The 139,546-nt window shown below is 52.0% G+C and overlaps 7 protein-coding genes and 1 long non-coding RNA gene across 12 annotated transcripts in view; 4 read left to right on the forward strand and 4 right to left on the reverse strand.

Moving 5' to 3' along the window:
- Window positions 1-13,554: 13,554 nt before the first annotated feature.
- Window positions 13,555-19,655, reverse strand: LOC121060628. Its single transcript, XR_005814901.1, has 2 exons — window positions 18,776-19,655; window positions 13,555-15,126 (listed from the first exon to the last, which is right to left on the reverse strand). It is a non-coding gene; the product is annotated as an uncharacterized LOC121060628 (long non-coding RNA).
- A 284-nt stretch (window positions 19,656-19,939) lies between these two features.
- GOLGA7 (golgin A7) lies at window positions 19,940-25,071 on the forward strand. 2 transcript variants are annotated; one of them, XM_040538574.1, is made up of 5 exons: window positions 19,940-20,165; window positions 21,273-21,425; window positions 21,775-21,876; window positions 22,959-23,022; window positions 23,803-25,071. In XM_040538574.1, exons 1-4 carry the CDS (start codon window positions 20,055-20,057, stop codon window positions 23,004-23,006), a joined length of 414 nt encoding a protein of 137 aa, XP_040394508.1. In that variant the 5' UTR covers window positions 19,940-20,054; the 3' UTR covers window positions 23,007-23,022; window positions 23,803-25,071. The 2 variants fall into 2 exon arrangements, with proteins under 2 accessions (XP_040394508.1, XP_040394509.1); XM_040538575.1 differs by having other exon boundaries at window positions 23,806-25,071.
- A 200-nt stretch (window positions 25,072-25,271) lies between these two features.
- On the forward strand, window positions 25,272-33,736 carry GINS4 (GINS complex subunit 4). 4 transcript variants are annotated; one of them, XR_005814900.1, is made up of 9 exons: window positions 25,272-25,405; window positions 25,589-25,675; window positions 25,987-26,100; window positions 26,573-26,670; window positions 27,008-27,096; window positions 27,492-27,582; window positions 27,680-27,782; window positions 28,387-28,505; window positions 28,964-29,632. XR_005814900.1 is itself a non-coding variant. In XM_040538573.1 (8 exons), exons 1-7 carry the CDS (start codon window positions 25,295-25,297, stop codon window positions 27,774-27,776), a joined length of 687 nt encoding a protein of 228 aa, XP_040394507.1. In that variant the 5' UTR covers window positions 25,272-25,294; the 3' UTR covers window positions 27,777-27,782; window positions 33,624-33,736. The 4 variants fall into 4 exon arrangements, 2 of the variants coding, with proteins under 2 accessions (XP_040394507.1, XP_040394506.1); XR_005814899.1 differs by having other exon boundaries at window positions 27,680-28,505; XM_040538573.1 differs by lacking the exons at window positions 28,387-28,505; window positions 28,964-29,632 and adding an exon at window positions 33,624-33,736.
- LOC121060624 (protein phosphatase 1 regulatory subunit 3C-B-like) lies at window positions 33,476-34,849 on the forward strand. The gene is made up of 2 exons (XM_040538570.1): window positions 33,476-33,510; window positions 33,624-34,849. The coding sequence occupies exons 1-2, from the start codon at window positions 33,497-33,499 to the stop codon at window positions 34,531-34,533; spliced, it is 924 nt and encodes a 307-aa protein (XP_040394504.1). The 5' UTR covers window positions 33,476-33,496; the 3' UTR covers window positions 34,534-34,849.
- A 952-nt stretch (window positions 34,850-35,801) lies between these two features.
- GPAT4 (glycerol-3-phosphate acyltransferase 4) lies at window positions 35,802-44,749 on the forward strand. Its single transcript, XM_040538569.1, is given in 14 exon segments — window positions 35,802-36,290; window positions 36,624-37,527; window positions 40,331-40,400; window positions 40,702-40,999; window positions 41,180-41,254; window positions 41,687-41,776; window positions 41,895-41,988; window positions 42,427-42,542; window positions 42,771-42,826; window positions 43,155-43,240; window positions 43,479-43,589; window positions 43,591-43,608; window positions 43,690-43,769; window positions 44,371-44,749. Coding segments are annotated over 13 exon segments (1,368 nt in total). The 5' UTR covers window positions 35,802-36,290; window positions 36,624-37,362; the 3' UTR covers window positions 44,480-44,749.
- Window positions 44,750-49,587: 4,838 nt separating this feature from the next.
- NKX6-3 (NK6 homeobox 3) lies at window positions 49,588-52,190 on the reverse strand. The gene is given in 4 exon segments (XM_040538537.1): window positions 49,588-50,447; window positions 50,530-50,699; window positions 51,674-52,018; window positions 52,021-52,190. Coding segments are annotated over 4 exon segments (780 nt in total). The 5' UTR covers window positions 52,055-52,190; the 3' UTR covers window positions 49,588-50,216.
- A 1,095-nt stretch (window positions 52,191-53,285) lies between these two features.
- On the reverse strand, window positions 53,286-118,114 carry LOC121060445 (ankyrin-1-like). The gene is given in 47 exon segments (XM_040538243.1): window positions 53,286-55,572; window positions 56,880-57,002; window positions 57,294-57,461; window positions 57,744-57,827; window positions 59,109-59,306; window positions 59,308-59,368; window positions 60,011-60,347; window positions 60,350-60,460; window positions 60,463-60,558; window positions 62,131-62,277; window positions 62,475-62,606; window positions 63,180-63,254; window positions 63,506-63,590; window positions 63,724-63,843; window positions 63,931-64,056; window positions 64,233-64,461; window positions 64,815-64,911; window positions 65,085-65,289; window positions 65,416-65,627; window positions 65,834-65,988; window positions 66,407-66,631; window positions 66,719-66,816; window positions 67,038-67,185; window positions 67,477-67,579; window positions 68,390-68,413; window positions 68,791-68,863; window positions 69,104-69,196; window positions 69,301-69,399; window positions 69,721-69,819; window positions 70,207-70,305; window positions 70,518-70,715; window positions 71,794-71,892; window positions 71,978-72,076; window positions 72,255-72,452; window positions 72,643-72,741; window positions 73,020-73,118; window positions 73,491-73,589; window positions 73,708-73,905; window positions 74,337-74,435; window positions 74,775-74,873; window positions 75,400-75,498; window positions 75,637-75,822; window positions 75,936-76,034; window positions 76,716-76,814; window positions 77,849-77,947; window positions 83,048-83,149; window positions 117,203-118,114. Coding segments are annotated over 46 exon segments (5,895 nt in total). The 5' UTR covers window positions 117,329-118,114; the 3' UTR covers window positions 53,286-55,572; window positions 56,880-56,903.
- A 7,456-nt stretch (window positions 118,115-125,570) lies between these two features.
- Window positions 125,571-139,546, reverse strand: part of KAT6A (lysine acetyltransferase 6A) — a 44,783-nt gene continuing 30,807 nt past the window's right edge. The window contains exons 14-18 of the mRNA XM_040538342.1: window positions 139,448-139,546; window positions 138,148-138,358; window positions 136,420-137,109; window positions 135,304-135,622; window positions 125,571-130,735 (exon numbers count right to left, since the gene is read on the reverse strand). The exon at window positions 139,448-139,546 is cut by the window's right edge and continues 133 nt beyond it. Coding sequence (XP_040394276.1) covers window positions 128,148-130,735; window positions 135,304-135,622; window positions 136,420-137,109; window positions 138,148-138,358; window positions 139,448-139,546 — 3,907 coding nt within the window. The 3' untranslated portion in view covers window positions 125,571-128,147. The remainder of the gene's footprint in view (window positions 130,736-135,303; window positions 135,623-136,419; window positions 137,110-138,147; window positions 138,359-139,447) is intronic.

The raw sequence follows: 139,546 nt of genomic DNA on the forward strand, positions 1-139,546 counted from the left end.
ATTGTGCAAGTAACTCTCAATTTTTAACTGTAAAATCACCGTTTCCAGAGATACAATAGGCATGTTTTGCTTGACAGTGCTATAATCTTGCTATTTTAGATCGAGTAGTGTGATAGACACATCATAGCAAGGCAGACAAGATGGGGGCTTTGGAAGGCTGTTGTTCAAAAATTGGGGAGTTCTTCAAAGGCCACAGCAATAACACTGCAATAAAACTATAGTCAGGATTCTGGTTATCCCCAGCGCAACAAATACCACAGGGAGAAAGGTAAAAGTCTTTCCAGAGATGTGTTGCACCACATACCTAGAGCATCCCACACTGGTTCCTGGGCTGGCTGCATCCCCGACGCACAGCACAGCAGCTGCTGAGCTCAAAGGACTGCCTGCCACAGCTCAGCTCTCCTCATCCAAGCAGAAGAGCTCCAAGATGGTGTGCCTTTGTTGCTAAAGCCATCCACGCTGAAAGCCTGGACAATTCTCGTCCTCAGCCCAGCAGAAGTCTTTGCTGGCTGCCTTCTCTTCTGTATTTGATAATGCGCATTCACAGCAGCTACACCTGTATGGGAATTCAAGAGTGAATTGATGACTGAAATAGAATTGCCCCACAAACCACTTTTTGCTCAATAAAAATAAATAATAATAATAATAAAAAAAACTATCAGCTCTGGTCTAGACCATTAAATTGCATAATACACAGTATAAGACCTCTTAAATAGCAGTTGCTCAAGAAGGGCTGCTATTCTGACAAACCCCTTCCAAACTGGGCATTAACTTTCCTGAGTGAAGCCTGTGCAGTCATTTCCATTCATAATTACTTAGCCCGGTTCTTCTTAAGACTCTGCATAGTTTGCGATGTCATCATTTAACTTTGCTTTATAGCCATTTATCACTGCCCCTCCCACAGCGGCTAACATATTCTTGTTGAAAAATGAGATGCTTTGCAACATGCACGCTTTTGGTTATCCTGAGTCCTCTCTGCCCTTTGAAAAGCCCAGTCCAATTAGCCATGCTTATTTCTGGCTCCATTGTTTGTCCTGCAGCCGGCGGGACCCCGCTCTCTGCCACCCCCACCACTTCCTCTGCCGGTGAGGCTGCTCCTGCTCACGTCCCCCACCGTGGCCACCAGACCTCGAGGGCGCTGCGTGGCCGCATGCCCTGTGCCCCTGGCCCCACTGTGGCTGATGGGAGCTGCACCCGCTGTCCCTCCCAGCCTTGCTGCCGCTGCCCGGGACTGGAGGGCACACTCACCCGGCCGGCCGCCGCTGGGACTGGAATGCGCCTTTCCCTCCACGTCCTCAGGGAACAGGCAGGCATGGGATAATAGAATATATTAGCCCTGAGCCCATTCAGCCCCAGGCTCTTTACGAACAATGGCTGCTAACTGAGCTGATTTTTGCCAAATGACTGGCTTTCGTGCATGAGCAGCAAAGTGGAGCCCCCAAATAGAGTCCCATGCAACAATCCAGCAAGCACTATTGCCCAGGGCCCATTGTTTCACTGCTGTGTTTGAGGGCATGGAGGAGTCACGGCCTTGTCTGCCCTGGCATTTCTTCCCCAGTTTCCCACCGCTGCAGTAGCCCCATCCCAGCCCCAACAGAGGCAGCAGTGATGGGAGAGCTGACAGCAGCCGGCCACAGGCATCCACTGCCCCTGCCCCGAGCACGGGTGACACAAAAGCCACCGTAAGCCACCACGCCAGGTCCTGCATGGCCCCATGGCACTCAGCCCCTGTCACCCCACCGCATCCCCGCACTGGGACCCCGCCGTGCGGCCCCTGCAGCAGCACATGGCTCCTGCTCCACCTCCTGCAGCGGGTCAGCTCCTGGAACCCCCCAGGGAGTATTTGTTTTAGATTTGACACCCGCCCCCCACCAGCTGGGAGTGATAGCCCTTGCTGGGATCAAGCTGCCGAGGAGGATGTTAGCTTTGTTGTGTTTGTTTCCTGGTTCGGCACAGCAGATATCTCTGAGCTTTCAATAACACCAATGCAGCCGGGGATGTTACCTCGCCCCCGCACATGGGAGGCTGTGCGCAAAGGTTTTGCAGCTGGGATGACCCCACGCCATCACTCAGCTGGAGGGAGCACCCCCACCATGTACCAGGCCACGCTAGGACAGGGTCAAGGCATGCAGCAGTTCCAACTGATGTCTCCTGTTAGTGTGAAATCAGCACCATTAAATTCTATAACTAAACACAATCAACAAAGGGTTTACTAGCTGAGATAATGCATAAAGAACTACAACAGCTAATGCCTTCAGCACTGCTGAAAACTCTGACTGTCCGCCCCAAAGCCCAGGAGGGAACCAATGGCAAATATTTACAGGGGCTTATAAATATTTATCCTGTAATAACTTGCTGCATTACAGCACATTCTTCTCTATGAGGCTCAGCTTCAGTCTGGACCAGGTGCAGGCTGCTGAGAGGGTCTGTAGCATATATAAAGTTTGTCTCAATAACATACAGCGTGTGCTGGCATTCAATAAAATAGCCAGCAGCTGAGCTGCTTGCGTGAAATGCGCTGCAAGTCATTTCTTACCCAACAAAAGAAAAATGTGGCTTGGCAGCACAGGTGTGCAGACACCTCGGTGGGGGTGCAAGCCTCTGCTGCACTGCCAGTGACCCAAGGAAGTCACTGGGGAGTGGAAGTCACACTGCCGGGCTGACGAGATGGGGTTCAGCCCAGCTTGCAGTGCCCCAGGGCAGCCCCATGGGGATGGAGCACACAGGGACCCTTGGCCTCACTGGTGAAGAGCCCAAGAAAGGTGAAGGCTCCAGCCCAGACGTTTCAGGCATGGAGCTGGAGACCTGCCCACCACAAGAAGATGTCTGTCCTCACACTTCTCTCTCTGAGGATCCAGCCTGCAGTGCCCCGACATCACCAGATGCGGCTGAGATCTGCTCTGCCCACAGCAGGTGGGCAGCAGCTCCCTGCAGGGCATTCCACACAGTGGGCTGAACCCTGGTACATTGACAGGAGCCACAGAGGGACCAGCACATCACGGCTCTTCCTTCGCTCCTGCAGATGTGGTAAATCAAACGCTGAGGGGACCACAGGCTCCTGAACAGGTACGTGAGGTACCTGCATCGTGCACCAGGCGAGCACGTGAATTATCCTGGGGGCCCAAGAGCTCACCAGGTCTCTCAGCCTCCTATGAAAGCCAGGCTGTCAGCTTGTGTTTCGGGAATTCTTCATTGGACCCTCTGTAACCAAAAACCAAACCAAAACAAACAAAAATAAATAAATAAATGCATTTGCAGTTTTCCCCCAGCTTTCCTCAAATGAAAGTTTCTTTCCGCTCCCTCCCAGCCCTCCTCTGTGGTGCGTAACCAGGCGAGGTGGTACCGGTGTGGGTGCCCAGCGGACAGGCTTGGAGCCAGGCACTGCCTGAATGGCACCGTACAGCGTCACCTCCCTCCCTGTGGCGAGGGCTCCTCACCCTGCCATGAGCAGCGTGCTTTCTTCATCTGCTGCTTGGTGCAGACTTGACTTGCTCAGCAGCAATGAGAGCCCGGACCCAGTGTTTTGTTGTGGTGGTGTTTCAATTGTTTGGAAACCAGATACTTATCTCCCTTCTAATAATTTATTGAGCTGTCTGTCCATTTATTTATTTATCTTTCTCATGCTTGATGATTTACAAGAGCATCAGCAGCCTGTGGTTTGGAAACCATGCTCCAGTCTCTGACCAGCTCTAGAGATGGAGCCCTGAACTACTTTCTAACATGGATAAACAAACAGTGTGGAAAGGCTCCATTGTGTATATTCTAGGTTGCTATTTTCTTAACCCTGTCTCATTAAGATGGATGGAGTTTCTGCTTATTAGTAATTTGGCAAGTTCCTCTTTGTGTACACTCTGCACTTCTCACTAATGATGCTCTGCTTCAATGATTAACAAAAGAGACTTCCAACCTAGTCAGTGAAAACACAGCCACGCACTCAGACGGAAACCCAGTGTTCTGGAGATGCAGTTTGTGGAAGACAAGAAACGGCAGGGAACCTAGAAAAGGAAAAGCTGCTGGTCATAAAACCATTCCTGACATTCAAATAATTTTGACCTAAGGACATTGGCTCTTTGATTTACATGCACAATTGCAGAGCTGACAGAGCCTATAACAAAGTGATTCAGAGCCCTTGCACTGCTGTTCCTAAAACGTGTCCGATGGAGATGAAGTTGGCACTGCTACTGCCTGGATTTACAGCAGGCCATTAAAGTATGTTTACAAGCCTTTAGTACAGTGTACACATCTGGTAAATCATTGATTGAACAAATAGCTCCTGGTGTCATGCTCCCTCTGTCAACTTTTTCCACTACCACGTTACCCAGCGCAGATCCATCTGCTCCAGCCCCGGGTAGGCACCGACGTGTCCCCCAGCGAGCAGCAACGCTCGTGCCTGGATGCCACTCGTGAGCAGGGCTCTCACTGTGCTCTCCACATCAGTGGACACAACCCTACCAAACACACACCTGCACAGGTCTGTGGCACTGGCATACCCAGCCGGTACACACCTTACCTAGGGAACAGGGACAGCGGCACCGCCAGCACCGGACAGGGCCCCAGTTGGCCTCACTGGGCAGGAACGGAGAGGGGCTGCTTCCACCTGCAGAGGGAGATGGGAGAGGAGAAAGCAATCATGAGATGAGTCCTACAACAGCATGCAGAGCAAGCCCAGGAGTCGCATCACAGGCAAGATACAGTCCTAGATGAAGCTGAAGCTGTGAGGACAGAGGAACAGCAGCCGGCTCCCCTGCCACCGGTGCAGGACCCGCACTGAAATCTTCCTCACAGTGACAGAAAAATGTTGCGTCTGGCATTTTTGCAAGCATGCCAGAGAGCAGAAGGAGTGGCGAGCCCTTGCTGGGGGCAGAGCTGCCACAGCTCATTGTGCTCCTGAGAGAGCATCTGGCCAGCTGTGCAGTCATCTATGGCCAAACCCTGGCTCCCCTGGCCACAGAGCTGGGCAAAGGCCAAAGGGTAAAGGGCAAAGCAGGGGAGCAGAAACAAAGCTATGTCAGCTCATTCACACAAGCCTTTTCAAGAGCTTTTGGGTAGCTGGACAGACAGACATGGGAGAGAAGGACATGGATGAATCGCAGTGGCAATTCACGTGGCACCCGCACTGCCTCCACCATGCAGCCACTTCCACCAGGCAGAAGCGCCCATCATCCATCCTGGTCCATGGCCATGGAAACTGGGTGATGTACAGACAGGAAAAGCCAGCACAAAAACACTCCAAACTGAGGCAGATTCTGTCCTGGGCTTGGTGACGTCGCACACGGGGCAAGCACAGCTGCCACAATCTTAAAACGACAACAAAAAATGCAGCCCAATGTAATTGTTAGCAATAGCCTAATAACATAGCAGCTCATTAGCCACAGTGCCAAGAGCTTAAAAGTGTTGGTATGACTTGTGGCTTCCAGAGATTCTGGAATTTTGGAGGGTTGCTGTAAAACTAATGCAAAAAAAGAAACCTACGTCCTGAAGAGCCAATGTGTATTTCGCTTCACACCAGCACATGAAAGAGCAGCTCTGATATAAGGTAGGCTACCATTTTATTGCAAATCCAGACCCTCAAAGGCTGCAAGGATGGCAGCGCAGAAGCACCAGATACCACAAAAACAGGCTGGAGGCTTTGTGCTGTTCAAGGCTGGTAGGGAGGATGCTGCTGAGCCAGGCCTGTGCACAGAGCACCGGCCCCAGGAGGGCACATGCTTTCTGCTGCTTTCAGCACCCCATTCCATCCACAGCATCCCCAGAGCCACAGGGCCCCTCTCCCAGACACTGCAGCCTTTCAGCCCCCACTCACTCCCTCCAGATCCGGACAGCAACCCGGTGCCACATCCACCAAGGCCTGAATCCTACCACACCAAGGGACCTCCAGAGCATCCTGGAAGTCCAGGTCTTGCTTTAGTGCTTTTCTGAATAAAAGCTTTTTAATTTACAAGGAAAGTCCCTGCAGGCCAGGAGCACCCCTGCTCCCATGTCCTCTCCAACAAGGGGTGGGAAAACATGGTGGCTTTGCCCTGAGGCAGCTGTGTGTTGGGGCAGAGAGGAAGGGGTCCGGCACTCCTCCCCATCCCGGCTGCACCCAGCTGGTGCCAGTCTCAGAAGAAGACTGGGAGATGTTGGCTCGAGGTGGATTTTCTGGGGACAGAAAGCTGAAAGTTTCAGTTTTTGAATGGGCTGGCAGTGCATCCAGGAGGGAGGAGAGGGAAATAGATTTTCCTTCCTCCATAAATAGTTTTATGGAAGATTTTAAGAGAGAAGTAAAGAAGAGCCTCTTCCCTCCCTCCCCCCCTTCTCAACTATACTGTGCATTTTAAACTGTTTGCGGAAGGGAATTAATTAACGCAGGCAGCAGAGCCCAGAGCTCTGCAGCAGCCCGTCCTCTGCACAATGGAGATCCTACTTTTTCTCCCCTGCCTGAGAAACACATGCCCAAAATCCAAGTACATAAATTTTTTCTAACCTAATTCATTTTGTAGATTGATGGAGAAAATCCATAACAAATATTTATGACTTTGCAATAAATAACCCTCACAGAAGTCACAAAGAGCTCTGGCGAGTCTCAAGGTAACTTTCAGCGAGTGCCAGGGGTCAGGGCAGATCAGGATACTAAGTCTATAGTGTTCGAGCCTTTGGCTCATCTGTTTTGAATTATTGGTATTACTCAGTTGAGCAGCGCTCTCAATGGAGTAGCTGTGCCGTGATTCCATACCGTATTTTATTTCTATGGTGGGAGAGAGGCTTCAATAATTATTAGCTGCACTGTGCCGCAGCCAGCAAAACCCCGGCCTCGGGAGCACGGGCTGGCCCCGCTGCCACTCGGCGTCCCCGCACCAGCGCGAGCTGCGGGGCTCAGGCACCAGGACATCAGCTGCAGGTCTGAAACTCGGAGCTGCCGGGATGGCGGCACGAACCGGGGCGGCACAGCAGGCACAGGGGCAGCCCCCGCATTCCCAGCGGGTACCGGCGAGGTGCAGCAGGCCTCGCGGGAGAGCTCGGCCTTGCGGCACCGCGCGCCAGCACGCGGCGCTGACCCACCGGAGCCGGGATGGGGCGAGCAGGGGGCAAGCCCGGACCCTCTCCGTCTTCGTTAGCTCTTAATCACCACAACGGGAAGAGAAACCGCCGGCAGCGCCGTGCTGCTCTCCCGAGAGCGGGCTCCTTTCAGGGCTTTCAGAAAACAGGGTCAGACGTGTCTTCTGACCTGTGACCTGCCGCTTCCCTCCTCGCCATAATTATCTAATACAGCGCTCTCCCTGCCAAGTACAATGAAACAATTTGTCACTTCAATTGTCTGTCAGTCAACATTGGGGCCTTTTCAACAGGCCAACACATGTTTTTGAGAGCTTGTCAGCAAGAGCTGTCTGGCCAGGCACATAACCATGGAAAATGGAACCTTTGTTAATTCTGGTTCTTAGAAAAGTAAATCTATTCACTTGCTTTTTTTCAGGCCTTCAGCTTGGAATTTGCACAAGAAGCTGAATTGCCCCTGATCCCTAAATGATTAGTCAGAGGATTTGCATGAGGAAGCAGAAATTAATTATTCTTTTCTTTTCTTTTTATTTTCTGTAATTGTGTGTTTAGAAATGAGATTACATTCTACAGCAGCACGAGGGGCTGGGGGCCAGGGCGGGGGGAGATTGCTTTGCATTTGTTTAGCTCCTTAGAGTTAAGATCACCTAATCTTTTCAAGCATTTCCTAAGATTCCCTCTCTCTTTTTCTGCTTTAATGACTAAACAAAGATTGTGCTACTTCCCGGGGAACTTTTCTGGCAGCCAAGCATCTCAGTGGGAGCCAGGGGCTTATCCCTCTGCCGAAACAGTTGCCTTGCTCCCTGGGGCTCGCAGGGTGCAAAAGTATCCCGGAGCTGGCAGGCCTGGGAGCCTCCTCGTGCTGGAGGACGGTACTCAGCTGGGTTCCCACCCGTGCCAGAGGAAGGTGCCGGGGGCTGGGGCACCGGCGGCAGGGGGACGGGTGCCCGGGGGCAGCAGGGTGGGCTCAGCCTGCACCGCGACCACCGCCACCAGGGAACGGTCCTGCTCACCCGGCCAGAGGAGGGAACAGAACCAACAGTCACAGCGCATTGCCCAGCCGCTTCTTATTTCTGTGCTAGGAGAGGGACTGGTTCTCAGACATCGTCTGCTCTGCACAGAGACAGCAGCAGCCAAAACAGCCCCTTGGAAGCTTCCTCGCAGAGCACCTGAGCCTGTCGGCCGTGGGAGCATCTCCACCAGCAGACCCTGTGGCAGCCTGTTAAAGCTTCCTTGTTGCTGAGGTCTCACACAGCAGTTCCCTATAGCTTTTGTGTTTTGCACAGTCGTGGACAACAAAACTGATAAATGTATTAACAGCACAGATACAAACTGGCAGGATTTAAAAAAAAAAAAAAAGGCAAAAAAAAAGCACCCTTTGAAATTCTCACTTTCTCTGTTGATAGATGTTTTGAACCTTAATCCAAAATATCTAATACGAGAGATACTTCCATTTTCAAATATTCATTATTTTCTTAACCAGGTGGAAGCTTCATTTTGGGGCAGACATGGGATTATTTTGTTTAAAAGCATTGCAAAAGCGCTAGATGGCCCCTATTCAACTACAAATGTACTGCACAAAAACCTCTCCAAACCTAGCTTTCCAGAACACCACTATCCAAACCTAATTCAAACCATACAGGGAGCCCCAACTTAGAATCTTTCAGGCCTATAAAATGAAACAAATTGGCTTTGCAAGCATATCTCCCAATCTAAGCTATGCCTGTAAATTCGATTTGTCCTCTTGGATCTACACTGCGTTAGGTGGCCTGAAAGACTCTTTGTTTCTGAGTTCTTCTGTCTCCTCCACCAGCCCCAGGTTTCCACGTTCGGTCATGTCAGGCTGGAGAACGCCCTGCAGATTCACAGAATCGGCTCGGTGCCTCTCCAGCACCTCAGCCTCGCTGGTAGGTCCCGGCAGGAGAGGAGCCAGGACCTGGGCCCTGCAGCGTGCAGGAGCTCCGTTGCCAGCACCCGATGCATCGGAGCTCCTGCAGGGAGCACCCAGAGACGGCCAAACCACGCCAGTGGTCCTTCCCAGGGCCACGTGCGATGCCAAGCCAGCCAGGCTCACCGGAGCCTCAGGCTCGCACCCATCTGTGAACCAGCCCCATCCAGCCCCAGCGCAGGCAGCAGCCCCTTGGCTGTGCCCCTGCCGCATCCCGCAGGGGAGAACAGCCAGACCCCACGAGGCAAGGGCAGCAGCGGCCGCAAGCAGCAGCAATGGTTGGTATTTCTCAGAGGCAGGATCTGCAGCTTTTCGATCACAGCTGGTTTGACTTACAAAAAACAAATACAATCCTGTTCTTTGTGCTTGCTTTTTCTGTGTAAACACTGAGCGAGATACCCACTGATGCAGGTTCAAATTACCTTCCCAGGCAGCACCGGGGCACGGGAGCCTCCTGCCCGCATGGCCCCTGTCCCATGGGAATCTGCCAGCAGCTCAGGACCCGCTGCAGGGCCAGTGTTGCTGCCTGCTGCAGGCAGGGACAGTGCTTCCTCTGCCAGGTCCCTGACCTCTTGCAGCATGGGACAAGCTGCTGCCCTCTTTCAGTGGCCCCGAAGCAACCCTGGAGCCATTTGGAAGCTGAGGTTTGACAGCTGCTGGAAAGCACCACCACAAGACTGGGGATCGGCAGGGCAGCTTTCCAGAATCCCTGGCTTTTATGTATCGCTGTTTTCACTAGAGGTGCGTGAGCTTCCATAAAACAGAGTAATTGCATTAAGCTGACACGGCCGTTCGAGTTCCCCAACTTGCATCTGCCCCGCTGCGTGACGTCCACAGGGCTCCCTGTGCAGGACGAGGCCGGGGTTTCCCTGCCTCTGCACAGCGGTGCAGGCACAGACGCAGTCCCCAGGGTGCAGCCCTCCAAAGCACTACGCTCTTGTCTGACGGGGCCGAGCAACTCTGGGGCTCGCGGTGTGCAGCTGGGAGACAGAGACTGCTTCTGCCTCTTTAACAGGGTAATTTACTACCTTTATTTATGATTTCATGCACACTTGCTATATAATTTTAACAGTCTTATTCCTATTCAAAAACGGTGAATTAGAAGTCACCTGTTAAAATTATGAACTGCTTACACATGGTGTCATAAATATTGAAACAATAAATGCATCTTTCAGAAATGGACAGATCACATGATTACCATTTCCAGGCTTAGCCTTCACGATAACACAGCAAACTTAGAAGATTCCCACCGATCACACAGTTTGCCATCTTTTCTACTCCAAAAGCATGACAGTGGATGTCTTTAAATGAACATCCATTAAACTCCATTTGTCTCCTTCCTTAATTCAGCCTTGCAGCTAAGCCAGGGAAAAATATCTTCTCACTTAAATCTCTGGGAAACCTGCCCATAAGAGGCTGCAGTCACCATGTAGGATAAGGGAGATCTATTCTTGCACTTGCTGGGAGATAAGCTAAGCAACTCATCCCACTGAATAGTTGTCCTGAGCTCTTAAGTTGTATTTTTAGTGTCTTTCAAATCCATTGACGTCTGCAGGAGCCAAGCCTTTAGCCCCAACAGAAATCAGAAGAATTTGGTGCAGAGACGGAACATATTTGTTTTTAAGTGACCCTATATTATCCATCTGCAGAGGAGACCAAGTACAGGACTGAAGAATTAGCACATTTACCTGACCATAAATATTCCACTGACCATCTCCTATGTAGTAGCAATTATATTCCACTGCAAGGGCTTCAGAGTTTACTACAAAGGCCAGCAGGATCTCAGACACCCTGAAAACATATTTTTTATGTTTCTATAAACTCTAGTAAAATTGTAATTGGATCAAACTCTGCATTCAAAAGCACATTCTTTCAGAATATTTTATACACACATAAAACATCTGAGAAAATGTTAACATCATGATCTTAACTGTTTGCACATTGGAACCAGCTAAAGGTTAGGAAGATGCAGTCCATCTGGTACAGTATTTACAGCAGATTATTTCTGAGTGTGCTTCTTTCAGAACTTGGGCTCATAATCCTGAACAAACCCATCCACAGAAGCCCACCAGCACACCGCGATGCATAGGCTGAGATGCTGATCACCTCACTCACAGCAAGAATCGCCCCAATTTGCCATCACCAGGCTGTGACCTGGGTCCCCAAGGAGGGCACAGCACCTGCCTGCATCGGGGGATTTCCACCAGCCCCTGCCCAGGGCAGCTCACCCACAGTGTGCCGCAGCTGCTCTAAGGCAGGCCTCGTGGCAGAAGTGGGGCCCCACAGCCCAGCGGAGCTCATCCCCTGGTAAGGACAGCGCGGGGAAGGTCTGCACAGCTAGGAGCTGCACCCAGCAAGGGAGCGAGGGTCCCAGGGGACGCTCAGCACCGCGCCGGAGGTGAGCAAGGCAAACTGACCAGGTGAGGCTGGAGAGGGGCAAGCACAGGTCCACAGAGCTGGCAGCACTCTCAGCTCGCACACCAGGAGCTCTCTCTTAGAGCAGGAAGATCCCAGCCAGTGGGGGAAGCCAGGCTGCAGGCAGCCAAAGGGCAGCAAGACCAGGCTGCAGGAGCTGGGGGCTCGGGTACGCGGAGAGACCCAGCACCGCACTCCCTGCTCTTCCCCAGCCTCCTCCAAGTGACTTGGAGTTTCCTAGAGCCCGTGAGAAGATTGTTTGTTCAAGCAACCCCATTAGGTGTTTATTAGCCTTTATTATGGAGTGCTAGAGGGTTAATTAGTTCAGGCTGTTCCTATGGGAGAGGGAGAGGGGGGGGCTGGAGGGTGAGGTGAGATCAGCAGCAGCTGATACCCAGGTTCCTGGGGCAGCTCACCACTTTGCCGGATTTCTTTCCTTTTCTTTTTTTTTCCCGCTTTTTAACTCTTCCCTAAGCAAATCGGAAGCATTTACACATTTACAAACTGTTTAGCACAAGAAAGAGTGCCCGGGCCCCAGAAAAGGCTGGGGTGCCCAGCTCCTCCTCAAGCCTGCAGCAGGGATGCAGTGGCTGGGGGCAGCTCAGCAACCTGTGCTGGTCCCCGTCCCCAGTTGGCCGTGAAGCTCGATCGCTGCCAGCCCCAACTGGGGAGAACTTCCAGATGTGTCCCCGGAGCTGTGTGTCTGCAGACAGTTATGGTGCTGTTCACTGTATTTTATCGTTGCAAAATTTCTGGTCTTGTCTGGAGCATGGCATGGAGGCTGCTTATTATGTTCTGTGAAAAAATAAATAAATAAATCATTTTTGTGTTTATTTCTTCCATGTTGAATTATGGTGCAGTTGGCAGGGGACAACAAATGATTCACAATCTCAGCGGCGGATGGGGTGTAAGGATGCTGAACCCTTGCAGATCAGAAAGACCACACGGGACTGCTGCACCAGCCCACCACTTAGGGCCTCTCAGCCTGGAAATCAGGAGACAATGGGTGATGGAGAATACTCCCTGACCACCAGCAAGCTGTTTCAACAGTTAATTGCCCTTCCATCAAAGCCTGAGTTCATCTGGCTTCAGCTTCCAGCTGACCTCAGTATATATACATTTTTGTCTGCTTTTATCAGAAACCTGCTCCCTCTGTAAATACCTACTGACTGTGGGAGAGGGGTAATTTGCAGCCTCACAGATCCAAATTACCCATGCTGTCCCGACACTTGCAAGACCTTGTGCCAAGCTTTAAGCCAGGCATAACAGGATCCATCCCACCTCCCTGTGGAAGGCCAAAATCACCTTGTGACAGCCAAGAGAAATCCAAATCCAGAATTGCTTTGCTAGAAAAGCAAACCCATATTCCGCCTTGTTTACGAAGCGGGGGCCATCTGTTGCCAGCTGTGCCTTGCTTCTCCCCAGGGCCACCTGCGCCCTGAGGCTGCAGATGCTGGAGGCTGGCAGCAGTGCCAGCTGAGAGTCCACCACCAGGCAGGGGTCCTATAACGGCCCGGTGCCCCCTAACCGAGGACGAGGACATGAATGAAGCAGCCCAGCCTGGCCAATGTGGAAAGGGAAAATTGCAAATGCTAGCAGTGTTGGATTTGTGGAAGCCTTGAACCTCCCAGGACGGGCCCCCAGCTCTCTCAAGCCATGCCCAGCACACGGCCGGGAGGCCTGGCTGTATCCACCCTCACTGGGCACATCCCCTTCCCGTAGCCTTCCCAGCTTCCCAGACAAATTCCACTTCAAGAGCTAAAACACAAAGGCAAAATGCAAACAAAAAAGGGTATCTTTAAAATTGTGTTGTGCTGCTTCCTGTCCCCGCGCACTCAGACACCTGCGGGCCCTGTCTGCCACCCTGCTGTGTATTCCTGGTAAGCCCAGCAGCCGTTCCTGCCATTTATTTGCCACAGACTCACAGATCTGTTTGTGGTGGGAGAGCTGCTCCTCTGAAAACAGATTTCTGTACCCCCTGTGGTAGGAGGAGCACACATTTCCATTTTTTCCTGCTAAAAAGCTGATAAATTAGCAGAAGAGCACAATGAATTCCTGCCAGACTGAACTCCGGCCGTCAGGTACCAGGAAACAATCGCTGTGACCCTGCTTAATTATTTCTGCTCTGAAGGGAAAGGAGACACGGACTCCAAGAAAGTCGAGAAATGGAGACCCTTTATTGTTCCAATGCAAGGTATTCTATAGCTTCTGAGCCAGCTACACGCGGCTAGCATGCATAGGTACAGACTTGCGATTGGTGCATTCCTTTTGATCATGCGTAGGTCTTGCCCCTCTCTATAGGCTCGTCCGAGCCTAGCAACTTCCTCTTATCTGTTCCCACTTCCTCTAATTCTAACTGGTTACCACTCTATGCCCTTGAGTAACCTTCTTCTTGACCTTTAGTGCACCGCCGTATCAATCAGCTCTAGTTTATCACCGAACGGGTCACCCATAATTCCCTCTTTTTTTGTTTCTACAACCCACATCGTGCATATTGAGCGATTAATCATTTTTTGCAAACATTGCAACAGGCACGGTACAACTACTATAATTGCAACAAATGCAATAAGCAAAATAAGCACCCCTTTTATCAACTCCATCAACCACCCAGTTATTCCTAATCCTTTTAGCCATGCCTGCAATCCCAGTGAGCTTGTCGTTAGCTTATCAGACAACTCATTCATTTTTTTAAGAAATACCATCTGAGAATTGTTGCTCAGATTCATAAAGCACATGCCTTCAAATTCTTCACACCCATGACCTTGGGCTAATAGCAGAAAATCAATAGCTGCTCTATTTTGCAGAGTGGCGTGCATAATGGAATCCGTATCTGCCAGCAAAGCACTTAATGCAGCAGACGTGGCATTGTTTTGTTTGGCAAGCCAACACCCTAATTTATTAAGCGTTGTCAAGGCATGGGAGACAGCGACACCAGGTGCAAGGATGGAGGCTGCGATAACTTTATCTGCCTCCCAAAAATCCAAATTATTCCTACAGTCTTCCTGGAAATGATTAACTGATCATTTTGGTCGTCCATGGATCTTGGTGATATTCAAGATCATAGACGTGTTGGGTGTCAATAAGGTTAAGCGTCCCAAGGTGCAAGGTCCTCCTACAATATGAGAGGGAATACCTTGCCAAGCTCGGTCCCCGCAAATAAGGCACACTCCGGTTGGCAAGGCCAAGGGTGCATTTGAGGACCTCGATATATTAGGGGTGGTGTAATTGCACCATTCAGATTCATTCTGGTATACAGATAGATTAGCCGTTATATTGACCGCGGTGATATTTTTCCCAGTATAATTGAATTTTAGGCAGGCAAGTGCATTAACCCTCCCTAAGATGTCTAGCTCCTGAGGCTCTAACGGGGCTATCGGTAAGTTGGCAGCCCAGCCATCCCAGTTGTTCATTGCCTCCCTAGAGGCATTTCCTGTATCAGAGGCGTTCCACCCTGCCGTAAGGATTGCCCCTATTCCCATACTGTTGACCGAAGCTGTAAGTTCGTTATCTGATAGCGGAATCCCGACCAAGCAGGTCGTGAATGGATTGCCCGCGCTGGCCATAGAGAGACACACATGGTCCTGTTCCGTCATGTTGGCGAGGGTGACCCAAATGTTTCATCTGGGCTGGATTGAGACCCATGCGGCACCAAAACTGCAGAGGTGGAGGAGGGCGGTTGTCCCAACCAAGGTCGCATGCCACAGGCTGCACCCATCGTGGTCCTTGTCCTGTGGAGACACAAGCATGCCCTCGCCCCCAGGTTATCAGCTGGTATGGTCCTTCCCACGCCCCGGTATCCAAGTTTCGCATCATAACCATCGCTTTTCCTGTTTTAACTGACGTTAGTCCTGATTCCATTGTTTTAAAATGCTTAATAATGGGTGGTATATCTTCCTGTTGAAAGGGTAGTGTTAAATGATTCATAACATAGATTACTTTAGCTAACCTATTCTGTGGTGTCTCTTGAGTCTCCCCCTATTTTTGTTTTGCTAGCAGGTTTTTTATTGTGCGGTGGACTCATTCTACTACGGCTTGTCCTGTGGGTGAGTGTGGGATGCCTGTCTTGTGCGTGATATCCCAAATGTGTAAAAACGCCGTTGTAGAGTGGCTGACATATGCAGGGCCATTATCTGTTTTTATTTCTTTGGGGATACCAAGGGCGACAAAGGCTGCATGAAAATGTGCTTGGACATGGCGGCTAGTCTCGCCTGCCATTGCTGTGGCCCAGATTGCGTGTGAAAAGGTGTCTATGGATACATGAACATATTTTAACCTTCCGAATTCGGGAATGTGAGCAACGTCGGTTTGCCAAATCTGGTGGGAGGAGAGGCCCCTAGGATTGATGGTAGTCAGTGGGCCTGACTGCTGTTGACAATCTGGGCAGGTTTGGACTATAAGTTTTGCCTCTCCGATAGGGATGGCAAATTGTCTGGACAATACTTTCGCTGCCTGGTGAAAGAATTGGTGTGACAAACGAGCCTGAGATAGCGTATTTGGTACCGGGACTTGCAATGCTACGTTAGCTAGCTGGTCGGCTAGGGCATTCCCCTCTGTAAAGAAACCCGGTAAGGTAGTGTGACTCCTAATATGAATTATGCAGTACGGATGGGTACGTTGCTCGACGAGGAATAGCAATTTCTTGAATTTTGCAAATAGTGCTTCATTCTGAATGTGCCTGATTTGAGATCGTTCAATTCGTTGTACTACTCCCACTGCATACTGTGAATCTGACACAATATTCACTGGGACCTGATGCCATTGTTTAAATGCCATTATTATTGCATGTAATTCCACTATTTGGGGGGAGCCTTGAATGCTCTCTATTATATGGTGCCACTGGCCTCCTTGTTCCCATGTAACTACAGCTTTTCCCATTTGCCCTGACCCATCAGTGAATACAGTTTGTCCTTGGACAGAGTGCCATCTATATAGGGGCTTAACCTCAAGTTGCACATTATTATAAAAGGTGAACATTTTATGAGATGGGAGATGTATATCTAGTTGACCATCAAAGCCCGCAAGGGCTGCTTGCAGCTCAATGCTATTCTGGAGGCACCAGTCGAGGTAGTCCTTAACTATCGGAATAACAATGCTTTTTGGTTCCTCTCCGGCTATCTCTACGATACGTTCTCTGCCCTTCTTAATTAAGGCTGCAAACATTTCAATGCGGGTCGCGAATGTCTTAGTAGGTTGATGAGGTAAGAACACCCATTCTAGTAACAATAGTGGATTGGCTGCGGCGGGATCCCATTGTGCGATGGTCGCTAAAGGTTTTGGGTCCTGGTTGCATATATAGAGTTGAATGTGTAAGTCTTCCGCACATCGTTGGCATTGTTGGGCTGAAATTTTTTCCTCAATGTTGTTTAAAGCTATTCTGGCCCCTGTCACATCGCTTGCACTGTTCTGCTTGGGGAACCGTTGCTTTAAATAATATCAACTGGGCAATTCTGGTACCCTTTGGCGCAAGCACCGGTGGCGAGGGAGTCCATGCCATGGCTTGTATGACCCCTTCATAATCAGCATCAATAACTCCAGGCAGTACAAAAAGTCCTGTTAAGGTGGTGCTTGACCGTCCCAACAGGAGCGCGCTATATCCTTTACCTATTGGTCCGTTAATGTTCAGCATTATTTTGCGCACCTGAGCGTCCCAAAGGGTGCAGTCCTCTACTGTGGAGACATCCAATCCGGCGCTTCCTCGGGTTTTGGCGGTGAGGGAGTCCACGGTGACGTAGTCGGTGGAGTCACTGGAGCAGTGGTCTGCTGTGGTTGCAGTCCAGCGGTCATCATCACTGGGGTGGTGAATTCCGCAAGGACAGCCCGCCCACAAGGGAGGGCCGGAGCACTTGTGTTGTCGCACGGCCTCGCCCCGCGCTCTGCTTCCCATTTCCCTTCCGCAGTTGTAAAGGTTGTCCCTCTGCGTTATACTTCGAACGGCACTGGCTGGCCCAGTGCCATCCCTTGCTGCACCATGGGCAAGCAGCGGGAGGAGCAGGGTTACCACGTCCCCCTCCCGCGCCCCGCTGTGGGCATTCAGCAGCAAAATGTCCCGGGGCTTGGCAGCGGAAACACCGTTTACCTCCGATTTGAAGTGCCGCAGCAAAGCTCTGGCCAAAGCGGCAGTGTGGTGTTCTATGGACCCAACTCGATTACATGCCTCTATTATTTGTACTAATGTGGTATTGACAAGTAGAGCTTGAAGCACCTTTTTACAGTCTGTATTCGCATTTTCCACAGCCAGTTTAAGCATAAGGGCCTCCTTCTCCTCGCGATTGTCAATTTGTTTGTCCAAAGCACCTCGCAATCGATCAATGAATTGCATATAAGGCTCGCTAACTTGTTGCCTGATGCTATTAAATGAGGGTTCGACCTTTCCAACTTCAGGCAACTTCAGCATAGCCTGGAGGGCCAAAGACGCGGACTGCCGCAGGATGGCATCGTTGAGCCTAGCCTGCAAACTCGGATCTAGTAACGGCTCAGTCCGCATTAACTGTGGGATCCCCGCTCCCCAGAGGGGGTCGCCAGGCTGTCGTTCCATGTTACCCAGGGCGGCTGATTTGCACCCTTCTTTCCATTTTTGCTCCCAGAGTAATTTTTGTGTTGGCGTTAAGATCATCGCGGCTATCTGGTGGCAATCGTACGGCACCAACAGTTGACCAGTCATAACATTTTCTAACAATGATTAAGTGGTGCGTGTAGCCCATATGTGGTCACAGTCTTTCTTAATTCTTTAATCAGGTCCCACTGGAAAGCGTTATACTCATTTGGGCCGTTGGGTTGCACTTGTACCGGTAAAGCCACTCCTACTGGGTCGCCATCCTTTAGCGCCTCCCGGCGCACCTGCTCCCATCATTCCCGTGGATCAAAAACTCGAGCTCCCAAGGAGGCATTGTTAAGGGGAGGCAATGTGGGAGCCGAGGGGGTTCGCAGAGTAGGGTTTAGCAGCGTGGGTCCGCGACCCTCTTCCTGGTCATCCCCCAGATCTATTAAATTGTACTGTTCTGGTGGCTTATCGGACTCTGATCCCGGAGCTGCTGTCAGGATCGCCTGGGTGGCGGCGTTCTGTACCTTCTTTTCCGCCTGCCACGCCCTTAAAATCTCAGTTACCAGGCGCCACGTAGTCATAACCTCAGCGGCGTTAGTATCCCCACTGGACGCTGCTTCCCATATTTTTTCCCCCGCTTGGTCTCAAGTTTTTACATCAAATACTGCGGAGACTGTCGAGGGGACCCCTTGCTTTTGCAAAAATTTCAATAGCAGCTTTATCTTAAATGGATCATATTTTACTCCCCTTTTTATTAATAGTTGCGTTAGCAATTTTACTATGGCCTCTTCCTCCGCAGAGAGGTTAGCTCCCATGATTAATGCCCAGCCGCTCACCTGCCTTCCAGGTGATGTCCCGGGGTTGAAGCTGCAGTCCGGCTGCGAGCTTGCCTCGTTCGGCTGGGTTCCCTTCGGACGCTCCTTGCAGCGCTGCTCCTCCGCAAATCACGTCGCGGTCACCATTTGAAGGGAAAGGAGACACGGACTCCAAGAAAGTCGAGAAATGGAGACCCTTTATTGTTCCGATGCAAGATATTCTATAGCTTCTGAGCCAGCTACACGCGGCTAGCATGCATAGGTACAGACTTGCGATTGGTGCATTCCTTTTGATCATGCGTAGGTCTTGCCCCTCTCTATAGGCTCGTCCGAGCCTAGCAACTTCCTCTTATCTGTTCCCACTTCCTCTAATTCTAACTGGTTACCACTCTATGCCCTTGAGCAACCTTCTTCTTGACCTTCAGTGCACCGCCGTATCAACCAGCTCTAGTTTATCACCGAACGGGTCACCCATCCCGCTCCACCTAACCGTGAGAAAACCGTCATTACCACTTAAAAGATGCAACGTGTGAACTTCAGGACCGTGAATCCTCAGCGGAGCCGCAGCCTCCCCCAGGAGTCGCTGCCCCATGGGGCTTTAAGGAGGGTCCCCGGGCGTGGGCACTGCCCTTAGGGAGTTCCCCTTCCTCCGCAGAGGAGCCCCCGCAGCCGGGGGCTGCAGCCACCGGTACAAACACCAGCCGCAAACGAACAGTTCGTTACCGCACGGCAAAGTGCCACCGGCTTCTTCTGAAGGACGGAAACGATTCACAGGCAGAAGCAGAGCGCTGTGGACAAGGCGCTGCGCACGGCAAGGGGCACGGGCCGCCTCCTCCGCAGCGCTGGGGGCGCCCGGCTCAGCGCAGCCGGCGGGCGGCGGGACCCTGCGCGGGGCGGGCCCAGGGGGCGGGGCGACGGCCTCAGGGGGCGAGGAGACGGTCGGGGGCGGGGCGACTGCTCGGGGGCGGGGCTACGGGCGGGGGGGGCGGGGCGACGGGCCGGGGGGCGGGGGTACAGCCCGGGGGCGGGGCGACGGCCCGGGTGAGGCGACGGGGGGGCAGTGATCGCCACGCAGCCAATGGGACGCGGGCTACGTGCGCGCATGCGCAGAGGCCCGGCGAGGCGGCTGGCGCTTGCGCACTGCCGCTCCCTGGGGCCGGGGAAGGGGCGGCGCGTGCGCGGCACGGCACTTCCGCCCTCGTCCCGCCCGCAGCAGGGCCTGCGCCTTTGCAGCAGCCGTCAGGCGGCGGCGGCGCGGCGGGGCGGAGCGGGGCGGGGGGGGCTCGCTGCGGGCGGCGCGATGAGGCCGCAGCAGGCGCCGGTGTCGGGCAAGGTGTTCATCCAGCGCGACTACAGCGGCGGGACGCGCTGCCAGTTCCAGAGCAAGTTCCCGGCCGAGCTGGAGAACCGGGTGAGGGAACCGGCGGGGGCGGTGTCCCCGGGCCCCGGCCCGCGCCGGGCGCTGCCGAGGCCCCCGGGGCGGTGCCTGGGTCTCGAGGTGCCGGCGCTTCCCGAGCCTCGCTTTTCGCTCCTGCCCCGCGCGCAGCGGGAGGGGGGCGCGGCTGCGAAGCGCGTCCTGCTTCGGGGGCGTAGAAAGGTTGTGCTGCCTGAGCGCCGCTCCTGGCCGGGGGGTAGGGAAGTGTTTGTAATTTACGGTCAAAACGTGCGTGAAAGGTAGCTAGTGCTTCTTTTCGACGTTCCTCAAACGATGGTGTTTGTGCGTTCTGCAGCGCTGCAGAGGACAGATGTCTCTTGTGGCAGTGAAGTAGAATGAGCTTGTTATTTCCTTGGGAATAAAGCGTGCGTTGTTGCACCACGGTGCAGTAACACTGCCCTCTCTTGTGGAGACCAGACAGCTCTGCTGGTCCTGTGCAGCAGACACCGTCTGAGTGCCATCTCAAGTGCCTTCATTTGGCTTAATGTAGTCGGATGGGGTATCTTCAAGAGTAACAAAACAGCCGCTCCTTGCTGATGTCTTTTCTTCCTGTCATTGTGCTTTTCTTCTACTTTCCCCCTTTTTGTGTGTGTGTTTTTGTTCGTTTGTTTTTGTTCGTTGCTTTTTGTGTGTTCTGTAGAGAGCTTGTTTGACCAACACTTCAGGACCAGCAAGGAGTTATTGATATCTAGAGTTAGCTCAATCAGTTCACTTCTTAAATGCTCTTCTTAATCTACCAGATCTCTGTATGTCTGTTAATTAACCCATTTTTCCCCCCCTCGTCTGAATTGCACTTTGATTTAGTTATTTTACTCTTAATGGCTTTACATTCAGATTGTGTTGGAATTCAGACTGGGTCTAATCGCTTGGTGGATATTTAACAAAGAATTACTGGCCTGTAACTCAGCGTCCTCCAGGCTTTGGCTCTAAACACAGTGTCTGTTTAAAATGTTAGTAGGTGACACTTCTAAAAAAGCACGGAAGCACAAACAGCAATAAATGAAGGCAGGTATCTGAAGGCATCGGTGAGTTCTGAAATGTGGAGGGTGCAGTGCGATGGCTAAATTTGACTTTCTCTTGCAGATTGATAGGCAGCAGTTTGAAGAGACTGTACGAACACTGAATAACCTTTATGCGGAAGCTGAAAAACTTGGGGGCCAATCTTATCTTGAAGGGTGTCTGGCCTGTCTGACTGCCTATACTATCTTCTTGTGCATGGAAACACATTATGAAAAGGTGCATTTCTTCTGTTTATTGTGTTGCTTAGAAGGCAGGATGTCCATAGACATCAGTTAAATATTTACTTCCTGGTAGGTTTTCTGTGACTTGTGCCGTTGCTGTGCAAATTCCATTTAGAGTCTGGATCTTACTGCAGGGTTGTTTCATGTATACATCAGACAGACTTTAGTCAGACTGAGCAGTGTAATGATCGTTTATACATCAGGGAATCTTGCAAGTTCTGTCTCTGGTGGGTATTGGCACTGTGATGCTGGGCTGTCCTGATGTTGTGTTTGTGATTCTGCTGGGCTGTTACTCTAGGGAAACGTGATTTAAGAAACTGACCTTTGGGCTGTTCTATTACCAGGTTCTAAAGAAAATTGCCAAGTTCATTCAGGAACAGAATGAGAAGATCTATGCTCCTCAGGGCCTACTTCTGACAGATCCCATTGAAAGAGGACTAAGAGTTGTATCCTTCTGTGGTTTCTAAGATTCTCCTGACTCGTCCATCTGTGATATGCTACCTGTTTCTCTCTGTTACTATGGCACCCTCTAGTCATCCTTGATTTGTAATACTACAGAATACATGATTAATCTCTTTACTCCAGTTGTGTGCTGTTCTCTGGTCAGACTTTAATACACTAAGATTTGTCACATCAGAAGACTTTTTAATAAAATACAACAAAAATGCAGTATTAGAATCTCTCCTTCGAGACTTTCTTGAAAACACAGTACGTATAAACAGAGAACGTCAAACATATGAGATGCTTTCTCTACTTCGGTGACCTCTGAAAATGAAGTTTGGCTGTTTGGGGAAAAAAGTGACCAACTTGGTAGGATTGAAATTGACGTCATGAAAGCAAGAGATTGCTGTGGCTTCATTTGCAATGCTCAGCCGATGTTCTAGTGAAAACTTCGCCATAGCACATCGCTGTAAGTTGATCATACCAAACTAGTGCTTGCTCTTAGATGTAGCGTGGCTTATTGGAATCTTTTTACTTCAGTGCTTGAACCACAGTGCAGGCATTTTGTCTAGGTGTTACCTTACTAGTTGCAAAGTTATATCAAATCTAGGGATAGAATGAGTTACCTGCATTATGTTTTGTCAATATCGACACTGAAGCAAACTGAAACAGAGTGCCAATTAAATGCATGCTAAGCCTAATCCCTTGCAGTTGCAAAAACATTCAATTTGAGTAAAAGCATTCTTAGTTTGGCTATTGAATTAGTACCTGAACCACAGAAGCATTAACTTTTGTCCAGTGCATAGCCTTTCCTGAGTTTTAAGAGAAGATGGCAAGGCTCACAAGTTCTCCATATACAGCATCTTTTGTTCTTGTTCTCAGAACAGGCCTGGGCTGTATCAACAGACTGATTTTATGAGACACCTCTTAGGTGTACAGTTCCATTTGTTTTGTAGCTGTGAAACTAGCCTTGAAGCAGCAGGTGTGAAGCACAAGGACTAAAGTTCTACTATCATAATGTTTTTCCACTTTTTTTTATTTTCATAATCTTTCCATAGTATGTTTCCCTAACAACCTTTCTGTGCAGATTGAAATTACCATTTATGAAGACAGAGGTATGAGCAGTGGAAGATAAAACTGTGGAGTCTCAGGTACACATTAACATTATATTAGATGCCAATCTCAACTTCTTTTTTTGTGTGCTCAAAGATGTAGACTCTCTTACTGAGACAAAATATTTATCCAACTGCTGCATGTAATCAAAGGCTCTTCACATAAATCTTGTGTGGCTTCACTTTTCTGAATATGTAGAAATATCCATACTTGGCATTGTGTCACTTAATGTTAATACAGTTCAGATGGTATAAAACTTAACAAAATTAACAAATTCAGGTCTTGTTTGTGCAAATACATATAAACCTAACTTGTGCTGTATTATTGTAGACAAACTTAAGGCTTACCCTTAAATCTAGACTTTAAAATAGAACAATATTTAAGCTCTTATTTGGATCACTGAATAATTTTCAGACTAATGGAATAAGAGATTAAGAAATATTCAAGAGAAATCATTGATGGTGCTATAATTGTGACTGCTCTTCCTTTAATGCTGTGAAGGATAGAACTTTTTCCTGTTTTTAGAGATGCCTCGTAGCAAGCTCTACTTTAAAAGCTGCTGTGTTTCCAGCACTTGTGAAATCGAGGTGTTTTGCCTAGGAGTTATTATTATTATTAGCCCTAGAATCCTGAACAAATCAATATGAGTAATTGCATTTTACCTTATTGGTTCCAAGCAGATAGAAGATGAGCTTCTATATTCTGTTGCATAGCCTAGTTTTCTTGCTGTGTGCCTTCTAAGAAAACACAATATATCTATGTAAAGGCTTGTACACTCTTTTCTAAAAGTTTCTAATAATATGAAACTTCTTTTCTAGCAGATAGCTCAACAGTGGACTTGCTGTATCAAAGTTCCCCTACCTCCTACTTTAGAGCATCATTCTTCTCTCTGCTGCCAGATCCACAGTGCCATCTACTACAAGGACTAACTTCCTAAAACTCTGTTCCACATGGGGTGACCCAGCTGATCAGCATCCATTTTGTGGCAAATTTTTAAGCAATGAGATTATTTCTTAGTTTTTTCAAGAAAAAGAAGTGATAAAGCTGCGTTCTCTTCTGAAAGAAACCAGGCGCTTGGCCCAACAGAAGTCTAGTTTTAGTCACGTAAGTGCAGTGCTGTTCCTCCCTAGTTATTAAACCTTTATGTACATCAGTCGGGCTTTGGAAAGCTACAAGTCAGAGTTGGGAATTTGCCGGAAACAAGGCCTTCCCTCCTGTTCAGTATTGCAGTGAGGGGATATGCAGTGCCTCTGCCTGGAGAGAAGTGACTCAAGGCAACAAGCATTTTAAGCTTCCCATGCTGATTCTTGTGGAAAACTAGAAGGCAAAGTGTTTCTTGTTTTAATGTTTTGGCTGTTCCTAGAAGGGGGAGGAATAGCTGGACTTTAATACTAATGTTTTTTCTACTACTGTGTATATGTTGCTATTGCATCTGTCAATGCTCATCAGAAGAGGGGGGGTCTATTCATGCATAAAACAGTAAGTACAGTAAAATGGATGCTGAACCAATAAACAATTCCTACCCTACTCCGATTAATATGTGAAGTGTAAAACTGTTTCTTTATGGATTTATTATATATAATTTATAGGAAAACACTGATTTGACAAACTTAGATGTTGTATAAGATGGTGTCTTAACTCTGTCTGCTGACACACTATTGAAGAGTAGAGCTGTGCATTATTTAGCATCTCCCATGCATCGACATTCCTCAGCAATACCTGCTAAAGTTAAGTTCTTACAAACTGGGTTGGCTTGATACTTTTCTCTTGTATCCTTTTCCATTATCAAAGCAAGGATGTCCTGGTGCTGAGCACCACTGTCCAATCGTGGAAGGAATTCTTGAATTTAGAAACAGAAAAATTCTGCAGAATAGATCAAGTGTTTTGGCTTTTGGTGGTACTGTAGGTGCTAATACTGGATCTGAAATTCCAGGCTTATTACTCAGCCACTGATTTTTTTTTGAGATTTGTTTCATATTTTAATTGTATAAAATGTGTTTTTCTAAAACTGTAACTGTTTGCCTTTCACATCTGTTGCAATATTGGCAGAAGTACTAATGGATTAGTAAATTTTTTCTTAAACTGTGTCCGTGTCGTATTTGGTAGCACTGTTTTGCATCAAGTAGCACTGCGGGGCTTTTTGGGGGTGAGCAGCAGGGTCCTGGGTGCGAACAGACCCGGCTCGGGCAGCTCCAGCGCCTGCCCCTGCCCTGCCGGGCGCTGACGGAGCCGCTCCCCGGCCGCCATCTTCTGCCGGGGGGCGGGCGCGCCCTGGGGCCGGGCCGCGCGTGCGCTCGGGGCCGCGGCGGGATGGCGGCGGCGGCGGCGGCGGGGGGCGGCGGGGGGCAGGGCCCGGAGGCGGAGGGGGGCAGCGAGGAGCTGGTGCTCACCCCGGCGCAGCTCATCCGCAGCCTGGAGCAGGTAGCGGGGACTGGGGTGAGGCCGAGGAACGAGCCCTGGGCTTCCTGGGCTGGGCTCTCCGGGCGGGGGCCGCGGGCCGGGTTCCTCTTACCCCGTTTTTGAGGCGCGTTCCCGGCCGCTCTGGGGACTGGGACGCGGGGCGGGCGTGCTCCTGGCCGCTGCTCACAGCGTGCGTTCTTCTAGGCCTGGCTGAACGAGAAGTTTGCCCCGGAGCTGCTGGAGAGCAAGCCTGAGATCGTTGAGTGCGTTGTGGAGCAGCTGGACCACATGGTGGGTTCTGCTGGGTCGAGGCGGTGGGACGGGGAGGCCGAGGTTCGCTGGCCCAGCAAATGTGTGCCCGGGTCTCCCTGGGAGCGCCCGGACCGCCTGCTCCTCGGTCCCTGAGATGGGGCAGTCCTGAGCTGCTTCGCAGAGTTTGTCGTGAGGAAAGGGTTGGGGGATGCAGGGAGGCAGTGCTTTGTGGCATCAGGAGGAGCTGAAGGTGTTTTTGTTGCCCCTATGTGCACAAAGACCTCCTTGCGCTCTGTTTCTTGTTGTTTGGTATTTGAACCTTTTAATTTTTCTTTGCTTTTTTCTTTAAGGAGTCAAACCTGAAACGGGCAAAGGCAGGAGACTTAAAGGTCAGCGTCCATCGCATGGAGATTGAAAGGATCCGTTACGTGCTCAGCAGCTACTTGCGGTGTAGGCTTGTGAAGGTAATGCTTTCTTGTGCTGCAGAGGGGATAGAAACGGGTGACTTCAGGAGCGATTCTTACCCATAAAATACCACCTGCTACAGTGAGACACTTTTTTAAAGCTCGCTCTGTTTCTTTCTCATCTTGGGTGCAACCCAAAAGATTTCATTCCTTGGGCACAATTCTCTGTTGTGATGAAGGAGAATCACAGCATTGCTATGGTGTTCTGTTACCGCATCTAAACCCAGGGTGGCACAATTAAATGTTTGTCTGTTCTGCCTGGGTCCTGCCATGTACACATATGCCTGTGCAGCTTGGAGACCCCAGCTGACCATATTGTTGTTAATTCAGAAGCAGGTATTTGGTCAGGTTTGTCTGCTGTTCAGGAGTGGGTGACTTCCTGTAGGGGAAGCATCTGAAGGGTGGGGATTGTAGTCACTGAACTTTTAGGAGAGCTGTGTTTTATTCTTTGGGATTTTTCTTCCAATACCAGATAGAGAAGTTTTTTCCCCATGTCCTGGAGAAGGAGAAGTCTCGAGCTGAAGGGGAGCCTTCCATTCTATCCCCGGAGGAGTTTGCCTTTGCTAAAGAGTGAGTAGCTTTTGGATGCATCTCCCTCCCTTTGCATGGGTTACAGGACTCATCCTTGTGTTTCACTGAACAGTTCTTCAGAGTGCTAGCCTTAGACAGGGTTGCAGTAAAGTTAAGTTTTAGCGGGAGCTTTCCTTATGGACAAGGAAAGAGCTGAAATGAAATAATTCTTCTGAGTCTGCGTTGTGTTTGGCATCCGAGCCGGTTACTGTCAGGCAGTTGCTAGCAATCACAGGACCAGGGGATGTCACCTTTTGGCATTTTTGAATCAATGCTCTCTAGGCAAATTTACATTTGACTTAATCAGTAGATGTTCTGACGTTTGTTTTTTTTTCAGGTACATGGCAAACACAGAGACTTACCTAAAAAATGTGGCCCTAAAACACATGCCACCCAACCTGCAGAAAGTGTCCCTCTTAAAATCAGGTGAGTACAGCCAAACTCTAGGATAATCCAGAAAATTATAGCAAAAGAGGTGTGGGGAAAGCTCTGGGGAGCATGCAGTATTAAGAACTAGTTCTCTAGCTGGTGCTCAGTAGAAGCAAACATTGTCTGGTGACAGTATCCTCACGTTGCTCTGCTGTGTAGTACGTGGCTTAATGCTGCTGTCCCTTCGTGCTTCTGTCAGAGCATGTGCTGACCACCGCAATCCAGTGTTGTCTTAAATGGAGGCAGCGCACCCTACCCCTGGTCAGAATTGTCTAGCATTCCCTTTACTGGCCTTGCGTTTGTTGTCCCTAATTCCCCTTTCTTAGCTGAGCATCCTGCAGAGGAACGTGAGTGAGTGCTGAGTCTGTGCTCTGAACCCATTGTTTCCACAGTCCCAAAGCCCAACCTGGATTCCTTCGTCTTCTTGAGGGTGCTGGAGAGGCAGGAGAACATCCTGGTCGAGCCGGAGACTGATGAGCAGAGGTAGGTGATCCTCCCACAGACGGTGCATGTCAGCAGGCAGGATTCCAAAAGCAGCGAACGAGGAGAAGCAGCTTAACTGCACACCTGCCTCTTGCAGGGAGTACACCATCGATCTGGAGGAGGGCTCACAACACCTGATCCGCTACAAGACCGTCGCCCCTCTGGTGGCCTCGGGAGCAGTGCAGCTCATCTGAGCGGCGGTAGGTGCCGAGCCAGGGCCGCGGTGACAGCCGGCTGCCGGCGCGTTGGGCCGGCAGGTGGCGCCGGGACGGCGCGGTGAGGCCGTGCGCCCCGCTACAGCCGGGGGGTGCACCCTTGGGAGCGTCCAAGTGGACCAGCAAGATGTCTTCCCCTCTACAGATGCGGAGGGGCTCGTTGCCCCCACAGTTAATCAAACTCTTAATTGCTTACGGTACATCCGGGCTCCTTTTGCCCAGAGCTGCTGAGCGAGGGCGGTCTGTGTCACAGCACTCCTTCCAACGAGGCTTTGGTGGAGCCTTGCCACAGTCCCTCTTGAGTCCCAAGGGAGGGACGAGTGTAGGTGCCGTCTCTCCAGATCTCGGGCTGGTCTGACAGCAGATGTGGACAGAGCACATCTGTCCTCAAAGGTAAATAATGCCTTTGTAAATCCCAGGATGCCCTCTTTTTTAAACTTACATCTTAAAACGTCTGTGTGTTCATCCATGCCCCAGTTTAGCACTGTTCTTTGAATTTAGGCTGTCAGGTGGGAACTGGCTGATCAAATGGTGTGGTAACCAGTTGTGTAAACTCCACCTTCCCCCATCGGCTTTGATCTTTTCACAGGGTCTATGCAACCCTGGTTGTTGTGCAAGTGCCCGATTGCTCTGAGGTGAACTGGGGGGAATACTTCTGCACCACCTTTGCCACATGATCCCTTGAGCAAAAGAACAACACATGTGAAGGTACTTGCTGGCAGAGCAAATCTTGATTATCGCACAGGGAGTAGAAAGGATTGGGAGCAAGTTAAGGATGAAACTGCAGCTCAGGTAGAGCAAAGAGAATGTCACGGGCAAGCAGGGGACAGCCCCAGGATCGCGTGAGGGGTGCTTAGCATTAGCTTGTTATCTGCAGTGGGAAGGGAGGTTACAGAGTTTACCAAGTATTTTCTTGTTGTCTTTTTGAAAATATTGGCTGGGAGACACAGATGAACTTGGGAATTCAGTGTGTCTCCTCTGAAGGATAGTTATGAAGGCCAAACAGCAAGTCTGTCCTTCCTTGGAAAGTCCTGTGCAGCTTGTGTCCCAGTGTGGACACAGTTGTCCACAAGCCCCCTTCTAACATGGCTGATTACACTGATTTATCCAGGCATTTTGGTAACAATAGCACTATTCTCATAAAATATCCACCCTTGCCATTACAGGTATCTGAGATTTGCCTGCAGAGTAGGCCTGGATTTGGAAGGAGTGTCTACAGGAGCCTTGGGCATCTGTGTTTTCTCTGAGATTGCGAATGGTGCAATCATGATGGAAGCTCTGGAAATATCAAGCAGTGTTTGAACGCTTGTCACAGACCTCTCTAACCAGAGCAACTGGTTCATGCTCACGGGGTCTTGATACTGCCCATGTAAAATTTGCATTTCACTCCATTCACTGTTTTGCTACGTGCACAGGCTTTGCTCAAAGCCAACACCAAAGTAGCTCCTGCACTGAAGACTGAAGTGCTGCTATTTCACCTCTTGAAATCCTTGTTGATCGAGTCCAGCAAGGGGGATGAGAGACCTTCCTGCTTTTCTGGCCTTTTCTGACCTCCTCCTTTGGGCTGACAGGCTTCAGAGAGATTACACCACTGTTACAGTTAATCCTCAAGCTCAAGGCTGCCTTTCTCAGTGAACTTCAGGACAAGTAAGGCCCTTGGTACAGGATGGTCTGCACGATCAGCAGCTGAGCACTGGAAGAACTCTGAGGAATTCTGTAAGCTTGTGGTGCTTTCGTGTTCAGAATGATATTGCAGCACAAGTCTGGCAGAGCTTTCCCAGAACAGTCTCTTGTTGCAGGATGAGAATAGAAGTAGTCTTGGTTTTGCCTCACCATCTATGCTTTGTGTGTTGTTCATGTTGCTTCCTCTAAGGCTAGCACTTTGTATTTGATCTCTGCAGCAGAGCATTCAGCTCCCTGCACAGAGAGACCTGGATCTCTAGAACCAGGTGCTGCAAAGTTACATGGCAGAGGGCATATTCTGCCAGGACGCCTTATTTAAGAATAGTGGTGACCAGTTTCACTAAAATGGAGTCCCTGTAATGATGGGGTCAGGCGAAAGCAGCTTTCTGCTGTGTGCGCTCTGAATCTGAAGAGTCTCCCTCCAGGAAGCGTGGAGTTCTGCTGCAGCTGCTGTTTGCATTTGTGAGGGTAGAAACTGTCAAGCTGCCTTCTGCTGAAACAGCTGCTGGGGAAGGGGAGATGAGCAATTTATTGGTGCTGGTCACACAGAGCGAAAACTCCTCCTGCCCTGCTGACCCTTGCGTGCCTCTCCTAGTCCCCTGCTATGCAGCCCAGTGCCTGCCAAGTGCATGAACAGACTGTGGCTCATTTTCCTTCAGCTCAGGGTCTTCCCTGCATCATGCTCTGTGGGGAGCAGGCTGGTGCTCCTCTGACACTCCCCTTTCTCTGCCAGGCAGGGTGTGACACAGTGCATCTTGTAGTGTGAGTGGCTTTGCATGCGCACTTTATAGTGTTCCTAATGAATCCATTTAGGTAAAGAAGATTCGTTTAAGTATAGATGTTAGGAGGAAGCTGGGTTTAATCCTTAGGAATCAGTAGCGCATACCTCCGCGCAGCCCCCAGGAAAGGGCTTTGGATTGTACCCTGCCCATTCCTGGATTGTACCCAGCCCAGGCAGCTTCACAGAGGTGACTGAAGCTCCCGTTCAAAGTCATTGTTAATCTGCTGCTGCAAAACATGCTCTGGAAGAGCTGCTTGGAGAACGTCTAGGCGGCGCGTCTGGCAGACTTTCTCCTTGGCCCTATTAAGTTTGACTGAACAATTGTCCGGGCAGCACGTGGCTGCAGCAGTGTGAGTGAAAGGGGCCTCTGCCCTCTTCTAGTAGCCAAATCTCCACCAGAGTTGATTTTTCCTAGAGTGCCTGCAGCACAGCTCCTTTCTGGAATGTGAAAGCTGGTACATGGCAGCATCATCGCGGGCTGTGCAGGATTTTTGAAAATGGCTAATAGGTTGGAATCAGGCTAACAGATTAAGTTTAGGCCTACCTGAAAATGCTACTGTCTGCTCTTTGGGTCCTTCCATAAATAAGTACCCGGACACTTCCGGGGCTGGATACTGTCTCACTGCTAACACAGTGCTTCTGTTTCCTCATCTGTGCTGGGGGAAGGGGAAACATCTGTAACCTTGTCAAGGAAGAGGTGCTTTTGGCTTGTACTTTTAGATGGAGAAAAAGACTCGGTGGTCAATCCACCTTAGTCTGTGCCTGTGATGAGAAGGCACTGAGTGGGAACAGCTTCTCCAAGGTCTGCTGTTGGGCTGAAATAGACCCCCTATTCTCTGTTCCTTCCAAGGTGTAGATAGCTTGGTTTACGGAGTTGAGTGATTAGCTTTAAATGCAAAGTAGGCGGGTGGTGGAAGAGGTCACAGAGAGGGCACTGGTGGCGAGCTGTGATTTCCCAGCTTGAGCCGGATCTACTCCTGAGTGCAAGAGAAAGGTGGAGCAAGTGCTTTCGTTAGTAGGAAGCCTCTTCCATGTCTGCGTCAACTTCCCCAAGTCACTGAAGTAGAATACGTGCCGTCAGCCTGAGAGGATGTGATGAAAGGATGGTTCTTGGGAAGAAACTGCTGGGAACTGACTCACTGCCTGTGTTGTGTGTGCTTACGTATGCGATCGTATGCAATCCTCTAGTACGCAACCGATCACAGCCGTGCACAGGGTGGCTGTCTTCCCCGGGGCCCCAGCCGCATGAAGAACCTGGCCCTGGCACTTCGGTGGGCTTTTTCTTCCGCTGCCCTGGTTCACTGTGGCCATAGGTTGCTGTGCTGTTTGACAGAGTCTTTCCTAGAACTGAGAAATATCCGTATTAGAGCTGATATCAAGGGGGCTGTTCCTCTGAAAACCATCTAGAAAAAAAGCAATCAAAAGGTGATTGTTTCTTTTTTCTAGGGTATCGACAGGAAAATGATCTCACTAGCATGTAATTCAGTGAGGATGATCATTCTTTAGTAAGTAGGAATAAATGCCTACACAAAGTCACAGTGGGGAAGCAGGTGGAAATTCTGCAGGGAACGTTTTGAGTATTCAAAGGTTCAGAAGCAGACAAATTACGAGACCATGAGGAAGAGCCCTTAGTTCCAGGGAAAAAGGGTTAATTTGCTGTCATGACCCTGGGAAGATGTTGCCTGGGTTTGTAACTTGGGCGGATGCAGCCGCAGTTACCCATTGCAGGAGTGGGTACAACGTGGCTTGTCCGCCACCTGACCTCTGTGGAAGGATGTGACCCTGCTTGTGTGCGAGGCCAGCCTCAAAAACAAGGAGCGCTGCTTCCGGTGCTGGCCTGAGCCCGGTTGCCAGCCAGGGCTTCAGCTCAAGGCTTCTGGCTCAGGATGGCAGGTGTGTGCTGACAGCAGAGCTCTCTGGCCTAGGCGTGGGCTTAACAGCCCCATCAGACGAATCCATCCTGATGCTGACCGGGCTGGGGAGCTGGTACCGACGAGCACCGGGCAGGAATAAATGCCACACAGCTCCCGCAGGCCCAGCCAGACAAGTGCGTCTGGCTCCTGGTTATCCGCAGAGGGCTCTGCCGTGCTCCTCCCCAGACAGGAGTGTCTGACCCGCAGTGACCCGAATGCCGCACGTCCTTCCAGGGGAGCATACAGCTTTGGCTCTGGCTTTTTTCTGATGTTTTTGCAGACTGAGGGCAGCGCTGACCTGCAGATTTCTGCCAGCCGCGCGCACAGTTCAAGCTCACTTCTGGTCATCCAGAGAGAGAGATCTTGCATTGTGCTGAAGACGTTCAGACACAGTGGCAGTGGGAAGCCGTGTATAAATATTGATAGATGGGTTGTGTCATGAGCTGATCAAGATCTGTGCTGTCAGCAGGAAAAATCAGGTCTGCTTAACCTAAATGGCTAGACGGCTCTGGAGAGATTAGCAGGTAGCGCGGGGCAGGGGCGATCTGATTTAGGTGACGGTCTTTTCTGTCAAGGAGTCACACGTGAGCTGAGCAGTGAAGGTGGTTCTGAATATGAATGTCAGGCACGCCGCAGCGTCTTCTTTTTCAGGGCAAGGAGCCAGGGGCAAGAAGCTTCCGCGATGGGTTTGTTTTGATACGGGGTGAGTCTGGGATTTTCCGTGAACGGGGACGCCCCGGCAGCGGCTGTCTTGAAGCCAGCACCCGAAAGGAGCTGGGTACAAAAGCAGCGCAGGCCTGCCGAGGGGAGCGAGGGGAGCGCTGCTCGGCTCGTGGCTGCCCCTGGGCCGTGACCGTTCCGCGAACGCCTCCCGGGAGCACGCCCGGCTCTCAGGCGCGCGGCGCCTTCCTCCGCTCCCGCGCTCCTCGGCCCCGCTTCGCGGCGGCGCCCGGCGGGAGGCCGCGCTCGGCGCTCCCGGCCCGGGACGACCCCGCCGCGCTCGGGGGCGCCGCCGGGGCGCGGGGCCGCTAGGCGGGGGTGCGGGGCGGCCGGGGTCGCCCCGACGCTCGTGCCCCGCGCCCCCGGGGCTCCGGGCGGGCCCAGCCCCGCGCGCGGGCGCTGCTCGGGCACGGCCCGGGGGCTCCGGGCGGGCGGCGGGGCGGGGCCGGGCGGGGCGGGGCCGAGCCGCCATTGGCCGCTCGCGGGCGCGGCCCCGGCGCCGATTGGCTGCCGCGCGGCGTCCCGGCGGCGGGCACGCCCGCGGCCCCATTCGTCGCGCGGCGCCGGCGGCGGAGGGAGCGGCCGGGCCGGGCCGGGGCGCGATGAGCCGCGGCGAGTGGGCGCGGGCGGGGCGGGCGGAGGGAGGGCGCGGGACGGCGACGGGGACGGCGCCCGGGTCCCTGCCAGCCGGCAGCCGGGGCTCACTGCCTGACCCTTCTTCACCTCCAGGCTTTTCCAGGTGTACAGCGCGCGGGCCGTCGCCCCCCCAGCCATGCCCGTGGACCTGGCCGTGCGGCTCTGCCTGGGCCACTCGCCCCCCATCCGCAAGCTGCTGAACTCCTACGAGGAGCTGCGGGGCAGCCGGGCGCGCAAACCCCTCCGCTCCTGTCTCAACCAGAAGCTGAGCGCGGAACACGAGCCTGAGCGGCGAGACAGCACCAAGAGCTCCAAGAGCCAGAAGAAGAAGAGGGTCGTGTTTGCCGATATGAAAGGGCTCTCGCTGACAGCCGTCCGTTTCTTCTCAAAGATCGAGGAGGACCTCTGTGATTTGCAGCATGCCCTGTCAGACCTCGCTTGCTTCCGACCCAGGCTGCAGGACTCACGCCCAGAAGTTTGCAGGTACGTGCTGGACTTCCCACAGCCCTCTTCAGACTATGCGGCTTTCCGCAGCCGCCTGCACAGCAACCTGGTCTGCCTGGAGAGCTGCCTGGTCCAGGACCGTGCCCTGTCAGGGACAGTGAAGGTCAGAAACATCGAGTATGAGAAGAAAGTCACGGTCCGCATCACTTTTGATGGCTGGAAGAGCTTCCGAGACATCTCCTGCCAGTACATGCATAGCACATATGGCTCGGCTGACACAGACACCTTCTCCTTCGAGCTCTCACTGCCCAAGTCATCCAGCTCCCGCAGGGCCACAGAGTTCTGCATCTCCTTTCAGTGTGGGCAGAAGACCCACTGGGACAACAACCATGGGAGGAACTACAAGATCTGCCATGTGGGCGTGATCCGCCCTCCCTCCCATGCCGTGAAGAGTGCCAACGGGGCCCGGGAGCATCTTGGCGCCTCCCGGGCTGCCGCCCTTGTCCTCTCTCACCTGCAGACCTGGCGGCGCTCAGAGACTCAAGCCCCTTACTGGTAGGAAAGCAGCGGGTGGAGAGGCATAGGTCCCTTCCTTCCATGTCCCTGCTGCGGTGCGGGGCTCACCGGGGCGGGGGCCAGCAGCGGGAGGTGCCGCTCCCGGTTTGTTAGCTCCTCCACGCCTCCGGCCCGCCGCTGGGCGAGCAGCTGCCGCTCTTCACGGGACCTTCAAGGCTGGCCCTGCCGCACCGCCTGGGAGCTGCTCCGGGTGCGATTCCCGTCGGTACCTTCTGCAGGCACCGCTGCCGTGAGAGGCAGGGACAGCGGGACGGACGGGCTGCTGCGACCCACAGCCGGCGACGGGACCGGGGGCGGGGGACGGACGCCGCCCGAGTGCCTTGCGGGGAGCGAGGCTGCCCCGGGGGCCCGGAGCGCTCCGGGGCGGGGCGGGCGCGGCGCGGCCGGGCTGTGACGGGCTCAATAAAGGCGGCGCGGGGCGAGAGCGGCTGCGGCTTTGCGGCGGGGCGGGGCCCCGCGACGTGCGCGGCCCCGCGGGCACCGCGCTGGCGTCAGCGCGCGGGGCGGGGGCGCGCACGGCACGTGGCGGGGGCGGGGCCGGGCCCGGCGGCAGTGGCGGCAGTGGCGGCAGGTGAGCGCCGGGCGGGGCGGGGCGGCTCGGCTCGGTACGGGGCGGCGCGGGACCCGGCCCCGCTGCGGGCGGCCGGCGGGGCGGGACGGGGCGGCAGCGCGGGGCCCGGCCCGGCCGCGGACCGTTAACCGGCAGGAGCGCGGCCTCCCCGCCCGGCGCGGGCCGCGCCGCAGCGCCCCCGCGCGTGGGGAGGTCCGGCCCAGCCCGGCCCCGTCGAGCGGCCGAGGGCTGCGGGGCCGGCCCGGCCCTGCCGTGGGGCCGGCCCGGCCCTGCCGTGGCGCCGGGCGGTCTCCGGTAAGGCTCCGCGCCGGGCCCCGGGGAGCCGCGATCGCGGCGCCGCCCGCCCCGGCTCCGGCGGCCGGGCCCAGGCTCCGGGCGGGGCGGGCCGCGGGGCGGGGCGGGGCGGGCCCGGCGGCCGCAGCCGGAGGGGGGCTGCCCGCCTCGGCGCGGGGGGCGGTACTCGCGGCCGCCGGCCCTGCGCCGCCCGGGGCGTGCCGGGGTCCCCGAGCCCCTCTCGGGGCAGCGGGCGGCCGGCAGCGCGCGAGCCGGGCTGGCGAGCGGCGGGCCCGGCGCGACGGGCGGCTCCGTGCGGCTCCGTGCGGGGCTGCGGAGCTGCCTCCCCCGGGGAGCCGCTCGGACGGGCGCCGTGCGCCCCTGGGGCAGGAGCGGAGCTGCCGGCGGGTAACGCTGCAGAGCCGGCGGCTGCAACGCGCCCTGCGGGGGAGCGGCGGGGGAGCAGCGGGGCCTGCCCAGCCTCTGCCCGCGTGCGCTTCCCGAGTGCCTGTCCCAGCCCGTCCTCAGGCCCAGGCTCGTGCCCTCCGGTGGCAGGCGAAGGCAGCGTCCGGAGGGCGTTCTCCTCTGAGCTCTTTCTAGCAGCCCGCGTTGGCCTCCCGCGTGCCGCTTCCGCCAGGGGCATCGCCTTCTAAGAGCCGTGGTGTCGGTTGTTGACCTTTGCCTGGTCCCCGTGCCCCGGCGAGTTCCACTTTGGCTAATCATCGGCGGTAATTCTTCCCTTGGGCTAGCTTCCTGTCACGAACTGTTCGTAAAGCAGCGGAGGGTGAGCCGCGCCCCGGGAACCCGCGTACGGGAGCAGAGGAAGTGATTCCTGCCTAGGAATCTGGGACCTGGCTGGCTCCCTGCTCTCGGATTCCTCCGACGTGAGAGGGGCGGTAAGGTCTTCGTCACTCAGAGGAATCTTCTGTCGCTCCATTGGCTCCTCTCCTGTATTTGGGACCTGCTTAGAGAGACTGTTGACATCCTGCGCTCTGAGGGTGGTTCTAGACGCAGCTGCTCAGTCTGAGGTTTGGGTGGGAGGAAAGCGCAGAATGTGCATCTGTGGCGGTGCGGGGCAGTATGTGTCCTCGGGGTGATGTGTCCTCAGCCTGAGCACTGCCTCTGACAGTTCAGAGCCCGCTGTCCCTGGCCTCCTGCCACCCTCTCCAAATTGACGTCTCTCAGAGTTGTGCGACTTGCCTGACTTCGGTTTCTCTTTCCTCTGCTAGTGCTGGTGACATGCGAGTGCCTAGTCTGCCAAGAAGCCAACTCGCTGTTTGAAGAGTTTTCCAGGGACACAAGCTTCGTTTAAGTCTGTTACGACCCTTCAACGTGAGTGGATGCCTGGGGCCTCTGGATTTAAACTTGTTACAGGCATCATGCAAGGATCTGCGCCAGTGCCTGCGTCCTCGCGGAAAGAACAATAATAGCTCCACATACAGTAGGCTCCTGCAAGTGCCAACTCCCTCGATCTCCTCCAATGCGGACTCAGGGATGGACTCCACCTCGTCCCTGTGAAGAGATACTGCATGCTCTCAGCAGCCAGAGGGGAATTCTACTGCTGGCGTCTTCACAAGCTGCCCCACGGCGGGACTTGCTCAGCGGCACCTTGGGAGAATATCCATTCACACCGTTGTTTCACGACAGTACTTGCTGCGGACCCATGGAGGAACTTGCTTGCGTGCTGCATCTCCTTTGAGCTCCTCAGCCTGCGCTGTTTGAACTCCCTGGGGCTCCTGGCAGTCTGTTTGCTTGTTTTCCCAACCGCTCTCCCTGATCCTGTTGCATTCCCTCTCTTGCAGAGCCCAAAAAAGATGTGAACTTTGGAATGGGGTCTGTGAGCAGCTGCGGACTCGGTACATGTGTAAGACTTTTGCTGAATAATAGCAGGACTGGTTAACTGCTGTGGGCAGCCTTCCTGCCTGGCTGCAGGGTTGCAGGGCGCCAGCCTTGCTTAGGCCCTTCACCATGTTCCTCCTGCTCCCCTTTGACAGCCTGGTTGTTAATCTCTTGGGGATCTCCATAACTGTCCTCTTCACTCTGCTTCTGGTTTTCATCATTGTGCCAGCAATTTTTGGAGTCTCCTTTGGCATCCGCAAGGTTTACATGAAAACATTATTAAAGATCTTTCAGGTAAGTCACGTTCTCAAAATTCTGAGTGTTGGGGAGTGTTTACAGGGGTCTTGTCAAGCATAGTCGTGCTAGGAGGAGAGGCTTTTGCCCCTCAGCAGAACATCGTAGATGACCGGGGCAGGAGGTTGGTTTGCTGGTGACGCGCTGGTGCCAGATGACCTGCTGGAGTCGTCTCAGCCAAATGCAATGTATTGGACTAATGATCACGGGCTGTTATTTTTTTTTTCCTGTAATTAAGCCACTAAGTCTTCAGACGACGTAGTAGGACAGGATAGCATAGGCAGTAAGTATGCAAATAGTGCAGCTGTCCTGTACAGCTGCAGACGTGCTGGGAGGAGGTGTGTGCTTGGGTGGGTTAATGTCCAGGCAAGGCTGAGTGCTGGTGCAGTTTGATGTGGAAAGAAGCCAAAAGGGGTGTAGAGCACGATGGGGAGGGACGAGGCTGCAGTCAGTGGGCTGCTTATCTCCAGTACATTTGGATGAAGCAAAAGCAGGCAGCAAGGCGGGACTTCCTGTGGTGTGAACCTTGAGCAGTCTGTGGCCAGAACCCAGAACTTTCAAGACCTTTCTGTCCCGGAGTGCCGCCTGCTTATCTGCTGAGCCCAGCAGCCGCATTTGGACCCGCGGCCTGAGGACGACCAGCAGCCCTCGCTGCCCCTCCTGACACGGAGAAGCCAAGTGGAATTTTCCAAGTTGGGGTTATGCTGTTTCCCTGCCTGCCTTTGCAGAGTTATTTTCTGAGCTGTCTTAACCAGCACCTCTCCTTGAATCAAGTCCCTGGTGAGACCAGAATTTTTGCCAAATTCCCAATAGATAAAGCCCAAACCACCCCACGCTGCCAGCCCAGGGAAGAGGAGGAGGGTTGCCTTGTGCTTAGCAGGGAAGTTTCAGACTCTTATATGTGTAGTTCAGACGGCTACAGTGTTCGGTGCAGCTGCTGCTGCTTGAGCAGGGCTGATTTTTCCTGGGACGATCTCTGTAGTGGCTGGCTTGGGAGGGCAGCCCTGCGGTGTGAGTGGGGAGTCCCAGGGCATTGTGCAGTGCTTCATTAACACAGATGTCTGAAACCCTGGCTTCAAATTTAGTGACTGAACTGAGAGGAAAAATACATAAGAGTTTTGGTTTATCCAAAACGGAACATTTCACTTTACTTTTTTTTTTCTTCTCTCCTTTCTTTAATTCAGTTCTGGAACATTTACTTTCAACACGTTTTGGTGTTCAGTTTTGAAACTATTTTTCTGAAAAGACTTTGAAATCTCTTTCAGCTTTTATCAAAGGATCTCTGTAGTGGGAGAGAAGAGCGCTCTGGCAGAACTGCTCACAGATTGACGGAAAACTCAGCGACTGGGGCTGGTCATTGAGCTGTGTATGCCTGGGGAGTGTTATTCACAAGAAATATTTTCCAAGCTCTCAAGGCCAGTGTTGCAACCCTGGCCTGAGGGGCAGTACCTGAGTCTGGCAACCTACGGGGCCCATCCAGGGTGCTGGGGCCTGGGGTGGCAGCCACACACCTGAGCTGGTGCTGAGGGGGCCTGCCTGGTACTTGGCGGATGTCAGTCTGGGTTTTCTGCCACCGCGGTCACTATCCAGAGGGAGATGTGCTGGGCTGGCCAGGAGTGCCTTCTTCTCAGGCTTCCCAGCTCCTGCTGGGTCAGAGCTCCTCTTCTGACTTCTCCTGGGATGGCAGCTTCTGGACAATCTTCTGCAGTCCTGCAGTTCCTTCTGCTGGCAGAGGAAGCTGCTAAATGAGCTAGACTCTCCACCCACACTTAGTATTCCCACATCACTGCCTCCTCATCTGGTGGTGTCGGGGGCTGAGACTGGGAACCCTGGAGTTCCCAGCAGTTTCCGCTTCTTCACAGGTCCCCGATGGAGCAGCTGGCTTGGAGCAATAAGCATGTTGCACAAGTCTGCCTTCGTGAACTTGCTCTCCCAGGCTTGTATAATGCAGGGGAGTGACACTGGGGTGGTTACTTGGAGGACAGGCAGGAAGACTGGTCAGAAATCCAGCCTGCAGTTTTTCCTGGTTCCCTTGGGAAGTAGCTGAGAAAAGAGATTTCAGTGGATGACAAGTAGTCTGGGCATGGGATTTGGCTGCGGGAGCACTGTCTGAGGGTGCTTGCTGCTGCTCTTTTGGACTGAGAAGCAGTAGCAGCTGTTAGCTGACCTGGGGAGGGAAGGGTCTCATGCCCTCATGCGACTGGCCTGATGTGTATAGCAGCAACCTGAAAACATGTTGTCTGCTTTGAGTTTGGAGGAAATCAGGATGGGAAAATAGTGCCAGTCCCATGACCTGCTTCCTGAGCCGTGTCACGTTCTGCTCCAGCAGGAGGGCCTGCAGGATGCAGGGGCCCCCTGGAGGTTGTGCAGTGGTAACCACGTGCAAGCTACAGCGGAGCCTCCAGGACACAGAGGCTGCAGAAAATCTTGCTGTGCCATCTCACCACTGAGCACTCTTCCATCTTCTGGTGCTCATTCTTCCGCTGGGGCCCTGCTGTGCAGAATGGCACGCTCGTGTGTGCTGCGTATTAAGGCTTTCCTAGGTGCTGGTCACCTCCCCATCAGTCATCTTGCCCCACTGTAGACAAATCTCTGCTGTAAGAACTTTCTTCCCAACCCAGTCTCTGCTTCCACCTCAGTTCAGTTGCGTGTTCATGACGCACTCAGTTCTGTACGGAAGCCTCCTGCCTTCATCTCATCTCCCATTAACTGTGGTCTTCCCTGAAAGCCAACTGTAAAACGGGAATTCTGAAGTGGAGCTCCAGGCTTTGACAATCTTGATTGCCATGTGTGTCTCTTGCAGTGGGCAACACTGAGAATAGAGCGTGGTGCCAAGGAGAAGAACCATCCGTTATACAAGCCCTATGTCAATGGTAAGATCGTGCCCTGCGTGGGCACACATGAAGTTCAAATTTCTGTATGGGAGCTGCGCTAAATGTAGTGTCTGTGAGCAGCTGAGGTATGATGGGAAACCCTCTCCTTGCAGGTGGATTAGCTAGGTGGCTATGGAGAGATCAAGTGCATGAGGCACCTGGAGCTTGCTTCATGTCTAGGTAGCTGGGAGGACTGGTTTGTTCCTGTCTGGGCTGGAGGACGGAAGGGAAACCCTGGCTCTCAGCTGCCTTTGAGCGGGCAAGTCACGCTTTGCTCAGAGCTGCCCGTGGCCTCTTACAGGTATCATTGCAAAAGAGCCGACATCACTGGAAGAGGAGATCAAGGAGATCCGCCGGAGTGGCAGTGGCAAAGCCCTGGACACCCCTGAGTTTGAGCTCTCAGATATCTTCTATTTCTGCCGCAAAGGCATCGAGACCATCATGGATGATGAAGTGACCAAGAGGTTTTCAGCTGAAGAGCTGGAGTCCTGGAATCTGCTCAGCAGGACCAACTACAACTTCCATTACATCAGTCTGCGCCTCACTGTTCTCTGGGGACTGGGTGTTCTCATCCGCTACTGCTTCCTGCTGCCCCTCAGGCGAGTGCTGCTGTGAAACGTGCCCAGTGAGGTGGTGCTGCGGCCTGTTGCTGCTGCAGCAGGTGCAGCTGGTCCTCAAGTCCCATGGACCCTGCTCAGCACGGTCAGGAGCGACCGGCTATGTGATGCGCAGGGCCTGTGACCTGGATTTGCTAGCATGTAACTTCCCTCTTTCTGCAGGATCGCCCTGGCGTTTACTGGCATCAGTTTGTTGGTGACTGGTACTACAGTGGTGGGATATTTGCCAAATGGAAGGTGAGTTGGTCTTTGAGAGAAAAAGGGATGGGGCAGCTCCATGTGCCATTTGAGACCTGATAATCCTGAATTTTTCTTGAAAGGCCTGTCTGTTCTGCCTGCTGCAGATGAGGCACGGGGTCCTGGCATCTGTAGCCTGTCAGGAACAGACACCCTGTAATTTTAAACAAAGGACCTAAATACGAACATTAAGCCCCTTGGCAGATCTCTCAGCCCTGGGCTCTGAAAGGAATAAAACCGGAAGAGAACAAAGGCCTAAGTTTGCTTCTCAGGAGTTATGAATCAGTGGTCATAAGCTGACAGCAAAACCCAGCAGGAGATGTGTTTCTACGGGCGTATGAAGTCTCGGTTGGATCTCATGGCCTGAGACAGCTGCGCCAAGTGGCACAGTCACAGGGAGCTGGGCGTGATAGTCTCTGTTCTGGGCTGCAGGTGTAAAGAGTTCCTCAGCAAGCATGTCCACCTGATGTGTTACCGAATCTGCGTGCGTGCCCTCACAGCTATCATCACCTACCATGACCGGTAAGGAAGTGCTGCCTGCTGCAGACCATCCTTCCCCACTAGCCACTCTGTGCTGTGCCTCTTGTAGGCCTCCCTCTTCATCCCTCTGCCCTCATCTGTGTCTTTGTTTTGCATTTAGAGAAAACAGACCCCGAAATGGAGGCATCTGCGTGGCCAATCACACATCCCCCATTGACGTGATCATCCTTGCCAGCGATGGCTACTATGCAATGGTAAGGTCTGCGCCCCAGCTCTGCCTGCCAAGGCCTGGCCGCATGTATTTTTGGAGCAGCAAGTATATTGCATAGGGCAAGTTGTGGGCAGAAGGAGGCTTTTGCACATGCAGAACTGCACGAACTCTCAGACCCTGTGCGCTGATACCCTGTTGCGTTGCTTTCCAGCAAGTTTGCCTGGAATTCAGAGCACCAAGGCATTCTGGCCACTGCTTTGCAAGGAGAGTTCTTGGCTTTGCTCTCTATGGAAGAGCAAGCTACATCCTCAGCTTGGCCACCCTGGGGCTTGCTGCGTCTTTCCAATCAGAGTCTCTCAGCCTTACCGGGACAGGGGTGGAAAGACGAACCTCAGCTTGGCTTGGCTATGAAGCTGTAGGAGCTGCCTTGGCCTTCAAGTGTGCCCAGGTCTTGTAACTTGTGTCTTCTCATGCTGTTCAGGTGGGTCAAATCCACGGCGGGCTGATGGGTGTGATACAGAGAGCCATGGTGAAGGCTTGCCCCCACGTCTGGTTTGAACGCTCAGAGGTCAAAGACCGTCACCTCGTCGCCAAAAGGTGTGACAGTTGCTAGCTGCAGGGAGAGGTCTGGAGGCTGGGAAAGACAGGGGCTGCCCCCTTCCCTTGGGTGAGGACACTGCCTCTCCTCGTGGGTATTGGGAGAGTGTGGCAGTGTTACTGGCATCCAGGTAGTCCTCGGTGACTGAAGGATAAGCACTGTGTGCTGTGCGGGTTGCTAGGACAGCCCCTGTGCCATGTGCTAATTGGTGACACTCTTCTGTTTAGGCTTACAGAGCACGTCCAGGACAAGAGCAAACTGCCTATTCTTATCTTTCCAGAAGGTGAGTCGTGGAGTGAGGCCAGAGAAGCACCTGGTGGAGAGGGCGTGCTGGGACAGCACCCTGTTTATGTTACTTCCTTGCTTATGCAGCCACGGGCCTCGAGAGCCTTCAGTGAGGCAAAGGGAACATTGCAATTTTAGAGCTAACCGAGCCCAGAATGCACAAGTCATATATGCTGTCTTAGTGATGCTGCACCTCTTGCGCACACAGAGAGCAGGGTTTGGAGTGAGTGTTAGGGGTCAGTTGCTGGATGCGTGTAGGTGCATAGCTTAGACGTCTGAACTGACTTGCAAGGGGAAGTTCAGAAGATTGTGCTTGCCTTTTACAGGAACCTGCATCAACAACACGTCTGTGATGATGTTCAAAAAGGGGAGCTTTGAAATTGGAGCCACAGTTTACCCTGTAGCCATCAAGGTATGAGAAAGCAAACATTCTTACAGCAGAAGTAGTCCTCTGCGTGAGAGCTCAGTCTTAGTGGCTCAGTCTTGGCACTGATGGGTCAGCAGCCTGGTCTGAGGGCATGGGGACACTCAGGTTACTTCATGTGGTGCACTGGGGAGGGCTGGCCTGTAGCTGGGCTTTGGGTAGAACTCGGAGCCTCAGGGAGGGTGCATCCTCTGCCTGACTTTCATGAGCTCTTCTGCCTCTGTAGTATGACCCGCAGTTTGGAGATGCCTTTTGGAACAGCAGCAAATACGGCATGGTAACCTACCTCCTTAGGATGATGACCAGCTGGGCCATTGTCTGCAGTGTCTGGTACTTGCCCCCCGATGACCAGGCAGGTAAGTAAGCTGAGCCTGCCCTACCTGATCCACCGCACGATTGGCCCTTTTCTTCTGCTGCATGGTGTCATTTTCCCACAGCCTGAAGAGGACGCTGTCCAGTTTGCCAATCGAGTGAAGTCAGCCATTGCCAGGCAGGGAGGCCTTGTGGATCTGCTCTGGTGAGTCCAGGCAGGCTTTTCTCTTCCTGGTGCTAGGATTGCTTGTTCCTGGGTCCTGACAAGTGTTTGTGGGCTGCAGAGCTAAGTTTGCGTCTTGCGTTGGGCAGATTAGGCCTATGGAGAAACGGAGATACGTCTCCAAAACTGCTGTTCTGTAGTCAGGACCCAAATCTTTCCTTCTTCTGTGTGTGCTGGGCACCAGAGCTTCATTCTGTGATTCTGGCTTGCACTTAGATGCCTTTGTTCTACTTGATGCTGCTAGCAAAACAGGTGGATCTTGAGAACCTCTCTTGTCAGTCACTAAGATCTTCAGAGCCTCAGAGGTGGAGGGCCTCTGCAGGCGTTGTGCTGTGGTCGTATCAGAGCATCTCACACTTCTGACAGAGCTGCCATGTTGAGCGCTGTGCAGGGCCATGGGTGCCACTCCTGGCAAAGCGAGGTGTGAAAAACTCCCCTTGGGGACGGTCAGCCCGCAGTGTCTTGGCAGCCTGAGGTACAAATGCAGCTGTCGGGCTGGTGCGGGACCTGCTGCTTTGAGAAGCCCCAGCTGACGTGTCAGCGCGCACCTGTAGCTCCACTGAGCATATGACTCTCTTCACAGGGATGGAGGTCTGAAGAGGGAGAAGGTGAAAGATACATTCAAGGAGGAGCAACAGAAACTCTACAGCAAAATGATTGTAGGCAACCATGAAGACCGGAGCCGCTCCTGAGCCCTCTCTCTCCAGCACTGATACTGGGCCTGGTCAGAGCCCTCTGCCTCCAGCACGAGCCAGGGCTTGTCTGAAGCAGCTCTGTGCGTTTGGACTTTGGCTACTCCAGAGCTGCTTGGACTTGCTCGTTCATTCTCTGGCTTTTTCCCGGAGGCACTATTATTGCCTAGAGTCTTCAGGCCCTGGGCAGCTCTTGGCAAAGATGCCTTCTTGTTACTGTTACAGTGAAGCCCCTTGCAGGGGCAATATTAAATGCAACACTTCTGGTGTCATACGCTTCCATGTGGTGTTCACAGGCTCAGGGGGAGGGCTGGTGTGTTGATGTGCATGTGTGTCAGTCACAAGTCTCCCACAGCACAGAAACTGGTGAGCTACACTGAGATTAGCTGCCTTGACAACCAAAGGATACTTACGAGCCTGTGCCTCTCAGGTCCGTGGCACAAAACCCACGGAACCAGTATGTGGTCTCTCACCACTTCTGGCTTTACCTCCACAAGGAGAGAAACCTTTCCTCTTCCTTTTGCTACCCTCCTGCCGTAGCCTGACCATTGCTGCTTCAGCATCCGAGTAACAGCCTCTGTGCTGGGGTTGCTCAAGCAGTGAGGATCATCCTCCTTGGAAGCCTCCCCCTGTCCCCTGGATCTACAAGCCGCCAGGCAATTATCACTGATGCAGCAGACGGGGCAGGCTCCTGATAAATCTGTATGTGCTGTGGTGGGAGCCCAGGGTGGGCAGGAGGCTCCGTAGCTGGGGCAGGAGATCCCCTTTCAAATGTCTCCCAAGGAAGATGTTGAGATCTGGTCTTGATATGCACCAACTTGCACATTTATAAACTTGGTTTGTTGCAAGGAAGTAGAAATCTTGTGCTGGAGGTGGTACCCTTTTCAGCTCTGTGAGCATATTATTCAGTAAAGCAACTTGCATTTGAGCATTCATCCTGTGTACTTTCCAGTTATCCATATGGTCCTACAAACTTTAGCACTTTAATTGGGTCCTCTGCCTGCTCTTACATGCTGTTTCACTGCTACCCACAGAAGCCCACTTGCATTCGCTAGAACATTAGAGGAGGCGATCTTTATTAAAATCCTCCTTTGTGCCCAGAGTGGTGGTTGCTGAGCAAGGGCATCTGATGCCTTGCAGGTCAGGACAGCTATCCTGTGTTGAGAGTCCTTAAATATGAACTTCTCTGAACAAGCTCCCAATATCGATTCAAGGTAGTTTCCTTTCTGCTTGTTTTATTTGGGTAAAACACTTATATCAAGAAAGAGGCAGAGAAAAGAAAGCAAGAGAAAGGAACACAGATTCCCTTAACCTTTCCCAAAACATACTGTGCATACCCTCACGTTACTCAGTTGTGTGCCACCTTCCAGCTTTGTATTGTTGCTGTATTTGAAACTATTATTTTGGGTCAGTTAGGGTATCTTGACCTGTGCCCAGACAAGGTGCAAGCAGGGTATGCACAGAGCATGGGGTGTCCCCATAACAGAAACCCTACTTTCCACCATGTGCTATTTTTCACCTGTCCTATGACTATCAACTTAGGCACGGGTATCCTAAAATCTTCCCAATACAATACCTGAGAGGAGACAGTCCTCCTTACAGTGATGTAAAGCTACGCTTAACAGCATATGCTCTATTAAAATATAATTATGGGAAATATTTCTATACCAAATTGATTTACCTTTGCTTCTTGCAGTGATCAAAACATGATCCTGCATAAACATGCACACAGACACATTACCTAAAAGAACGTGGGGTTCAGTTATCAGTGATCTGTTACACATGATCCCCATTAACACCAGCATCACCAGGAGAAACCATGCTGCTCTCATTTGGTGATGGAGACACCTTTATTGGCCCCATGCTTTTCATTATTACCCCCATTTCATATTCTCTTCTGCCTAAGGTCAGATGTGGCAACTGATGTAAGGGAAGAAAAAAATAAAATGAAGAAAAGTCTGGTTTATTTCCATTTCCACCAAAGATATTAAAACAAAAGCAGCTGAAGCCAAGCAGTGAATAGTTAGCAGCACCTACGGGGTTGAAATGAATTGCTTGTGCTCCTGTATTACCAAAGGAAGACAAAATAACAGCTTGCTACTAATAGGTACCTGAAGTGCTAGGGCTAGAACCCCTCCTGCAGGAGTTTATAGTGGTGTTAAGGAGCTATTCACCAGTAGTTTGGTTTACCAGACTCACTCTTAGCCAGTCTCACTCTTCACCAGTCCTCTATCCGTGTTTCTTAGCTGATGGGGCTATTGCTTAGCTACTTTAAAAAAAAAAAAAAAAAGAGAAAAAAAAAAGAAGTAACCTCTTTCTTGTCAGTTTTTGTTGGCAGGCAGTGTGTTTGATCACCAACTTTTAGATGTATGAGAAATAGTGGGTATAACGTACATGCTGTGGGAGCTACACTTCAGTTCCCAAGGGGGTCTGTGTTACTCTGTAGCACTTTCCCGTACCATTTAACCGTAACATTTCACTATTTATATTTGCTCCGGTTCCTGCTAGAGTCAGATCCGTGCCCAAAAGGCTGCTGCTGGCCTCGTGGCTGCGATGGTAGCCTCTGGCCAGCCCCAGCCCCAGCCCTGCCCAGATGAGCTCTGCTGCTCTGGCCCCAGGGCTCGCAAAGTTTTTTCCTGCCCCAGGGGCCGCTTGGCCCAAACCCCAGCACCGTGCCCTGGTCTGACCGGCTCTGTAGGGTGCATGAGACCCAGAGCGCCGCAGGGTCCGGGCTGTGCTGTGCTCGCTGGGTGCCCTGGGCTGAGCTGCAGCTGGGGCCGCTGCACTGGGCTGGGGATGTGGGCAGCGCATCGCTGCCCAGCCTGCCCCCACCTGGGCAGGGTCTCAGGGCTCTCCTTTGCCTTTCCCCAGCCAGCAGCCCGCTCCCGTGCACCTGCCTGCACTCTTCCTGGCCGCTCCAAGTCAGGCATCGTCTTTGGCTGTGCAGCTGCAGCTGCGTGCACAGGCAGGGGCTGTGCTCCATCACCTGCAGCAGCCCCTGGGTGCTGGGACCTGGCTGCAGGTGCCCACAGGTCCCCCCCGGGCTGGCTGCCCCAGCCTTCTCGCGGCCCCCAGGTGCCTCCAGCCACCGCCATGCTTGTGGCCATCCCTGCGGCCCTGCTGCTGCTGGGCTGCTGCACGGCAGGCCGGACAGGTTAGGAGGCACACATCCATCTTGCCTTGGCTCCCCCTCCCCATGCCCCCAGTCAATACGTCTCTCTCCGATGGGAAAGTTAATAAATTTAGCTCTAGATTAAAAGTATCGATCATTTCATTTGTAAGCAATAAATAACCAGGGGGAGCGCTGGGCGGCCCACGGGGTAGGGGCTGCCGGCTCTGGCTGCAGCAGCCATGCAGCCCGCTGGGGCCAGGGGCCCTCATATGCATTCTGCCCGGATGCTGGCATTGATTTGCTATTAGTCTCCCCGCACCACCCAGTAGCACATCATTCCCGGAGCCGCTATTAATGGCCTTTTGATAAATAATCACTTGTAAGTCAATAAATTTTTATTAAACAGTGTGGCGCTTTGATTTATGAAAATCCGACGGGGTTTGTCTGGGAGAAAAGGGATGCGGAATTGAAGCGGAGCTGCCATCCATCTGCCTGCCAGTCCGCCCTGCCCGCGCTCGCAGCCGCACGCCCCGGAGCGGCGGCCGTGTGCTGCTCGGCGGGGAGCCCGGCCCCACAGCAGGCCCCAGCCAGGGCCACGAGCGGGACCTAGGGTGCCGGAGCTCGCTTGCACCATGGGCCAGGTCCTACCGAGCCCCCGGTGCCCGTGGGGGCTGTGTGCGGCTGCGAGCGGCCCCAGCAGGTGAGCGGCGCTGTGTGCTGGTGCCGGCCACGGGGGCCGCTCTGCCGACGGAGCTGGCAGCCCCACGGCCCCGGCTGAGCGGTGCCACGTGGCCCCTGTCCAGCTGCGAGCTGCACGGGGCAGGCAGGCTGTGGCTGCGATTTGTCTCTCTCCTCGGCTGCAGCAGGCCCTTTGCCACCTGCTTTATTTGTCTCCCAGCCCTGACGTGGCATCAGACAGGTGTTAAACTACTTAATCACTTTAAAATTGTTTTAATTTTCTGTTTTGTATTGATCTCCACAGCACCAATTAATCAGCTCACTGGACCAGGCAGTTAGTACATTAAAAATTGTCAGCCACACTGGGCAGCTTAGAAAATGTCAAAAAAATATCTCGACAGCAGCCCCGCACTTCGTCCGTGCGGAGCCTGCTCCCGCCAAGCGCCGGCTCTGTGCAGGGAGGGTGACGGTGATGTGGCGCTGCCCTGGGCCAGGGCCTGTGGGACACGCGGTGCACACGCAGTGCGGCCGGGGGACCTCACGTCCCATGGAGCCCCCCCATCCCATCAAGGCACCAAAGGGGCTGTGTGGCCAGGGGAGGGCTGTGCCCCTCCCCCCAACCCCCCCCCACACTTCCCAGGGGACTGGTCAGTGAGCTGGAGGGGGGGGGGGGGGGGGGCTCAGCCTTCCCCAGGCCCCGAGGAGTGGCTGCAGAGCAGTCGGGGCTCCTTGCAAAGCCCAGCTCACGGTGGAAAGTGAGGGGGATGAGAGGACCTGAAGCCAAACACGGGCCTCAGGGCCATGCAGGCAGGCGTGCAGTGACTGCCTGCAGCCCCATGCCTTGTGGGGGGGGTGTTGGGGGCTGCTGCAGAGCCACAGTGCTGTGGGGGCTTCAGGGGGGCTCAGCCACTGGCACTGCCTGCAGCTGTCGGGGGGGGGGGTACCTTGGGTTGCAGCACCTCTGTGCCCATGCCACACTGCTAATCGCTGGACGGTGGGCCGGCAGCACCTTATCTCCTATCGATTTCCTCCCGGGACACAGCAGCTCTGTTTGCTCATACCTGGCTGGCATTTTGCTGGCTCTTGGCTGATCAACCGACCAGCCTGCCGGGCCCCAGCAGGGTGCCCATGCCAGTGGGAGCCCCTTGGGCATCGCAGGCAGCTGGGGGCCACTGGCCCCGTGTGGCACCCACCATCAGTGAGAAGGGGCTGAGCCCCAGGGAGACGGGGTGTGGGGGTGCACGGTCCCCACGTGCGTGCAGCCCCGAGGCAGCAGCGGGCTGGGTGCAGCACTGGGGGGGGCGCCAGGTTGGCAGCAAACACGTCGGTGCTATTGACACTGCATCAATCCTGCAGCCCTGACAGGTGAATGGGTTCTCACTCACACCGTTAAGATAAATGATATTTATTCGCTGCTAATAGGTTCCAACAAGAGGCCCTAACAAGTGACTTTTGAACCAGCACCTCTTGCTGCAAATGCATGCCCAAGCGGGCAGAAACCCTGGGAAATGGTCCCAGGGATACCCCACTCCCTTCCTGTCCCCATGCACAGTACCCCAGCCACAGCCCCTTCCCCTGCCTGGCACATGGACCCTTCCCACCCCATAGGTGCCTTCCCAGTCCCTCCCCAGCCCAGCCTCGTGAGGGCATCCCCAGACCACACACCCATGAAGCAAGCACGGGGGACTTGGCTGTGGCTGGGGCCTTTATTTCATCGGTGCTGCTGGCACAGCTGTGCTTGCTGCTGCCCATGCCTGCTGCAACCAGCCCAGAGTCAGGAGCCCCAGGCAGGAGCTGCTGGGGGGGATGGAGGGGGGGGGGGGGGGCAGCTGTGCCCCATCTCCACAGCCAGGTGTCTGAAGGGGCATGAAGCAGGCAGCCGGGCCGGGCCGGGCCAGGTCGGGTACCCCATGGCCCCGGGGACCGGCAGTGCCGGCGTGGCTGTGCTCAGCCGCTGTGCGTCCCCAAGCCCAGCACCGAGAAGGCCGCGCGGTGCTTCCTCAGCAGCAGCCGGATCTTCTCGTCATCTGAGTCGGGGTCCAGCGGCTTGTTATACTCGTCGTCCTCAGTCTCAGAGGCTGCCCGCTCTCCGCCAGAGCCCCCCGCCCGCTGCGAGGATGAGGAGGGCTCCAGGGCACTCTTCTTCCTCCATTTGGTGCGTCGGTTCTGGAACCAAACCTGCCACCCCATGGGACTGGCTCTGTTAGTCGCCACCCTGCCATGCCCCCTGTTCCACGTGCCCCACAGGACCCATTCTCACCTTCACTTGGGACTCCGTCATGCCGAGGGAATACGCCAGCCGTGCCCGCTCGGGCCCTGCCAGGTACTTGGTCTGCTCAAAAGTCTTCTCCAGAGCAAAGATCTGGTGCCCCGTGAAGGTTGGACGTGTGTGCTTCTTCTTGTGCAGGCTGTCGGCCAGGTGAGCGGGGGCTGCACGAGAGGAGGGAGGTGGGTGAGTACCTGGGCTCCCCGTGGTGCTTGGCTCTGGGCAGTTCTCCCTTCCCCAGACACTGTGCCTGCATGCCCCCAGCCTCAGCGACCACAGAGTCCCTCTATCCTGTGACCCCACTCCAAATTAAAACCGTGTCCCGGCTTCAAGGCTTCAGTCCCATGCTGGGAGGGCTGTGCAGCCCTCTGTGCTCACCCCACAGAGCCAGATCCAGGCTTTGCACCTGCTGCTCAGGAACGAGACTGTTTTGCTGAGCTGAGAAGGGAACAGTTGTTAGGAGCAGTGCATGACCTCAGAGCTGCACAGCACCAGGAGCACCATGCCCATGCCCCGCACCTCGCTGGGTGCACGATGGGAAGGCGGCACAAGCGGGTCGGCTCATCGCCATGCCGAGAGCGGGCAGCTGAGCTGCCTGACCCTTGTGAGCCAAGAGCAGTGCCTGGAGAGAGGAAACAGGGCTGCAGGTGCTGAGCAGCAGAAGCTCCTGTGGGGAGTGCGCCAGGGGGGTTCCTGCAGGCCAGGAAGTGCGGCCACCCCGTCCACCCTCCGTGCTCCCCCACCAGCTGCACCAGGCAGGCAGCGCCACCAGCTCCTGTCCCTGGCCTGAGCTGGGCCGGGCACTGACCCAAGGAGGCTGCTGGGGGCAGGGGTCTGCAGGGGCAGCGGGCTATGCCTGCCCTCATCAGCCGTGCTTTGCCGTGGGGCTAAGCAGAGAGCCAATCCCCAACCATCGTTCCTGCCCCTGCTCTCGAGCCAAAACCTCTGCTTCCCGGTGCAGCCTGCAGGGTGGCCACCCGTGCCTCGTGCTGGGCCATGGGGATAATGCGGCTCGGGCGGCTGCCCCACACGCCAGCCCCCGTGCCAACCGGACGGGACTCTGCAGAGCCCCAACGTGCCGCACCACTGCCCGCGGCCTCCGCCTGCCCCCCGCCGCCCCCAGCCCCGCTGTACTTACGGCCGCCGCACTGCCGGCCGCCCCGCCAGTCAGGGGCCGCCTCCGCCCAGCAGCTCCGGCCCCGTGGCAGGTAGTCGCTGGGGGCCTTGGGAAGGGTCCCCACCTGGGGCCCATAGTAGACGCCCGGGGAGCTCAGTCCATTAAATCCGCCCGCGTGGGGGTAGCTGGGGAGGAGGCTGCTGTTCGGCGTCGCCGCGGGCCGGCTGAGGATGTCGGAGATGCCGTGCGGGGTTCCGGCAGCCAGCTGGGCGCCCAGCCCAGGGGGACCCAGCTTGTAGAAGGAGCTCTGCACCGAGTACTGGCAGACAGGTGCCTTGGCCTCGGGAAGGCGCCCAGCGAGGGGCCGTTGAGCAGGAAGGTGCCCGGCAGGTTGGTGTCCATGTCTCCGGCACCAGGGCAGCCCTCAGAGGCCGGCACCCCGAGCGCGCGGCAGGCAGCCCATCCCCGCCATGCCAGGGGCTACCGGCCCACGGCGTCCACGCCGGCCGGCGCGTGGCCAGCGGGCGCCTGGGCGACGCCGGGACCCCGGGCAGGCTGACCAGGGGGGCCACGGCCACGGCCACGGCGGGCGGCCACGGCCTCGGCGAGCAGCCCCGGCTGACCCCGCGCCCGCCGAGGCCCCCGCAGCGGGCACTCAACTTGGGCTTGGGAAGAGGCGACACTTCTGATAAAGGTGAGCGCCATTAGAATACGGGGCGCCCATTGGCCGGGCGGCTGCGGGGCCGCCGCCCATTGGCCGGAGCTCCGCGGCCCGGGCTCCCGTTGGCTGCTCCGCGGGGCCAGCCCGGGATTGGCCCTGCCCAGACAAATCGCGCTTTGAGAGCCCGCGGCCGAGGGGCGCCGCGGGGCCGCGAGCTGCGGACGCCGAGCGCCGCTTCCAGCACCGCGGCCAACGGACAGCGCGCGGCCGGGCGGCACCGGCACCGGACCGGGACCGGGACCGGGAGCGGGACCAGGGACCGGGAGCAGGGACCGGCACCGGGACCGGACCGGGAGTAGGGACCGGGAGTAGGGACCGGGACCGGGGGCCAAGGACCGGGACCGGGAGCAGGGACCGGACCGGGACGGGGAGCAGGACCAGGGACCGGGAGCAGGGAGCAGTGACCGGGACTGGACTGGGACCAGGGACCAGGGACCGGGACCAGGGACCGGGACCAGGGACAGGGACCGGGACCAGGGACCAGGAGCAGCGGCTCGCACCGAGCACCCGCTGTCAGCCGTGGCAGCACCGCAGCCCCCCGTGTGGCTGGGTGGCACCCCAGGCACCGCACGTGTGCTCCCAGCAGCGGTGGGCACGGCGGGTGGGCACGGGGAGCAGATGGGCAAGGGGCGGGCAGCTGCTTCCCAGCCCATCCTGGACGAGGCTGCTGGTGGGTCGGCCACGAGACCTGCTTGGGTGGCTGGGGGGCGGGGGGTGGTCAAGGGCATTTGTGCACCCGTCAGACTCCCCCACGAATGGCGGTGCACAAACAGCTGCGAGCCCCCCCGAGTGCCACCTGCACCCCTGGCGATGGGGTATGGGCAGAGAGAGGAACCCTACCCCCCCCCCCAGCCACAGGTCCTGCAACCTCTGTCTTCCCCTCACCCTTGGAAAAGCAGAGATGAGACGCGGTCTGTGTTAGTTTCTTTATTAATTCATAGTCTGATAGCTGGTGTACAGGGAAATGATCTATACATCAAGGGCTAAGACAGGGAGATCCAAAAGGCTTGTTTCCATAACAATTAAAAAAAGGAAATAAAAGTAATTTTTAAAACTTCTAAAAAGCTTCTAGTGTGCAGACTGCAGCATTCTCTAGGCTCAATGTCGGGTGCAGCCTCCCTCTACCAGCCCTACGAGCAATCCGAGCGCAAAGCAATGTCACTGCAGGTGCCGGGCACGGTTGCAGCACAGCACATTCCCTAAGGCGTATACGAGGCCAAAGCACAGGACCCAACACAACTCTACAGTGATGCTACGGAGTCAGCTGTCGCAGTGGGTCTAGGTAGGTTATTGTACACAGCAAGGGTGATGGATGGAGAATCTGCCTACATGGCTCAACTTTGGGGTGGGGTGGGGAAGGGGTTGTTTTGCTCTCCGGGGCTAAGCTGGGCCATTTGCTTTGCTGCAGCTAGGCTTTTTAACCAGACTGCAGAGGAGCCGGGGGCTTTCCTGGCAGATGCGCATCCGCTGCAAGACAGTAGCCCTGCAAGACAGGTGGCCTCTGCCAGGGCCACCATTGCATGGCCTGAAGCTGGAGGTGGGCTTGTTCTGCATGTGGCTACAGAGAGCAACCTCATGCCCTGCAAAACAGGCCCCCGGCCAACTCCATGGAAAGAGCAGGGGCGTCTCCACACCACTGTGCTACAAAGGCCAGACCCCCACATTGGTAAGGTAAAGGACAGAACTGGGGACATGGGACCTACTGCCACTGTCTGCATCCTGTCCTCCTAGGGTCAAGTTTTGTAGCAGATTCAACCTCCTGCACCTCTCTGCATTGCCTGGGCAGCCCTGCCTGTCACTGCTCCCCTGCCAGAGCAGCTGGCCCGGGTGTTGCCCTGGCTCCCAGCATGGCTGCTCAGCCTGGGCTGCTGCAGCAGGGCCTTTACTCCTGGCCAAAGTGCAGCCACCCAGGGGAGCAGCCCCCCCATATTTCTGGGGTTGGTCCTGGGAGGGCCAGCATCCATGGGGTTAAGGGTCTGTGCTCATTTGTGCCCTCGCAGGGAGGCCAGGGGACCCTGCAAAGCCCTTGCACAGGATGTGCAGTGCAGGCTTTTGACTCCTGCCAGTTCCTGGCTCATCTCCTGAGCAGATATTGTGCTGAGTAGAGCTAGGCACAACCCTGTGTGTGGCACAAGCATCCCCTGCTCTGTCTCAGTACTCCTCTTCCCTGGGCCCCAAGCACCTCAGTGCAGGCTACCAGCTTCACCCCAGCTGAAGCCAGCACAAACTGGGGCTTGCACCATGGACCAGCCCAGGGGACTGTCCCATGGGCCCCTGTCTTCAGGCCAGGGAAGGGACCAGGCTCAGGCAGAGGGGCACAGGGCAGGGGCAGTCTGCTGCCCTTTTACTCCTGTAGCCTCCCAGCTCTGTTCACCAGAGCTGCTCACATAATCCAAAGGCTTTGCCCATCCTGCAGCCCGAAGAGGTATTTGGGAGTGGAGCTTTTAGTGCTTTGTACATACTGCTAGAGTGTCCCTAGGGGTTTGCATAGTATTTATTGGTTCATACACACAAGGCTGATTGCTGTACAGTTTACACTTTCAACACAAGCAACGAGCCCAGAGCCTGCCCTGGTGGAAGACGCTGCACGTGCTGGGGAGAGGAAGGGCAGCCCTGCGCCAGCCCCTCTGCCCAGGGCAGCCACGCTCCCTGCAGCCCCCCTCTCCCACACCTTTCCAATTGCTGCCCTCCCCATGCCCCAGCACTCACTGAGAGGGATGAGAAGTGAGTCCAGCAGAGGCAGCACGGGTGACGAGGGTCAAGCCCTTCTCCTTCCGCGGTGAGCAGCCATGCTGCTCCAGCCTTCCTCCTGCAGCTGGAGCACAGGCGTGGGGATGCACTGACACACACGGATCTGTGAGGGTGGGTTCTCCTTCCCTCTTGAGTGCTGCCAGTCCAGCTCTCGCCTCCCAGAGGAGCTGAGAGGATATCCCTCGTGCGTGCTGCTGTCTTTGGGCTCCTGCTGGCAGTGGGGCAGGGACAGGGGCCCCTCCATCTGTTTTAAGTACTGTAGCTCATGCGTCTTGCAGTCAGTCAGTCATGCGAGTAGGACGGTAAGTATGTCTCGTACAGAAATCATGCCATTAGCCTATAGAAACATGTACAGCCAGCCCTGCTCCCCTCCACTCTGTTTTCCTCTCGTCTCAAGTTGGTGTCAGAACATGTGTGGAGTTCAGTGGTTTGGCGTTGAGGTGAGATCCTGGAGAGACACAGAGAGAGACAGAGATGGGGTTCCCAGGCATTTGTGGTGGCACAGCCAGGAGAAAGGGAGGGGACAGCTGGGTATGTGGCTGGTCCCAGCCCTTTCTGCACCCTGCACTTGTCCCTGCACATGCACCCATTATGCCCAGTCACCACAAGATAAATTTTGTGGGGGAGCCAGAGAGACAGCAACAGAGCATCAGTGAGTGCCCTCTCTGGAACAGATGGCATAGATGGTATTGACGTTGCTGTCCCAGCTGCAAAAAGCAGTGACAAGCAGGAGCTGAGCTGCACCAAAGGCACTGTGGCACTGGGAAGGAGCTGGGAGGGCTGCTGTAGGCTTTGGGGCAGACATATCCCTTTGGAGGCCAGTCCCGAGCCCCCAGCCTCACCTAGGGTGAATGACTGCGCCGTGCTCTCACAGCAGCAGGTAAGATCCCCCAGGTTCCTAACGCAGTCCCTGAGCTGTTTTTGCATGCTGTGGAAAAACAGCAGGAGCTAAGGAGCACCACCGCAGAGAGAGGTAGACCCAGGGACTGTCTGAGGAGAGGGGCAGGCAATAGGTGTGGGGACAACAGTCTGCATGAACACATGTCCACAAGCACAAGTGTTTTTGACTGTCACGCACCACAGACAACCCACTAACACAGTAAAGAGATTAGAGGGATAGAGAGAAGACATACACAGTCACGCACGCACAGCGAGGCTGGAGGACGGACTGCCCCTGTTAGGCAGTCTCCTCCCTGGCGCAGGCAGAAACTGGCAGCTGGGGAGCCTGCGTGCCGCGCCTGCCCCCAAGTGCTGCGCTGCCAGCCCAGCAGCGAGAGCGCAGAGTGTAATGACGGGCCGGTCCCAGTGCGCTGTGCCAAGCTCCTGCCTTAAGCCTGCTTGTTCCACCTAACGGGCGGCTCAGGGTGCAGGGAATGCACAAGAGAAAGGATGATCCAGTGCTCATGCTGGGGATCAACAGAATAAATGTCCTGTGACAAGAACAGGTCCCCTGCCCTCAACCCCTACAAGCATTGTGTTCCTGCACTCCAACTGCACCACATCCCTGCTGCTCTTATACGCAGCAGCAGCAGCATCCTGCCATGGACTGCACCCCCTTTCCTGGCCCCCAGCAGAACCTGTGTGGGGTAGCACAGCCCTGCCTGCCCCCATCTCTTCGCTGCAGGCCCCTCTCTGCCGGCTGAGAGCTGGGCACAGCCCTGCCGCACGCCCCCAGCAGGGTGCTCGTGACCCGCAGCTCAGTGCAGGCAGCAGCACGAGGAGCTGGCACAGAAGGAAGAACAAAGGTTGAGTTACCTCAAAAGAGGCCATTTGAGGGGGTCACTGCTTCCCCTTTTCAGGCTGGCTCTGTTCACTATCTGAGCCCCCATCCTGCCCCCGGAGACCTCCAGTTTCGGGACACGCGCTTGTACCCTCCTCCTGAGGGAGCCGCGAGGGACAGGAAGCAGGACATCACCCAGGTGAACAGACAGACACACAGAAAAGGACAGGAGAGGGAAAGGCAGAGTCAGTTGGCAGAAGACACCAAGCAAGAAGACTGGTGCAGGGGGCAAGAGCTGCCCCTGGCAGCCACAGAAGGGAAACAGGAGGAGGAAAGCAGGACAGAAGAAAGGACAGAGGGTGGTGGAACTCCAGAGCCCGCAAGTGCTGCGGAGGCAGTGCTGGCCCCAAGCAGGGCACCTGCAAGGCAGGTTACGAGCCACACCGTACCTTGGCCCCTAGACCATCCCGGTGCAGGATGGAGTACTTCATGAAGTGATCGGCCTCGGCCTCTAGGTCTTGGGGCTCCTGCAGGGAGCCCTCCAGAATCAGCTCCTCATGCTCCTGCCTGTCATCCGTGTCACTGGGGCCCAGCTGACGCACCACCTTCCGAATGATCTGCGGAGAGTCATGCAACCAGGCGTCACAGCCAGCCCCAAGTTACCAGCCCATGCAGGGCAGACCCAGCCAGCCCTCAGGCACCGTGCCTCCCTCCTCGCCCAGTCTGGCCCTGAGCCCCACGAGGCAGGCATCCCCTGTCCCCTGACTGTAACCATGGAGGGCAGAATGCAGGCACGCCGCACAGCCCCTGCACTGCAGAGAGGAGTGGGACAGCCTGGAGAGGGGAGAGCAGGAAGGCTGCGGCACGCACCCTGCACACACCCTGCCCTGGTCACTCACCTTCTTGGTGACGATATTGCCTTGTTCGTCTGTGAACTGCTCCTCTGTCACCTGCTCCCCAGGGAGGTGAAGAACTTCATTGCCCTGCAGGAACAGGAGGAACAGTACGGTGTTCCAGGGGGCAAGAGGAGCCCCTCTGCAAGCAGCACAGCTCATCTTATGCACACCCCACAGCCTCTGGCTCCTACACTGCCCCAGCCCCTTCTCTGCTCTCCTCTGCACTTGTCCCGGCGCTGCTTTTTCAGCTCCCTGCCCATTACCTTCACAAGGACACGCCGGCGGACGACCCTGGTGGAGAGAGACTCCTCATCATCCACCAGACCCTGGCTCTCCCCGAGCTCCTTGTCCAGCTCACGGTGGGCGTGTTTGAGCAGGAAGCGGACAGAGCCCCTGACGATGTGCATGACATTCTGGCAGCTGACCAGGAAGAAGGCCAGCAGCACCACGACAATCAGCAACTGGGCCAGGAAGCCCCACATCCTGCTTCCGCAGGGCTGGGCGTTGTGCCCCACAGGTCCCAAACCCGCCGCTCAGACTCTGGCCATGCTGCCAGCTGGGACAGACAAAGCCCCCTGTGCAGGAGCTGCCCGTGGGTCCGCAGCGTGCCCCAGCTCTGTGGGAGGGCTGCTGTAACCCTAGCTGCTGCAGATCAGCTGGCTGGGGCGGGAGAAGGCAGCAGGCAGGTGGGGTGTCCTTTGCTCTCACAGTCTCTGTCAAAGTCATGGGGCTGGGGCTGCAACAGCACCACCCGTCCCCAGCCAGGCGGTGACAGGGACAGCCCTGTCCCCCGTCCCTGTCAGCCTGCCCGGGCTCTGCCAACAACCTGTCTTGCTGGCTGCAGCCCCGGGGCAGCAGGCAATCCTCTGTCATGGGACAAATGAAGCCCCAGGTGGGAGCCAGGGGTCGGGGCTGCCGCTGAAGCTGCACATGGCACCACAGAGCTGCGCAGCTGCCCTGCTGCAGCTGCCCCCGAGAGCAGCCACGCTGCCGGGACAGCTCTGCCTGCCCTCCCTGTACCTGCCAGCTCCATGCGGCTGCGGCAGGATGCCCACCACCCTGCCTGGCCCCCAGACCAGCTCTATTTCTGGCCTCAGCAGGCTGTCAGGGCCAGCAGCCAGGGCAGATACTCAATAAGGAAGCAAGCAGGGAGGCTGCCTGGTTTATAAATGGAGAGCAAGAGCTCACGTATCGGGTGCAAAGCAGGCTATTCTGGGCCACCAGAGGGCTGAGAGGCCCCCCCAGGGGACAGCGCAATGGTTCTGCTGGGACACCTCTGCCCCTCAAGCAGCCGGTCAGCCCGGCTGACCTGGTGGCAGGCAAGGGGCTGCCCATGGGGCCTGCCCCTGCTGTTGCTCTTACCCTCACCTGCCCAAAGAAGTGGCTGTCTGCCTCCTCCAGCCAGCCGCCCGTGGGGTGCTGGGGCTGCCAGTCGCTGTCCTCTGCGGAGCTGACCCGCATCAGCTCCACGGCCGGTGCCAGGACCTGCTCTTGCTCCTGGCCCTGTGCCCCGGCAGCCACGGTGTACGTCGGGCACAGCCTTCGGGTGACCCCCTCCTGCCAGGAAGCCCGCTGTCAGGTCCTGTAGGCAGGAGATAAAGGAGCCTTCTGCATTCCAGTCCCTCAGCCTGGGCACCGGAGAGGGACAGGGACAGGGAGAGAGAGACAGAGAGAGAGAGGCAGTCAGCTTTGCCGGGGCACCAGCCGACCGCTGGCAGGCGCACCGGCACAGCCTGCACCCCACTAGGCACGGGTCTCCCCGGCTGCCAGCGCTGCCGGGTACCCGGCACAAGCAGCACAAAATGCAGATGCACAAAGGGCACAGGCCTCCTCCCTGCCACACTCCCTGCCAGTCCCACAGCCTCGGCTGCCCCACACTGCCCCTGGGTCTACAGGCTCTAAGGCAACGCCTCGGAGCATCACTGGGCTCTGCCACGGACACCGTGGGACTGGTGCCACTGGGAAGACATCAGGATACAGCCCCGTCTGAGATGATGCTGGGAAGCACAACCTACATGCAAGGCCTGTCTGTCTGCAGGGTTCTCCCCGCCCTGTGTGCTTTGCAAGGAGCCCCCAGAGCATCTCCAGAGGGTTACAAGGCACTCTGCCCAAGCCACTGCTCTGTCTGCCAGGGGTGCCAGGCCTCCAGTGCTGGAGACCAGCAGGGAAGCAAGCAAGGCTGGGACGTTATTGCAGCTGGCCCAGCACAGGGCAATAGCTGGCGAAGCTCCCTCCCCCCACACCCCCTCTGGCACCCTGGGGCACAGTACCTGTCTGCACTCTTCTCCACAATGTGGCTAATGGTCGGTGATGCCGTGATCCTGGCTTGTACCTTCTGCTGAACTGAAACAAAAGAAACTTCACTTCTGGGTCCTGCTCTCCAGTCCCCAGCTGGCAGTCCCCGACTGGCATCTTCTCCTCTGGCCTCGCCCCTCCTCCTGTCTAGCAGTCAATCAGACCCATTCATGGCATCTGAATCCACGGTGTCATCCTCAACTAGGTCCATAGAGCCCATGTGGTCCGGGCCATGTGTGTCTGTCAGAAGCTGCCCCAGGAAACGGCCTTCGCTTGTGGCGTCCGAGTCCTCAGCCTTGCTGCACTCCAGGAGGAGTCCTCAGCCGTCACCAGCGAGGGGGTGAGCCACGAGGACCACACCTGCATGTCGGACATCTCCATCAAGGCATCCTGCTCAGTGGCAGCCATGGGGATGGCATCCATGATGCCACCTCATTCCAGTACTGGTCGGCACGCAGCGGGGATGGCAGCGTGTAATGCAGGGAGGCAGGGGACAGCAGCTCGTCCTGCAGAGAAGCGTAACCTACATGGCAGACAGAGGTGACACCTCCAGCAGCCTCACGTACATACAAGCACGGCAGGGCGAGAAGGGAAACAGCCACCAGGAGGGTGCCCGCCCTGAGCACAGCACCATCCTGGCCACACCAGACCCCCATGTCTGGGCTGAGCAGGACTGCACTCACTGGCTGCTGCCTTTGCATGGTCCCTCCCGCCCCTGCAGGTGCTCCTGTGCCTCCTTTTGAGTGCTGGGGCTGCACCAGGCCAGACCTTGTGGCTGCCCACTTTCCATGGGGAGGGCGGGCCTGGGGTCCAGGTGATGCCCCATCCCCACCGCAAGGCACGGTGCCCTCTCTTCCACCCTACTCTGTCAGCCCCTGGGTCCCTGTCCCCAGCCCCCATCCAGCACCAGCTGGTTGAAGGGCAGCCTAGAGCTCAGGTGGCCAGGTTCTGCAGGCACCAGCTCCCAAAGCTAACCCTTGAGCTGGTAAGGATAGCCCCAGTAAACATCCATGCTGAAGGACGCAGCAGGGGCTCTACAACCTCATCAGTGTCCCTGGCCCTGCAAGCAACTGTCATGTCCTCGTCGCCCGGGGCCACGTGCACAGCCCAGGCACACTGACTGGGACTATGGCCAAGACAGGCAGTCCCACACACACAGGCAGCTTTGCTCAGCCTCCTTCAGCTCTGAGCCATGAGCCCCTTGTTCACCCCTGGAGACTAAAAGGGAACTCATCCTGCTCTGGGCAGCCAGGGACTGCCAGCAGAAGCCGGGGCACAGTGAGCAGCTGAGAGCCCCCAGCCCCCCCCTCGTGCAGGTGCCTGGCTGGAGGCGAGCAGTGCAGGGCCAGCGAGGGAAGGAGCAGGGGCAGTGCAGACAGGGAGGCCCAGGATGGCTGCCTGCAAGTGTGACACAGCCAGGAGAGGGGCAGTCCCAGGTGACATGCATTTGCTGGAGCAGGATGCGGCTCCTGGAGGGCTCAGCTGAGCTGAAGACAGTGGAGACAGGCAGAGGAAGATGAGAAGAGAGGCCAGGATGAGCTCGGAGGAAGGAGGTGAGAAGCAGTGGCCCCCAGGAGTGCACGCATCTGGTGGCACTAGGTGGCATGTTTGAGAGCAGATCGAAGGGAGAGACAAAGAGGAGGAGAGCGATGAGCCAGAGCCACACAGACAGTGCCACGGTGCAGGGCTGCAGCAGCCCCAATCCTACCTGGTGCACTGGCTCCCCCACACCACACACAGCAACTGCCCCCGCCATAGCCCTGCACGCAGGCAGGCTGTGCCTGACACCCAGCCCAGGGCACAGCCACGGCTGGACAGATGGCTCCAGGAGCTCCCTGGCCACTGCTCAACACCGGTACCGCGCGAGGAGGAAGCCCCACATGTCTGTACTCTGAGAAGATAGCATGGCAGGGCCGAGGCTCCCATAGCACAGGCCCCCTTGGAAAGGCTCCATCTGCCTGTGGCACCTCACACCCACTGAGCTCCTAAGGGGCCACCAGCGCACCTGGATTAGGGCAGACATCAGCCCCAGTCTGTCTGCAGCGACTCTGCCCCCGGGCCCTCTGGCATTCCCTGTGTAGGACTTGGGGCTCACCATTCATCTGGGAGGGCGAGAGGGAGTAGTCCCTGTCCGCGTAGCGCCAACTGCCCTTCAGGCTCCGGCTCTGCCGGCCAGAGCCCTCCAGTGTGCTGACAATCTCACTGCGGTCGATATTTCTCAGTGCTGAGTACAGGCTCTCCACTGCAAGGGAAGCTGGTGTCAGCCATAGGCAGGGCAGCCTGGTCACTGGGGGGACACAGCCATGCCCCAGCCACCCTTCAGGCAGTGGTGTACGAGAACTGGTGGCATAAACCCAGCCAGGGAGCCCTGAGCACGTACAGGCTGCACGGCCAGCCCAGCCATTTCCACTCCTGCAGCAGGGCACCACAGATACTCACTCTTGACACTCTTGCCCTCGCGGCTGACCCAGAGGTTGAGTAGGGCTATGCTCTGCTCCAGCAGGGAGTTGGGGTTCTCCACACGTATCCTGTTGATGTCATCCACCCCAAACTGCAGCTCACGTGCCAGCTCTGTGGGAGACACCACATCTCAGCATCACACCCTTCGGTGCCTGCTGCCAGCTCCTGAGCCAAAAGGCAGGAGATGTTGTGAAGGGCTCAGCCAGACTCAGCACAGTCCCTCCACATCCCACACAACATGGCAGAATGGGCAGGAGCAGGAGCTGGGATGGGGCAGAGGCTGAAGCCTCTCTGCCTAGGCTGGCTGTGACTATCATCTATCTCATGCTAAGGAGAAATGCAGGTACTGCTGCTGGGTGTGTGCCTGCACCGACAGTGCTAGGCCTCCAGTAATATGGACAGCTTGGACCAAAACCCCTGGCATCTGTGCACGTGCTTGTGCATGCATGCAGGGCTGAAAGGAGGCTCATTGCATGCTCACAGCTTTGCAGAAGTGCTGGGACCTGCCACAAGAGCCTGCCAGAGGGGCTAGTGCAGACTACGTGAATACAAACTGCATCAGGAACCAGCTCCCTGGACAGCGTAAAGCACATTCATGAGACCCTGCAGCATCTTCCCAGCCTTCCTAAGTGCTCAGTTTCAAGGCACATCGTGCATCCTTGGGGCCATGAAGTGTGGACTCACCTGCCCAGCTGAGGCCCAGCTGCTCTGCTATGTCGACCATCTTCTGGTCTGCACGGTCGGTGCTGCTCAGAGAGCCTGGAGGAGAAGAGGGAGTCACAACTCCAGCTGCACAGGACCCTGAACTGGGGGGGGGGGGGAGGGAAAGAGGTACTGGCTGCGGGGGCTCAGCACAGCCCTGCATGCAGGACCACGGAAACCCTTAGGGAGCAGGACACTGCCACACGTGTGAGTACAGCAGGCTCAGCCCAGCCCTTCTTCCTGGCTTGGGTACCCCTACCCTAACCGCAAGTGCTGAGAGGCTTGAATAGACCCAGCTGGCTGTGTACCGAAACTGCTCTCGCTTAGGATGCTGTATCGCTCCCGCAGAGACAATGGTGTCAGTGTCTTCCTCCGCTCCTCACTGCTGCTTCCCTGCAGGAGTGGGGACAACCGAGTGGTTACCAGCCTGAAAAGAGGGCAGTGGCTCTGCTCTGGCACCAGCACAGCCCCAGCACAGAGCGGCATGGCCACATGGGGCAGCTGAGGAAGAAGAGCAGATGCTGACCTTGGTGCAGGGTGGTATGCTGATGTTGAGGTGGCAGAGCACGTGCTGCAGGTCCTCGTACTTCATGGCCTTGCGCAGGAAAGACAGGGAGCCGCTGGCTTCCCGACTGCTGTCCCGGACCTGTGCACCAAGAGGCCGGGTAGTGGGGCCTGGCACAGGGCAGGTGCAGGGGCCCCACTGCAGCCCAGCTCTGTACCCTGCCAGTACCTTGATGGAGATGACAAGGCGGTTCTCCCGGAAGGACTGGAAGAGGAAGGTGCGTGGCTGCGTGGTCTTCTTAACAGGAACCAGGTTTCCTGAGAGCTCAACATGCAAAGGCATCCCCTCCACCACCTGGAGGGGAGGGAAAACAGGATAAGTCCCTGTGCAGGGCAGCTTCCCCTGCCTCTGACCCCCAGCCCTCCTCTCCAGGCCGGGGCCAGGCCCCTCCACTGGCATCAGCACCCCCCCCGCACAGGCAGCCCTTGCCCTTGCCCTGCTGTCTCCCATGCATGCTGCTGGGGGCAAACCTCAATGTCCCTGCTGCGGGCCACCTCGGTGAAGTTTTCATGCTGCTCTAAAGTCTTGTCCACCTTGTCATCAGTCATGCAGTAGCAGCGCAGCCTGCCTTCCCGTGCATCGTTCATCTTGGCAAACACCACAAATTTGGCCATGTAGGGCACAGCTGTCAGCTCCTTGTACAGCATGGTGGCGAAGTGCACGGCCTCAGCTGTGCGTGGGCAGTCGGCCAGCCAGAACCTGTGGGAGGGCTGGATCAGGGGTGCTGCAGAACTGGTTCCCCAGCCACACCAGGAGAGCAAACAGCACTGCAGAGGTTGCCACAAGGGTTCTGGGTGTGGGAGTTGCACACAAGTGCAAGAACTGGCCCTTTCCCTCAGCACACCCAGGTGTCACAGTGTTTCCTGGTGTGTGTCAAGGCAGCAAGGGTGTCTTAAGGCTAGAGTCAACTGCCCTGCATGTGGGGGTGTGGCAGCACCACAGAAACCAATGAGCACAGGGGCTGGAGGCTCTTTTCAGCACAGACTGCACCCCAAGAGGGCCCCAGGATCAGCAGGTGTCCCCACTGCACCACATGCTTGCCCACAACTTACCTGGCAGACACATTGGTGGTAAAATTAGCACATTCCTTTTCATAGACCAACTTTGTGGTGCCCGTGATGTCTTCCCACTGAGCTTGGGCTGTCCCTCCTGCAGCAGAAAGCAGGGGTAAGCACGCTGCCCCTCCATAAGCCAGGGGTCTGCTCTCCCCACTGCACAGCTGCAACCTGCCCTTGACTCCCAGGAGCTACATCCCACCAAAGCGGCCCAGCCCGTCCCCACCCAGATCACTTGTGCCCGCACAGCAGGGGCAGCACCCTCACCAATCACACTGCAGAGCAGGCGCAGGCTGGTGGTGTCACCCTCGCCACTGTCTCGGGGACTGTCCTTCCAGGACGGGGGCAGAGGGATACGGAGGCCGATGGGGCGGTGGAACTTCCGCCGGCGTGGCTCCACTGTGACAATGGGGCTGAAGGTCGCCTGGTTCCCCAGCAGCTTGGTCACCAGCTCATCGGGCACAGGCTGTGCCTGTGGGCAGCACAGGTGGGGGAGTCAGGGCCAGCCCCTGCAAGTGCTGGGATGCAGCCTGGGCCAGCTGCCTGTCCCTGACTACAGAAGCCCAGCCAGGCTCCAGACTGAGTTCTCTGGGCTCACCTGCAGGGCCAATCTCACTTCCTTGGTGACAGCGGTGTCTGGGAAGGTGGCCTGTACCATGGGCACCAGTGTGCTTCTCAAGCACCCTCCCTCAGGGCCGATCATGTCACAGACCTGGCAAATCCGGGACATGACCACAAAGTAGAGAGGGAAGTCGGTAGTGATGATGCGGCAGACCCTCTTCTTCTCCAGCTCCTCCACGCTCTCCAGCTCTGCAAGGGCAGCGCAGCCATCAGTGTTCACCCATGCTCCAAGCCCACGGCTCTCACCCACCACTTCTTCCAAACTGCACCTACCACACCTTGTTTGGCCCCATCCCACCATCTCCCAGCACGGCTGCGGCCATTCCCAGGCCAGCTGCAGCCCTGTCTGGGGGGGGAGTCGCCTGGTGTCAAACCCCAACCCTGGCAATGCTCACCCTCATCCATGCCATTGAGTAGCTGGTCCATGTAGCTCTCCTCATAGAGGTTGCGGTGCTCCTTCCAGACCGAGCCATTCTCATTGCGCAACACCACCAACTCACGGTCTCCACGCCCATAAGAGGCAAAGTGGGGGATCTCCACGATGACAGGGCTGCAGATAGGGAAGGAAGTGTGCTCACACCCATGTGCTGCCACTGGGATTTGCAGGCAGCAAGGTGGCTGTGGGCAGAATGCCTGGCCACGCTACACAGCCACGGGAAGAGGAAGACAGGACACCTCACAGCCTTGTCTCTGGGAAATGGAGCTCTGCACCCAGCAGGCCACTGCTGATCAGGGCTTTCCCCAGCACAGCCACAGTGGCTGCCACTGCTCCATCACGCTGCAATCACCCACCCCAAAATTGCACTGTGCCTGGCCAGAGCTGGGATCACTCCTGCACCAGACCTCTACAAGCAGCAGCCAGCACAGGTCTTGTCCCCAGTCTCCAGAGGAGTCCAGGCCCATCCCCAGCCCTAAGGGATGGTCCTGGTGGGGACAGCCCCATCCACTCCATTTCCAGCCATGCTCACCTGAGGAATTGGGCACCGGCAGGCCCCAGCGCGATGATCCGGCTGGCCAAGCCCTCCTCCTCAGCCAGATTTGGGGGTGCCGGCAGCTTCTGGGGTTTCACCAGGCGGCAGGTGATGCGGGTCGGTGCGGCGCAGGCGCGGGGTGGGATGACCACACGCAGCCCGTGGTGCCGGCTGCCCCGCATGGAGCCGCCGCGGGCGTCCACCATGAAGCTCACCAGGAACCTGCAGTGGATGGAGGCAGGGGCAGCTGGGTGCCTTGCAGCCAGCCGAGCGCACATCGCACAGGTGCCACATGGGCCGGGCACTCACCCTGTGTGCACGGGGCTGGCCACTGGGCTGATGTTGTCTGAAGTCTCAGTGGCTGGGCTGCTGGGGATCAGAGAGTCCTCATCGAACTCCTTGGAGGGCTGTGTAAGGCAGAGAAGAGCCCCCATGGGCACAGGGTCCTGCTTGGGGGTGCTGAGCCTGCTCCCCCCTCTGCACTCTCCCAGCCCTAACGAGGCAGCCCCGTACCACCAGATCTGTTCCCCCTGCCCACCTCACATTTTAGCTCTGGGCTGACGGGGAAGGGGGGTCCACCAGGCAAAGAATGACCCAGGGGCCATGGCAGGCTGTGTCCCATGCTCACCTCCTGCGGGGACACCGAGGGCGCATGCAGCAGGCTGACTTGCTCAGCTTCTGTCTCCACAGGTCCTAACTGCTCAGGCTCCTCTGCTCTGGTCACCACAGTCTCAGGTGGAATACAGGGGACCTGTGGGACAGCTGGAGACTCCTCCCTGGTAGGAGAGAGCAGTGACAGCCACTGCAGCGGCAGGCCTGGGACCCTCAGTTTCCAGCCATCCCAAGCAAGCCCTGGGGCCACTGGGCGAAGGCGCACTCAGCCACAGACCCACACATGTCCTGGTGCAAGACCACCACCAACCAGCTGTGCCTGCTGCAATGGCTGCTGGGGCTCAGGGACGTACTCCTGGCCTTCAGCTGTCCCTGCCCTGTTGGCATCCCAACCCAACACCAAACTGGTCTCACACCCCACTCTCACTCCCTCTCTGCCATCCAGTGCCTCATACATTTGCTCCAGTGTCATCCTGGTCACAAGCTCCAGCATCTCCCTCTTGCTCTCCTGGTCCCTGGGTTCAGGTGTCCTGGGCTTCGGTGCGATCAGCTCCTCCTCTGAAACCGAGAGCTGGCTTAGCATTGCAGAGGCAGCAGGACAAGGGAGCACAGAAGCTCAGCCTTTGTCCCCATCCCTGCTCCCACCACTGGCCCCACACATTCATCCCCAGATGTGTGGGGGCTTTTCCCTCTGACAGAGGCCGAAGCTGTTGGTTAGTGGGACAGGAGCTGTAGTAGCTGTTGGGAGCCTCGGCTGCCAGCCGACCCCTTTTCCACAGCACCCACACACACAGCAGAGCCTGCTGGGGACACCTCACCACCGGGCACTGCAGACAGGTGTAGGCAGGACGGGGGTCACATGAAGGACTCACCAGCATTGTCCAGTGCATCTGTGCACCTCTAACTGGGGGACAAGCCCAGCCAGCACCACCTGCTGGCCCAATTAACTCCTGCTAAGGAGTCCACCAGGGCTGGGCTTGTGCTAAAGCCCTGCAGGAAGGAGCCCAGCACCTCCCAAAGCAGGAGAACAGCCCTGGTGATGGGGAGGGGACTGCAGCAGCACAGGGACCCTCCAGTGCTCAGCTTCACCCCCGCTGTGGCCAGAGCGGCATGGGGTGGCTGGGTACGGGCACCAGAGCTTGCCACAGAACCAGGTTCCTCTGCCCCCCTGGTTGGGGGACAGCCCTGTTCATGCAGTCACACCACAGCAAGCAGCATGGACATAGATGGGCAGAAGAGGATGGCAGGGCCTGTGCTGGTTAGCACCAGCCCAGCAACAAGGCTCAGCAGATGGAGGTGGCGTGCAGATGGTTAGTGGCCATGGGGTGAAATGGGCCATTGAGCTGGGGCAGGAGACATGTTTCATACCCATTACTGTGACATGAGCAGTGCCTGCAAAGTAAGAAGAGGCAAAAGTGAGGTCTCAGTGGGAGGGAACAGGAACAGACCAGCTGCAGCCGGGCTGGGAGCTGGTACTGCCCCAGGGAGCATGGTGGGGTGCTCCATGTGCCCAAGGGCTCTCTGCACACCTTCCTCGGGGTACGGGGCCACAGAGAGGTCCAGGTATCTCCCCCTCGCACAGCACAGGGGAGCACCCGAGCCAGGGGAAGCCATTCCTGGAGGCTGGTGGGCTCCCCACCTCCTCTCTGAGAGACCCCTGTGTGGCCAGGCAGCTCCCCCAACCCCAGTGCCCGTCCCTTGGGCTGCTGGCAGCAGTGCCGGCCCAGCCAGCAGACCTCTGGGGGTGCGACCTAGCTTCAGCCCCTCACCTTCATCCTCCGACACATCCAGAATCTCATCCACAGTCTCTGGGAAGCTCATGCGGTACTTGTCACTGACTGGCTGCGGGAACAGACGACAGTCAGAGCAGGCCAGCCCTTACCACACAGCCGCCCGCAGCTCCTCTCCCCATGCCTGGGCACTCAGGCTGCACTCACGCAACCTCTGCCCCAAGTGAGACCACAGCTGCTGCCTGGGGCTCGCTGCTTGGCCAAGGCCAGCAGACCCCCGCCTGGCTGATCCCAGCCCCAACTCTCCTACACAGGGTCCTGCAGCCCGCCAGTCCCATGCCCAGGAGCTCACCAGGATGTCAGTTTCCTCTGTGACAATCTTGAGCACATCTGTGACAGAAATGTAGCCGAGCCGCTTTGCAATGGCCAGGGGAGTGGTGCCGTTCTGTGCAAGGAGGGAGGATGGGGTCAGCTGCAGCCATGAGGGAGCCCAAGCAAGCACCTGAGCTCACTACAGGGTGAGGAGGTGCAGGTGAGTGCACTTCCTACCATGCTGATCTCGTTGGGAGAGGCACCATGCTTCAGCAGCAGCGTCACGACATCCGTGTGGCCCTGCTGTGCTGCCTGGTGCAGGGGAGTGTAGCCCAGCTGCGGGAGACGACAGAGGGTGCTGCCATCAGCTCTGGGTTCTGCTGCCCAAGAAACGCTCGCCCCAGGCTTCACATGATGCTTCATGCCTAGAGGACGAGGTCTTCCCCTCTACTTTCTGGGGTGAACAAAGGGATCTGCAGGACCCAGCACCTGCCCGGGGCTGTAGGTGGACTACAGCAGCTTTCAGTCATGGAGAAAGGAGGGCTTGGAGCAAGGTGGAGGGGTCATGGGGGCAGGGGTGGGCAAAGGCTTTCCCATCAACCTGCATTCTGTTCCCCCAGGGCAGAGGGGTCCTTAGAGCACAGGGCATCACTGTACCTTAGTCTTGGCATTGACATCAGCCTGGTGCTGTAGCAGAAACTTCACCAGTTTGATGTTCCCATAGTGGCTGGCCACATGCAGCGGGGTATAGCCCATCTGAAAGACAAGATCGGGACTCAGCCTGCCTTCAGTGGTGCTTTCTGCCCTTCTGTCTTGGGTATGCTGATTCCACGGGCAAGCCCCCACAGCTGAAGCATGGAACATGTGTGCTGGTGCTGCCTGAGAGCCCAGGATCAGGGCTGAGGCCACACTGCAGACCACACCACGTTGTGCCCAGGAAGACAGGGGTGAGTTGTGGGAGCAGGCAAGAAGCATTCTTGCAGTGAGGTGGGGGGAAGAGAAAGAAGAGACCCCAAGACACAAGGATGCCTGCAAGGGGGGAAGTTCTTGCACAAAGAAGAAAAGCAAGGCTCTGCTTGCAGCAGGCCTAGAAGTAGTTCCCAAGTGTTTTTCATCCCAGCCATGACCAATGCACTACTTTACCCTGGTTGTTGCATCCACTGTAACTCTGTGTTTCACCAGAACATCAGCAACTGGCACATGTCCCTCTTGGGCCACGAGATGGAGAGGAGTCAGGCCACTCTGCAAAAAGAGCAGGTCACCTGCATGGTGGCAGTGGAAGCACTGCAGCTCTACCAGCAGAGCCTCTTAAGTTGGGTTGTCAACGTGGCAAATTGGCCAACACTGTGCTCTTGGCCAGGGCCTTGCTGCCTGGATGCAGAGAGGCACTGGGTCTGCTATTGCCTGCCAGGGAGTTCACCTCCAGCCTGGCAGGAAGCACCAGCACAACTTACCTTGTTGCCTAAATTGCCGTTGGCTTGTTTGGAGAAAAGCAGTGCCACCATGTCCGCGTGCCCCTCCTGAGAAGCCAGGTGTAGGGGGGTGACTCCCTGCACAGACTCCGCGTTTGCAGAAGCCCCGTACTGCAGCAAGCTGCTGGCCACCTCCATCTGGTTCTGCTTGGCAGCGATGTGCAGGGGGGTGTACCCGTTCTGTGGGAGAAGACCACTGCAGTGCTCAGCAAACACCAAGCAGATCTGCCAGGACAGGAGGTACCAGCCCACCTCTGCAGGCCAGGCCTGCCCTTCCTAGCTACCTCCAGAGCCAGGGACACAGCCTCACGCCTGAACCATCTCCCTGACAGCAACTAGTCCTGCCACTGAGGCCACTTGCCACTGAGCAAATCCTGCTTCTCCAGCCAAATCAGTCGAGGGGCTTCCAAGGCTTTGGGTCCAACTGGTATCAGCAGTCCTGAGGTTTTCCTCACATTAATTTCTAGCATACAGCCACTTGGGGCAGCAAGAGCCAGGGCAGGCAGGCACCTACTAGGACATGCCGGGCGGACGTGTGGAGCAGGACTCACAGGATTAATATTCAGGCAGAGGCCACGGGGCCTTGAGCACTGCCTGTGCTACTGTGTGCCAGAAGCAGAACAGACACCCCTTGCCCACAGTGATGTGGACTGTTGGTGACGCAGACTGAGGAGGATCGGCACCAGCACCAGCTGCTCTGATGCCTGCCCAGCAGGTCTGCTAGAAGCCACACAGGGGAGAGGGGAGAACCAGATGGGGAGAGCTGGCACTGGTGGCTGCTTGTCTGTTGGGAGGATGCAGCTTCTGCAAACAATGTGGAAACCAAGGCTGCTGGGCTGCTCCACAGGGAAATGCTCCCCATGCTCAGGCAGAGCCTGAGACGCTCACAAGCTGCTGTTTTTTTTCTGACTCATGGCTTCCCAGCTGCATGCAAACATTCACGTGTGGTTTCCAAAACTGCCAGACCGCAGCGCTGCTCAGCAGGGCTTGCCATGGAAACACGTCCCCAACAACAGCCACCAGGCTGCCAGCAGGGAACATCCCTGACACAGCTGCTCTGCTGGAACAGGATGACTGCTCAGCACCCCTGCCGGTGCAGGGGATGGGCCAGCACGAGCAGTCGGCACGGAGGGCCATAGGGGTCACTGGAGGGTGTCACGGTTGAGGGGTGACGCAGGACAGGGCACAGCCATCTACAGCTGGAGTGCACTGGACACACACGACATCCCCACAGAAACGGGACCACGTCCAGTCTTACCCAGGCTGAGCTGTGTGGGGAGCTCCCCTTGGGAAGCAGCAGCTTGACGATCTCCAGGTTGTTGTGGTGCACAGCCACATGCAGTGGGGTCAGGCCATTCTGCAGAGGGGGAGAGGGCACAGCGGTGAGACAGAGCCTCTCCCCATACCACTCACTCCTCCCACAGCCCTAGAGCAACCCTCACCTTTCCTGCTGCATTAGGGTGAGCGTCACGTGCCAGCAGCAGCTCTGCCACATCCACCTTCCCATACTTGGCTGCAACGTGGAGAGGGGTAAATCCTTTCTGAGGAGAAAGGCAGCCCATCACAGGGTGTACAGGGATGACAAGGAGAATGCTGGCACAAGCACAGGAAGGGGTGCTGCAGCACAGGAGGAAGCTGCCCCTTCTGTGACAGGGACACCATGCTGCCAGCCCACCCAGCCACATCACGCCTACTGCAGCAGCAGCCACAGCAGCCTACCTTGGTCATGCAGGTCTGGGAGGCTCCCTTCTCCAGCAGGGCCAGGGCTGTGTCCACATGCCCCTCTCTGGCCGTGATGTGCAGGGGCGTGTGCCCTGCTGTTGTCGCCAGGTTGGGGTTTGCATTGTTCTCCAGAAGGAGTTTGACCATGCCGGTGTGGCCAATGCGTGCAGCGCAGTGCAGAGGAGTCTGGTCATCCTGTGAGGGAGGCAGAGAGGCTGTTGCTGGTGGGTCTGGACCTGTCCCTTCCTTGCAGGGCCCAAGGGGCCCCGGCCCAACCCCTGATGCTCCACAGCCCCTGGCAGGCAGGGCCCTGGGCAGGCGAGAGCAAGCACCCAGCACCAGCTGTTCCCAGCGCCGAACTGGCACACAGGATCTCCCTGCCTACCTTGGCCTTGGCGTTGGCTTTGGCTTTGTTCTGCAGCAGGTACTTGGCCACATCCGTGTGCCCAGCTCTGGCTGCCATGTGCAGGGGCGTCTCCACTTTCTGCACCAAGGACAGGTTAAAGTGGTGAGGCCATGGGAGGGGACATGCCTTCCTGCAGTCATTCTTCTGGTCCAAGTGTAGGAGAGCAGTGCCCCCAGTTTGTTCTAGCCCCCAGTGTTTCCTCCTGACAGCAGAGGTGGGGGGGGGGGGGCGGTGAGGAGGGAGAGGGGGCACCAGGGATTTCCCAGGAGAGCAGAGAGCAGGATGCGGGGAACCTTGACCTCCTGCTGCACCCCCCCATAGTGAGCCCCCGCAGCCCCAGCCAGGCCAGGACTCACCACATTGGACACATTAGGAGATGCTCCACGCTGCAGCAGGGTTTTAACAATCGGCAGGTGCCCCATGAAGGCAGCCACATGCAAAGGGGTCAGGCCGGACTGTGGAGAGAAGGGGGTCAAGACTCTTGATGGGGGCTGATGGTATCACCAACACCTCTTCCTGTGCTCCCACCCCTGGGCATGCTCTGACACACAGGCAAACCCCGTGTCTCCTGCCAGGCCCCTGGCAGCCCCCAGGTGAGCTGAGGGCAACACGGAGAGCTGCTGCCCCCTGAAGCTGCCTGCCCTGCAGGAAGCAGGCTGTGGGGAGATGCTGCCAGAAGCAGCAGGTCCTGAGCTGCGAAGAGCTCTCAACCACAAGGAAGAAGATGATGGGGGTCAGCAGAGGCAGCAAGCTGTCCTCCCCTGCAGCATTGCCTGTTGTGCCTGGGCAGCAGCAGAAAAGCTGGGGCCGGCCTGCAGCCCACCCACCTCTGTGACAGCGTCGATGGAGGCTCCTGTCTTCAGCAGCAGCTCCATCACCCGGATGTGGTTCTTCTTGCAGGCGATGTGGAGGGGTGTGAAGCCATTCTGCAGACAAACCAACTGACAGTCAATTGCAAACACACTTCTCCTCCTCCCCCTTTTTTTCTCCATCCCCAGCCCCCTCCCTCCTTTTTTGTTCTTTTGCCCATCCCTCCTTGCTCACCAGGGCTCTGGAGTTGGGCTTGGCCCCCTTCTCCACCAACAGCTTGGCCACACGGTGGTGGCCGCAGTGTGCGGCCACATGCAGCGGCGTTAGGTGGTCCAGCGTGATGTCGTCGATCTCAGCGCTGTACTGCAGGAGCAGGCGCACGCAGTCCAGGTGGTCACCCTGCGCTGCCATGTGGATCGGCGACAGGCCATTCTGTGACCGTGGAGCAGGGCCTCAGGGCTGGGCTGGGGGTGCAGTGGGCATCTCACAAAGCCCCGCCGCTCCCTGGGCCACAGCTCTGGGCAGAAGGGACACGGTAATCCCAAGCTGCTGCCGGAGAGGAGCCCGCAGGTGCCCTACTGTGACTTACAAGGGAGCAATGCTGAGCAGAGGGCAAGACCTGAAGAGCTGCTGCCATGGGGCAGGCTGTCCCCAGGCCACCCCCTTCCCAGAGCATGTAGCCCTTTAGCAAAAGGCTCCAGTGAGGGCCAAGGAGGAGGTCTGGAATTTCCTTGCCCCTTGGTGACTAAAAGCTCAGCCCTGGCCCAGCCACGGAGAGCATCCAGCAACTGCACACAGCTTGTGACCCCTGCACCATCCCAGGGCCTAACACCAAGCACAATCCCACAGGGTCCCATGGGCACCTTGGTTTTGGCTTGAATGGGAGCCCCATGATCCAGCAGGATCTCTGCAATTCGCACATGTCCATTGCGAGCTGCACAGTGGAGAGGGGTCAGCTCGTCCTGGGGAGAGAAGGGTTCAGAGGCTCAGCATGGGCAAGGAAAGGTCAGGAAAGAACAGAGACTTGTGACTTGTTTGTAAAAGAAGGCAAAACTGAGCCTGCCCTCAGTCTCCAAGGCACATCAGCCATGCATGCAGCCTCCCTTCAATCCCTTCAACCTGTGCAAGTAGCACTGAAAAAACTGGTCCATTTCCTCAGTGCACCAGAGACCTGTGGTCATGCCCCAGCATGATGTTCACGGGGTACGTGCTGGGGAGCACAGCACAGCAGTGCTCCTCAGGCACAGGGAGCCTGGGGATGGAGACCCGCGCACTTGCTGGTGATTCGGAAAGGGTCTCACCTTGGTCCTTGTCTCTATCTGGGCCCCGCGATCCAGCAGCAGCCGTACCATGATGATGTTGCCTCGACGGGAGGCTATGTGCAGGGGAGTGATCCCATTCTGACAGAAGGAAGGGCAGTCTGTTAAAGGGAGCAACCCCTTCTCTTTCCCCTGCAGGGCTGCCAGGAAGCATGGGGCAAACAACAGAGGGCAAGAAACGTCGAAATCTCTGCTCAGGGACAGCTGGGCCAGGGGGTGGGCACCTGCCCCGGTCTCCAGCTGGGAACAGAAGCTGCACAGGGCTCGCAGAAAAGTGCCAGGCTGTGGGTTTGTCTGCACCCGTGTGACTGGAAATGGCACACCAACTACAGGGGCATAAGCTCTGCCCTACGGCAGCACCAGCTTTCCCTCAGCCTCGACACAAGGTCCCAAGAGCACAGCTGTGACAGAGGTGAGATGCAGTAGAAAAGTCCCATGCGGCTTATTAATGGCAAACCCTCAGACAGGTACCAGTGTGCTATCTTCTGCACAGTGCCACCTCTCCAAGGGACCCTTGGAGCTGTTCATCACATGGAAGGTAGTCACAGCATCCTCCCCTCGTACTGGGGCAGTGCCAGTTCCAGCAGCCACACCACTGTGCACTAACCTGGGGTGTGAAGTTGACACTGGCTCCACGGTTCAGCAGTAATTGGGCCACACTGAGATTCTCGTAGTGGGCTGCAATGTGCAAGGGGGTAAATCCAGTCTAGGGGAAAGAAGGAGGGATCAGCCCAGCCAGACACATGCTCTCTGCTGAAAGGATGGATAGATACAGCATACCAAGCTGCTGTTCTCCCTGGGGATGTGGAAAAGCTCCCAGATATGGCGTGGGAGAGCCACACACCTTGGAGAGGACGTCAGCATTGGGGTCATTCTGCAGCAGCACGGCAGCTGTGCGGGTGTCATCGTTGCGGGCTGCAATGTGCAAGGCGGGCAGGCGGACCTTACCCTTTGTCCCATAGTTGATAAGGTGAGCAACCACATTCTCATGTCCCTGCTGCAGAGCCACAGCTAGTGGCGTGAAGCCATCCTGACAAAGAGAGGCAGGTGAGAGGGGGAGAGCCAAGGAGCCACATCAGCATCTGGCACATCCAAGAGCAGCCCCAATAAGCAGGGCTGCAGCGTCCTCCCCAAGGACCTCACCTCTGTGGCTACATTCTGGTTGGCTCCATTTTCCAGCAGGAACTTGACAACTTCCAGGTGGTTTTCCTGCGCTGCCATGTAGAGGGGTGTGAAGCCTTTCTGCAAACAGAGCCGTGCACATCAATACAACCCTTCTTCCAGATCCTTGCAGAGCTACACCCCACCAACAGCCACCCCCTCAGCTCATTGAACTGGGGAAAAATCACACACACTGTGAGTGAGTAAAGTAAAAATCTAGTGGCAACATTGGAGCAATCGGAAAGCTGGAGCCAAAGGCCCCCCACATCCAGAAAGAACCAGGAGATGCTTCTCAGCAGTCAGCCCATAAAACACTGCCTTCCACTCTCTGCCTCTACACTCCCTTAACTCTGGGGATATTTTTCCCATCAGGCACACATTGAAGGGCTTGCAGCCCCACCAGGTCCACAAAAGAGTGAACAAAGGAGGCATGGTGTGCAGACATGCAAGGGCTGCAGGAAAACTCACAGCTGTGTCAGCATCACCCATGAGTCCTCCCAGGAAGGGTTCAGCATGCTTGTGTGTGCTGCCATGGACTCCCACCAGAGAGGGACTCATCTCCCACCTCTCTCAAGCCTCCCCACCCACTCACACCCTCGTGGTCGTTTGGAAGTTTGGCAGAGCAATCCTTGACCCTGAACAGGACTAGAGAGGAACTGTAAAGGGCTGCTCAAGTACCCATGCTGGGCACAGTTCTCACCACGAGAACACCACCACCACACATGCTGGGGGCTTTTCCCACCCCAGCCTATGTTACTCTACCTGCGACTGTGCGTTGACATTGGCCCCATAGTTCACCAGTTCCCGGACCACATCCTGTTGCCCAGCCAGGGCAGCGATGTGCAGTGCTGTGTTTCCCTTCTGAAAGACACCACAGGGCAGCACTCAGGGGCGGGAACAACCCAGCTGGGAAAAGAGGGGCCTGACATGTATACTAACACACATGCAAACAGGGCTGCTGCCATTTGGCAGCATCTGGCCAGGTTGGGACCATGCATCTTGAGCTCCGTGCCCCATCCCTGCTGTAGACTTATATTTGCTGGCCAGGGAAGAGAATGATCTCATATTTCTCATGAGGTTACTGGCAGCAAAAGCTGCGTGCGTTGTCAGCCTCTGCAAATCTCCAGCACCAGGAGGTGAGTATGGGAGGGAAGAAGGGGGAGCTGAGCTGGCAGCCTTCAGGCAAAACTGCAGAGTGTGCCCTGGGAGCCAAGGCATCCCAGCAGAGCTAAGGGATAAGCAGGCCAGAAAATGCAGACACAGGCTATTCCAACTTGTGCCTTGAGGTGGTGGGGGCAGAATACCAGACTCTGCTCCACACCCCGAGCCGTGCCAGAGCACAGGAGAGGTGGCACGCCAGGCCCACTCCCAGAGCCCTTTGGGCAGTGCCAGAGGCTGCTCATTTTTCAGCCCAGCTTGCTTGTGCCTTTGTCTCACCTGTCACACAGTGAGAGCCACGCCTCGCCATGGTGATGCAGGGAGGCAATGATCCATGGAGCTCCAGAGCTCTCAAGGCTTGCAACAATGGCACCAAGACCACACCAGTTATGCAGTGCACAGGGGCTGCCCTGGGGCAGTGAGGGCTGACGTATGCGGGCAGCCAATGTGGAGAGGCAAGGACAGCACAAGCACAGGTTGTGGCTTCTGTTACTATCCTCTTGAGCTCATAGTGGCCCCTGTGGCCCCCAAGGGGCAGAGGCACGGGCAGAACCTCTCACTCACTGGGAGCGAAGGCAGGTCCTGGTCGCCCAGCCTAGCAGCACTGCCACCAGCACAGCCTTCCAAGCAGCGAAAGGCAAACAGCTTGACTCACTGCCCATCTGCCACTGGCGTGTCTGGCAGCAACGGCAAACTGTGGAGTAGTGACTAACGTGACCAGACTCCATTCTCCTCACCTTGGTCGTTGTCTCCAAAACGATCTCCTTGTGCAGCAGTTCCACCACCATTTTCACATGGCCCTCCTTGGAGGCCAGGTGCAAGGCATTCAGCCCATTCTGGAGGGAGCAAAGGTGGGAGAGGGGCATTAGTCACCAGATGGGGCTGAGGCTCTCCAGGGAACCATCTGCCCTGAGCTCCTGTACAGACTGGACTGTGAGTATTTGGCCTGTGCTGGAGAGGGCTCTGGCTACCGGGAGCAGGAATCATTGTCCTGCCCTCAAGCCCTACACTGGCATCAGCACGACAGCCACAGTCGGCTCCATGCTGCCAGGGGAACTGCACGCAGCCCTGCACGCTGAGCTGCTGATTAATGTAGAGGTTTCCCCATGAGCAAGAAGTGCGGCCCCTGTAGACTGTTTCCTACGGATGGACGTCACCATAGCTCAGTGGGTGTGTGTGGCCCCACAAACACTGTCTCAGTTGACACATCCCTGATGTCAACTCTTGACTCCGCTTCAGTGACTTTCCAGAGGTGCCCATCCTTGAGATCACTTCCCACAGTGATGCCTTCCACAGCTAAAACACAGAGCTGAGCTCTCTGGATGGCCCAGAGTGAGGAGGATGTACACACTGTGTAAGTGTGCGTACAAACCTTAAAATTTAACATTTACACAGACAGAAGTGCAGTGAGAAGCTCTGCCTAGCACAATGGTTTTATCCAAGTAGCAGCTGAATTTAACTCATAACAGTTCAGGAGCTTCCAGTCTAGCAGCTAGCTTTGCAGACCGCCCACCAACGGCTCCGTCCTGCTGTCCATGCCCAGCACAGGGGCTGCTTTGCTCCCTTGGCACTGAGCTGTAGCAAAGGCTGCTGGGGAAGCATTGGCTGTGCCACTCTTCAGCTCTGCCTGCTCCTAGAAGCTCTCAACCAATGCAGGTGACTTCTTGGGAAGGTCTCTGCAGGTGCCCCAGTTCACCTCTCCTTTTTCCTACACATGAAACCACAGCCCCAGGAGCAAAGGGCTGGAGAATGCCCTTGGAACATCCCTGGGCTGTCGGAAGTCAGGGTCAGGCCAGCCAGCACCCCAGAGGCTGCTGAGATAGCTTCTGCTTCGTTATTTCTGACTCCCTCTTCCACTTCCCAGATGTGAACAGAAGGGCTACGATATTTGCTGGCAAAGAGGTTAAATATTTGCAGGCACTTTCAAATGGCACTTTTTCCCCCACAAGGGAAAAGTGCCTTGCTTCTCCCAGATGGATGCATTATTCTTACTCACCCCTGTGCAACTCGCTCACATGGCAGAGATCCACCAGCTCCCTGGGAGCACACAGTCCTTCCCAAGCACTCCACCTCCTAACCATCTGTTCCAGCTTCTGTAGAGTACTGGAAGGTCACGTCACAGAATTGCTTCATCCCCACCTGAATGCAGGCAGGGGCACAGAAAATTCCAGGGGAAGCTCCAGTTTCAACCTTCAGCATTCCAGTTAAACTTACAACAGCTTCCAGAGTGGGTTATCATATTGTAAAAAGGTTTTCTACCTCCCTCTTGCTCAAGACACCAGCCATCCAAGATCACAGTTGGCGTCATAAATTTGTCTGATTTGCACAGACAGCAAAAATGTACATATTCACAGGCTTCTTCAGCACACCAACTCCAACATTCCCTGGAGCCCCAAGCACAAGGGGCCTGCTGCCCAGGGGGAATGAAGCGGGGATGCTGCAGCACTCACAGAACAGGGCCACTGAAAGGAAATGGTCCCCAGCCAGGCCTGGCTACACATAGACCATCACCTCGGTCCAGCCCAGCTTCTTTGACTGGGACACACCTGCACAGCTCCATTCCCATGGTTGCTGGCACCCTCACCTCCCTGAGCTCACAAGCTGGATAAGTGACCACAGACACACGCACCCTGTTACAGTCATGCATGCAACAAAACATATAGAGGGCAAGATCATGGATGCTGAGCTGCTCTCCTGAGCACATATGTCCTTTTACACAAAGGATTTATAAATAACATTTTGAAAGCTGAAAACCTGCGAGGAATCATTATTCTCTGGCCTTACAGCGCTAAGCGCAATGTTTACAGAAGACTGTTTCCCAGTGGCCCATCGATATTTCAGCTTCAGGAACAATGCAGGCTGTTTTGCACATTTGCTTTGGCTTGACAGCTCATCTGACCCAAAACCGCCAAGGGATGTGTTTGATTTGAAAGGTGCTGTATTCCCCTCGCTAACTGCTGCAAACGCTTCCCAGAAATCCCAGGCACTGGCTGGCAATGCGACAAACAGCCCTGCAGAAAAATGCAAGAGATGTGACTTTGCACCCAGCGAGGTCTTCCACATTGCTGTGCCTCATTTCAGAATTTGGCCCCGAAGAGAGCCCTGCCCTGAGCTTCCCATCAGGACTGCGGCTGGCCACCCCAGCAGAGACCACCTCCTGGCACCCCTCTGACCACTACTGGCAAGGGTCATGGCAGCAAGGTCCGCTCAGCCTCAGCCTCCAGCTCCTCACAGGTGAGAGGGAAGTGTGCATGGGTTTGGAACACAGGAAGGACACTGAGGACACTGATGCAGATGGCAACAATGAAGAGGACGGAATTGGCAGGATGAAGATCAGATGGCATGTCAAGGTCTCTGCACATGTGTAAGAATACAGGACCTGTGGGATAGGTCTGACCACATATATCCCTCTTTATTCTATACAGGACATGTGAGGTTGGACCTTTCCCACAGGTCTGATATTCCTCAGAAGGAAACCCCAAAGTGCCATCTAACCTCAGGGAGATGGCAGGAACCAGTGCAAAGACATCATCACTGAAAGAAGCACCTCATCATGCTGCGGCCTCGTGCTCCTCGTCAAAGTGTTAAATCACCTCACCAGCTGTAGAAATCTGGTTGGAAGCAGGACTCGTACCAGTGAATGGAGGCAGCTGATGACGGACCTCTGGGTGAGGAAGAAATTCAAAGCTATTGTCTTTAGCTCGTGCCTGGTTGTCTTTGTTCTGATTCCATGCAGAGCCCTTTCCAGACCCATCTATTCCTCTGCACTAGCAGCACCCAAGCCGTGGACGTAGAAATCCTTCCTCTGCTTTTAGGGCTGTCATCAGCAGCGAGTGAACATCCTTGGCGTGCTCTGTGTGTGGAGGCTCCCATCTCAGAAGGTGTGGGTAAGCCTGGCCATGCACAGACACCCTGCTCCTGCCCCTCTCCTCCGGACAGCCGCAGTACCTCACTGAACCTTTTCTGAGCAGACAAAGCCAGATGATTTCCACCACCAGGCTCTGCTCCAGCCTTTGCACGCATGGGGCGTGAACAAGCATACCACAGAGGGCCACATCCTCAGTCCCTCATGGGGAGGAGCACAGCACAGACGAGAGCAGCAGGGTCCCCCTCCTCCTTGGGACGTGCTCTCTCAGCGGTCTGTAAGGGAGGCGTGAGTACATTACCCAACTTTTTGTGTCTGTTCATTTGTGGCTGAGCAGTTGAAGCCAGAACAGTGGGACTGCTTCCAGTGCCTGGCCCACTGCTGTGGTGCAAGTACAGGCGCTCCTCTCCGCCGAGAGAGCCCAAGGAAGCAGCAGCTGGGTCTCATGAGCAGGCCAAATCCCCAAATGAAGCATAGCAACTTGGGAGATCCTGCCAGGTACAAGCATATCTGTACGCAGTGATGAGTGCCAACCAAGACCCTGCAGCCCTGTGCTAACAGCGTGTCACTTGGCCTCTCCTCTTTTCAAACCCTATACATCTCCAAAAAGGTCGTGGGGTCAAAGCCTTGAGCCCACCCATGGGAGCCCAAGGGAAAGCTCATTTTCAGAGGGCTGAAACAGAAAGTTTTCTAATTCTTTTCCATACAAGACCCCTCTGATCTAAATCCCATATACGCCCACACAATCCTAGGAGTTTTTGAGATTATCTGGATGTTGATTATCCACCAATAATCCAGATAACACATTGGGGAACAAAGTGAGACACCTCATGAGCTTTCCCCAAGCCTCCTCTAGTGTCCTGCTGAGGAGAATGCAATCTGCAACATGCCCCAGAGGCCTGCAGAAGCCCAGCATTTCTGCACACCACTGTCAGCCAGAAAAGAAAAGGAGACAGAGACATTTCCTGGGGCAACCTATCTGCAGTAACTGCACCAGCCACTGCAGTGCACAAGTCAGTAGCTTTGAACCACACTTGGCCTGGGGACTCGATACTGAACCAGGTGAAGGTCCATTTGTGCTACCTGCCGAGTCAGCCTTCCCAGCATCACTGCTGCTCTGGAAAGTAGCTGACAGTGCCGTCTGTCTGTTCATCCTGCTCAGCCCAAGCCCCCCTGAGTCTCTCCCTGCAGCACCTACCCTGATTCAGGCTGAGCCACTTGCATTTGGAAGCTGCACAGATACAAAATGTTCTGTCAATTATGTGCAAGCCATTCCTCTGGAATGTCGAATATGTACAAGCCTGCAGATCTTTCTTGTGGCAGAGCTGTCCCTGATCTGGGCTGGGGGGGGAGGGCTCCACCTGCCCAGCATCTCGCATGCCACCAAGACTGGAGTTTTGCAAACATCCTTTGCTTGTGTGCAGCTGCAGCTTCTGGGCATCTGAAAGCCCGAGCATTAGAGATAACCCCAAGAGTGAGTCCTGCGTGGTGCTACACTCTTCACTCTGCCCTCTGACAAACAGCTGAGCCTCTCCCAGCTGTCCCAGTCACTGGTGGCCCCGAAGAAGCCTCTGCTCTCCCACCTGCCAATGCACTTTGCTACCCTTCAGACAGCACTGCCAGGCACCCTGGGTCTTCAGCTTTTGCAGTTCCCCCTGTCCCAGAGCCCACGGGTCCAGAGCTGTTCTCTGGCCAGACAGTCCCTGCCCAGCAGCCGACACAGGCTGGGGGCTGCACAGAGCCTCTTCCAAGCAGTGCCTGCCCAGAACAGCTGCCATATGGCAGCGACCCAGGCTGGTGATCCAGGCACGTCTCCTGTAGGGTTTTTAAACTTGCTTTGCCACAGTGTCTACCTGCCCACTTATACTCTGCTCCATGCCAGGATCAGGGAAGGCGCTGCCAGAGCAGGGCCAAGCAATCAGGCAGCCATAGGGCACATCCCTGTCCCCATCCTTCAGGGAAGAGTGAGGAAGGGATGTGGTGGCTGTCACCTGGGCTGGGAAGAGCCACCGCATGGCATGTTTTCACATGAGTGAGAGGTGGTACCAGAACCCCTTTGGGTTTCACCTACCTGGTTACAGGTGTTAATATCTACCCCATTCCTGAGGTGATCCAAGGCTTTGTCCAGATTCCCAGATCTTGCAGCTCTCAGGAAACTGGTCGCAGCATCGGCCTTTGGGAAAAAAAGAAAAACCGTGAGGCTTGGGCTCCTGCTGTTTCCCCCCATCATCAGCATGGGGCCACCTTGGCCCTTGGCTGCAGAGCATGTGGCTACAGAGACCAGGCAGGACAGGCAGAGGCTGGGCAGGTGGAGGTGGGCACTGCTGGGACAAGCTGAGATGCTCCGAATCAGACGGGATGGGGCAGGGCTGGGAATGGAGCTCAAGGTGGAGAGCATCCTTGAGCAGGGGGAGGAGAGCCACACGGGGCCATGGCTCATCCCAGCGCTGCTGGCAGGGCAGGGAGGACACTGTAAGGGGACCGCAGCAGCTATGGCAGCCTCCCTTGGCCCAGCAAACGCTTCTGTGTCCTGGCTGAGAGAGAGCAGCGATGGACAAGCAGTAGAATGCAGCTTTAGTGAACCTGCCTTTGCTGTCCTCCAGAAACCACTGGGAAGCCACAGTGTCATCGGGGACAATGACCCTGACTGCACATGCTGCAGCCAGGAAAATTGCAACAAGGCAGTGCTTCCCTGCACCACTAAGACAGCCACCTCAGGCAAGATGCAGCAATACTTTGAGCAAAACTATTTAGCAGTTAAGGCAGCAAACGAAGACCACGAGATAGCTCACCAAAAGCTGGATAACTACAGGGTGGAGATGCAGTGACAGCTCTGTGTGGCTGGAACCATGAGCTGGTGACTGCCTGCTAGGTCCAGCCCAAAGGGCTCTCTGCAGCACAGAGCCATGAGACATCTGTTGCATGGCAGCAGGACACCCTCCCCTGCCCTCCGTTCTGTTAGAAAATCAGAGCCCCTTTCTTACCACTCATGCTGGAGTCACCAAGGGACCTCCTGTGCTATGTGAGCATATGTCCTGTCAGAACTAGCCACCCTTCAGCAACCACAGCCCAGCTGTGGAGGAGCATCCAGGGTTAGTGAGCTCCTGGGACAGGCGCAGGAAGCAGCGCAGCCTGAGGACAGCGCTGGTGGCAGACCTAGGCAGGATGGTGCAGGAGGTGGGTTCAGGACCCCTGTCCTCCCAGCCTCAGTCATTCCAACTTGGAAAGCGGAGCAGCACCACTTGGCTGCCTCCTGCCCTCCTCCATCCTTTCTGCTCTCACCTTCCTACCCAGAGATGCAGCCCATGGCAGGGTCCACTGCCCTGCTACCCCCCGAAGAAGGAAGGCCCACAGACAGGGTGTCCTGGTCCCCCACGCAGGACCCAGCTGTGGCTCCCACAAGCGGTGGCTGGGTGCCACGGCCCTGTCCAGGACAAAGGGACAGGTGGAGGAGGGCAGTGCTGCCATGCCCCGTGCCGGCGCGCAGCCTCTGTGTGCCGGGGAACACGTGCAGCAGGCATGCCCTCAGCCAGCTGGCACTGTGTGCTGCCACCCAGAGGAGAGCCCTGCCCGTCTGGGAGGAGCCCTCAAATACACATCAGGGCTGCCAGCTCTGTGGAGGGCTGCAAGCACAGAGGAGACATACCGTGGCACCTCAGCGCTCTCTGCTTGTTCATGCTGATCTGCTGTAAAAGGCAGAGGGCAGTGCCGGCACTGCCCTTAGAAGTGCACATTGGTGCCTGGATCCCAGTGAGGAAACACTGACAGCTTCAACCAACAGGTTGAGTGCAAAGAGCTTTTCCAACTTCAGACCCTGCTGGAAGCCTCTGCATCTCAGGTCAGGACCCCAGCTATGCTGCAGGCACACCAGCTACAGCACGGACCTTTGGAAGCAACCCCCTTGGAAGTTCAAAGCACAGCTCAGCCAGACTCTCCCACCCACAGGACACACATGGAGCCGCGAAGATTAAAATGGTAAGACTTGACAGGCTCTGGCAGCAAAGGGGCTCCCAAAGCCCCAGCACGCCCAGCAGCGGAGACCACAAGCAGGAAGCAAGCAGAAAAGCAAAGCAGAGGTTTGTGCACGAAGGAGAAGTGCATTGTATACTCACAGCCACGTCTGGACGGGACCTGCCCTTTCGTGCTGCCATAGTCCGGCACCTCAGCTGAAACCTGAGCCTGGTGTCCCCTCTCCCCCTCCTTGGTTATCTACTCCCCAGCTTTGAGAGAGCCAGTAAGTTACATTGCATTCTCTCTAAAAATACCATCTTACTCCTTGCTCCAACACAGACCCTGCAGGGATCGCCAGCCGCTAATGGAATTTGTTCATTTTCTCTCCATTATCGTGTCAGACAGGATATTTAATAGCAAGCTGCCTGCAGAAAGCAGATGCCTGCTGCCAAGCACAGTGAGCAGGTCAGAGCTGCAGAGAGCACCTTGGGAAGGGCAACAACAAGCAGCCCCACAGACATGCCCAGGAGCCCGGCATCTCACAGGTAACACCCGCCCTGAAGCAGAGGGGTGGTGGGACCCTTCCTGATGGGCTCAGGCTTGGGTGCTTCAGAGCGAATACCCTCCTGCTCACTGGGACCAGCACGCACCGCTCAGGGAAGCGCAGAGAACTACAGGGTGCCAGACACCAGCAGCCAGGTGGCACAGGCAGCCAGAGAAGGGGGAGCTCAGCTCTGATGGCAAAAGCAGAGGGAAGAGACCTGCAGTCATGTTGCCTTCCCAAAGTCCCTGTGCACACCGTAATTACCCACCTTTCACTCAGGGGAACTATTTCACAACAGCTCATGGTACTTTGGGGTGTCACAGACAGCCTGACAGAACAAGATTAGGAAGGGAACTTAAGCATATATTGGGTCACTGCCCTCTCCTTTTTTGACAAAAAGGAGCAGTGACAGCAAGAAATGCAGAGACCCTACGGACATAAGCATATGTGCGTATCAAAAAGATGCGCACACATCCCAGCCAGCACAACACAAATGCACCTAAATGCAGATGCGCTCACATTGCACAGTCACAATCCACAGATGAGCACAAAGTGTAGCACAGGCACACCACATGCACCCACTTGGTATCTGTGCACATATTGCTGCGCGCGTGCACACACACACACACACACACACACATAGAGTCTCTTGCTATCCATGTACCCCAGGATGTGCAACAACTGCTTCCAGATGCAAAGAATGCCCCCAGTGGTTTTCCTTTTTTGTTGTTTGTAGTGTTTCTTTCCACTCTCCTTTGCTTTCCCAGCAATTTTCCAGGAAGGAGTTATTCCAAGGGGAGAAGATAAACTTACTTATTTGTCATTGTGTACTTCTTGCACTCTTTCACAACTGCTAAATCCCACACATAGGTGTTGTGTGCTACAGACTTGTGGATGTTCAAGCTGTGAAGCGGCAGGCTGCTGCTTACAGCAGTTCCCAGAGGCAGAAGTCCTCAGATCTGGACTTTGCAAAATGTTCAAGACCTAAAGTAAAAATAAGCACAGTGCAGCAGGCTGTGCTTTTCCTCTCCCCTTCCCTTTCTCTTTCAGGCAACAGCTCCCCTTGTCTCCTGGCAAACAATCTTTTCCCTTTCTCTCTCCTGGCCCTGACAGCAGGCTTCCCCAGTCCCTATTCGCAGATGCCTTCCCTGCCTGCAAAGCCCTGCCCTGTGGTACATCACTGCCACCAGAGGGATGTCCCAGCCCCTAGTGCCTCTTCACTCCAACAGCAGCCTGGGCCTGACCAAAGCCCTTGCATTGTAGCTGTGCCTAAGGCAATATGCAAAGTGGATGTTCTGCCAAACCAGAGGTTCAGGCTGGATTTCAAGGGCTGCAGCCAGAGGTTCAGTAATCTTGCTTTGTTTGTCTTCTGTCCACAGTTGGAGCCCTGCTCTAATCTCTTCTGGCAGTGCCATCGTTCTCACTCCCACCCTGGGAGGAGCTCCACCAGCTCCTTCTGCATATCGCTGATAAAGGAAGGGAGGGTATCAACATTGCCTCCTTCTGTGAAAGGTGGCCACATCTGTCAGGAACCCGCTCTGTACAGGCTGTTAAATGCTGCACATAGATGATTCCCAAGTGCAAATGAGTTCAGAAGCTGATGCTGCTGTCACAGTGTTTTCTGGGCCACAAGGAAACAGGCAAGAAGCAAGTTGCCATGCTGTTCAAGACTGGCGAAAGGCACACGTGCATCCTGCTACACTGCTCTCTTCACCCTGTCTACCCACTTGTCTCTCCTGTCTACAAGTCTTCTGCTGGAGCGACAAGGCAGCCTGGGCAGGGACTGCTAATCCTTCATTGTTTATTCAGCACCCAGCAGGAGGAAGGGGCTGAGCTGGCTGCTTGCTGGGGAGCTCCAGAGGAGGTGGGACCCTTTCACTGCAAGGATGTGCATGCAGATTGATGGGACTGCTTGGGCCCATGTCCTGCTGCAGACATGGCCAAAGATGCTCAGAGAAAGGGACTGGGCACCCTTTCCAACAAGCCCATGACTCCAGCAGTCCCCGAAGAGAAGCCCTGCCCAGTTAGAGGCTGCTAGGATCCACTGGCCCTTCCCACTGCCTGCTGAAACAAAGTGTTTTGACTTAAACCAGCTGATTCCAGGTGATAACCTAGAGCTCTTCTCATCAGATGGGAGTCAGTCCTGCAAACTAAAACAGTTGCTAAGATTAAGTGCAGTCAGAGATGGATCCTAGGATCTCTCTAAGAAGATCAGGGAAGATCAGGAAATTTGAATCAGGGATTCAACTCAGAATGCCCAGAAACAGAAACCGCACTGTCTGCTGTACAGGAACTTTCTTCCCTATCTGCATTCACAGAAGCTTGACACTCCCAGTGGTGTCCGCAGTGGATACAAAACCTACTGTCAGGTTTCTGCCTTCTGGGTGGAAGAAAGCATTCAGCAGAGCGCAGCATCTCCAGAGAAGCCATCGGAGCAAAGCCTCAGGCAGGCTGCCAGAGGAGCACAGAGAAGAGGCTACCAGGCACATACTGCAAACCCAGATAAAAGGGAAAAGCAAAAGCCTTGGGAAAGCTCATCAGATAAAAGGATATAAGCCCAAAACCTATTCTCTCACCATCCTCACCCCTGGCCACATGATTTAGGGCAGGACCGCAGACTTTAATAGGACTAATGAGAGTCAAGATACCAAGAGGTCATCCCTGGAAAGCACCTACCACACGAGCTTCCTCTCATTTCATGCAAAACCCTGAATAAACCCTTTGTCCATGTTCCTTTCCTCTGAGTGGAGATTTCACAACACCCCAGGCCTCCCTAGGGCACATACCACTGTTCAACAGATCATCACAGGCCAATGGCTGGTAACGGCAGCAGAGACCCCCAGTGACAAGAGTGCAGGGGTGGGGGCACAATCATCTTGCAAGCAGGAGAATCTGACCATGCAGAAAGCAAGAACTCTGCGCGTGTTCCTGCAGCAAGGGGGCTGTTAGAGCTGAAAGAGAACTCAGCACAACTGGCAGAGCAGAAATCCCAAAATAAAGGAAAGAGGGCCCCTGCCAGGTTTGTGAGAAGGGAGGCAACTTGTCTATTAGTTTGAGCTTGGAAGGTAGTAAAGAGGAGGCAAGTTTTCAGGTGCAGTCACCTGGCCCATTTATTATGCACAGTCCTCCATCTTTACAGAATCATAACTAACTAGCTTTTGGAAAGCCCATTTTTATTCAGTCTTAACAGAAGAGATGTTCTGGACTGTCACTGGTGGTGCAGTTCAGGGCCACGGTTAACTCTGTCCCTGCTGAGCATGTCCAGGTGCAGACAGCATCTGTGCTGGCTCCTTCCCTCGCCCCTCACAGATCCCCTTTGATAGCTGCTGAAGCTGGAAAAGGTTCAGGACTGGAGGAGGGTGTATATCAGAAGCAGCTTAATCTGCAATGAACAAGGACTTGGGAGCTGCCCCTTCATAGCAGACTGATCCTTCTGATAAGGATTCCCCGGTGCTACAGCCTGCAGCCCTATGAAAGCCTGTCTGTCAGTTACCACCTACTACTAATGGATTTTCTAAGCAGTAGCATCAAGATTTTGTTCTGCCCTTTGCAAAGCACCACTTCCCAATGAAGTACAGTGCTGGGTCCAGCAGCACTGAGTGGAGAGAGTAACAGGGGCTGGTCCAGATATCCAAACAGGGAGCTGGAGAACAGAACATTGTCCCTCTCACACAGAGCCAAAGCAAGGCAAGAGCTAGCACAGCTACTGCTCCTGCCAGCTGGGGTGAGGTGCACCCAAGGGAAAGCTGTCACACTCCTTTGATATTAGCAGGAGCCTCTGCTCTCTGCACATCCTGAAAAAGAAAAGCTATTTTTACCTCATCAGAAAATACATAGACTGTGACTGAAGACAATACATCAGAGCTTGTTGCTCAGGAACTACACCTCTTCTTACAACGTAACAGCACTTACAGCTGGTGAGAGAGATGCGGCAGCACTGTGACTGCTTTTTATCTCCTACTTTCCTAACGCACTGCCCTCCTGGACCATGACATGGCTCAGGCAGGTATGTGCAACAAACACTGCCAGTGAAAGGGGGAACATGGGGACATGCTTTGAGCCCATCTTATACAAGCCAGGGACAAAGGCACACCTTGTGAGCCAGCCTCATCTTGCTCTGGGCTCTGGGCAGTGCCCTTGCACCCAGGAGATGGGCTGGAGGCTGGAGCATGCCATCAGGGTCTGACCCAGTGCCTCATGCTGAAAATTCCTTCTCTTTGCTAGTGTTATGTATGTTTTTTGCTAGTGTTATGTGTCCTCCTAATTTCTGCAGTCTGTATTAGTTTGTTCTGTCCCTCTGCTTCAGCAGGGCTAGCCCACACCTGCTTTGCTTGCTTACATGAGCAAAAGTGCTGAGAAGGGGGCTTTCTGCTATGATGAGCAGGCTGTGAGAAATCGCAGCACAGACCCTGTGCCACGGCTGCAGGAGATTTACTGCTAGCAGTGTGCAGCCAGACTGGCCTGGCCAGCGCTTGGGGTGCAGCCTCCGGAAGCCATGCAGGGAAGAAAGCACCAACAGGAAAGCACCTGAAGCACAAGCCTGGCAGTAGATCACTGCCAGTTGATCCCTGGTGAGGACATGCGAGTAAAAGCTGTGGCAGCACAGCCACCTGCTCCTCAGCAGAGCTAGTGCAGCACTGTGCCTAGAAAGAAACGTCATCCTGTGCACCTGTCCCAGAGCTTCGGGTGGGTAAAAAAAGAAAGCTGATAAACACAGAAATCAACATGTACCATTAAAATTGAGCAAGAAAAAAAAACAAACAAAGCAACCCCTAGTGGGCACTTCACATCTCCCAGCAAAGCAGCAGTGAGAAGGACAAGGTGAGTACAGCACCAGGGGGACCTAGGAATTCTGGACTCAATGCCAGGCTCTGCCACTGAATCCCAGCATGACCTTAGGCAAGCTCCCAGCTACCTAGGAAGGGCAGCAAACCTATTCTGCCATTCTGTGGCCCATTTAGGCTGCCATCTTTTGGGAACCTTTTCCTCTGGACTAGACTTAAATCCATATTCCCAACCAGGATATATCTAAACTCCTTTGTGCAAAAAACCACTCAGAGCTGACCTGATTCCTCTCCCCCAGTGCTGCCCAGCGAGCCCATTACCATGCCTAGGACTGCCCAAGTACTCACCCTCAGGTAATGCAGGCATGGCATCGCTGCAGGAGAGTCAGCTTGCCCTGGACAGCCAGGGTCTGCAGGTCTGATCAGTCCACTTACACTGAATGCTGCAGCCAAACCAAGTGTGAGCAGCCAGCCCAGAAGAGTTTTATCAACAGGAGGCCTGCACCCTATCTCACCTCTCACGTGCCTGCCAGCATGCCAGCAAGGCAGGAAGCTCCTGTCTGCAGCCTGGAGATTACAGGCTGCTCTGCATCGTGGCTGGGCCAGAGCTGCCAGGCTGGACACCGCTCGCCATGCCTCAGGCACACCTCATAAACATGCCTGCGGGCTGTAAACAGGGAAGAGCCCGTGTGCACGAACCCTGTTCTTCAAACAGCACAAGGGAAGATGGAACTTCAGAAATACACCGCAAAATGAAACAATGCTGTGGCCTGAACCACACCGTCTCTTGGTTTGTGCTGCACAAAGCAGGCTGGGCTGGAGGCAGTTAGCAGAGGAGCCTGGACAGTCCACTGGTCTCTGCGGACCTTGGCTGGGGCACAGTCCCAAAGTGAGGGACGCTGAGATGGAACTGATGTGGCAGATGAGGTCTAGTGACAGCAGCTCCAGGCCCTTTGTAGGGCCTGGGGCCCACTGCAACACAATGAACGCGCCCCTTCCCCCCTTCTACCTGCGCAGCAGACTCCTGCTCCAGCATCCCTTCAGGAGATCCTTGCTTGCAGCAAGAAGGCAAGGGGTCCACAGTGGTTGGTGCATGCCCTCTCTGAAAGACATGCAAGGGAGTCACACCGATCGTCCAAAGGAACAGACCTCCTGGAGACCACTCCCTTCCCACCCTCTCCTTGTGCTCAGGCCCGGGGTGACAGCACAGAGCACCACAGGATGCTCACCTGGCACTCCTGGGTGGCAGGATGCATCCTTCTGCTAGTGCTTTCCCACCCCATTTGGGGTCAAGATGCTAAACTGGGCGGCCTCCACAAAGCACTGGGGCAGTGCCGGAGAGCTGCACAGCTTGGTTTCTATTTCTAGCTACCATTCACCAGGTCCTTTTTGCCAATTACAGGTTCAAGAAGGCCAAGGCACTTTCTGCAATGGGGCCATCCAGTGAGGCCATGAGCTGATCACGCCTGCAAGGACCTGGGCAGCATACAGATAAATACAGCTTGTGACACTTGCAGCTGCCAGGAGAACAAAACCAGCTCTGCCAGCTGCATCCCCCTACGGAATTCCTATAAAACAGCCCAGCCCACCACTGGGAAAGCTTATACCAGCTGAAGCAGGAAAAGTAGATCAAGAGAGCCTGTTAGGACAGAAAAATGTTTTGCATTATGTAGAAACTAAGATTTTTATACTGAGCAAAGGCCAGGTTGAAGCATTACAGCAAAGAATAGTCGTTATCTCAGTCTAACGAGAACACCTTCCCTTTGTCTAGTGCAATTCAGTACTTCCCTGGAAGCCTAGGATCCCTCAGGTGTTTGACCTATAACAGACTCTACCTCCAGTTCAGGTAGAGCTCAAATGTTAATTATCACAATGATGGGCAATGTAACTTCTGGATGGGACACTGCATTTGCTCTAAAAAGTGTTGCTGCTCTGAACCTACAGGCCAACATCATCAATGTCTCAGATCCTGCTGATTTTTTCCCCTGCGTAACTGTATGTCATGAATGCAAATACGAGTCCTCTGCACTCTGAAGACAGAATCTTACCAGCCAGGGCTCTTGAGCCAATCAGGAGTTGCTGGCTCAGAATAATGCAAACTTCCTGCAGGACGTGCTGCCACCAGGTACCATGCACACTTGCCAAAGCCCTAGAAATGAGACCTGTGCCCTTTGGTCCACCTGGGGTTACCTCATACCACACTTCCGGGAAGAACAGTGCAAAAGTCCCCGTGAGACCTCTCCACCTGTGTGTGGAACAAGTCCCCTGAGACTGTGTGCAGAGCAAGGAACAGCTGCAGGTGCTGCAGGGACAGGGACAGTAACCGCAGGGTGCTTTGGGTGCTGAGAAGGAATTGCCCTAGGTCCCCAACATTGAGGCAGAGCCTCTCCGCAGCCATGAGAAATGAGGAAAGTGCCTAAACCCAAGAGCCCCTCGCAAGGATGTTTGTTTTTCCCAGAGCTTCTCTAAGGGACAGAGAAGAACTACCACCAGGCATTGCCCTGTCAAGCCTGGACAAGCCACAAACGCTTTGCTGCTGCACTGAGACCTGGAGCTCTGCCTGCAAGCAGCCCTCCACCACCTGTGTCATACCTCAGAAAAGGCAGCAAGAGGCAGCCCAGGCTGTCTGGGTCATCTACGCAGGCTGGCAGGTTCAGGACCACAGCAGACCCATGGGATGGCATGTTGCATGGCACAAGATACCTGTCTTTAGGCAACTGTATGGAGCCCAAGGGTTAACTCCATGACCAGTCATATCTCCATAGTTCTAGAGGTGAAGGGTATTGCAAAGAGCAGGAATGAGCAGTATCCTGCGAGGTGGCAGGCACATGCCTGCTCACTCCCTGCCCTGAAGAAGGGGAAGAGCACAGCAGTTTGCCTTGAAGCGTGCAATACACTGATAACCATTTATTTTCTCAGCTGGTTGTAGAGCTGGTGCAGGCTCCATCTCTAAGGGAACTTAGAGACACTTAAAACTCTTAGAACTCTTTGCTACATCAATTGCAGTCACTCATTAATCATACTCTTCTGAACACTTCACACTGATCCATCTACGAGGTCTCACCTCACTCATTACCACCGCAGCTGAGGCATTTCTGAGGTTCTCCCTATATGTTTGCAGACAGGCGAGTTGCATGCATCAGTTCTGAAAACTAATGCTCTTGAGCAACTCGCTTTACTAGCATTCTGTCACTGTCACCTTGCCTGTTACACCTAACAGTAACATCTTCGACACAGCTAGCACTTATGGAGAAAACAGAAGTATGGGCACAATCCCGCCTGAGAAATCAGAGCCCAGAAGAGCTTGAAAATTAATGAATACAGCTCTAATAAACAAATAGCACTTAATCCCAAAAGCTCCTTTCATTTCTATGAAAACACTTCAAGAGACTAAGGTCTCAGGCAATTCCTTAACACTTACCTGTCTTCAGACCATGAACTGAGACTGGCCAGATTGCTCATTCCTTAGGATTTTACACCATGCCTTCTCCTTAGTGACATCTGAGTATATAAATATCTCCTTAAAGGCCTCTGAGATTGTACAAGTCATAGCTGTGTTGCCCCCACAAGAGCTAATACAGAGCTCAATCAGAGCTCTGAGAAAGGAAAAGATTTACAAAGGACACAACGGAAACACTCTCTAAGAAAGAGCAAACCCATGTTGAGAAAAAGCAGCTGAGAGTTACAGCAAATAATAGCTGTCAACTCCCTTTTGTGCCACTCTGTGCACCCCCATGGGCTTCAGGGGATTTTTTTACCAGCCAGGGTTCCAGTATTGTCTTAAGTGCTGTTCCCCTGATGTTGTTGTATGTCATACACAGGAAAAATAATTTCTCCCTCTCTGGTCCTGAGACAGCTCCTGTGACAGCACACAGCAGTCCTAGTGCATTACAGGTTTATACCTAAGATTAAATTCCAGCACCAAATGCAGACAGAGGTGGGGTGGAGGGAAGCACCCTGTCAGCAACTAGGAGGATGAGATCTCTATAGATAACTACTCCTTCACATACAGAGGGTTTTCTGTGTTCTTTTTTTTCAAGATACAAAGTCCTGCCACTGACCTTTCCCTGAGAGCCTTTGGAGAAGCTCTTCAGCTGCACTATGATGTAGCTGTGAAGGAATGCAAGGCTCCTTCCTCTGCCTTGTTATCTTCCATGTAACCAGAGAAGTGATCTCCAGGCACCAGAGGCTGCTGCCAGTCCATCCTCAGCTGTTTTTTTCCTTTCATATAAGGGAACAGGGAGTGCGTCAGACAGCAGAGCGTCTTAAACACATTGCCTTGGGGAAGAGTAAATACCTCTCTTCAACAGTGGGCTTCAATGCTTGGAGAAAACTGCATGCTGCTTTTGCTCAGAGAATGAGGTACAGCCTTTTCTGCATTCAGCAGTTTGAGAAACAGTGCCAGGACAGGTCCAGGGCTGAAGTTGCTGAAGGGAGCTGCTCCTCTCTTGCTGCGCCCTCCTGGAGCAAGGACAAGGGTGTGCCAGGGTTCACCCTGCTGCATGTCCCCTGTCTCTTACAAAGGACAGCGCTCCCAGTGCTCCTGTCACCTGCTGAGAGTCCACGGAGCAGCCAGGCTCCCTGGTTCCGGTAACGAGCTGTTACCTTAGGAAACAAGAACGCAATTTTAAAGCTGAGTCAGCAGAAGATGAATAATTTAAATCCTTAGCAATTCTGTTACTGCTGCCCAGCTGTAGGTAATGGAAGGTACCCAGCTTCACGCAAGCAGAATTGTGATGAAAATCAGTGCCACTGTCAGGCTGCTTCCTCCTGCTAAGAGAGAATAGTTGTGATACCAGCATAAATAAGCAGATAACAGTGCTCTGCAGTGCTGAGCTAGGCACTCTGATGTTCAGAGCAGGCAGTCCTCTGAGCACAGCAAGGCTGAGACTTGCTTCCCCATGGCATTTGTTGTTTCTGGCATGGTGATACGTAATTTCACAGAAAGTCCATGGGAGCTGCTGGTGCCTCACCTCTCAGACAGCCAATTCCTCAGCTTTCATAGTGCTGGAATCATCAGTCATGAGCCAGAGGAAGGACATGGAAGGTCCACACTGACACCTGCTCTTCAGCTTTCCATCAGAGGAGGAACTATGCAATGTTATGTGGTGGAAGAGGGACAATGATTTGCTATGCACAGATTTTCCAGGCCTTGCTCTCACGCTGGTTGCCTCTCCATCCCTTTGCGTGTGTGTGAGAGAGAGAGAACAAGCAGCGCTGGGGGGGGGGGGGGGGGGAGGCCAGTTTACAAATACTTGTCCCCAAATCAGTCTAAAAACTGGTACCCAGAAGCATGGGACAGATCAAAAACTGCAAGAAAACCAACGGACTGGGTTTGCAAAGCTCAGCAGCTAATAGGCATAGGAAATCTCTCCCCATTATACCCCTGATCTAAGAAACCCTTTCATTGTTTTCCATCAGTTCAGAACTGTTTGAGCTGTGGGATTCACAATGGAAATACAGAAATTTAAATTGAAAAGATCTTCTTCACGTTAAGTTTCTTGAACAATGCACAGTTGCCTCCAAAGGCATGATTTCAGAGATGAAGCAGACTGCTGTCTCACTCCAAGAGATAACTGCCTATTGCCATTATAACCACAGTTTAGTTCTTGGAGAGGTTAAGAGTCTAAGCCTGAAATCAGGAAGTTTACACAGCCCTTGTCCCTCACTACACTGATACCGAGCAGACAGAAAGCTTCACTGCATGTACCCCTTTGGCATCTCATGATATGAGTCATAAGGTGTTCTTTTTGCTCCTCATTTGGATGAGCCAGGCAATGCAACCGAAAATTTTATCACACCAATTTATCTTATTTACACTCATTCACAGAAAAGGAATACTCATGGACCATGTGCTATCCTGGCTGCAAAGGAGAATATTTCTCAGATGGAAAGTGTTCAGCAACTTCTGTGTTCAGCTCCCCCATCCACTAGACCAGAAGACATCTTGCCCAAAGGACCAAAGGATTAACATCCACCGTCGTCATTTTTTTCCCCCCTGCTAGAGACCGGACAGTTCTAGAGAGCAAAGAGTACCACCTAACTCAGCCTGAATCTAAATAATCCCAGCTCTGGGAAGTCAGTTTAGCATTATGCCCACTACAGGGGCCAAGGGCAAATCACTTCTTAATTACTGCTTATGGTGCAAGTTTCTGCTTTCACTTAGGCAGGTACCAATCTGAAAGACACAACAAGACCCATATTAGCTGCAGCTAATCAAGCCCAGCTATTGATCCTATTGGATCCACTGACCCTGCTATAACTGCAAGATTACAGATCCACTGAGATACCTAAGTGTTACGCCTATTTGGGGATCTCAAGATTGAGAGAGATCCAGCATTTGGCTGTAGTGCATGCCTGGAGGCAGCACAGACTGACATCCTGTGAGAGCAGATGAACGCACAGTCCCTACCTGGCAAGCTGCACGCTGCTACTTTTGCAGAGAAATTTTCTGCACTGCTGCTAAGCATTGAGGGGGAAAGCAAGACCTTTCACTGCACATTTACTCTCAGCAGTTACTTGGTCTTTGAGGTCTGCAGTGTACCTAGATGCCATGGTCTGCACCAAGATCTTCTTGCTCAGTCGCGTCAGCTCAAGCAATTTGACAGAAGGTATAAACCATTTCTGTAAATCTCTTCCCTTTTGATTTCTCAAATTATTTTCTTCTGAGCTTGTACCAGCAAGAAAAACCTTCGACCACCAGGCACTCTGTGGTGTATTCAATCCTGTCACCTGCTTCTGCAGTGGCTTGACAGGTGTCCAGGGCTCTGCACAGAGCTCACAGGGGAGAGTGGAGGAGTGGAAGAAGTCTCCATTTGATATTCACAGCAAGAAACAAAACAAGCTGTACACCTGTGATTTGACACATAAATTCTCCATAGTTTGAGGAAGGGCTCAAATATCAGTAACAAGGCAGGAAGGCTTGCACCAAAATTTAAATTAATTCCAGTCAGTATTCACACCACAGTCAGCTGAAATTTGTTCAGTTTTTTTTTCTGGACAGACATTGAGCGCAACTGGGCAAAAATAAAATGAGGATCAGCAAGAAAATTGGTGGAATTACAAGCGTAGACCAGCCATCTGTAGGCAACATCTGTGACAGTGGCGGTGCTGTGCTGCAGGTTACCACAAAGTGGTGGTTACCGAGTCAAAGTATAATCACAGAAAAATGAGTCATAGGAAACCTCCATTCTTTGCATCTCTCTAATTGATCTGGGTCTTTAGACATCCCCCTCCTGGGAGCTGGATGAGCAATATTGACTGGGTTGTGCCATCAACAACGAAGTCCATAATAGGCATTGCCAAGAATATCTGCAAAAACTATAAAGTGTTAGCAAAATCTGTTTGTCACTAATTTGCTCATGGGGATTGTTCAGGGAGGGCCATTGAGATTATGGTGAAATATTTATACTGCAGCAGCTCACAGAGCAGGACTTGTCCCTGCTCTTCTGGTTCCCATGTAAAACGAAAGGAAAAAAAAATCATTAACTCTTCTCCCAGGTTCTCTGAGCCTCATGTTCCTTCAAAAGCAAACTCCACACTCACAAGGTCACTCCTCTTCCTTCTAAAGGTGATGTCTAAGGGGACTGTGGCAAGATTAGCATGCTCATCCTGGCACAGAGCTGCCCTACATGGGCAGTCCCCCTTCCCAGCAGCCAGCCTGTGATGTATGTAGAGATAATACTTGTACAGCATGAATCTATCTTAATGGGACTTCTGAGAGGGAAGAAGGTGGTAAACCATTGTTTTTTCCTGTTTCCCAAACTATAATATATGAAGCACTTCATATGTAAGTATCTGAGCTTAAGGCCATGTTTTAAAACATCACAGGAAGTTGCAAACAAAGGAAGCAGTTGAAAAAATTTTCCTGCTCGGCCCCATACACCTACAGATTATGGATTACACACCTAGCAATTAGCAGCCATAGGAGTCAGCTGCGTCTCTGCAGGCAAGGTGCATGGCTTCCCTGAGGTCTGGAGTGCAACTGCATGCTCCTGCTCCTTACCAGAGTCACATACAGACATCTCATACAGACATCCAAGACGTCAGAAACCTATCCCTTTGCTGATCCCCTTGCATGACTAGCTAGCTGTTCCAGATACCGTTGATTCATTCATTTCCTGAACACCCTTGACAGGCCTGGACAACATGGTCTGAACGTTACAGCAAGGACAACAGCCCACACCAGAGCACCCTGCTCACAGTACAACAGCCTGCACCTTTCTCCAGTTACTGCAATGCTCTGAAGAACAGTTTGGCAGATCTGCAGAAAAAACACTTGAAATCTTGAACCTCATGAATTCCATTTAAGGGTAATTAATGAATGATTCAGAAGAGATGTGCACATTTCTGTTGTATGCCCACAGCTCTGTTCTCACTGATCAGCATTTAGGATGATTTCATCTCACAGTAGCTTTTCCTAAGGTCTAATTCAATTACATAAGATGCCTCTGGATGAGAGAAGCAGAGTCCCAGAGTCCCAGAAATACTCACTCATACACTACTTTGGAAAGGGAGCAATTCTGTAGAATAAGAGTGGGGACAGAGCTCCACTGACCTAACAGAGCTAATGAGCGCCTCACCATTGTTCTAAAAGTGAAGGAGACCAAATATTTTATTTCTCCCTGTGGACATTTCTCAATGAATGCCTGCAGTATCAGCACTTTTCCCTGGCCTCAGCAGTAAAACTTTGCCCCTCAAAGCTCTGTCAGCTACCTTACCAGAGATGTGCAAGTGTTTACTGCTGGAAGAGAACTTCCCTTGCCACCTGCAGAACATCGGTGCAACTGCTCCTCTTCATGGGCTAGATGAATCCTCCTCTGGAGCATGGGATCTGAACAAACCATACACCCTCCATCTCTGCTCTTAAAGGTGCCCACCACACACCTGCAACTCAAAATCTCCCAATTGGATAAAGCCTCTAGCAGTCACCATTACCACAGCACAGGTACAGACAAAACTGTCCTACCACTGGGCACATCAGCTGTGCACTCTGCAGCACAGCAGCCATGAACCAGCCCTGTTATATTTGCAACAGCTTCACAATGACTCATTTACCTACATCTCAGTGTAACAAGAGCCGCAGCACTGGGAAGGCTGGACCTCTGTGCTGCAGCACTCAGGTATCCACACCGCTGCTAGCCCCCATGTGCCACAGACAGCTCTTTTCCAAAATGTCTCCCACAAACCCACATCCTATGAGCCTCAACTCTTGTTTGGAAGTCACAGAGCTCCCACATAACCAGTTTCTCTCATCATGTGCAAACTCACAAAACCTTTCTCTGCAAAGACAACCCCTCTGTAGCCTTTCCCAAGGCAGCTTCCTCACTGTTCATACTTGCTCTGCAGCCTAAAGTGCCTATAAAAGTATACATACAGATTTCTGGGCACACCTTTGTCCACATCCCTCCTGGCTACCCCAGGAAGGATTCACACCTTTTGAGATTTATTTCAGACAGATCGTGCATCAGACAGACCAGGATGTGTCCTGAAGTCTCTGTGCTGTGGGTAGTTCAGGATAGCAGGCTTGGCTCTCAGAGTCATGCTTACTGGAAATTCCCCCAGATGAGACATTCAGCAAGTCTAATTCAGCATCTCCAGAGGCAAAGTTGGCCTCCAGGAGTATCAGTACCAAGACCCTTCCAATTGCTCCACCAAGCGCAAAAGATTTGCTTGCCTAGGTGGGTGCAGGGTAGCAGCAAGGACCTAGCAGAAATGCAGGAGGTAGCCTGAAGCCATCTGCTTGTTCCCCCTCACTGCTCTCCCAGTGGCGAGATGCTGTCATCACAGGCACGGGGAGCGGGCTGCTCTCAGGAAGGCAAGAGCTGCTCCTGATGTCGCTGGCCTGCAGCCCACGCTGAGAACCCCCCCACACACACCTGTGAGTGAAGGAGACCCCATGCAGGGTGGTCAGCAAGGATGTCACATACATGCTCGTTTTAATCCTCTCCTGAGCCAGTGGAGCAGGCCAGACTGAACATGTTCCCTCAGCTACCCCCATTTTACAGGAAGGGAACTAAAGCACAGGTAAGAAATGAAAGGGAGAAAAAACAGGCCCAGAGAATAATGGTTTCTGGATCAGTTTACCCTGCTCTAAACTCTGGAAAATGTGTGCAGGTCAGCAGTGAATGGCAGGCTTTGTTCACCATCCAGCATCCAGCTCTGCATTGCAGAAGAGGACCGGGCAGATTTTAGGGAAGAGGCACTGGTAAGTCCCCACCCAGGAGGCAGCAAAGAACACCAAAGAGCTCCTGTGATTCCACGCTGCAGAACAAATCAGGTTTTGTTCTCCCACAGGTCTCCCGCAGCCTGACAGCAGACTCAGCACAGAGTTACTTCAGGGTAAATGCACAAAGAGAAAATGGAATTTATTATAACGAATTCCATGGTCTTTGCTCCACTCGTCAACAGCATCCTTTTGTCTGCCTTCTGACTTTTTTGATGTGCACCCCAGCTCTTCTGTCTTGTACCTGGAGATGCAGGTCAGAACTATGAGAAAGTAAATTCAGTCTGGGAAAATACTGCAACATACTACAATATGGTGCTCCTGAGAGTGGATCCTGCATGCGCAGACCAGACATACTCCAGATTCTCAGTTAGTTAGACCTTTTGCAGGAAATTGCTCTTGAAAAAGTCCAGTTACGCCCTAAGGCGAGCCTCTTTAATAGGCCACAGCTAGTGTTAAGGAAGCCCTCTGGAGACAGGAATGTCACTTGATTCTCAGAGATGGGCAACAGAAGTGCTTCTGCAATCCAAGAGCATTTTTTAGAGATACTACAGAGAAAATATATATCATCTGTTGGAATGCCCATGCCTGGAGGAGCACTGGGGTCCCCAGCCCCATCAGGGAGTCTAGCCTAGCCTAGGGGAAGCAGAGAATACTGTGCACTTAGAGGCAATGAAAACAGAAAGCATCTTTTGTTGCAGACGAGTTTGCAATTAATTCAGATGATTGCAAAGAAACTTGACAATGATAACATACCCACCACAAACCATGTTACAGCATACTACCACCATCTCATAATCTCCCAAAGAATGCAGTGTCCAACAGCACTGAGGCCACTGGCCCAACAGCTGGCTGCCTAAACTGCAGCAGCATAAGCAGCAGGCCAGGTGACTGAAATTACCTGATTTCCTTCACCACACCAGCCAGCTGTTTCTGAGTGCCAGCCATTGTTATCCAAAGAACATTTGCTATGGGTGCATCAGAATAAGTCACATATGTGTTCCTGCCCCCTCAGCAGACATTGGCTGGAGAGGCCAGGAGCACCTGAGAGAGGTGTTCACAAGGGAGTGCTGAATTCCTGGGAGCAATTGCAGCGCCTGGTAAGGAGGATTAGGCATTCTGCTAATGAAACACAGCTCAATAGACTAACATTGAGGCCCAGCAGCAGACCCCTGGATCACGCTGCTGCAGCATGCTGCCCAGACCAATGTCGTGTTTTCCACAGTATTCAAAGCTCAGCTTTGTGCCCACTCCTGGAAATCCCCTGCACCAGCACGTGTGGAGCTGCAAGGCACAGAGGAAGGCCCTGAGGAAGGCACCCAGAGGGCGGCCTCACTGTAACAGCATTAAGCACCTGCAGGGCCAGCTCCTGAGGCAGACCTCTCTGCTCCCTGGAGAGCCAGCGGAGAGAAGCAAGCATTTTTAAGGGTGTATTCAGCCAACCTACTTCACATGTGGCACAGCATTCTTCTCTCCCAGACTGCAGGGAGCTGAGGTGGGCAGTTTGGAGGTATCACAGCACCCCTAAGCCAAGGCAGAGTGGCCCCTTACACAGTGAGAAAGCTCCGTGCACACTCGTGTCTGTGAGGACAGGGATGCAGGTGCATGGACAGCAGTCCTCTTCTGCCCCAACGCACCCAGCAACGCAATCCCGCCCCAGAAACATCCAAATCCTCTCAGCTGCTGCTGCCATGGCAACGCCAGAGAGAGGATCTGCCAGCCTTTGATGTGCTGATCTGTTTAAAGCATGCAAAATGCCGTTGGGAAGATGGGGAGCTGTGTGGGGGAGCACCTGGCTGCCCTGACAATGGAGGGCTCTCCACCGAGGGAGGATGGATGCACACTGGCGGCCCCACCAGTGCCAGTTGTCACCAGCATGCTGTTCTCTGTGCCGGCTCACCCACTTAGTGGACTTTAATATTTAACATCAGAGAAGCTGCAGTTTCACGGGGTAATTTGGGTTATTAATCAAAAATCCCCCCCTAAATGATTCAAAAATAAGATGCTGTTACTCCTGGCTACCGGTGCCGACAGCAAGCGCTGGGAGCTGAGCGCACAGAATACTGGCCGCAGAGCAGCTGGGGAACCTGTTGGGGCTTCTACAGGCCAGGGAAGCACCAGCAGAGCCAGGTAACATGCGGCATAATGCTGTCCCCATCTCCCATTGCATCACAGGCTGAGGAGGAGGAAGTAATTCCACATGACAAATAGGCTGTGCAAACCACAAGAGAACCAGGCAGTTTGATCCCCTCTCCAGCAGCTCTCAGAGATCCCCTGCACTGCAAGGGCACCTCGAAGCTCAAAAAGGACTGCACAATTTTGCGTACCTTCAGAGATGAACACCCTTGTAGCACTTACCACTAGGATTACCTGGGTCTTTGCATGAAACCAATGCTGTCAGTGCCAGGAAATTTTAGGCACTAGCCCCTACACCCCATGTGCCCTTGCTCACCTAGCAGGTTATGGTGGCTCAGTACAATCCAAGAAGCCTTGAAATGTGGGGGCACAGAGGACGATTTTATTTATTTCAGCGTTTTTTATGCTAGACTTCTAACAGAATATGCTTTGCAACATGAAAGACAGAAACCTAATCTCCTACAGAGATAACATCTATGTCCTGCACTCTTCCATTTCCACCGCTTTCATTTTGATGACTCAGCCCACAGCCTACTCCACAACTGCAAGGTTTTCCCTACATTTGTTCACCCTCCGCTAAACCAATGTGCCCATAACCAGTGTAAGAGAAGGCAGCCTTTAGCAGACCACAGAAATGCTAAGGAGAACTCAAGGAACCAGAGAAACAAGGAACTGAAGCAGAAAGCAATTGCTTGAGAAGGATTTTGGCAGGACAGAGGAGTCAGTCCACACACACACACAAACATCACAGGATCTCTGACAGCAACTACAAGAGATGCTGGCTACAAGGCTCACAAAGGCAGTTCAACCTAAAACCTTTAGATTTCCTCCTTTTAACTTCATGGAGTATGGGGGGAGTCTAAGTACCTATTTTACATTGAATACTCTGGCTGTGCATGCCTGTGAATTTAATTAAATAGTAAAGAAAATCCTATCGATTATCTCCTCCGTAGGCTTCCTCAAGTTCTTTTCAAAAGAGGACCCATTTTCACCTGCCCTCGGATGGAGACTGGGAAGCACATTTTGGCCAGGATGCCAAAGCACTGTGGCAGACATAACAGCACAATGGTTTCATTACAGCTGCTTTGCTGCATTAGCTGCTGACCATGTTTTGGAACCTGGTCCTGCTGGAAGCCTCCAGCTCTGTAGCCTGTTCTCCCACCTCTCTGCAACCCTTAGTACCTCTTCAGAGGCATGATGTCCTCCAAGCAACAAGTTTGTATGCATGTTTGCTCATACTGATCTTCAAAGCCACAGCCAAAGTTAGGTCCTTATTTTCATGGTTGGGCACCCAACCCCAGAAATCTCTACTGTTTCCTGCCAGCTCCTAATCACATCACTGGCATGTCACATATCTCTCTTAATTTAAACATAAGCATGATTTATGCATATTTTCGAGGTACCTTTCTTCACTAAATAAGCCTAGCATTATCCTGGTGACCTGCTGGCAAAGCTCAGCAGTTGGCAGTAAAGAGCAGACAGCTGGAGGGCAGGAAGCTAATAACTGCAGTGGCTGCAGCTCCAGAAAGAGGACAAAAAGCACATTAGTTGCTTTGTTGTTGTTGTTTTTTGTTTGTTTGTTTGTTTCCCCAGAAATCTCACACGAACAATGAAGGAAATTCTGAAGCTTCCTCATCTGCTGAGCTCCTTTTTTTCTCACAGTAGGTTGCAATAGATTCTTTCTGTCAAGAACAAACTACGGGTTCATGCAATATTACTGGGCACTCTCCTTTGTCTTTCTCTGTATACAACACTGCATTTATTTCCAGCAAATGGGCAAAACACCTCCGCAGAGACGAAGTCTGTGCAGACTACAATACCTAATGTGCAATGCCCCTTCCCAGTGAATGGACCTGATCTCCCAACTCCGTAAGGAAGTTGCTTCACTACAGCAGTGGTGAGCATAGCCTCTGGATCAGCTCGCTCTGTGCATCCTCACAGTACTCTCAGCTCCAAAGCATGACTTTCAAGCAAAGTGAATTAGTGAAAGATGCCAGCTCCTCTGCCCCAGTGTCTGCAACTTACCCACCATGTCTGGGCAGTACAAGAAAGGCAGAACCACTGTCCTCTCTGCTGCTGCTGATGGTGGTGCTATGCAGTGTGTCAAGAGTCCCCCTGTGGAGGTGCTGCTGATCCCTGCTGCTATGTTGTCAGGAGGCATTGAACACTGCTGCCTCACATTTTGGACAGAGGGAGGGTGAATTTGTTTATGTCTTGTGCTACTGCTGGCCACGGAGCACTCCTCTGGCAGGTCTGAGGCATATCTCACCATTGACAGGGATGAGTTCACAAGTTGTGAGAAGTTTTGCTGATACAGTACCGATGGGCAGCAGATATTTTATACTTTTGTCCTGTGATACTGCAGCTCCTCTTACTGCAATCTCAGCACGGCAGCCATTTGACAGCAGTCTTGACAGGAAGCATTCTTCCTAGTATGTACAGAAAGGGGTCAGCCTGCTGACCATCATGTTACTCTTTAACAGGAGCACATTGCTATGCATCAATTCAGTGGCACGTCCAACCTGCGCATGAAGAGAGCTGCCATTCCACGCTTCACCGAGCAATTCTTGCTTGGACCAAATCTACTGTCCCTGTGAGCTGAGCTAATTCTGCCAGAAAAGGATCTGAAGAAGGGAAGAGCTTAGAAAATTATAGCCTGCAAGGCCAAATACAGACTCTGTGCAGTCATCTCTTGCTCGAGAGCTGAAATACTGCCATGCCAAAGACACTGACCCACAGATGTAACTTCTGTTTCAGCATTAAAGATGGAGGAAGTGGAACCATAACCCTCCCCACTACAGGGAAAGCAAGTCGAACATCAAAAGCCAATTAGGTAAGTTTTCCCTTGCTGAGAGCTCCCTAGCACATCACCATCCCACACACACCACTCCCCAAGCCCACTGCCAACTTGAGCACTTTCATCCACCACAAGGCAAATGAAGGCGGGGGGGGGGGGGGGGGGGGTGAAGAAAGAGCTGAAAAGGAACTCCATGCAGAGATTTCCAAGCCATAGAAATAGGATTATTGAAGTTTAGCATCTTATTTAAAAACACATTATTTACTCCTGTAAGCAAAACCATGGAAATCATTTTCAGAAGAATATTACTGATTCAAATATCAGAGTAAGAACCTAGAAATGGAAGAGGCATGCATGCAGTTACAGCACAAGCTGTAACAAATACAGCAGAAAGCTGAGTAAAATCTCATAGCAGTCATCAACAGAGTAGAGCTGATTCCCAGGCAGACCCCTTTTACTCCTTCCCCTCCCTCCCCATGCAGAGGAATGCAAGAAACAGCTCAGTTGGCATCTATCTCATCTCTGCCTAAAGCTCTGGCAGATACTATCTGCTGGAAGAAAGATACAGCCCAAAGCACCCATTTCTTTGCTCCATCCCTACAGCTTGTGTGACACCTGCAAAAAGAGCAACAACTGACTTGTAAGAATTTGCCTTGTACTGCAATACAGTTTCACAGTCTTGATGTGTTGCATGGTAAGATTCTTCTCCCAGCCAACTAATACAAGGTGTTGGAAAGGATGGTAGTTTCTGAAACTTTCCATGCACTGGTAACACCAGCTTAACTTTGTTTTTGCAAGATTATAGAGAACTACAGAGCAAAACGGAATCGCTTGTTTCAGATTCTTCAGTTCCAATAACAAAGCCAGTGATTTTCAATGTCCATCCATAGCACCAGCATAACAAACTCTTTCTTTGCAAACTCCTAAATCAGAAGCCAGCTGTGCAGCAGAGCTGACAAGTAGCTCCAGCAGTGCAGCCAAGACATGTTTCAGGAAGCAGCATGACAACCTCTCCACAAGGACCTCACGAGCACTTTACCCAGAAGACTGCTAGATGACAGCAGCTATCAGGTTGATGGCATATGCATTTTGGCATTGCCCAGGACCTCTCTATTTGCACAAGAGACTTCAAGGTCTCTGAGTGCCATTAACAAAAATTACGCTGCAAGTGACAACACAGAGCTAGGCTACTGAAGAAATTAGTACCTACTGCTCAGCAGAGCCACCCTCTCTGAACAGAGGAATGTGTGTGCACCAGGACACGGTGCTCAAGTCTGAGAGACAAAGCCCTCCGCTGGGGACAGAGGAGGGAGAGCGAGCTGAAGAAGTGTCTTAGAAGATGTTGAGTTTAATTGCAGCACTTTTGGAGATGGAAGGGTCAAATGCCTAGAACGTCTAGCACAGCATTTCCCACAACACTTGCCCAAGGCAAGGCTCTGAGACTCTGTGTGAGCACAGGCTGGTTCAGTCAGGGCACCAAGTAGACAGCTTACTCGCTGAGAGGTGATGGCACAGACACTCCCCTCTTCTCTTTCCCAGATTGTTGTTTAAAATAGATGACAGACCCTCAGAGTGTACTCCATCCAGTGCACTAGGATGCCAGGCATCTGTACTGCCTCAGGGTCCATCAATACGCCAGACGACAGGGGGGCAGAGCTGGAACAAGATCTAGATGGGGCAGTCATACTGACAGTCTGGTGCCTTTGCTGCCCACAGACAGCAGCAAGATACCTGCACAATGTTCACAGAGCCATCCACAGAAAGGGGCAGCCTCTTTCATGTGCTCAGAGATGCTCAGTGCAAGCCAGGAAGCACACTGTTAAAGCTGAAACTGTCCTCAACTCACCCCACACCTGTCTGTGTCACCCACCAAAACAGCACATTCTCATAACATTTATCTTATTCTTTGCTTTGTGCTGTTCTCAGCAAGTCCTGGGAAAGACACAGTGCTCCCCTTCCAGGCATGGCATCATGACAAAACTAAATGGACTCTGAGTACACTGTTTTTCCTGTAGATTATCTGGAAGCCTTTGTTTTCTGAACAAATTACACTGTAGAAAGGTGGAAATATTTATTAGTCCTTTGCAGGGACTATCAGATGAGTTAAAAATCTAACACAGTTTATATTCTGCAAAGGATTTCAGCACTCTGTTCTCTGCATTTCCCATATAAGATATCCATAACGTACACATGAACGTATCCTGCAGGCCCTGAGAAGTCCTGTTACCACAAAGCAGTAAATGACTGTAACCATCATTTCTACTTGTTGTTTTGCTGCAGTACCTTTTTGTTTTAACAGGAGCCTTCTCAATGACCTGGACAGACACAGACACATAGACACACACACACATGCGCACTCTCTCTCCCTCTTCCCTCATCCCTGTATAAATTTAGAAACCTCATCTGTTTCCTAAATGCTCTCCTGCTGCTGCATTCTCTCCCTCCACCTCCCAAGACACTTCGGTGAATACCTGCTGCTTTGTTTCTGCTGAAGATTTTTCACTGAGGCTGCAACATTCTGAAGCCCTAGATTTAACACAGTCCCCTACATTTGCAGCCCCTGCAAAGAAATATATGGCTCTGGCTTAATGTTTCAGCCACTCAGCAAAATTTGGTTTGCAAATAGGAAGGGAGCTTGCTGCTGTTTGCAGCACTGTGGCTCAAAACATGACATAGTTCATCTGTGAAAGGAAATGTGAATTTTCAGTTAGTCCTGCCATGCTGAGCAGTCCCTTTATAGAGATGTATCAGGAACTTCCCTGTGTCCAGGAGGCTGCCCTCTACACATCTTAGATTTTAACAAGGCTTGTCTATCCAGTCCAGGGCTAACGTTTTCAGAACCTAACCTCATGGCATTTTGAGAGCTGAAGGTGAGGACTGCTACAGAGATATAAGTAGGACAGGGAACACAGTAATGTCTGCAATCCTTGACCTATCCTTCCATCACGCCCCCAGTGAAGCTGCACCTTCCCAGGCCAGCAAAGAGAGGGTATATTTCTGAAGAACCTTGACATACTTAGACAATTAAAACAAATTAGCATAATTCAGACTAAACTTCTAAATTTAGCTCTCTGTAAAGCTGCTTTCCTTTGAGCTCAAATCTAGCTTGCTGTACTTCAGCTGCAGCACACCAGAAGCAGCTTCCTACCATGAATTAACCGAGCCCCACATGCTATCAAGCACAGGACTGTCACAAGGGGCATCATCCTTTGCCTCACATCCTCCTGAAGGCGCTTGCTCTGGGCAGGGCTCACTCACTGTGCACAGCAATTGCCCTGCTTGGGCAGACACCTGGGGTGCTCCACACAGTGCAGGGGACCAGGCGCTGAGGATAGGGCACAGCCTGAAGGAGCTTGCTCCTGAAACAGATTTCTGAATGCTGCAAGGTTTTAAACGTTGCTTGCCTCATTCCAATACCTTGATATCTGGTGGGTTCACCAAGCACATATAGATACCATTATTACCTGAATAATTTAAGAGCCTGCAGAGCAGCAGTGCAGAATGGCACCAGCTTCCTCTCTGTGCCTCTTCTAGCCGCCAGCGAGTCCCTGCAGCAGCAGGGTCTGTTCTGACCTGACATCCCTCTCATCCAGATGCTTATATTCTGCTCATGTTCTACACGCCAGCTGCTCCCCCTCCCATCACAAGCTCTGCAGTTCCCTCTTGTCTGGAAGTGTCAGCAAAGGACAGAGGCACCGGCTCTAAAATGCCTTGCTAGTTAAGTAATGTGCAAGCTCTTCTTCACTTAAAACTGCCTTTAGTATTTGTGGACAATTGGTTACTGAAAAAGGGATGAACTTCCCAATCAAACACCATCTATCATACTTTAGCTCTCATTATCTGAGAAACCAGGTTACCTGGGCACCACATCCTGCAAAGGGCAAAGCGGACAGTGAAAGAAGAAAAAGGTAAACACCAGAGAGGAACTGCTTCTGAATATGTGTTCTGGGCCATATGAGAGACATCTTGGTTTGTGTCCATTCCAGCATCCTGTGCTCAGCCACAAGCTCCTGTAACCTCTCTACTGTAAAGGAGCATTGAGAGTAGTCTAATTTCTGCATTGCCATTTTGCTTCCTCCACATAAATATGCCATGCACCATTCTCTGCCATCCCTCCCCCATACTTAATGCAATCGCTGGAAAGAAAATACAAATGCTGGGAGCACAGATGCTCCCATTATAACCAGTGCACGCTGCATTGCAGCCTAATGGAAAGATGCTAGAGGGTGACTGTGAGCAGCAGTGAGTGAAATGAGACAGAATTTAGCCAAAGGGAAGTTTGAAACTGTCCCCTCTTCCTGCTGACTCCCTGTGAGAGAAACACAGAGAGAGATGGAGTGGAAACCTTAGTGGGTTGTGGGGAGAATGTCCCCTTGCAGACCTCAGTCGGCAGAGCACCACAACACAGTGTAGCACTGACGCCCTCTCTAATCCTGACAGCACTTCCATTCATACAATACTCCAGTGGCAGGTCAGATAAACAGCATCAGAGGAAGCCATTGTCACACTCAGCCCCCGTACTTCCCAACTCAGCATAAAACACGAACTAAATATTTATTAAGCTTTGCAAATCAGAGGTCTGAATCTCCTGACAGTGCAGCCAGCTGACGTAATCCTCCCCAGACCCTGATGGGACTTGCTTCCCCAACAACCTTGACAGAGCTTGGAGGGTCACAGATACCTTCTGCTCGCACAAATCAATTCCTTGCTGGCACACTGGGCAGACAGTGGTGGGTGCAAATCCTCCACAGCTGCTCCATCACTCAGTGCACTGGATCACCTGTAAAGGAGCTCATGCTTTGCCCCAGTCTGCCAGCAGCTGTGTATACAAAAAAGGTTTAAGAACTGGACATTTATAGCAGAAAAGATTCAACATTGCACTGCTGCCTTGAACCTAGCACGCACAACACACAGAAAGATTTAAGATGGCCCTTTCAATTGCAAAATCCTTTTGAAAGCCTATGTAATAGCTAGATGGCTAATGACTGAGCCCATTCATAGTTACACAGTCTAATTCTTTGTCTACACACTTGGCCAGTTACATTCAGAGTGGTAAAAGCTAGAGCTTCTTAGAGCCTCAAAGGTTTTGGCTGTCCTGATATCCCATGCCCCTTCCCATGCCCCTGCCACTGCACAGTAGCATCAAGTTTCAGGCAGAAGATACCAGATACCAATTCCTTTGCAGAAAATGTGCCTCATACCCAGAGTACTGGACTCCAGACACACAATCCTGGCTGCAAAGAGCTGATGCCAGTAGCTGGAGCCTGGCTGGGGCGTCTGGTGTCCTAACGGCCTCACCTAGGACAACTATGACAAAGTTCTAAAGGTGCCTTCTTCAGTGTTGTGCCACACCAACAGCTGGATAACTTTTTAGGGAAGACGCCTACATAATCATCGCTCTTGTTGTCCTGATGCTGCCTCAGGTGAGATGGCATCTGTGTACTTCAATGTCCTTTCCTGACTCTGCTTCTCCTCCTTGCTGCTCCTCAGTGCAGGGTCAGCTAATGGGACTACTTTGCCCCAGTGGTCTCCCACAGTGTCTCACCTGTCCTTCGAGAGCTGCCAAGGACTCCAGGCTCCCATCTCATGCTCTTCTCTGCAATGGCAACCTTTGCAGAAAAGGTACTACTGCAGGAATGCCCAGTGAGAGATACGTACAAGCTTCTAGCATCCATTTGCAAGGAAGCATGGACACAACCAGAAGCAGACTCAAGATCCAAGTGCTGGGCTGCATGACCAGCTAGGAAAATCTCTCAACTTTGCCTGCTTCAACATCTGTGGTGCTGACTGTTTAACCCCACTGCCAGGCCCATTCAAGGATAGGCAGGAATAGTTTTGGCTGATGGAGACAACAAAATTTGCAGCTGGAGACTGCAGAAGTTGCAGCTGGACTGGCTGCTCTAGGAGCAGGCACAGAACAGAGATAAAGCAGCACTGTGCTCCAAGACTCTGCAGGTGATATGGTCCCGTCTCTTCCTGGCAAGCTCCAGCTTGCAGGTTAGACACCAACACAGCACCCAGCAGCCCCTACAGCCCTGTGTGGCTGACAGCCACATCACACATTTGGCAGGATCTAATGCCACTGAATGCAAGAATCCAGACAGCCCAGTCCAGCAACTACACCAAGCCCGACACCCATGGAAGGAGGGCACAGTTATCCTGGGGATGCTCTAAGCTGTCTGCAGCCCAGGTCTACTGAACTCCTTTGCCCTTCTTTGTCCAGCACTCTGTTCCCTGCAGCCTCTCTAAAGCTAGCACAAGCTGAAGGCTTGTTAGTGACAGCCCTGGGGAAGGATGGCAGGCAAGCAGAGAACAGCCTCACCATCTTCTCTGTTGCAGCACTCCAGGAGCCACCTCTCACCCCAGTTTCTCGTGTGCTTTTTGCACAGCTCTGACAGAGGTGTCTGGATTTTAAGTCTCAGGGATCCTACGCTTGGACTTAGGTTCCACTTGACACAGTTCATCAGTGAACAGGAGATGAGTAAGCTCTTTGGCCTGTGACACAAGAAGCACAAGCACGGTCATCCTGTATGACTGATCAGTTGTCCTACTAAAAAAGCATCTGTAATTGCTTCTCTGTCTGACTGAACATGTGGCTGTTGTTCCAAACCCTATTTGACTTGAACTATTTCCCACATTTCCTAAACATGCAGAATTTCTTTCATGCAAAAGAATTAGCACCCTCCATATCACCTCTAGCTTCTCACAGCTGCCCATTCAGGATCTAGCCCCTCTCCCAGTTCACCTCACCTACCTCAGCTTGGAGTTTCTTCTGACTCCTGCTGGGATGTATTCGAATACGTAACAGACTGATATGTGTTTTGCATCCTGGAAATGGACAACTAGAAAAAAAGCGAGGAGTTTTATGCAGAGTTTCTTATTTGGAAACATTTTCTTTCAGCACTCGAGACGGCATTGGGTGAGATGCTGTACAAATCCATACCGAGAGACTGTTTTACTCTTGGACACTTGCAAACCAAAGGAACTAGACAGCAGTGGAATGATAAAAGAAGTGGTCTGCTCCTCATTACTCAAAACAAACAAAAAGTAGTAAATTGAGACAGCAGTGCAGGCACTGTCCTCTACTCTTTAGATGCCCAAGCAAAACTTGCTCTGAACATAGTGAGCAGATGTATCACATTTTTCACACTAACAATTTATCATTTAAACATTGATAGCAATTACCATAGAAATTGCCTTCTTCTGACCTTTTAGTTAGCTTGTTATTTAATCTGCTAGCCACCAGCTGTGCTGCATAGAGACTGTACCCACTTTCATATGTGCATCTGAGGGGGCCTTCGGACATTTTTAGAATTGTTGATCTTACTGAAGTACTGTTGGTCATATTTGCTGCATAGCGCCCTTGTTACAGATGTTTTACAGGTTCCAGGTTCTGGCCCCATGAATCTCATGTGCCGATTGAGGAGTTCAGCTCTTACCTGCCTCTTTGTGCTCCTCAGATGAATGTCTGCCACTCTTCAGACCTGACTGGATATTTGACTGTATTTGGTACCAGAATTTGTGTACTTCAGTACGAAGAACAACTGTCACACAAGTATTAGCTTTTTATTATTATTATTTATTAGTCTCATTCAAAGCTTGTCAGGTTGCAAGGCACTGCAGGCACTAGCAATCCATCGTGTCGCACTTGGTACAGGTGCAAGTTGCTTTAGATGCATGTTTGAAACAAAGATGAGCCAAATACCCTGGGTCCCAGCACGAGGTCACACCTTTTGGGCCCTTTCTAACCACCAGGCTGGTGAGCTTGGCAAATGCTTCCAGAATTCCCGGAAAGCGATTCAGTATGTTCTCTACCTCGACAATATAATCACCACAACAAGCCACATACAACTCAAAAACGACTCAGTAACACTGTATTGACAATAACAATTTACAGACCAGCCTCACAAGTTGTGCCAAAACATCACATGCTCACAATGTATTGTGCTGCTCCCCACCAATCCTGCAAAAGGCAGGTCTGTATCTGTCGACTGCCCTGTGTGACTTCCAAGGGGGAGGCTTCCCAACTGCTGTGGAAGCCTGACCACACCATGCCTGCCATGAAAGGAAGGAGGTGTTCTTTACCATCAGCATCTCCCAGAACCATGAAATAAGGACGGATAGCTGGTCCAAAACGCAGACACTGCTACAATCTATCACCACCTGCCCTACTGACAGTGCAGCTGACCACATCAGAGACTCCACATGCAGCCCAGAAGCTGTAACTCAGTGGCCGTGGTCCCCCGTGGGCTGGCCATCTACACAAAACACACAGGGCATTGAAGCTAGGATACTGCAGCAGGAACAGCGAGAAGCCATTCCAGTTGATGCTTGGCCAATTCTCTAATGGCAGCAAATTTCTGTGATTCAACTCCCATCTCCTGCTCATGGGCTGCTCTCCATCACACCTACCTGTCTGCAGAGCACCCCGAAGAGCCACCAACACATTATGCTAGACCTCGCAATTCCTCACAATTCAGCACCTGTGCTGAATGTGGGGACAGAACAGACTATTGAGAGCTGGTATCCTAGGGCCATCCTCAGACCAAGGCAACCTCCAGCAATGCTGTGGAGCACACAGATCAGGACCACTACTCAGGACATGTCCAGCTGTTCAATGGCAGCTTGGCCCAAAACACAAGTGTGGCTAGGCTGCACAGAGAGCAAAGGTGGGTGACACCTTTGCCATGGCTTAAATACTTTATGCACCCTATTAAACCAAACACCAGCTCTCACCACCTGAGTTACAAATGGTGGAGGCAGAGAACACTGGAGGAGCAGGAAAGATTGTAACACCTGGACTGTCCCTGTGCTGAGAGACAAACAAGAGGCACACGGCGTGGAAATGGACAATGCAAGGTGAGCTGAGCTCGTTGCATACACTCAATAAAAAAGCCAAGAAATTTCCATGGAAACTAAAAAGCGACAACTATAATTATGGTCCAAGAAGAAGGGTATGGGGCAACACAGCTTTAAATAACCGAACTCACCACCTCCAGATGTCTATCACAGGACACAATGGTCTTGTAGGATTCAACCAGCAACTGGTAATTTGTGCAATACGAGGGACACACATGACCACACAAAAACATCTGGAAATGCTGAAGGATACAGGGATCAGCTTGCATGGGATGAGAAGAAACTTGTTCTGGGGCCATCATCTCCTTTGCGTCATGCTAGCACCTCCCTGCATCACGGGTCATGCCCTACTATTAACTCTAATAATTGCAGCAGTGCATGGTGGGCTCAGCCATAAATTAAGACATTGACCTGCTGCACTGTACAAACACAGAACACAAGCAGCCTCTGCCCACAGGAGCCTGTATGTGCATAGAGATAAAGCAAGAGACAAATGGCAGGCACAGGTGGAGAAGCAGAAGGACCCAGTGACACAACATTTTTGGTCCATGCTGATGGCCAGTGCAGGAGTATTTTGGAAGAGAGGCCTTCTGCACAGACATTAGGTGAGCCCCACACAGACTCACAAGGCACTAGCCAGACATCCAGGCTAGCACAGATGAGACCCCCATAGCTGTTGCTGCAAAACAGAATGAGAAACTCCAACACTTTCTGGTAGCCCTCAGCTTGGTGCCAACAGAGACTTGTACAATAAACCACTACCACTACAGACACTCAGGCTTTTGGGGGCTGGGGATAAGAAGAGAGAGCTTGCCCCACAGCAAACTCTCCTGGGTTGGTGGCTCTTCAAAGCAGAGCCCTTTTATAGCTCTCTGGCAACATGAGAGACAAGCTGCCCTGTAGAAGAGTAAAAGAAGTCCTGCAGGAGAAAGCCGTGAGCCCGCATGCAGTAAACAGTTACCACTGAAGAAGGCAGCATTTGACATGCCAGCACTGTAGCTAAAACCCCATATCCAAGCTCCAAGCTGCTGTCTGCAGACTTCGAGTCTGTCCTGAATGTGTCCGCCGATCTCTCCACAATTAGCTGCTCTTGGCAGGCACAGAGCCCTCCTGGTCAGACAGCCTGGCGTTCAGCCTCACATGGAAAGCATCCCTGTCCCAGCTTTGGTCCCAGGAGGAACAGGGTGGGGGCGAGCAGGGGCTCTGCCTGCCCTGACTATAGGCAGTAAGCTGAAAGGCAGGCCAGTCTCCCTTGCCAGAGCATGTTCCCTGGACATAATACTCAGGAAGGGGTAGCTAAAATCAGCTTCTCCTCAGTGTGCCAGAATCCCGCTCAATTCTCCAAGAAGACCTTGATCCACGCTCCTCATGCTCTGACAAGCCTGACTAGTATGCTGCAAGAGGCTTGTTTATGGCTGCAAGGTCTGTTCCGTCCCAGGGAACCAGAGCCCTCTTGGGTTTATTCAGCAGTGTTTCTCCACGTCCCTTCTTTCTGTCACTCTGTCCTGGCAGCAAGTGCAACTTAGGCCTCTCACAAGGGGCTGGCAAGAAGGTGCCCTCCCTAGGACCTTCCACCTGAGGAAGTTCAGACACTTTACCGGAATCTTTGGATCTCCCAGCCCATCACTGAGACACACACACACTGTGCTGGGATGGGGGTGAGGCAGGCAGGAATAGGATGGTCTTCTCAAAGCCACACAGAGTGAGCCTTCACCAGAAACAGGCATGAATGAAATTGGAATTCCAGCATCCGGGACTAGCCCAGACAACCTAAACTGGCAATTGTCCAGCAGCGTGGCAGGAAAAATAAAAGCCTGAGGGCTGGTCATCAGTGCCTGTCCCTGTCATCTCAGCAGGACACTTCTCAGGACTGCACGGAAGCAGTTGTCAACATGCTCCAAGCAGCAGAGCTCTGCTTTAAGCCTCTTGCTCACAGGGGACACATGGAAGTCACCAAGTCTTTTGCTAAATACAGAGGAGAAGTCCATCTAAGACACCCGTGTATCACAACCTCCTCTCATGTATATACAGGATTACCCTTGGTTTCACCTCTCTCCTCACTGCCTCTCCGCATTGGTGTATAGCACATACATCAGGCCCTGCTGTGAGAACAAGAGATCTCCAAGGGGCAGCAAAGCTATCTCAGCCACTTGCCTGCTCCTGCAGAAAGCTGGCAGCAAGGAAAAAAATGGCAGTAACTTTCCAGAGAGAAGCTACAGCTTGGAACTACTGGCAGACCAAAGGCTCCTGCACCTCAGTGTCAGCAGAGGGGAAAGACACCTCTTCTTGCTTCTGACCGCCTGCACACCCACTGCCAACAAGCAGCATGTTGTTCCCGGGAGGGTGACCCATGTCTCGCTCACAAACAGCCTGCCCTGAGCAGCAGCAGAGCTCTCAGCCCCTGCACAAAACCGCTCCCTCTCCTTGAGTGGCCACCGTACCCTGGGTTCGGTGCTCTGGTTGAAGCAGGGCATGAAGTGGACATTGAGACCACTCTGTCACTGGAGAAAGGAGTGAGGGTCACTGGCCCCTTCGCTATGCATATACAGAGCAACTCTGGGAAACTGCATGAAGCTAGAAGCCAGAAATGTTATCTCAGAGATCAAATCTGTTACTGGCAGATGATTAAAGGACTTGGAAATGGGCTGTGTGAGACTCTTTGGCTGCCCAGATGAACCCTTCCCTTCCTCTCTCCCTCCACTGACCTTTTTTCTAGCTGCCTTCCTAAGTTGTTGGGGCAAACAGCAGACTCCTGGCCCCAAAAGTTGTCCTCTGTTTGGCAGGGACTGTTCCTTATGCTGCGTGCACATGAAATTGTACAGGGAGCAGGCTGCCCCCCTGTTCTCTCCCCTCCTCCCAAACGCAAACAACACCCACTGCCACAAGCATAGGCATCTGGATATAGGGCTGCTCGCCCCAGTGCCACTGACCTTTTTCTTCCGGTCCCGAGAGCGGTTCCTGCGCTTGCGACTGGATTCTTCCTTTTCCTTCTGCTCCTGCAGAGCCTGAGCCTCAATATCTTTGATTTTCTTCAGCTGCTTAGCTGCTTGAGCCATGGCTGGTCAGGCTGCAGTTTCCTCCAGAGCTCACAAAGGCTGCAGTTCCCTCCAGAGCTCACAACGGCACTTTCCACACAGCACCCTCCAGTTACTGGCCAAGAAGGTCCCTTCCCCTCGCTCAAATGCTGTCGACCCAGATGGGTGTGAAAGCAGTAATGAGAGGAAGATAGAAAGCAGACAACAAGCCCCAAGGGACAGCCGATGTCTCCAGCTAATTGCTAGATAGAGTCCAGGACACCTTCATAAACCATTAATAATCCTAAATCCAGCTGTTCCAGACGTCCTGTGCACCATTGCAGCAGCCCCTGACTGCACTGGCACATCATGCAGAATCCTCCTTGTGGGACAGGACACCGGGCTGGTGCAGCGCTCGCTCCTTCACTGTCTCTCCTGCAGTACGAGAAGAGATGCAGGCAGCCAGCCACAGGAAGGAAAATAACTCTCAGCAATTAATGCATGATGACAACAGAGAAGCAGTGAAAAAGGAGGACGATGCATTTCATCTTGACTTTGGGGCTCTCTGTAGCAATGCATTAAGAGCAGTAACCTGCATGTAGTCAGTCAGTGGCTTCACCACTGCAATGCTGCTAAGGCAGGCACATATTCCAGTCTCTCCGATTTTCTCTCTCTCAGTCACTCTCTGTGAAGCATCCGCATCACTCGTTCACTCTCTGGGTTATGATTCCAGCTCCTTTCAGGGGGAGCTATAGGCAGTCGCTGTATTGGTTAGAGGGAAGGCAGCATCCCTCTCAGAAAATAGCCAACACTGCAAAGGCTGTGCCAAGTACCGGAGCAAAGTGCAGCTTAACAGCATCCTTTTCTCCTTGCATTTCTCCACGGAGTGAACAGCAAGGGGAGGGGAGGGATCTTGACTGTGAATGGGAGACAGAAACCAGGGGCTCAGTCTGCTCTTTGATTACACAGCTCCTGAAGAGTAAAGCCCCTGCCCATTCAGGCATCACCAGAGCTCAAGTCCTCTCCAAGGAACCCTGGTTAAGGCTCCTGGAGTCAGTCATCCTTTCTCCACACACACCTGTACATTTCACTTGCAGCTGCCTTCCTGAAGCACAACCAGCCAGAAGTCAGGGATCAGGCCTAGCGATGTAAATTTGGTTCCTGCAGACTGTGCCAGTGTGTGAGATTGACACTTTGGTGATGACCACATTAACTGCAGCAAAGTGTGCTCTATTCAGACACTTCTTATCAGCCCTGCCTTTATCAGTTCAAATCTTGTGTGCCCCCCCACCCCGCACACACGCACATAAAGCTCACCTATGTGTAGACCTATGGGTAAAGCACTCGGAACATTATCTGCCCAGGTAGCAGCCCTGCATACCCTGCGCTGTTCTGGCACAGCCCACCCTATTTTCAACATAAAGGGTCCCTTTTGTATCAAAAGATGGGGAAGCAGGGATTAATGTTCTCAGCAACTACTTGACAGGTTATTTAGAGTGACAGGAAGCTGAGAAATGCAGAATTAACTTAGACACTATAGGTCACTTTTCCAAGTTTCTAAGTTTTCCTGCATTTCTTTCTCCTTTGAAGTTCCTCCAATTCTCTTGCTTCATCCATAGACTAAGAAGGGTCCTTAAAAACAGAAAAAAAAAGATCCATGTATCTTAGTTTATATGGAATGTGATGGGTAAGAATACAGCAAATGTTTATGGGGTCCTAATAAAGTCTGAGAACAGGAAATCATCAAATTTTACAAGGCTTTTCCAAGGACACGTTTAGTTCTCTGTACTCTACTCATCTAGATAAATAAAACACTCTAGATACAGCTGCACATCTTTATACAGTAACATCTTATGAACATCCATCCAAAAAAAAAAAGCATAGTGAAAGACTATAGATAGGAGATGCCACATGCACAGCTGCAATCAGTCACCCTAATCCTGTCTCTTCCACTGGAAACACTTCACAGACTAAAAGAGGCAGAGGCCAAATCAAATATATATATATATACGTATATATATCTGCGGCCACCAACATGTACACTGGAGGGAAATTAATTGTCACAATTAACCATAACACACTGAGAGTTCCTCAGTTCTGCCTGTGTGACTTTGCACCCTAAACCAGCTCCCTGCCAGTTTAGAATAATTTCTGAGGAACTACCTAATTTTTCAAAATAGGGAACCCAGGAATTAAACCAAGCTCTGCTAAATACAACTGCAACAGTCCCTACCACATGTCCAACCCCTCACAGTGCTTGGGTCTTGAGCTTTCAGAACCGTGAGACAAACTGCCTGTGGAGATCCAGGCAAGGTCAGGAAGCCAGCAGCGAGATACTGCTGTAAGTACATCTCATCCCTAACCCACGTTCTGCCTTTGTGGCTGCAAGCTCTCAGCTGGGTCAGACTTCTGAAAGTCAGCCCCACTATGTGGCAGGGTCTGCATGCTTGCAGTCAAGCAGTAGCAGTGCTATAGCCCAGGCTCTGCCCTGAGATGTTCTGTATTTCCTGATGCTAACAAAGCATCCACTATAGACAAAGCTGAATGGCACCAGGCAGCGGCCGTACACAGAGTTTTGCCTGCAGGACATTGCCTCCTCCTACAAAGAGATCCCATCTTAACTCCCTATAAACCACAGCAGAACAAGCACAGGACAAGAACAGTTACCATCAAGGGAGAAATAGGATATGGGGTCACACTTTTGACGCTCCAGGGGACACAACAGAAAATCACCTGCTTGTAACTGTCTAAAAACCTGCTTCCTCCTCAGTGCACACACAGGAAGAAAGAAATGGAGTCTCACAGAAGGAACAACAATGTTTTCACGAGCTCCTCAAGTTTGAGGATAAGCTCCTCAGACGCTCAGCTGCCATCTTGTTTAACACAGAATGAAGCACTCATTCAAATAAAAATAGCGAAAAGATTCTAAGGATTCTAAGAAGAGATATGAAATGCATGCATACAGTAAGGCTGAAAGAGTTCTCTCATGTACTGGCAGGCAGTTTAGGAGGCAGCTCTGACACCACAGAATTGAACCAGGATTGTCTGTATTTGGTTTTAGGTTGGGGGTTTGACCAGATGACCTCCAGAGGTCCTTTCCAACCTCAAACATTGTGATACACTAAGGGACAGCACATACTAGTGCAGAACCTTCAGACTGGAAGAAAGGTGATAAAGGAGCACAGAAAAACATGAGTGATACAGATAACGTCCAAAAGGAAATAATTACACATTATTTCATACAACAGAAGAATCAGAGGCACCATATTTAAAATAACTAAAAACATATATCCTTTCCACTCAGCAGAAAAATTTACTGCTACAGAATGCTACAGATAGCAAACCATACAGGAGTGAGATAAATTTGGGAAGGAAAGATCCATCACAGACTATTGAACATGATGGTTTGGGCCCAGCCTCCTTCTCTGGAAGCCCTTAAACCACAGCGTGATTAGAATGCTGGGACGAGATGCTAAAGGGAAGGCAAGATGCAGAGAACTTTTCAAAAGACGGTTCCTGGACACAGTATTTATCTTAAAACCCCCTCCCTGTTGTACTATGCATGACTGATCCTGACTGGAAAACTACTAGACACATGAATTGCAAAATACCCCTGTCCGCCCACAAAGAAGAGCAGAGAAGTATATAGCAAGACCCCAGACAACCCCAGGTTCAGACTCCATCTGTAAGTCAGAGAGACTTCTGATCTTATACCATTTAGGTACACCTCATAGAGCACCAAAGCATCATCAGCTATTTGCAGGAAAAAGGGGGTGCACTTCAGCAGTTCGGTTGCTTTACCAGTGCAGCTGAGAGGGCTGCCCGTGCTTTCCCAAGGTCAGAAATACTTCCCTGTTCAAATCCATTTTCCTCACCAACTCATTCAGAGTAATGTATTCATCAGACCCCTGACTATAGTACTGTGGTCCACAGCTATGTACAACTGTCAGAGCCTCCAGGCAGCGCTTTCCCATGTCTTCCTACCTTCCTCCTGAACCATCATCTGCTACTTGGACTCACTGAACCCTGCACAGTATTTGTGACAAGGTTCCTGAGGACCGTGGTCACGTTTCTTAACATATCACCTGTCTCACAGCTGGATGCACACAGAAATGATCAAGGGCACCTGTGATAGCCTCTAAAAAAAAGACACTGTTTTTCAGTGTTTCCCTTTGTCCCTGGAGTTTCTACCATCACCTGCTGACCTCTCGCTGTATACGCCTGGGCAGTTCTGATCACTTGCCGAGGACCAAGTTCTGCAAATAGCTTTGGTCTCAACAGCATGCTCCCTAACACAAACCAAAGGAGGACAAGGACAGTCCTAAAGTAACTACAGTCTTGCCTACATCAGACTGCAGAAGACAATTTTTGTCAGAAGGGAACAAAGCAGCTTGAACCAGCTGCTCTGGAGAATAGCTCCTCCCAGCAGGATTGACTGAAGCCCTGGTTCGGGAAATCTGCTGTCCAAAAACAATTTATTTCTTCCTACATGACACCTTTTTCCTCTCCTCTCAAGATACCAGAGAGGATTTCATCTCTATCAAACTCTAGGTCCGGGGCTTTTGTCCTGTTACAACCATAGCATCTAGTGTTTTATGCTCAGTGCTTTAACTTGAGGGTGAGTGACAAGCCTGCTAGATGGTCTTCCAAGTCATGGAGGGTTGTTTTTGAAACATCTGCCTTGATTTTTGACAGAGTGATTTAAGAGACAGAGTTAACTGGAATTAGTTCTCTCTGCCATATACATAGGGTTGTCCTGTGCAGGGGCTTACACAAATCATATTCTAAGTTATGAAGCATTTGACCTAGGATTGATATCAAGCTTTTGTGAACTGTAGGTGTATGGTTGGTAGAAAGTGACCCTAGAGATCTGCTGTATGTGAAGAAAATCTCGTCTTCTTCTCCATTCTTGCTATTTCAGAACGGAGCAAGGACACAGGGCAGAGGAAGTGAGAAATGGACTTAACAGCAATTTCACTTAACTTGCCACTTCCTTTTTTTTTTTCTCCAACACTGATTTTTCTCTTCTTTGAGTAAGCTGTTCAGGAAATACACAAAACAGTAGAATACATGTTATGGATTGTATCTTGTTGCTGCTTGTTCCCAGTGGAGAAATATATAATCACTTCAAAATGGGGAAACAGAGGATGACAATTTCAGTAAACAGACTTCTTTAGCTGAAAGATACCAGCTGCATGCGTTAGCCAACATGATAATTTAAATGAAACTTTTTCAAGAACCTTATTTAATTTTTTGGCACAGAGCAACAAACTTACCACTTTTTCCTTGAAAACAGATTATTTGTACTATCATAACTCTCTGGTACTTTGATGACAGACTAGGATTGTACTGTGTCAAACGACAATCGTATCAACAACACAGTCCCTGTTCCAAAGGGTTCACAGGATAAAGGATTTCGCATGGGAGAACAAATAGTTATTGACAGAGGAACCCTTAAGAAAATAATCACACAAACGAATCAAGGACAGAAGAACCTCCTGTGAGGAGGGAAGTATAGAAGCAAAATTCTGTCTGCCTGCAAGGCAGTGCAGCTGTTTCAGGAGATGGAACATGTCACTGGAGCTCTGCCCTGTTCTAGGTGAAGATCGATGTTTGTTGAAGTTGCTCAGATTCTGTGTTAGGGGCAGAAGGATTTTACAATCAAACTTCAATTTCAGGCAGCTATTTTTAGCCATATTATTCTGGCTGACAAGCTGTGAAGATAAAAGATGCTGCAGGCTGCACCTCAGCTTCTGTAAACTATACCTACCTCAGCCTATCTGCATTTCCCTGTTACTGCAGACAGGATCTCAGCAAGGATCTCTCCCCAAGTTATGAACCTAATTAAAATGGTTCTGTTCCTTTTAGTGTGTTTTTGTTTGTTTGTTTTATAACTACCTCACTGATGAGCTCTCAGCCTTTCAATTAACCTCTTGAAAAGCCACAACACTAGTCTCCCTGGCAGAAGTTTGTACGTTGCTGTCCGTTGCATGCAAACTCTTCCCTGCGTATTGAGTGTTGGTAACAGCCATTTTGGTCCACATATTAACAAAATTGGAGCAACCGGATAGTGCTGAATGGAATAGTTTTATGTCCACAGCATGATTACCAGGCTGTGGCAATCCAGAGCGTGCAGCAGCAGCTGCTCACAGCATGCTGTAAGGTACTAACAGTTCCTGCACATCAGGACAGTCTGATTTCACTCCTATCTAGCATGGCAACTCTCAGAAAAACAAAACAAAAGCAAATCCACAAAAAACTCATCTATTTAGTCCTTTAACAACAGGATTTTATAGTTTCTACAACAGGAAACTGAAAAAGAGATCTCCTTGTTCATGACTCCTAAATGCATATATCATCAAGACAAGTTAACTAATACAAACAGGGGTTTGTTTTTTTAATTTTCCTTAAAAAAATAAAAATAAAACCACCACCAACAACAACAAAAACAAACAGGTGTTATTAATAGTGAAGCTTATTTGAACAAATAACGTTTTTTATAAACTTTTCTTAAGGAGCCATACTTGTTTAACAGTTCATTAACTCTGGAAAATCACATTCCTGTGATCTTGGTTATGGATTTCATAACCACTTATTTTTGTTCCTTGGCCTACAAGGCTAGAGAGAAAGTTGTTATAAACTGCTACATTCCTATTTAGATATTTGCATTTTTCTTAAAATGGTTTCAACTACCTTAAGAACTCAGAAATACACAAGAAGTACTATTTTAATCATTATTAGTGCTGGCCCTACTCACCCCAAGCTTTATAGCTTGTGATTAAGCACTGCAAAGATCTCAAACAATGAATTGAAATGTATTTCATGTGCACAGGTGTAACAACAATTTGGCACCAGGGCATTAGATAAAGACCTTGTATTGTTCTACCGCTCAGTTTATGATACAAGCGTTTTACAAGAACAGAAATGTACGTCGTCATTTCATGGCAGCGATTCACCATCACCGTTTTGAACTCTACAGTTATCTAAAGCAACAGAATTATGTTCTAGTCTAACCACTCAGGGCACTGATTCCAGAAGTCAAAGCCATTTTGAATTGCTGGAGGACATGCAACCATTCTCAGTTGGCATTTTACTTCTAAAATCCATACTGTATCTGAAAAATGAGAGATGTTTCTGAAAATTGGGAATAAATGAAAGCAGATGCAGTGTTGCTTGTAAATAACAATTCAAGCCAAACACATTTTAATGGTCAAATCAAACATGTTAAATATGGGTTTAGATAGCAAATAACAAGCAAATACAAAAAGAACCCAAACTATAACCGCTAAGTACAGAATAAATGGGGCACAATGGGGAGGGGATGGACACCCTCCACCTTGCAACTTTGCTATTGGATGGTGACAAAGCTTAAAAAAAAAAAAAAAAGGAAGTTATGAGCAATATACAAAGAGCTTGAGAGCTTGCTGGCACAGAATGGTTAATGCAGTCTTAAACTCCAACACTGACTATGGGAAAATAATACGGGCACATCCAGGTGCAGGATGCGTGCCTGCTGGGAGCCTGAGGACGCTTACCTGTAAGTGCTGGCACGCTCCCTGCAATTCTCGAGTGACCGACGCAGTGAAAGCCTTAACCGCGCGTCACCCCCTCTCCCCTCCGCTCCCGAGTGACCCAAATCGCGCTGTGCCAGACACTGAACGAAACGCCCGGGAGCGCGCTGCACGACGCCCCCCTACCTGGGCCCGCACGTGCTCAGCCCCGAGGGCCCCCGGGTGCCTCCCCCGAGGCGCGGGGACGCCGCAGCTGCGGGGCGGGCCAGCAGCGCCCCCTCCTCGCACGAGCGCGCGGGACACCGCGGCGCGCGCCTCCCCCCGCCGCGCGCCCCCGGCCGCCCCGCGCACGAGCAGAGGCCGCTCGCGGGGCTGCGCCCGGGGGAACGCGCTCGGCCGCGCCCGCCGCGGCTCTGCCTCCCCCCAGCGCTCGCCTGGGGCTTCGCAGGGGGCGGCCCTGGCACGGCAGTTCCGCGAGCAGCAGCGGGCAGCGGCAGCAGCGAAGCCGCCTCGTGCTGCAGGCGTTCCTTGCGGAGAGCGAGTTCGAGCTGGAGAAGCTTTCTGAGGTTTTCCCACGTTACCATTACTTTATCGCTCTTCCGAGTGGAAGCTGATCAACCAAAACCGTAACCCCAGCCGCTGCACGCCTAAGATCCAAGTACCGCCCCTCTCTCCGAGACCAAACGGTGAGCAGGGAATCATGCCCAGGCCCAGGGACTGGTAACAGCGTTCAGTGCTCACGTGGAAGAAAAAACCCACATGCACAACAGACATCCAAAATGGCTCAACATAATTTATTTTTTATGTTAAAATGTACAGAGTTCTTTTGAAAGTACTTGCTAGAAAGGGGAAAAAAAAGTGATATTACATACAAGTAGAGGAAGGGAGACCATCCAGCCAGGAGCGTATGACATGGAGAATTACAAAGGCATCTAGGCACCCCCTTCCCCTTAGCTTACAAGTCACCATGAACAAAGTACAAAGAGGTTACAAAACAGGAAAAGCAAATATAAACAGACAGGAATAGACTCAGCTTCATTTGTACATGCGGCTTTTAGAGGCATCTGGAGCTCCTATTCACACACTCTAGAGATCTCTTTAAAGAGAATTTTTATCTTTCTTAAAATAGTTTTTAATATTCTACAACAAAGATAAAAAATTTTAAAGATGGAATGAAATGAAAAAGCTCTTATTTTAAAAGGCATCAAAGTCACTAACAGTGAGATTTTTTTTTTAATTTCTTTTAGAAGATTACCCAAGTTATCTTGCTAAAAATACATATTTTATTTTATTTTTAAACAGAAGTGAAAAATGGTAGGTACCAATATTACTGCGTTGGATAATTTCTTTTTATATATAGAAAAGAACATTTTTTCTACAATAGTTCTACAGTCACAAAGGCTTGTGGAAAAAGGGAGCTGCCCAATTGATTTAAAAAACAAAAATAAAACGTAAAACCAAAATAAAATTAAAAAAAAAAGAAATACAAAACCAAACCAAACATAACAGCAAACAAACTAAACTCACGGCCCTCATTTCAACAGCTTCTCCTCCTGCTGCAGACCCGTGCCTGCCCCACTACCCCCCAGCAGTCAGGAAGCAGTGACACAGCTGAAGATCTAGGAAGGAGAGGGCAGCACAGTGCGCTTTCTACATGGGATATTTGGAACTGGAATAGTATATACAGAGAAATGGGGTCCTACACAGCCTTGTACATGCTCAAAACTAAACAGAAATAAAAAGTGGAAGTCCTTTGAATTCTGCCTTTTATGGTTAGCAGTTATTGGAGGAAAAGTCCATTTTAGTGCATCTGAAGAAACCCAACTTTTAGATTCTTTTGGTTTTAAAACAAAAGAAATTAGTCTTAATAATGTGTCTGTATTTCTACTTCATATACAATTAAAAAACAACAAAACTCTACCTTAAAGGGTATTCCTTTTTGTATTGGGTGACATGCCAGCAAGTGCTGTCTCTATCACAGAGCAGTGTAGCCAGAAAAGAATGCAAATTGGATTATGCAGTAATAAACAGCAAAATCCTGCCACCTGCATCCTACTGTGGTGTTTGGGCTGTTTCACTCCTGCAGAACAGGCAATTCCCCTCATTTCCCACACTAGATCAAAAGCGTGGCTATTCTGATGAAATGGCCTCAAACATAGCAGAAGAATCAGGGAAGTGTTCTATGTCACCAACTCCCCCCAAGAGCGGCACATTCAGCTACTTCCTACACCACACCAGGAATGGAATAGTGACAAGGACACCACAGGGTTCTCATCAAGCCACCTAAAACATACACTTTATCTTCCAAGATTACGTAAGAATAAAGGTTAAAAGGCAGACCACTGGAAACAGCTGCTTTTGAGCTCAGCCTACTCAAAGGCTCAGAACCAAGACCCTCAGCATTTCCAAGTACATACTAAAGCAGAGTTTGGGATCTGAGTTATGGCTGACATGCAATTCACCTGAAGAGCCTGCAACCGTTTTTTGTCCTAGCAGCCCAATAACCATGCTATCCTCCTCATGACTGCACGAGGGTTATTAACAGCTCTCTCTTGAGATGCTCCCAGTAGTTCAGCGACAGAACATTTGTGCAGGCACACACGTGCATGTCTGGGTGGTGAACGGGATCTGTTTGAAGTTACGTTATATTTTCAGAATGAAACATACAATTTCAATGAACTCATCTACAAAAACACCAATGTGAATAGCTTGTTTACATGTAAATCCAAATTTTACTGAAGGGAAAGGAGTCAGGGAAAGATAAAGATTAAAATTTTTTCCTGACTTGCAGAAATGAAGAGCTTCATTTATCCTGTGTCCCTTTCCACGTCTCCCAGTAAGTGCCTCCTGCTAGAAGTAGAAAACTTTAAGTGGGGTTTGGAGGGAAACGCTGTTACTCTTTGAGATGTCAGACGTTTTACATTACTGCAGCACTAAAAACTGCATACAGAGGGGCACAAGAAAGGGAGAAGGACATACATTTGAAAAAAAAATTTAGAAAGATGATTTCACTGTTACACATATTCTGTCCACATGGTCAGCAAAGTAAGGCTCTTTTTAAATTATGAAAAGATTTTGTGCATGTTTTCCCTCTAAAAAACATCTGTAAATGATTTTAGCTGTAAAATGTTTCAGGATTGTGAAGAAAACACTACCCCCCAGAACAAAAACAAAAAGCAACAACAAAAAAACCACCGGGCTTCCTAAAAATAAAATAAACCAAAGAAAATCCCTCTAAATCTACAGCAATATTTTAACTGGAAAAAGGTCCATTTTCTCTGGTTCGTCAGTATAAAAGGTTCCTTTATTTATATATATATTTAAGTTTTTAGGATGCAAGTTCATCTTGCTCATCTTCTCATGTACGGTCCATTGAGAGACTGCTTGGGCACCCCTGCAGCATTCATGTAGCTGTGATGGGAGGGGCCAGTGTACATCATGTTCCCATGAGGATTTGGCTGCATAGGCTGCTGGGTATAGGCCTGGCTCCCCATCATTCCCATCTGCATCTGCATAGGATACTGTGCTGTCTGGTTCATGTAGGCAGGGTTACTATGGTAACTGCTGTTCATCATGGGCTGTGTCATTCTGTAGCTGTTCATGGCATTCAGGGTGTTCATATTCATGGAGTTAACATTGTATGGGGTGGTTGGCATTAGGTTGACCCCCATGTTCATACCCCGCTGAACAGCCAACGTACGAGGGCCGGCCTGCATGGCGACTGCGGGTGGACTGCGGCCATAGAGCTGCTGCTGGTGTGCAGTTGCAGAGGGCAGCGGTGCTGATTTAGAGCGGATGGAAATGTGCCCCTTGACCGGCATTTGCCCCTGCAACCTCTGCGTATGTGGAATGCCAATATTGGTAGCAGACATATTACACTGAAGCAGAGGTGACGTGAGGTTCATGGTGGTAGATGCCAAGTTTGGTGGGGGTGTCATGGTGGCTTGTGCTTGTGGTGTGCCTGCTAATGGATGAGAGGGAGCGAGCTGAGCCAGTCCTGTGTTGGACAGAGAAACACTGGTTGCATAGGAAGTCACAGCAGGAGAATGGCTATAAGGCATGGCATGAGGGTCCATAATGGTGTTCGTCAGCTGCTGCAACTTGGCTAAACTGAATGTGGCTGATGGTTGTGAATAGCTCCCAGCCCCAAAATCCCCTGGAATCCTCTCATAGATACTTATGTTACCAGTGCTTCCTGATTCAGGTATTTCCATGATCATAGGCGCTGGGGTGAAGCTGTTGTTCATGCTGCACTGAGACAGCGGAGGTTGCTGCTGGGGTGGAGGTGGGGGCTGTGGCTGCTGTGACTGAGGCTGCTGCTGTTGTGGCTGCGATGCTGGTTGCTGGTTGCTTGGAGGCCTTTCTACGACACAGCTCTGAGGTGACTTGATATTGCAGTTTGCTGCAGGCTGGACAGTGCTTTGCTGCATCATGCTGCAACTGCTGCCAATGTTTGCCATTTGCTGAGTGACAACACAGCTATTCTGAGTGAGGCTGCTAGAAGAGGACAGTCCCCCATAGGAACAACTGCTCTGGGAAGAGTTATTTCCACAAATGCTGCCTCCCATAGTAGAGTCATAGCTGCTCGGGTTTTCATAATTTTCTGTAGTGCTCTCAATGCTGCCAAGGTCACTGAAGCCACTATCCACCACCTGCTGAGAGTGGTCTGATACTGAAGGCACATCCATCATGGGGCTGGTCTCCATGTTCTGCATAGAGGGTGCGGACAGGGATCCTTGTTCAGGGCTTATCTGGGTGTAGCTGCTCTCCAGAGCAGGCACATTTGGGCTGCTGACAGAACGTACAGACTGGCTGGGGTGGGACTGAACAGAGGATATTGGACTGTTGTGTTCTGAGGCCTGGCAATCTTCAACCATTGATATCTGAGGATCCTCCTCACTCTGGGTATAACTCTGCAGAGTCTGACAAGCTGCAAGAGTTTCTTCACAGTCCTGGTAAGCTACATCATGCTCATTGCTTTCCTCCTGTGTCAAGGACTGGACTGCTTGAACAGTTTCAAGATCCAGTTCGCTATGAGGAATCTCTTCCTCTTCCTTTAATTCAATTAATCCTTCTTTGTTACTTTGCTCTTCTTCGTGATCATCCTCAGACCCAGGGACATGCTCTGAGCCCACTGATGTTTCATTGGAAGCCTGCTCTTCCTCAGAATCTGCCTCTGCTTCATCTTTTCCTTTTGCATCTTCTCTACTGCTTTGTATGTCTGCTTCTAAAAAACATTCCTGCACATCAGGCTCCTCCTTCACCCCTTCTCTGGCAGGCTGTTCTTCCAATTCTTTTTTCTTCACAGACTCTAGATGACCATCATCTTCATCATCAGCATCATGGTCTTCATTTTGATTTGTCACGACTGCAATTTCATCTTCTTCTTCGTGGTCATGCTCAGGTTCATCTAGTTCTTGCTGCTCTTCTTCTGATTGCCTTTGCTCTTCTAATACCCGCGGCTTCTCCTCTACCTCCTCTTCTATCTCAGGCTCTTTAACTTCTGGCACTGGACTGCTGCTGCTGTCCACAGGAGAAACTGCTCTTACTTCACTGCTGGCTGTATCTTCCTCTTCTCCCTCTCCTACCTCTTCTGCTTCCATATTCACATCTTCCTCTTTCCTTTCCTCAGTAAGAGGTAGCTCTTCTTTCTGCTCAACACCTTCCTCTTCATCTGAGATCTTGGGCTTACGCCCTGGTTTTGAATTACCTACCACTGCATCAGCTCCCTCACCCTGAACTGACGATGGCACTTTTTCCTGGTTCAGTTTAAAACCTGGTTTTCGACCAGGTCTTTTCTTCCAGTGGATTGGTTTTCGACTTTTGCCTTTTGGCCATCCCTTCTTCTTTTTCATGGGTGTAGAAGTATCTGGTTCAAGTGAACAATCCTTTGCTTCACATTTTCTCAGCATAGATAATGGTTTCAAAGTTGGGGTACCTGAAAACACAAATGGAAAGACACTGTTCAAACATTTTGTTTTACCCGAGCATTCATGGAAGCTTTCCCAAGCATTCCATTATGTTTATCAACTTCATATGTCAATAATAGCTTAGTGATTTATTGTGAAGGGAACAAGAAGGATCAAAGTCTACTCATTAGCAGTCACATAGAACATTACATTTTCAAACACCACCAATGCTTTCAAGATTTTGCATGGTTAAAGCTCTGAACCTTCAATATATAAATCAAATGAAGCACTAGTCTATATAATAAGATTCTGGAAAGACTCACCACCCATTAAAGATTTTATTTATACAATATGCTTACAAATGAAAATGTTCCAGTGTAGCACTGGATGTTACAATAACATTGTATTTCCATTTAGATCTGTATTTTGTGCATCTGCTGAAGAAAGTATTTCCGCTTTGTCATGGCTTATGTTTTTGAATGTCAATAGAAATATACAGGTGACTGAATTTGCCTGGATTTTTTTTTTTATCCTGAGAAAACAATCAAGGAAGCTGAATTTCTCTCTCATCTAACTTTCATTTGATGAAGCAATTTCTGCATTTCAGTGGCTTTCCAAATATGAAAATAGGTTCATGGCCTATACTGCCAGAAACAAACACTGACATCATCTACTGAGAACTTACTGAATACTATAAGGCCTTCCCTGAAGCAATTCTGTTTTCAACCTGTCAGTCAGGATAGCCAGTGACATTTCACACAACTGTTGATAAACAATTGCATTGACACTAGTTGATATTCATACTTTATCATCTGAATTTCTGTCTTCAGACACTGGATTTTCTTAATCTGCTTTTGTGTTAGTTTTTCTTTTATCTGCTGGGCAGATAATTCCTCCTAACACACAATAGTCCTCACATAAGTAAATATAAGTAATAATATTTTGTCTCTGCTTATAATCCAAGGTGACAGAATTATTTGAATCTGTCATTAGAGAAAATTTGTTTCAGTGCCTTAATCAGCTCATGACTATTCTTTGAAGTTTTTCAGTTCATCTATACTCTTATCAAGTGCAAATAACTTAGTAAAGACAGTTGTAGTAGTTTCACCAAAGCTAAATAAAGAGATGACAGAAAATCTCTGCTGCACTTGAGGTTTCCCTTGTTCATATATTTAACGATTATATGAATCTCTTCGACTGATTTAGAAAACCATGCTCACCTAATTACTGGCAAGACCTTCAAATACTCTGAGACTATCCAAGTGAAATGCCCTTCAGTTCATTTACCAAATCCCCTCTTTTCCTGTCAGCTGCTACTTTTTTTTTTTTTTTTTAATATTTGCACAAAAATAGCAGTAAAGACAAACAAGATCCACAACAATCTCCCCTGCACCCTACTGATAAAAAACGAGCTTAATTACTCCCTGCTTGCAGTTTATTTGATATGTACTAGTTTGATTTTGTAACATTTCAGCTTAAGCAAATGGTTTTGTCACATACCTCACAAAACACTAGTGGGTAACATCAATTATCCTTATTAACTGAGCTGTAGGCTCGTAAAATATATCATGTTCTCTGACAAAATACATTTTTCACATTCCACTGTTCATTTGTATTGAGCAAATGACCATTCCTGGACTTTCTACTGAGTCATAAGCCATGCATCCTACTATTTAAATCAGGATGAATGTCACGCTGACAGGCCTGTAATTATCCTTGTCATCCCACTATATGGATGCAAGATAATTTTCCTCCCAAATTCACAGCAGACTTATTTACATTTCTGCCCTTTCATCCATCTTAAAAGCTGATTCATAGAATCACAGAATACCCTCAGTTGGAAGGGTCCCAACAAGGATCATCAAGTCCAACTCAATTCCATACTATACATTCCCCAAGAAGAGCTGCTGTATACCCACAGTTATGCAAAGAATTCAACAAAAGCAAAACTAAATAATGTATTCTTAGTAGTCCACAAATGCTTCTTAAGAACTGATCATAGGTCAACTGAGTTATTCTTGCCCTTAGTTCAACTTTGTGAATTGGATTTGAACAGCGTTCTGTGTCTTCAGAAGCTACTCAACCCTCTTACAAACAACTTCATCCACAGTAAGTCACTTAAAAAAAAAAAGCCTTAAAGGGTTTATTCATTTTCTATTGAAATGTTATTTATTTGAAGTTAGAAATCCACCAAAAACTACATGCAACTAATTCTGTCAGGCATTTATTCTGAATACTCCTGACCAGAAACATCCTGGAAAAATTTTGAGTATTAAAAATTAACTTAAAATAAATACTGATTTCAAAATTCAACAACTCCTTTAAGTCATCCATAAAACATATTTGGAGTGCGAATAGAGGAAAGAAAGGATCTACCACAGACAGCACATATTTAGGCAGGAAGAAGAAAATGCTACTTTCACGGTATTTGTTAAAGCCTTGAGACTTAGGGTCTTTAAAAAAAAAAATTAACCTGCTTAAAAACCAAAAAACTATTTCTCTTCCCCTTCCTTTACACTTCCTATCTACTACGTAAGATTAGCTTTTACTATCTCTTAGCTAAAGATCCTGTGCTTTCACCTGTACTGTCACGGATTTAATATCTTAAGGAATAAATAAAGACCTTATGATGGTAGGCTCCCCTTAGAGTAATGTAATATTAAATGCGTCTGGCTCTGGTCTCCTCCATACACGAAAGATATTGAGGCACCGGAAAGAGTCCAGCAAAAGGCCACTAAGATGGCTAAGAGACTAGAGCATCTCTCCTGTAAGGAAAGGCTGAGAGAGCTGGGACTAGAGAAGGCTCAGAAGGATCTTAGCAATCCGTGCAAATACCTGAAGATGGGCATAAAGAAGATGGTGGCACACTTTTCAGTAGTGCCCAGTGGCAGGACAAGAGGCAACAGGCACAAACTGAAACATAGAAAGTTCCCTCTGAACATCAGGAAACACTTCAGGTTGCCCAGAGGTTGAGGAGTCTGCCTCCTTGGAGATACTCAAAAGCCATCTGGACACGATCCACGGCAACCGTGTCCTGAGCAAGGGAGTTGGACCAGATGACCTCCAGAGGTCCCTTCCAACCTGAAGGGACTGTGATTCTGTGTTTTTTACCACATGCAGTTGACACCGTCTTTACAAAAGAATATGGGTTTAATAACCACTCAAGATTTCTGCACGGTTTTTGAGGATACTGAGATACATACATACATGCTCTTTCTGTTGCACTTAGTTAAAAGTCAGTGTGCAGGTAAGCTTGAACAGAAGATCCTTACAGTATTCACATTCACAGTAAAACTCTTGCGGAAGCAGGAAAAGCAAAATAATACAGCCCAACCTGTCAAAGAGCTCCCTCTTCTCCCAAGCCGTACAACACTGTTAGAATATACAGAGAGAAGTTTTTTTTGTTTCCTACACCACAGAATACCTGTCTTCCAGAATGCCAAACCCATATTAAATACCAGCCTCAAGTCACTACACCACACTACCCATTCTCACCGTAGCCCTGACAGCAATCAGAACCAATTCAAACTCTAATCAGACACCAAATTTAATAGATTGCAATGTTACCTTAGAGGGAAATCATAAAACACCTTCCATGCACTGACTCAGCTAGACATTAAGTTAGTATCTAACCCAAAACACCCTTAGCTAGTAAAAATATTTAAAAAAAAGTTACAATCCAGTGTCTGTAGTGAAGGAAAAACTGCAGTGAATCTAAGCTTCTTATAAACATTCCTAACTCATAATTATGATTAAAATATTCTAAATCTGAACCAAGTATAAATGACTTTTATACTTTCTTTTGAAATGTCAGAGGGCTGTGCCACCCCAACTCCACCCGGTGTAATGCTTTATCCAAAATGTCCAGTGGTAAGCCTTTTGTACTGCTTGATTATTATCCCTATGTAATAAAATGTTTAGATAACTGAAAATACATTGTATTTTCTCTAAGATCCCTTCAGCTTTACTAAGTATATGCAAAGACAACTGTATCAAAGGCACAAAAACCCCAACAGATACTGCATTTCAGGAGCAGCAATACCCTAAATCAGCGTGCTTATTACATTATTACCTCTGAGGTACTAACAAATTTGCAGAAGTTCAGAAACAAAGCATCAGAAGTGACACCAGGAAACAGTAAGCACTAAATTGAAAACAGGATGGTAAGAAAGTAAAGCATTTACAAACTAGGTGAGCAAGAAATTTATCACTGTGGTACATAGTGTGTGTAAGTCATAAAAGTGGCTTTCCAAATATCATTCTTTATTCAGATATCACTCTTGATATGAAAAGCTGTGAGGCAGGACATGTAATGTGATGAAGAACAGGATCTCAAAAGGAACAATTAATTATTTCTCTGTTATGGAAAACTGAGGACTCTCTAATTAATTCTTATTTTATTGCTGTAAGCAGCTCTGCTGCACAGGTTTTTCCACAACCGCAGACACCAGTTCCACTAGAAAGGATGAACTGAAAATGCCCTGTGATCAGGTCAGTGCTTAAAGTTAAGGCACCATATTTTCATAACACTTGGGAATGTTTCAGGCTGGTATGACTAGTAACTTATGCTTAAAAAAAACTTTACCACCAAACATACCATTAGTGTCATCGGATTCCTCCTCATCTTTGGACTTTCTCTTAGAAGAGGGTCTGTTCCTGAGGGTGTCTTGTGGGGCTAAGTGCCGAAAGTATCCACTGGGCAAAAGTTCATTCTCCTCCTCTTCCTCCTCCTCTTCTTCCTCTTCCTCCTCCTCAATCTCAAATGTAGGCTCTAACCGGGGCATTGGTCGTTCAGAGTCTGAATCCTCAAATGGTTCATCCAGCACTTCTGTGGTCTCTGAGATTGTTTCAGTGACAACACTGCTGTTGTGGTGCTTACGCTTGCGTACCCTTCTTTTCCGATGAAGAATTGGCTTCTGAAAATGGAAGGTAGAAGAAAAGACATTTTTATCATGTATAGTAGAAACAGGATGCTAAAAAAACAGAAAACATGGACAGCAGAGTTCAACAGTCTAAGTACGACCAGGGATTCTTTTTTGAATTCAAATTTCGAACTTCACTTGGAAATACAGGCCAGCATCTGCCTCCAGTTAGACAGATATCAAATACAATGCAAGACCATAGACTTCCATGCAGATTGCTAGATGGACATCTGTGTAATGCTATAAGCCATTTAAATAGCTGAAGATAACCTTAACAGATGAGAGTTCAGAGCCACTACAGCATAGATGTGAATAGTTTAGAATAATCTGCAAAGATGATATAGAAAATAACTTTTTAGTGCAGCATCCCATGAAGACAGGATTTTCTTGGTCATGTTGACAGTATTCACATCTCCATGGTAAATGATTCCAAAGACTCTATGCTGTGATTTTAGCTGTTTAGATATCATTTGTGTTTTGAAAGCTTCGATTAAAAGTAGGATTTTATCTGTTTTTACTTGGTGTAACTGAATAAAACTTTAACAGCCAAGTTGGAAAACATCATAACCACAAGTCAGAAATCTGGGAAAAAAACCTACCTCTGATGCAAAAAAAACCACCGCTAGCAATAAGGTAGCACAAAGTACTCTACAGAGACCTGGAACACTGAACAGGTGTTACTCGTACATTTAATACATAGCTCATGAATTGCACTGACCCTTAAAACAGCACCAACATATTGACAAAATAGGCTGCATAACAGAGACAGCAAGAAGAAATAAAGCACACACCTTTCGTTTTAAAGTTGGCTTGGTGAGAACAGGTGGAGAGCTTGATCGGGGACTCACGGGGTCATCATCATCATCTTCACTACTCTCACTAAAACATCTCGGAAGTGCCCTATCACTATCGCTGTAGCGGCGGGGTAATCTTTCACAGTCCTCTGGGAACCTACACTTCAGTGACTCCATGTTTTTCAACTGTCCTCTCCATCTTTCCATACCTTCGCTGTACCGCCGACGAGGAATTGCAGATTTTTCACTTTTGCCATACTGCACCTGGGAAACTGCAGATTTTTCTTCATCTTCAGCATACCGACCTCTTGGGGCTGGAGACTTATCCTCACATTCACCACATCTTCCCTGCAAAGCTGTTGACTTCTCCTCACATTCACTGCACCGGCCTCGTGAGGCTGCTGATTTCTCCTCACATTCACTGCATCGCTCACCAGGAATGTCTGTCTTGTCCTCAGTGGGCAATATTGGTTCCTTCTCACAAAAGGTCTCTCGAAGTTTTTTGCCCTTGCGATTCCATCGACCTCTTCGTGATGGCTGACTGTTTGCAGGAAGACTGTCCAGGGGAAAAACGTGCTTGTTTGGCCGTGCAGAACTGACTGGAGCAACAATGTCTGGCTTTTTTTCATTCTTTGTAGGTGAATAAGGCTCTTGCTCTTTCTTCTCCCATGACACAGATTTTACCATCTAACATAAATAAAAATAAATAGATTTCATACTTCCTATTTAATCACGCACATCTACCCTGAAACTGATTCAGCAAAAGCTTTTGAGCAAGAATTCAGAAAACTTTAACAAGGGTGACTTTTCAGAATCTGAGAATAGCAAATGAATAAATGAATTGACTTTTATGATGTTGTAATATTGCCCACTGCAATTCCTTTCCCTACCAGCTGACAATGTACCCCAGATTAGCTTCCTGACAATTGACTTCAGTAGGCAGCAGCCATCCAGTGGCCTGCTGGAATGCAAGCATAACCTTGCTACATTCAAACACAGTATTTATCTCACAATTATCTTGAAAATTACATGAAGTGCTTTTGAATTACATGAAGTGTTTTTTCCTATAAAAATGCACAATGAGTTTCATGCAAACGTAGTAATGGCCTATAATTTCTCTCTGAAATGGTACTCTAGTCAGTGTTCATCACATGATGTGAGAGTGCAACCCTTCCAGGTTAGCAGCCTAGATTTCAGAAAGTTTCACTGCTCTGTGGGCAGTGATTTACGATAAAGTTATTGGTGATTTTGCAAACCAACACAGGAAAATATTTTGGTGAAAAACGTTGAAGATTGTTTGTTCATTTTTATTTATGCAATTTCTCACTTATAGAAGTGCTGGGTGCCTTCAAACCTAATGCCTTTTCAGTAATTTGATGAGAGTCCAGGTTGCTTGAGAGTTGGAAGGGGGTTGTTTTGTTATTTTTTATTTTTTGAAACCACCATGACTTCCACACACTGAAAAACGCATTAAGTGTGCTCTTGAATAATTTCAAAAAGACTTTAATCTTTCTACAGGCTATGCCTCAGTGATACTACCATTTTTTAGTATCTAATCTGAAACTACAAAGATACATAATCTAATTACAACTGCAATGTTTTTTATTATTATTATTATTATTATGCAAAATGCCCAAGCTTGCCATTTGAAATTTTGTTAGTACTGCCTGCAAAAGCACAGAATACAAACTATATGCTGCATAGAAGTAACCAATTCACTCTTACGCTGGCCTCTGAATCTTTTTCTTTCTGATGTTGTTGCTCTTCATTTTCCCCATCCTCGGTCTCTTCTTCTTCATCCTCAGAGACAACTGAGTTGGAAACTATAACAGGTGTCCAACGCAGACATTCCGCATCCACATCTATAGGTCTCACATTAGTTCTAAGCTTTGCCATATGTTCTTGGATAAGTTTCTCCCGACGAATGATCACAAATCTGAACAGTAATAACACTCTGATCAACAACAGGCTACTTACTATACATGTCGTCATGTGACATACAAAATAAAGAGAAATCTGTGTACTCTCAATCATCGTAATCTCAATTTGAGTAACTTCAGAGTGATCAGGAAGTTCACTAAAAATCTACAATCTGCAAATATGCAATGCCTTCAGACTAGAGAAAGCATCTTAAAACTGAGAAAATGTTAAAATTCTTTCAATTTCTTGTTAATCGTGAAGCCATTATCCTTAAATGGGTATTACACTTACACTTTTATTATCTGTTAAACAGTCAGGGGTTAAGCCATTTGGCAAAAAGGCAATATAAGGCAAAAGATGCTCAGTGATAAAAAGGCTGCTTTAAAAAGTTATGTTCCCACTACCAGACTGGATTTTATTCAGCTGTTTGGGAGTAACATCACTAATTATTATTATTTTTTAAATCAAATTAGAAAGCACACTGTGAAATGAGGATATAAAAGTGTTCTAAAGTAAGTTTAACACAAACTAAGAATACAATCCTACACCCAAAACAGCAACTGTCTGAATTAAGAACAATTCCCTGTATTTCACTTGACTCGTACACTCAGCTGGCCAAACCTCTGTTCTATATCCATACGCCTCATTTCTCCCATTGATCTATCCCATTGTCTGAGCAAGTTATCTGCATCTTGGACGTGCAGAGAAAAGGGGAAAACAACTGTCTGCTCAGTGTCAGGAAAAAGGAACACGTTCCCTTCCCTCTAGAGATCCTCCTGCTCTATCCTGTGAGGTTGTTAAACTGATTATGCAGAGGGACCCCAAGATAACATGGCCAAGAGACCAGCTTGCTTTCTCTCACAGCTGCAAGTTACTTGGATGTTTCACAGCTGCACTGCTACGTGGCTGGTAATCTCATGCAGCTTTGGCATTGAACAATTCTTGCACTTCATGAGAACATCATAGATCTCGACAGTCAATATTTGGTCACATTACTTTTAAATAAAATCAAGATTATTGGATGTGACTTGCCTCCAAACATCACTGAAGTTCATTCAAATACACCTGAGTTTGTCTGGAAATAAAACAGGACTACTGTACTCACTGATCACTACGGAAGTCAAGCATTCGCAGGTGATGCAGAGTGGAAGTGATATCTTGAGGGCAGATTCCAGTCAGTTTACTCAATTTCTTGATGCTTAAT

The sequence above is a fragment of the Cygnus olor genome, chromosome 27 (assembly GCF_009769625.2).
Source record: "Cygnus olor isolate bCygOlo1 chromosome 27, bCygOlo1.pri.v2, whole genome shotgun sequence".
Classification (NCBI taxonomy): Eukaryota; Metazoa; Chordata; class Aves; order Anseriformes; family Anatidae; genus Cygnus; species Cygnus olor.

What these genes read in the sequence shown, in the direction of transcription:
- GOLGA7 (XM_040538574.1), top strand. Translation starts at nt 20,055, where the DNA reads ATGAGGCCGCAGCAGGCGCCGGTGTCGGGCAAGGTGTTCATCCAGCGC. An exon ending in TGGAAACACATTATGAAAAG is followed by an intron (nt 21,426 to 21,774) that starts GTGCATTTCTTC and finishes TTCTATTACCAG; the next exon opens with GTTCTAAAGAAAATTGCCAA. An exon ending in TTGAAAGAGGACTAAGAGTT is followed by an intron (nt 21,877 to 22,958) that starts GTATCCTTCTGT and finishes CTTTCTGTGCAG; the next exon opens with ATTGAAATTACCATTTATGA.
- GINS4 (XM_040538573.1), top strand. Translation starts at nt 25,295, where the DNA reads ATGGCGGCGGCGGCGGCGGCGGGGGGCGGCGGGGGGCAGGGCCCGGAG. An exon ending in TCATCCGCAGCCTGGAGCAG is followed by an intron (nt 25,406 to 25,588) that starts GTAGCGGGGACT and finishes GCGTTCTTCTAG; the next exon opens with GCCTGGCTGAACGAGAAGTT. An exon ending in GAGTTTGCCTTTGCTAAAGA is followed by an intron (nt 26,671 to 27,007) that starts GTGAGTAGCTTT and finishes TTTTTTTTTCAG; the next exon opens with GTACATGGCAAACACAGAGA.